At 45.1% G+C, this 122056-nt stretch overlaps 1 protein-coding gene and 1 long non-coding RNA gene across 4 annotated transcripts; one reads left to right on the forward strand and one right to left on the reverse strand.

Annotated features, from left to right (window-relative positions):
- Positions 1–49350: 49350 nt before the first annotated feature.
- On the reverse strand, positions 49351–112383 carry RPIA (ribose 5-phosphate isomerase A). 3 transcript variants are annotated; one of them, XM_059079102.2, is made up of 9 exons: positions 112044–112380; positions 107720–107780; positions 105302–105357; positions 93373–93432; positions 90880–90944; positions 89646–89714; positions 88796–88937; positions 87197–87296; positions 81903–82242 (listed from the first exon to the last, which is right to left on the reverse strand). In XM_059079102.2, the coding sequence occupies exons 1-9, from the start codon at positions 112314–112316 to the stop codon at positions 82148–82150; spliced, it is 921 nt and encodes a 306-aa protein (XP_058935085.1). In that variant the 5' UTR covers positions 112317–112380; the 3' UTR covers positions 81903–82147. The 3 variants fall into 3 exon arrangements, with proteins under 3 accessions (XP_066863344.1, XP_058935085.1, XP_058935088.1); XM_067007243.1 differs by lacking the exons at positions 81903–82242; positions 87197–87296 and adding an exon at positions 49351–49505 and having other exon boundaries at positions 112044–112383; XM_059079105.2 differs by lacking the exon at positions 87197–87296 and having other exon boundaries at positions 112044–112381.
- A 2029-nt stretch (positions 112384–114412) lies between these two features.
- On the forward strand, positions 114413–121630 carry LOC136792126 (uncharacterized). The gene is made up of 4 exons (XR_010835375.1): positions 114413–114710; positions 115979–116073; positions 119104–119345; positions 121393–121630. It is a non-coding gene; the product is annotated as an uncharacterized lncRNA (long non-coding RNA).
- Positions 121631–122056: the final 426 nt, after the last annotated feature.

The raw sequence follows: 122056 nt of genomic DNA on the forward strand, positions 1-122056 counted from the left end.
TGCTGTCCCCTTGTGGGTTTTTTCTGGGCCCTTTGACTCGCCACTGGGCCAGTCTCTCACAGCAATCAACCTCCACTTTCCTCTTGTCACCATTTGGTCTCTCCCCGTGGACAAGGTGAAGTTGTTGATAATTTACAGTGCATGTACCTAACGCCTTCCTCCTTGAGGGAGGGCCAGGGTGTGAAAGGGGCGGGGTCCAGATGATGGAGAAAGCCCTTTGGAAGCAAGCCCACCTGGGTTTGAATCTTGGCTCCACCCATTACCTGTATATGACCTTGGCAAGTTATTTCATTTCTCCGAGCCTCAGTTTCGTTAGCTATAAAACGGTGAGGACAATTCTGATCTCACAGGGGTGTTGTCAGGATTTAGCAAGACATAGTATGTGAATCCACAGTAGGTGGTAACGCATGATAACTCTCATTTTATTATGAACAGGGCGGCATACAATAGGACAATTTTGAGGGTGAGCTGAGAGTTCAGCAGAATTCTGGACATTTGTCAAGTCCAAGGGGCAAATGAAGAGTCAGAGCTGAGAGCCGGTCCTCAAACCTACGTGAGGCAGATCCTGAGCAGATTACGTTGCTTGAGGAAGGGTGGGGGAGCAGTTTTAGATGAGGCTGGAAGGCAGACCTCAGCCCCTATTCACTGACCACAGACTGCCTGGCTCCAGGGGTGACAGTGGTGGTCTTTTAAGGACCCCGGAGTAGCCAGACAGGAACACGCTTTGGTGATTTAATTCATTTGCAATGCCCCTTCCCTGGCAGGGAAGGTAGAAAGTTCTGGGACAAGCTAAAAATCATCCTCTATTTAAAAAGCTACTACCCCCAGCAGTCTTGGGGCAGGGGCTAAATTAAAAAGCAAAGCAAGAGCAAAAAACCCTCAGTGATTCCTACTAGGTTTTGAATACAGAGGCTTGGGAAGGAGTTGGCCGCTGGGTTCATGACGAAGGCATGACTTCTGTGTAGCACTGGTGGGGAAAGCCCTCTGGATTCCCCTTTGGGTACCAACCCTATCCCAGAAAGCCCCCTCTGCCATCTAATTTCCCGGCTTCTTCCAACCCTGAGATCGTTTCATGTGTCACTCAGTTTCTCCCTTAGCTGTTCTCATTTCAGCCCAAATAAGTTTGAATCTGTGTCGCTTTGACTAGTACGGCTCTGGCAGTTACTCGTTAGCTCTTTTTGTTTCTAGGACTAAAATTCCACTTGTCTCCTCAGTAGCATTGGTCTCGGCAGGTCCCAAGTTTCATGCTATAAAACTGTGATGGTTTTATTGACCAATTAAGATAGGTTAATGATGATTGTTTTTATGAAAGGTGGCAGGTCACCCTCTGGACAGCAGGTTGAGAAATGTCATCTCAGTCTTAATCGTAGATCGTAAAATGTTAGGGCTGGAAGGGTCTCAGAAGTCATGTAGTTCAGCCCTCTCATTTAGCAGGGGGAAGGAAGTGAGGCCTGGAGAGGTTAAACTCTGGATTTAAAAGGCCAGCCAGACAGAGAGAGTCGTGGAAGCACCAGGAAGGGCGGGCTTTTCTCTTAGATGATTTGATAAAGAAGCTCTGATCGCTTTCTTTTTTTTTTTGCGGTACGCGGGCCTCTCACTGTTGCGGCCTCTCCCGCTGCGGAGCACAGGCTCCGGACGCGCAGGCTCAGCGGCCATGGCTCACGGGCCCAGCCGCTCCGCGGCACGTGGGATCCTCCCGGACCGGGGCACGAACCCGCGTCCCCTGCATCGGCAGGCGGACCCTCAACCACTGCGCCACCAGGGAAGGGAAGCCCTGATCTCTTTCTTATAATCACAGAACTTAGGCCTTCCAAATGCTGGATGCAAAGATGATGCTGTGATCGTATTTGTAAGGCTGATACATGAGGAGCTGTGTATTTTAAAGGCTAGGTGGCCTCTAAGATTTTGATCAACTCCGACATTAGAGGGCATTATTTTGTATGGAATGCATGATGCTGTATATACAATAATTGATTTATTTGCTTAACTTCTTTCTCCCGTAAAGAAGCGTCTTAAAGACAGGGCTATGTCACCCATCTTTGTTTCCCTTTGTAGTCTTGCTTAGTCTGTGCTCAATAAGACATCTGATGAACAAGTGAAGGGGTGAAGACGTTTTGAATGTGTGACAAAGAGTAAGCAGGTTCTTGAGTGAGTTGGAGAGCAGAGTATATTCTCGTTGGGTTGGCAACATACTTCTGGTATGTATGTGGAGTGGAAGTGGAATTAGTTCTGAATTGAAATAAGGGGTGCAGCCTAAGGTCTTTCTGCAAAAAAAGAAAAAAAAAAAAAAACACCCCATCTTTCCAAATCCCACTGAAGCTTCTTGGCTCACAAAGAGTCTGTAAAGACCGAAGATGGGACATGCAACCACCCTGAGTGGGAAAACAGGTTTTCCAGATGAGGACAAAGTTGGCTAACTAAGTGATCCAAGGCCAGGCCACCAGCTCTTAGCATCTCTGGCACTAGAATCCAAGGCTCTGGCAAAGTCTGCAGCCCCTTCACGGGCTCCACTCACCCCTGCGTTGTGCGGCGAATTCCTCCTCTGCCTGGGAGAAATGACCGTGGGAATGTGACGTCCCCCAGTTCTCAGAAACAGAAAGAGAAATGTGGGAGTCCATTTTCATTCAATGGCACTTCAGCAGACTCCGTTCTTAATACCTCCGGCTCTAGACTCAGAGGCGCCACCTTCCAGCCATCACCTGGCTCTGTCCTCACCTGGAAGCCCCACTGGCCTCTTGGCCAGAGAACCCTGGCGGCTGGCACTCCCCCTCTGCTCAGCACCCTCCTGTTCCCGAAGGAGGCTGTGCTGATGGATTTCTTCTGTCTCGCCGGATCCTGCTCAAGGTTGCTGATCTGAGCACTTTAGTCATCCAAATGAGTTTGCAGCTGTTACTTCTCACCAGAAACGCATATTGAGCGCTATCCATAAAGTGTTGGGTTCCACACAGGGTGCTGGGAGACAGGGGATCTACCCCGAGGGTAGATCAAATTCAATCTGTTCCCCAGGTCCCCTTGTCGGCACTTGGGAGGGAGAGGTGAGGTACAGAGAGCCCCCGGCTTTGTTGATAGAGTATTGTTTCCAGCTGAGGATGTATCCAAATCCTCCTTCCTTCCCTCCTTCCCTTCTTGCTCCTCCCTCTCTCCTCCTTCCCTCTCTCTCTTCTCTCTTCCTTCTTCCTTTCTCTCTTGCCCTTCTCCCTTTCTTTCCTTCAACAAACAGTTACGGAGCACCTACTAAGTACCAGGGGTTAAGTCAAGGTGGGTGTTGTGGAGAGAGGGGCTCCAAAGGTTGATAGACCCTGGCCTGTCTTTGGGAAGAATTTGCACAACTGCACTGCAGAGAGAAAGCGAAGCTGTACACAGGTGTAAGCGTGCAAAACTCTGGCACAGAATCCACAAAGCACCCCCGGCAGGTGTACACAGAGTGGGGTGTTTCCGTGGGAGGAACGCCAGTGCAGGTGCGGATCAGAGCAGCTATCGGGTGGGGCACGGCCTTTTAGCTTCTCCTCCAAGGACGGGCACGTTGAAAGCGAGCAGAATTGATGGTGGTTTCTCTCCAGATTCTCCACATCCAGAAATAGCCTTTTTTAAAAAACTGAAGTATAGTTGATTTACAATGTTGTGTTAGTTTCTCTCTCTCTATATATATATATATTCTTTTTCAGATTCTTTTCCATTAAAAGTTGCTACAAGATATTGACTATAGTTCCCTGTGCTATACAGTAGGACCTTGTTGTTTATCTGTCTTATATATAGTAGTACTGTGTGTCTGTTAATCCCAAGCTCCCGATTTATCCCTCCCACCCCCTCTTTCCCCTTTAGTAACCGTAAGTTTGTTTTCTATGTCTGTGAGTCTACGTCTGTTTTGTAAATAAGTTCATTTGTATCATTTTTTTTAGATTCTACATATAAGTGATATCATAGGACGTTTGTCTTCCTCTGTCTGACTTACTTCACTTAGTATGATAATCTTTAGGTCCATTCGTGTTGCTGCAAATGACATTATTTCATTCCTTTTTTAATGGCTGAGTAATATTCCAGAAATGGTCTTTACCTTCTCCACTGCGCTTTGTCTCATCTCTGACGGCATCAGCGAGATTCTGGAGCCGGCTCTGTGGGTACCTTTCCCCTTCTCCCCGAGGCAGGTCTGGCTGCACCTGCCACCGGTGGCCTTCTGAGTCTTGATTCCCCACGAGTCACAGGGAACTGAGGTCTGCCTCAGTGCTTAAAATGCAGTCCGACAGTGATGTGGACTTCTGTATTAAGGAAGCATAGACAAGATAGCATTTTAAGAACTTTAATTTTTTTTTAGATAATAAAAATTTTACTACAAATGTTTGTTTGGCTTTTATAAAGAAAGACATCCTATCAAATGCAATTAAAATACTGACACAGAAGAAAACCTTAATAAAAAATGTGAGCCATAGTAACAGGGAGAAAAGTCTGATTTTAAATAGGAGATAAAAATATCTCACACATAGAGAATTTCCAGATAGGAACAGCACCATTTGGGAGGATTTAGGAAGCAGTCTTCCATCAGTGGGAGAGCTTCCTGGAGGAAGCGGGCTTTAGGGACTGAAGGAGCGGGTTTGGGCTGGAAGGCTGGGTGCTTACGCACTACACCGGAGCTCCTGGAGGGCAGAGGCCATGCACATATTCCTGGTTCCTGCAGCCAGTGGGAGGCCCGGCACAGTCGTGAATGAACCATGAACTGATTGTGTGGCTGACAGGTGAAAGCTGGGAAGCATATTAGAGGAAGCTGAGAGTGAGGGTGAGTGAAAGGGGCTGAGAAGATGGTCTGGGATAGAGCCAGGCTTTGGGGGCACCTTGCTAAGAGCTTTGAGGCAGAGGGTTCTATAACATGGGAAGCCAGTTCTGGGCTGTGAGGAATTGAATAGCCTACCAGGGCTTTGGGTGGGGATAATGGAAAGGATGGGCCCCAGGAGTCCGGGAGTCTAGCAGTGGCTCTGACGGTAGCACCCCCAGGACCTTGGGCATTGTCACCTCTCCTCTCGCACCTTGTTCATCACCCCATCCTCGTGGATGGCTGCTGTGTTCACCTCCCCCTTTTTTGTTGTCGGGCACCCTGGGAATCCAAGGTGGCTTTTCACCTTGGTCATGAGGCCAGACCAAAGTTGAGTGGGTGGTCTGCAGGCTGGGAGGAGAGGCACGGCTGAAGGAGGAGAGAAGAAAGATGTGGACTAAGGTACCAGCACTGGAACAACTGAGAAAGCGGCCAGAAGCTACAAAGTTTGGCAACTGATTTATTGTTGAGGAGTCAAGACAAAAATAAGGGGAAATGACAATCGTAGCCGTTTACTGGGTGCTTAATATACATTAGCTACCTTAGAAGATGGTTATTATTATTATCCCATTTTATAGATGGGGAAACTGAGGCTTAGAGAGGGAAAATGGTTGTCTAAGGTTAACACTGTTAATAAGTGGTAGAGCTGGGATTTTAAAACTTGGTTTTTTTAATCCTATCAGAGCTCTTAGCCACTGCTTTAATCTACCTTCTTTAAGTTGATTCACTGATGAGGCTTCATCTGGGGTTTGAAATGGTGTCGTGTCATGATTCCTCGTGAGGGGGAGGCTGGGAGGCATTGCGGTCCTCAGGGTTCAGACCATGGAACTGAGGATCGTGTGCACATGGGGCTGGGAGGGCAGGGCCATCAGGAAGGAGAGCTGGGGATCTGCCATCAGGAGGAAGTGGAGAGTAAGAGGTCTTCTCATTTGTAAAGTGCTTTCCAGCTTTTGCCTTAAGGGATTCTCATGACAGCTCTGGGAGTTAGGCATGGATTTTTTTGTTTTTTTCAATCCCCATTTTCCAGTTGAGGAACCTGAGGCCTGGAGAGGTGAAAATAATTGACCAGGGTCATCTAGCTGGTAAATGGCAGACGGCAGACCCTGGTTCTCTTTGCCCTGGGCTATGCTCCTTTGTCAGGGTTGGACGTGAGGTCCCGAGAGGACGCTCACTTTGCTGGAGGGTTAGAGGGCACGGGAGCAGAGCAACGGCGACCCAGGTCCTAAGAGCTGAGGGCAGAGAGGTTCTGGATTACAGGACCTCATCCTCAAAGCCCCAAGCTGGGCAGAGGCCTGGGGTCTCAGTGTCTGTCTGAAAGTGGCATAGCCTGATGCCCAGGGCTAGAAGACGACGCCAATGGCACGGGATCCAGAAAGGAAAGATTCATCCCCAAATGGAGCTCCCCGTGGGGTCCCGTCTCCAGGATCCCAAAGGGTAAAGAGAAGGCAAGGCAGGCACCGCAGATTGGGGGCTGTCTGCCATCTCTGACCTTGGGCATCAGGAGGCCCTTGATCAACACAGGCTGTTTGAAGAGTAATTCTGAGGGCAGAATGCCCAGCCCTGGGCTGCCGTGGAAGGAATGCGTGCTTTGGAGACAGACTGCCTGGGGGGGGGTCAAACCCCAGCTCTGTCCCTTCCTGGATAGGTGATTTTGTGTCTTAGTTGCCCTTTCCATAAAATGCAATAACAACAGCTTATTTACTACCCTAAAGCGTGAATGAGTGGATACATATTCATGATATTAGGTGGATTTCATTCATTTTATGAGCCTACTATGTGCCGCTGCTGTGCTAGGGGCTGGGGATAGTTCTGTGATCCACACAGACAAGAGCCCGGCTTTCACAGTGTGAACCCCCATAGGTACCACTTCCCTGGTCCGCTTTGGTACGCGCGGAGAGCTCCCTCCATCCCAGCAGCCAGGGAGGAGGAGGAGGTGAATGGGAGGAGACGCAGAAACTGGTGCTGGGGATAGAGTGGAGGGCAGGCAGCTCCGTGGTCTTCCTTATCTGGCTGCCCTTGCACCAGAAGCCCAGAGAGCTTGACAATGATGATCTCACTAGTGTTCAAAGCTTCCCAGGGGAGACCAAAGGCAAAGCAGAAAGCACTGGAGTGTGCTTGTGTTGACAGCTGAAGGATCAGAGTACCTGGCTGGGGATCACAGACTGCGGGGGTGGCAAGGCACTGCAGAATCTGAAGGCCAAGTTCACCGACCACAGACACTCAAGGGAGGCTCCTTTTCCTAATCAACAGCCTGCGCTGTGTGCTAGATGCTTTTCCATGTGGGTAACTTTTTCCAGTCCTCCCAAGCCTGGAAATAGGGATTATCATTCCCATTTTCTAGATTAGGAAACCGAGGCACATAGGAGTCAAGCGGCTTGCTTAAGGCCACATAGCATCATCATAATAGTCGGAATGCAGGTTCCCCTCTCCTCTCTATAACACACACACACACACACACACACACACACACACACACTCAATGCAGTGACGGGAGACTTTCTCTCTAGGCTGGCTAACATAGTGGACCTGGATGACCTCACTTGACCTCCATCCTGCATCTGTCCACCTGGAGCAGGCAGCAGGGCCAGAGGTGGGGGGAAGGACAAGGAAGCAGACTGCAGGTTCCCCAACAGCGCAGGACACAGAAGGTGGAGGAGGGCAAGGGGCTTCTCTGCTCACCATCCTCCTTCTGGTCTACCTCTTGACCAGACATCTCACGACCCCTTTGGAAATTCATTTTCTTGTCTCGTCTCCTTTCATCTCTCCCTCTTCCTGGTTCAACCCTTGCTCTCTCTTTTCCTTCCCTCTCTCCCCCCGCCCCCCTTCCTTCGACATCCTCGCTCCTTCTCCGGTCCTCATCCTCCCTCGTTTTCTACTCTTTGTCTCTTTATCTCCTTCCCTCCTTTTCTGTTTGTTTTTCTTCCCCGGGCGCCCCCATCCCCACCCACCCCTCCCTCTGGCCCCACCCGCCAGGCCGCCTGCATCTGCGCCCGCAGCCCTCCCTCCGCCCTCGGCCCCGCCCTCCCCTCGCCCAGCACCCACCCCTTCCCTCACCGCTCCCGCTCTCGGTGATTTATTACTTGCCCCGCTGCTTCTGACAAACTATTTGTAGGAAAATGAGATTTGGTCGGTGCTGGATGGCTCCTCTGGAAGGCAGGCGTGGGGGTCGGGGGTCGGAGCCCCCGTGCGGGGCCCCCCACCGGAGCCCACGGCGCTTACGGAGCTCTTTAAGATAAATGAGCAAAATTAAGAGACTCACTGGGGGAAGAAAACACTGGATGGCAGCGAGCGAGAGCGGATGGTACATGGTTTCCTCCCAGAAATGCATCCACGTGCGCCCCACTGGGGCCTCCTGCATCTGCCGCAGACTCCAGGGAACTCCCTCCCCCAGAAGAACTTCCAGCCTCGGGGTGCCTTTCTTTCTCCCCCCCAGGATGTGGCGCTGAAAAGGGCAGAAACCTTCCTAGAAGGGGGCAAGCAACAGATTGGGGCCGGAGCAGCAGGTCTCTGGGGGTGCCTGGGGAGAAACCAGACAAAGGCGGAAGGGTTGGGGAGGAGATGGAAGAGCTGGGTTGGGCAGGTGGCTGTTCGAGGGCACGGGCTGCCTTGGATGGGTGGGTGCACGTGGCCACCCGCGTCTGAGGTCCGGGCTGCTTCAGTCATACCCAGATCCCACGGGAGCTCAAACAGCTTCATGTCCTGGTCACAGGCACCACTCAGGACAGGTTAGGAGGTAGCGGGAGGTTTTGGCTGCCGCAAGCCCAAGGCTTCACCTCCAAGGCAGGCAGGGTTTAACTCCTCTGGTTGTCTGCGCAGCCGACTGTAAGATCCCCGAGGGCAGGTGGTAGGTCCTGGGTTTTCCTGTCCTACCTTAGGGCTGCCTCCTGGTGGACCCTAAGTACTGTCTATGGAGGGATTGCACCAACACAAGAACGTCTAGCAAACTCAAGCCTGCATTTTCAACTCCCATGGGATGTGCACTGGTGCCAGTTTTTCAGACGATGTTTTTCCCTTATTTTAAAAACGATACGCTTATTAGTCTGTCAAACATTAAGAAAATAGAGATAAGCAGGAGCAAGAAAATAGAGATAAGCAGGAGCTAGAAAATAAAAACCACTTGTTAATTCTATAGTTTGGTATCTATCCTAGTTTGAAAAGAAAGGTCATGTTGTACACATTGTTTTGGATCTTCTTTATCCACTGAATATTGTGCATACCTACCTTTTATGATATTAAATATTCTCCTAAGATATAATTTTAAATGGATACAGTTCATTGATTTTATGTTTGTATGTGCTGTGTACGACTTCTTTAATAAGGCACACGTTTTTGTTCATTTTGATTATTTCTAAATTTTTGCTCTTATAAAGATATGCCAACCTTAGCATGATCCAAATTATCCTATTTTTATCATAGTCAGTGATAAAAGCAATGATCTCTGCTCCTGCCTGGCTTCATAAGAATAAGATGTGACATATCTTAAAAGTCGACAACTCCAGTGGGCCTGATCTGAGAGCTCACCCTGGATCGGCCCTTCTAGAACTTTATAGGGTTTCAAAGGCCACCGGAATCCACAAACCAGGACGATCTGAGAATCTTCTGCCAGCAAGACAGGCAAACAAGTCTCCAGCTTCTCTAAGAACCAGCAAAGACACAGTATTTGAAGAAAAAGGGCTGTTTAGCTTGAATCTTTGTAAGACATTTGCAAATAAAATGTGAGCCAAATTAATTACATAATTTAAAAACCTACTAATTTCAAAGTGTCCTAAAGTGTAAAACTTGAAAATGGTGGGATCATCCTAAGAGTCTAGTATGAAGATGGTCTAGTAGCATATGAGTGGAGAAGAAGAAAGGAATTTGAGGTGTAAAGATGTTGCAGAAAAATTTGGAATTCAGTGACCCCACACAGGTAACCCAAGTGATCAGGCACTTTTGAAGTGAAGGTTCATCACCTTTCCTTGGAAAACAAGGTGTCCATCTTTCTGTCTGTCTGTCAGCCTGGAGCATGGAAGACTGAAAGACGAAGCAAAACAATCTGATCGTTTGCTCTTTGAGTTCGTGCTGTCATCAGCACTTTTATTATAAACAAATAAAAATTTACATGTGCTGTAGTGAGATCTCTACGGATGCAGCACTTCCAATCAATCTACTTCTTGGGGCCTTTGAGGACACTTTACATCACTTGTTATAAACTTCAGTGTCCTGAGTGGCTCTCTGAGGCAGTAACGTGAGGAGGGAGGAGTCCATGAACTATTTTCAATATTTGAAAAGACATGTGGATTACTTACTATAAAGCATCTTGTGCAAATACAATGTCAATTTCTCTGCTTTGGGTTGATTTCTACCAGCCTATGGTACTTCTATGTATTATCTCAAATGGATTGCTCTGATTGACATTTTTCTAGGTCTTTGATTAATACATGGAAGGGAAAGCCAATTGTTTAATAAACTCAGTCTGTTTTCCCTAATCACATAGGAGTTCACGGTGGGTGGTAAAGGGGGTCTCTGAGGGAGTGAGCTTGGGATGCAGAGTAGAATGTCACCTGTGGTTCTCTGTGCCACTGCCATTGAGGCAAAACCTGCCCAAACAAGAGGATACTCTTGACCCTGCAGTTGACGGCATGGTGGGGATTTCCTAGGAAAATCCATTCAAATCTCTTTCTCTTAGATCACGAAAGAGAGAGATGACATCTACGGAGGGTGGGTGGGGCGGAAGGCATCCATTGATGACTGGGGAAGAGGCATGAATGTGACAAAAATAGGGACCTCAGCCAAAAAAGGTGATTCATGGCTGATTCAATCTGGAGGCCCCTCACTTGATTTTATTAGTAGGAAGAGATGCAATGGGGGGGGGGATATGGGGGTGGGGGAGAGAAAAGAAATTAAAACACCGTGAGCCCCTTAATATGGGCCAAGATTTACTCTGCATAATCCAGCCACATTTTTGATAAGAAATTCATGGGTCCTCTGTCCCCAGTAACAGAACGGTGATCTTTATGGGGCCAACGTGAGGAAGGCGGTGGGCCCAGCCCCCGTCCCATTAAACTGTCTCATTGAAGAAGCAATTTGTTTGATATTAAGAGTTATAAAAATATCAGTGCAGAGCGGTTATGCTGGGGATATTGCACAAGCCAATCTGAATTTTAATGTAGTGTGAGCAATAAGCCCCGTATTTCCTGTGCCTACGCCACACTCCCTCTCTGCAAATATTTGAAGAGGAAAAAAAATAGAGGTTTTGAGTGTCTTGCTCTTTTCCACTTCTGCCTCGTGCGGGCTCATTCCTCACCAGATGTGTGGGAGCTGGCAGGGGTTTCTGGGTGCCTGGGAGCCAGCAGCATCCTTGAAATTGGTAGCAGAGAGAATCAGAACCATGGCCACGTGGACGGGCTTCCCACACCCGCTGTTCACGCCCCTCTCTCACGCAGGCATCCATTCCAGTACTGCTCAGGACTCAGCCCTCTCTGCCCACCGGCCTCTCAGGATTGTCATTCGAGGTATCCTTTAGTTTTCTTAATCCAGTGGAATGCCATTTCCCAAGCATCCCACCCGTCTCAATGGTCTAAATCCACCCTAAAATGCTCTTCTTATCTTCTCACCGTGTCCTGGCCCCATCCCCTCTCCTCAGCTAGCTTCTAGCTGCGTACTTTGACCTCTTCTCTCTGTCTCCTTCTATCAGTCTTCTCATTATTTCCATTTACTGTCATTCCTCTTCCTTCACCTCCCAGTCACCTCGTCCCTGCCTCTTCTCCCATAAATATCCATTCAGCCTTACAGATAGATCTTTCTGAAACATGCTAACCAATTAATTTCACTTCCACAGGGCACCTACGCCACATCAGGCACTGGGCTGGTAGCTGAAGGAGACACAAACAGGAATGACTGGTGGTCTCCGCTCTCCAGGGACACACAGTGCGGTTGGAGTGGCCAGACGAGCACTCTGGTCATTTTCTTTCTTTTTTTTTTTTTTTAATTAAAATTTTTTATTGTTGACTTACAATGTTGTGTTAGTTTCTGCTGCACTGCAAAGTGAATCAGCCATACATATACATATATCTACTCTCGTCTAGACTCCATTCCCGTATCGGTCACTACAGAGCGCCCTGTACCATACAGTAGGTTTTTTTTTTTATTTTTTTATTTTTATTTTTTTTTTGCGGGCCTCTCACTGTTGTGGCCTCTCCCATTGCGGAGCACAGGCTACGGACGCCCAGGCTCAGCGGCCATGGCTCACGGGCCCAGCCACTCAGCGGCATGTGGGATCTTCCCGGACCGGGGCACGAACCCGTGTCCCCTGCATCGGCAGGCGGATTCTCAACCACTGCGCCACCAGGGAAGCCCAGCTTCATACAGTAGATTTTTATTAGTTATCTATTTTATACATAGTGTGCATATGTCAATTCCAATCTCCCAGTGAATCACCCCACCCCTCCCATTACCCCTTTGGTAACTGTAAGTTTGTTTTCTGCATCTGTGACAATTTCTGTTTTGGAAATAGGTTCATTTGTACCCTTTTTTAAGATTCCACGTGTAAGTGATATCATCTGACATTTGTCTTTCTCTGACTACTTTACTCAATATGACAGTCTCCTTTGGAGCAAAATGAGGGACGATCCCCAAGAGAGGTCCAAACAAAAGCAGCAGAGGACCTAAGGAGGGAAAATCAGAAATACGTCACGGAAGGGTTGGCTAAGCAGCTGGGCCTCCAGAGGGGATGAGGGTGCCAGGTGAGTTCTCCAATCGCCACCTGTCACCTGTCACCTCCACCTATTGGGTGGAGAAGAGTATATTTCAGACACAGCAAAGAAAGGCTTGGTGGGAGGGATTCATGGGGAGTTTTTAAGAGATAGTGAGTCACCCAGTTTGGTTGAAGAGGCTCAGAGAAGTTCAGGGGTATGTCCAAGCTAATGAGAAGTAGAGTCTGATCTACTACCTGGGGTTGTCTGATCCCCAGTTCAGGACACTTTTCAATATACAACAGCAGTGATTCTCAAAGTGTGGTCTGGGACTCTGGGACTACCTGAGACCCTCTCAGGGGGCCTGCGAGGTCCACACTACTTCAGAATCATTTGCTTCTGCCTTACTCACTTGTTCCCGAGTGTACAATGGGTTTTCTATTGTACATTTGGAAGATCTGCAGAGATCAGTGAGCTAACATTTTCCAAGTGACCAATGCATGATGTTACAAATCACGCTTGGGTGAAACATCCACTCAGGATGCAAATCAGATCAATGCATTTAAAAGTAGGAGGGGGCTTCCCCGGTGGCGCAGTGGTTGAGAGTCCGCCTCTGATGCGGGGGACGCGGGTTCGTGTCCCGGTCCGGGAAGATCCCACATGCCGCAGAGCGGCTGGGCCCGTGAGCCGTGGCCACTGAGTCTGCACGTCCGGAGCCTGTGCTCCGCAACGGGAGAGGCCACAACAGTGAGAGGCCCGAGTACCGAAAAAAAAAAAAAAAAAAGTAGGAGGGAACAAAAACCTCGTTGATAGGGTTTCAGATTCCACATTGCAAATAACCTTTAAGAAACTGCCATTTGTTGAATTGTGAGGTCGTGTCAAAGAAGAATGCCCACAACTATCTGAAAAGGAGTTCATAAACACTCCCCCCGTTTTCAACTACATGTCTGTGTGAGGCCAGAGTTTGTTCGATACACTTCAGCCAAAACAACATATGGCAACACTGAGCGTCAAAGCAGGTGTGAGGAGACAGCCGTCTCCTATTAAATCAAACACTAAAGAGATGTGCAAATGTGGATACTGATGACTTTTGGCTCACTCGGTTTTCAAAATATATTTTCCGTAAAAATATATTACCTATATTAACATGAATGAGCTTATTATTACTTTAAAATGAATTCATAAATATAACTGTTTAAAATGTGCCAGTTGTGACTTATAAGACGACAAATATTGATACCTGTAACCCACATAAACAATGCTCTTGGGCTGCTCAGTAATTTTTTAGAGTGTAAAGAGACCCTGAGAGCAAACTTTTGAGAACTGTGGGACCAGAGCTTGTCTCTGAAATTTATTATTTATACGTTTGATTGAGTTCGGCTTAGAAATAGTGAGCCCACTTCTTGACTCCCCCTTCCCCGGCCCCTCACCCCTCTCTTGCTCTCATACTTCACCCCCTTCATTCACAGCAGCCCTATCCTTGAACCCCTCCCCTCCTTCTGGAAGTTTCCTTCCTCTCCCTTCTACCCAATTTCCCTTTCACAGCACCTCACTCCTTCACTTTCCCCAGATTCCAGGTCCAATCTACTTACATTCCTCAAGCTTGCCTCCCTTTCTCCATCCGCTCTTATCTCCTCCACCTCAGACTCCCTCTCGAATCTCTCATCATTCTTTCGCAGACAAGCTCCGTGTTCCTTCTGGACATTATTGAGGCCATACACGCTCCTCATCTTTCCTCACCAGCTTCTTCTCAAAAGGCTTTATTCGTGGCTGTGAGAAAAATCCGCACCGGTGCTGAGAATAGAACTCATCAGTTTCTTTTTGGAGTCACGTGACACTCTTCCTGCTCTTCCCAACCTCGCCTCCGGCAAAGGAGGAGGCATGTCTTGAGTACAATGGAAGGAACCCGGGCTTGGAGGCAGAGCCCGGTTTTGCCACATATTAACAGGGTGCCTAAGAGCAACCAAATCACTCCATCTCCCTGAACTTCAGGTCCTACCTTTATAAAGTGAGGATACTACTACTCACCCCTGCAGAGTTCTTTATGACAATGAAATCAGAATATACATATATGGCAGAGAGTAAGTGCTCATAAAGATTCACTATTATTATCAGAGAGGAACTTGACAGTGATCAAGAAACGTGACTTTTACAAACTAGTTAATTATTTGTCTTGATAATTATAAACTAAGGTAAACTATAACCTAGATCATTAGTTCTCAGACTTCCACATACAGCAGAATCACTTGGGCAGCTTGGTGGGTATAGGGAGGTGCTCCCAGAAATCCTGATTCAGTAGTTTATGGACGGGGCCCACACATGTGTGTGTGTGTGTGTATATATATATATATATATATATATATATATATATTTTTTTTTTTTTATAAATTTATTTATTTTATTTATTTATTTTTGGCTGGATTGTGTCTTTGTTGCTGTGCACGGGCTTTCTCTAGTTGTGGAGAGCGGGGGCTACTCTTCATTGCGGTGTGCAGGCTTCTCATTTTGGTGGCTTCTCCTGTTGCAGAGCACGAGCTCTAGGCGTGCGGGCTTCGGTAGTTGTGTGGCACGTGGGCTCAGTAGTTGTGGCTCACGGGCTCTAGAGCACAGGCTCAGTAGTTGTGGTGCACGAGCTTAGTTGCTCTGTAGCATGTGGGATCTTCCTGGACCAGAGGTCGAACCTATGTCCCCTGCATTAGCAGATGGATTCTTAACCACTGCACCACCAGGGAAGTCCCATGTATATATATATATATATATATATATTTTTTTTTTTTTTTTTCTGATACGCGGGCCTCTCACCGCTGTGGCCTCTCCTGCTGCGGAGCACAGGCCCCGGACGCGCAGGCCCAGCGGCCACGGCTCACGGGCCCAGCCGCTCCGCGACACGCGGGATCCTCCCAGACAGGGGCACGAACCCGCGCCCCCTGCATCGGCAGGCGGACTCTCAACCACTGCGCCACCAGGGAAGCCCGCATGTATATATTTTTAAATGAATTCTAATGCACACCAAACACTGGACCAGGTATTTCCTGAAGTGTTCGGAGTCTCATATTTTCTCACTATTTTATGGCATTTCCCAGTTCTTAAAAATCTGCCCAATTTGTGTTTGATAATTTTTTAAAAATATTGAACATGTTTTCACATGCATCATATTTACTAATAAAGGGGCTGGCTCAGTATTTCACCAAGTTCTCATAACCACCACTCCCCACCCCCACCAATTCCTCTTTAACAGGTGTGCAGGGAAGCCAAGGCACCTTGGGTATTATTTAATGTTGCTGAAGCTTTATTTCTTAGCTTTAAAGCGATGACAGCCATATCTCTTGATGAGGATGTTGTGAGAATTACGTGGACTAGTGAGGACCTTGTGTGACGTGCTGTCCAAATGATACTCTTAATTATTTCCTTTTGTGCAAAGCCCATTTGCCCATCGATGAAAAGGAGGAATTGGAGTCACCAGTCTGCAAGGCATTCTCTGTTTTTGGACCACCCTGAGCTCCCCATGACTGAGCACAGTGATGGCTCCGGGTGGGCTGGGGAAGAACCAGGGACTGGCTTTCTGCCGCATCCTTCCTCTCTCACCCAACCCCAACCAAACGGAGCCTCTGACCAAGCACTCTCTGTACTCAGCTGTCTCAAACGTGCTCAATGCTTTGGAAGCCCTGTCGTCTTGTTTTTCTTTTCTCCCTACTTCATTCTTTGGGCTTGTTTGATGTACTTTGACCTGGAGGAGTCCTTATGTAATCTGAATGCTCCTTCACCTCACTGCCTGTGGGTGCAACGAGGTCACAGTGATCTGTGTGCCTGGTTCCTGGTACTGGCAAGATCACTTCTGGGAACTTGAGGCCATCATCCCCCCTCCCCCACCCCCTCACCTTCCCATGGCTCCTCCCATCCATCTCAGGCAGTGCCTGGGGTGTCATGATGCTCTCATGCATCTCTTTGCTCTCCTCATCTGCTGATGCTGCTTGCCTCTTGGCGGTGCTTCCACTGTCACTCTGATCAGGTGGCTTGTTGAAGTGTGGCCGCCACCTGTTGCTCTGGATGGCTATTTGCTGAGCATCTGCAACACGGGAGAGGAAAAGGCTCCTCTCTTCTGTGATTCCCTTACAGCATGTTGGAGCAGGGTTGCTTGACCCCTAAGACTTTGCAGCTCATTTAACTGTGCATATGCACAGCCTTTGCTCTTTGGAAGAACATCCCAGCCCCCAGCAAGGCTGGGCAGCCTAAGTGCACATAGTGGAGGTCTCGCCCTGTGCAGAGTCCTTTCCATCAGCTGCTCAGGTCCCGTGATGTCCAGATTGATTCAATGGTGCCTGGTGTTCCTCACCACAATCTGGCTTCCAGGAAGACCCCATCAATGTCACCTGTGTACGTCCAAATCCCAAATTGTTTTCTCAGGAAGAGTCTTAGCCCTGCATACGTCAGTCAACATAGATAGACTCTGAGCAGTACGGAAGGGGAGAGTGCAGGGAACCCAAAGCCTCATCCTGGATGTACAGTTGTACCCAAAAAGCAAGCTAAGGCGGGCAAATATCCTCTCTCCCATTCTTTGTGCGAGGAGCACCTTTAGGTAGGTTTAGGATTGGTGTTTGCGGGTGGGTGGTGAGGAAAATGAGCTGGCCTTGCCTCTGGCGAGAAATTTTTCTTTCTTTTTGTTTATTTATTTGGAAGATAGCATCATGGGATGAACATTGAAGGGAACAGGAACTCTGAAGTGTTTTCTAGACAAAGGTGAAGAAAAAAGCTGGAAAGTCTAGTAGCAGGAGAAGGTGAATGAACTGGACCATCTGTTCCCACAAGCAGGCTGTTGAGATCACCGGTGATTCCGCAGCTGTCATGTGGATGCTACTCAGTGAAGGGCAGTGGTCCAGAATCAGGAGAAAGGGACAGGGAGTGGATGGTGTGAAGGTAAGGGAGCAGGGATATGTTTTCAGATTGGTTTTGAGGATGAAAGAAACCTGAAGAATTAAGAAGAGCCTCGAAATTACCGTGTCCACCTTGGGAAGATAGGACAGAGAAGAGAAGACCCCTCTCCCCAAGGAGAAGCCAGTGTGGGGATCATCCATCCAGCACCCAACACTCACTTTGGAATACACATCTGTATCAGGGAACTGGCAATGGAGATGCCTGATGGTGTCGTGAAGTAAACCTTCTGGGGCTCCCAGCACGGAGGGTGCGCCTGGATCAGGAGTGGTGTGTGAGAACGGAGAACTCCGAGTCTGGAGTCCTTGCTGAGAAAGAACAGGCAGGACCCAAAGAGGGAGTAAATGCCAAGAAAAGAGAAAAATGAAGAGCGATGACTGTGCCGTCCTAAGGCTAATTGAGCTGCCAGCAGTAATAGGGAAAGTGGAAAGGGGCTCTGGTTTGGAAGGAAAGATAACAAGCTCTGCTTTAGACAAGTTTTGTTGCAGGGGTTGGAAGGTCAAATAAATAGAGATCTTCCATGGACAATAAGAAATATGAGATAGGAGAGGGCCAAGGGGTCAGGGTTTGAGATGGACGTTGAACAGCCGTAGGATAATGGGAACAGGGCAGACCTGCTTAGATAATTCATTTCTCTGCTTAAGAAATATTCACTGGGTGCCTACTGTGTGCCAAGCATGGATCTGAGACCTGGGGATATTGCAATGAATCTGGCAGGGCAGGTATCTTGAATGATTTGTGTGGATGAAGAGAGTAAGAGATGTCGACTCCAGGGGAAAGAGTGAGCATCAGACTGAGAGGTCAGCCTGTGATGCAGGAGGCCAGGAGAGGAATGAATAGCATGATGGATCAGGTAAGGCCAGAGTTGACCCGCATGAAACACGAAATCCAAATAAAGTGGCCTAAATAAAGCAGGGGTGTATCAGTCTCTCCCAAAGCAAGGAATGTGGATGTAACAGCCAAGCACTGGTACAGGAACTCCACCAAGTTACTAAAGACCCAGGCAACCCACCCCTCCAAAGCCATATTGGCAACTGCCCACATCATGTGATCTGAAGGTCAACCATGGTCCCTCTGTCTCCAACTTCAAAACTCTACATTTCTTCCTTCTCTGGTTTAAGGCTGTGTTTTTCAAGGTATATTCCGTGGAGCCCTAAGGGACTATGGAGGTACCTCAGGGGCAGCAGAGGGGGCTGGTCCTCACACACACTTGGCCACATAAACAATGATATATGATTATACATATTTGACACATGCCCTGAAAAAGGGGTGTTTCCTGGAGACCAGATTGCCTGAGCAGCTCTTTTCTAGAGTAAGCAGGGGCTCATTTGCTGAGAGTACTACTGCCAGAGGTGTGCTCCATCCAGGCTCCTACTGGTGTGTGTGTGTGTACACATGTGTGCATGCATGCTACTCATGCCCAACTGACTTGTGTGCACTCACCTGTCCATCTCTCAGTGCCATGTGCCTTTTCTCCCCTCAGTGACCTGAGCCCTTACCCATTTGAAACCTGGGTCTTCTTTTAGATTCTTGCCCTAAAACACAGTATCACATTGTAAATCCATTTAGGACTTGCAGTTAAGGGGCATTTGAGGTGGGGCGGGAGGAGCAGAAAGGGGAAAGGAGAAAGGTAGCCCAGAGAAGAGACACAGGGTGCCAAGACATGCTTGGTTCCAGAGAGGAAGTCTTTGGAGAGAGTTGGAAAAGACCTCAACGTTTGTTGAAAGAGCAAATTCTGTGCCTGACTCTGTCCCAGGGGCTTTCCCATAATTGTCTCATCTTTGTACCAGCCCTGCAAGGCAGGTGATTTTATGCTCAGTCGATAGGCAAGGCAACATGCCTCTGTTTATAGAGTTAGTTACTGTGACAGCCAAAAGAGAACACATATAAGAAAACTTTACAAACCAGAAGTGTTGTCCATGTGTGTGGGTTGTTGGCACTGGCTAACCTTCTAGTTGACCAACTTAAGGAAACTCACTCACCCTCTTTCTGCCTCTAGTCTGATGATTAGGAGAATGAACCATGGAGGGGAGAAGGCCCAGGTTGATGTCTCTAGCCCCAGGGAATAATAAGATGCAAGGACTACTCTACGAGCCTCCAGATAAGCAGTGTAGAAAGATAGGCAGACTTGGGTTTGAATAGCAGGTGCACTGTATACCTCTGACTGCCTACTTAATCTCTCCAAGCCTTAGTTTTTCATCTGTATAATGGGATCTATAATAGGACCCACCTCGTGGGGTTGTTGTGAGGAGTAAGTCAGTGAATGCATGTAAAGAACTTTGCAGTGTCTGTCATATTGAGAAGTCTCAGTGGCTGCTAGCTTTGGTTATTATCGTTTACAAATGGGGAAACTGAAGCACACTTTTCCCAAATCCCAACCTGGGAGAGGGATGCTTCAGCAGACTTTGGACTGAGATCCTTGGAGTTCAGACTGATCCACAACCCCCTTCCTCCCCTGCTTATGGCCCAGCTCACTGGAGCCCCTTCTGTTGTTTACACATGTTGTGTGGGACGTGCCATTGTGGGAGGGCGTGTGAATGAGTCTTTATGGCCTGAGGAGGGTTTGGAGTAGTGTTTCTCGTCCCCAGCTCTCATTTCCTAGTCCAGAAAGCTTTATTCTACTCCTCACTTTTCTCAGTGCCCCCCTGTAGTCCTCCCTGCCCTCTCCCTTTGTGAACGGTCTGTTTCTACTCTTAGCTTTGAGACTAACAGCTGGGAAATTTTTTCCATCCCAAATTTCTGATTTTAGTCATTTATAGCCATCTCAAAAGTTATCCAGAGGGATGAAATGTCCCTTATTTCATCACAACCCCCAGAAAGGATCTTTAAAGTCTTTCTACCTTTAACTTTGAAAAAACTCCATGGAACTATTTTGAGGCAGGTAAGCATGAATGAGGGTCTATGACACACACACACACACACACACACACACACACACACACACACAGAGAGAGAGAGAGAGAGAGAGAGAGAGAGGTGATGTCAGTTCTTTTTTTTGCCGCTCTGCTTGCCATGTGGGATCTTAATTCCCTGACCAGGGATCGAACCCATGCCTCCTGCAGTGGAAGAGCAGAGTCTTAACCACTGGACCGCCAGGGAATTTCCAAGTAAGTAAGTTTCTTTCCTGGCTGATGTAACCAGAACAACCAGACACTATGGATTAGAGACGAAGTCCTCTGGGGGTGGTGACTGGCCCCAATGTGGGGAACCCCCAGGAGCCGTGAAGCTGAGACACTGACCCAAACCTGAGACTGTTCAGGACATAACACAAGAGGCATGGAGTAGGTGGGGTGTGTCTCTCAGGGGCACAGATCTCCCAGCAGCTTGGTCATGGTGCTTTCCCCAGAACTGAAATATGCATGTCTCAAGTACCTCCTAGTGAAGAATTTGAGTGGAACTCTCCTGCCTTGGTGACTTTAAAAGGCCCCAGGAAAATGTAACCCATTTACTCATATTAGCCATTAACATTTCAACCCAGAAGAGTTTACAGAACCCAGGATATTGGAGTCTGAGACGAGCAGGAAGCAGTGGGGCTGAGGAAAGAGACGGGGCCGAGTCCAGGGCCAGCTTTGGAGGCATTGGTGACCCAACGACTTGGAGAAGAGGAATGGTGAACAATTGGATGGGCGGATTTTGTATGGTCTTCACATCCTCCTTGGGCCAGTCCATTTTTTTAAGATCGAAGGCCTGGAAACGGAGGTGGGTTGGATTGTGAAGGAGATGAGAAGGGAGATAAATCACAATATCCTACAAAGGTCAGTATGTTAAAAGGCAAAATCTAGAAGACATAATCCGAAGGAACTCATATTTGATGGTGAAAAGTCAAGGGTTCCAAAAATAGCGCAAAGACAAAGAAATAATGGCTGTGCTCAGGCCATAGGAATAGACGCTCATACCTACAAAATCGGTGCCAAGCAGAGTTCTTGGCTGGACTAACCAATGACAAGGGGTCTGCCTTCTTCGAGATCCTTTGGAATCTCTTTCTGTTGATGCTGAGGGGCCTTCCAGGAAGGAAGAACAGTTCAGACACCCTTGAGGCAGACTTGGAGCTCTGCCTCCCACTCTCACTAACTCATCCTCAGTATACTTGAGTCTCAGCGCTGAAGTCAAGTCTCCCAATTGGAACCTCTCGCCTTTAGGGGGTGGGTGGCCCTCACGCAGAGCCTGAACTTAGAGAACAACACGGCTGTAGGTGTCATGACTTGAATCTGCCAGTGTTATTTTATTTTCTCCTCTCCTGGCCTGCACGATCACCCTCTGTGTTTAAACAAACAAAAAAAGTTAGAAGGACAGTGACACCTACAACAACTAAAGAGAGTATTCTCAATGTCTTGACTCTCACCTGCCTGTGGGTTCAGGTGATGACACCTTAATAATAGTTTTGGAGCTTGTTAACGTTGACTCCCACTTCTCCATGCAATCTTTTCCTTCTCTCAAACATTTTTGTCCTACCCAAGGGGTAGTGTCTATAGGCATTTTAGTTTGGGCTGCTATGGTGCTGGCTTCTGTTATTTTGGTCTGTCGTCTCTGCTGGTCAGCAAGAGCCTTTGCTCTTCCCAGAAATGCCACCGCTGGGGGCTCTGTCATCCGAAGCCACTGCTCAACCACTAATGCTCTTAGGAAGTGAGAACATTGTACCCTCTGTGCTCAGCTCGGGGAAATCTCCAAGCAGGGTTGACTATACCCCCAAAGAGTCAAAATTTACTGAAACACCTCTTTCAATGTATAGACACACAGAGCTATTTTTTCCCTTGTGTCCTCATGGTAGCTGATTTGGCACAAGTTCCTGAAGTAACTCATGCTGCACACAATACCATGACCCTCTAACCCTTGGTGCTGCTACTAGCACAGGCTCCGGACGCACAGGCGCAGCAGCCATGGCTCACGGGCCCAGCCACTCGGCGGCATGTGGGATCCTCCCGGACCGGGGCACGAACCCACGTCCCCTGCATCGGCAGGCGGACTCTCCACCACTGCGCCACCAGGGAAGCCCGAGTCTGGCTTGCTTTGAAAGATTTTCTTCCTAATGGTGAATTATCTTACGAGGTCCCTGTCATTTCTTCCTACAAATGGGCTTCCAGGGGGAACAACCCAGGAGCTCATCAGACATGTTTGTTTATATACAGACTCCTACAGACTCAGTTCAAGACTTTTCTGGGAACCATCTCAGCTCTGCCATAAGCAAGGATCCAGAAGGATTCTTGGGAGAGATATATTTCTCAAGTCCATCTACCAGATTGTACCAGAGTCTCTGGTCTGGCTTAACTGGGAGACCCTGTTATTCTAGTTAACAGCATTGACTAGGCAGATAGCCCAGGGTCAGAGCTTTCCTGAGGACCAACTCTGCTGAGCACTGGCACCAAGGAGAGTTGCTCTGACTTATCCTGACACCACTGTGAGGCCCAGGACCACCTTCTCTACCCATAGGCTTAATGAATCACAATGCCAGGCAATACACTCTCCCAAGTCCCTGCACCAAGTTATCCCGTCACTCAAGATCTCCAGCCTTCATGGAAATACTCTCTTCTCTCTTATACAGAAGAGGACCTCAGGGTCCCAGAAGCAAGAGAGATTTTTGCTTCAATCAGCATGACCTATAATGCAAGGAAGCTGGAACCATGTTCCAGAGTGGATGTTCCTAAGATAAGGCAAAGATCCCTGTCTAAGACCCATGAAGTCTCACAAAGTGCCTTCTTCTTGGTCACTTACTACTTGAATGCCATGCATATGTCCCTCATCAGTTTCTTGTCATAATACCCTCACTGCCCATGATTTTTCCTCTCTTTTCCTTCCTTCCTGTATCCCTTCCTCCATCCCTCCCTTCCTCTCCCCTTTCCTACTAATTAAATACTTACTATATATCTTACACTCTGCTGGATATTAGAAGGATGAGAGATGGGTAAGACATTGTCCTTGCCCTTGAAGGGCAAGCACATCATACGGTAGGGAAGGCAGATGTGTATACAATTAACTATAATAAAATATGTTGAGTGATATAATGGAGTCCTGCCCAAAGTGTCATGGGAGCACAGAGGAGGGACTGAAGGAGCCACCTTAGAGGTCATCAGGGAAAGCTTCACAGAGAGGGTGATTTCTGAGTTGCCTTTTGAGGAGTGAATAGGAATTTTCCAGATGAACAAAGATGGGAAGGGCATATATCAGGCAGGGGGAACAGTGAGAGTCTGTCATGGCCAGAGCAAAGTGTGTGGATTGGTTTTGAGGGTTTAAGAAACATTTTGAAAAGGTAGCTGATGATCGGGGTGTGATGGGCTCTGAGTATCATGCTGAGGAATTGGCATTTGATTCCGTATGTGATAGAAAGCCATGCACAGGATCTTTCTTTCAAGGACATTTTTTGGGCTGGCAAGGCTGACAGAGCCACACTCAAGGTGGGCAATGAAAACGTGTATATACTAGTGGTTAATCAATTAACTGATCAAATATTTATTAATGGTCAGCGTGCACCAGGGTCTGTGTTAGATACTGTGGAAGTGCAAAAGAAGCATCATGATTAGATCATGAGGTCATGAGGGATTCACACTTAGAAAAATTTGAGGGTAAGAAGGAGTACAGTATGAGATCATGTGGTTGAATGGCTGTGAGTCAAGGGTGGGAGAGAGCAGAGAAGACTGAGTGGGTTTGAAGGATCAACAAGAGGCCATTCTTCACTCCAGAAGCCACATGGGCGAAGAGGTGCATTGAGCATGGTGTGGACAGTGCAGAATCTGGCCTGTCTGGACACATACTTGGAAAGAAGATGGATACAGACATGAGGTCAGGCGAAGGAGGGCCTTGAAGTCAGGTAGAATAGTCTAGAACCTCTGGGTGAGGAGGAACTTTTTAAAGCCTTCTAGAAAAACTCTTACTACCTTGCTAACCCCACACGTGGGTCTCTTTTATGGTAACCCTACCTGTGATCATCAATCTTGGTTGAAACATATATAGAGACAGGAGCAGACAATTTCAGCCTTAGATGTCTCTGACTGTTGGAAAAGTCTACAATCTAGCTCATGATTTCTTCTTTCTTTCTTTCTTTCCTTCCTTCTTTCTTTCTTTCTTTCTTTTTCTTTTTCTTTCTTCTTTCTTTCTTTCCTTCTTTTCTTTCTTTCTCTCTCTTTCTTTTCTTTTCTTTTCTTTTCTTTTCTTTTCTTTTCTTTTCTTTTCTTTTCTTTTCTTTTCTTTTCTTTTCTTTTCTTTTCTTTTCTTTCTTTTCTTTTCTTTTCTTTCTCCCTCTCCACCACATGGCATGCAGGATTCTAGGTCTCCAGCCAGGGCTCAAATCAGTGCCCCCTGAAATGGAAGCACGGAGTCTTAACCACTGGACCACCAGGGAAGTCCTAGCTCATGGTCTCTTGTGTCCTCTGGTTCCAGACATGTCTCTCTGTGTCAAGCAGCTTCTGATCCTCCTTGAGGGTTTTCAAATTAAGCTCTTTAGATTTTCAAATTAAGCTCAAATGTTTAGCCTCCCTTCTTCCAGTTTGGAAACGCTCAGTTTCTTCAATCACTCTTCCACAAGGAGGCTGGAGCCTGGGGTGTCCTCCCAGTTTTGGCTGGTACATGATGCTGTTCCCCCAGGGCTGATTCTTCTTTCAGGTGGGGTCTACTCGGTGCTGTGCAGTCTGGACACAGTTGAGTAGGTGGTGACCAGCCTCTGTCAAATGACTTAGTGGAAATGTTGTTTTGTGAAGATGAGTCTGGCCTCAGAGTTCAGAGTTGGGGGCAGGTGAAACCTGGAGGACCTTGGCAGGAGTCCAGGCATAAGAGCTAGATCAGGGTGATGCTGGGTCAGGGGATGGATAGGAAAGAGTGAAGCGAGGGGACGTTTCAAAACTGATAAATGAGAGAAGAGACAATGACGACTCTAAGTTTTCCGATCTGAGAGCTTGGACAAATGGCAAATGCATGGGCAGAAATGGGGTGGAGGAAGGGCAGCTGACTCTAGGAATGAAACTGAATGTGCCCCAAGAGCTGGGCACTTATACTGAGGTGCTTAGACGTGGTTGCCAACGTGTCCTGGGAGGCCAGGAGTGCGGTCAGACTAGAGATAGCAGTTTGGAATCATGAAAGGCAGGAACCTGTATAGGGAGTGAAAACACACAGAGAAGGAGTGAGCTCCCAAGAAAACACCCATAGAAAGTCTACGGTGTGTAGATGGGAGGGAAAAAAGACACACACGAGGGATACAGGCAATGAGCTGTCAGAGTAGAGCAGTGTCAAGGATGCCAGAGGGGTAGAGGGCATCCAGAAAGAAGAAGTGGTCAGTGACATCAAATGCCCAGGAGGGCAAAGAAAATGAGGCCACCCATCTTACCCAGGGGGAGAAGGGGGACGAGCCTCAGTAGGATGGAGGGGGCCAGAGCAGCCCTGGAGGAGATGCAGAACGGACTGGGTGGTTACCCCCTCCTCACACCGTCACACTTAGACGTGCATTTCCCCAACTACCCTCAGCTCACCACCAGCCCCTTTGTCTACCTTCCGTCCTTCTCTCCCAGTTTCCATGCCGGCCCACAAGCGGTTTCTTAGGTGGCATGGCTGGGTCACTTCCACAGGGCAGGAAGCTGGGCTGTCCCACTGTGGGGTGCGACCCCTCAGGCTGCCCAGCCCCGCTGTGAAAACAGCATGAGCTGCTGGTGCAGGAGAAGAACTATAGTGCCGCTCTGGCAATGATAGCCTTGTAGGTCCCCAGGGATGCAGCTGAACTGCCCGCATCTATTTTCCTAGACATCTGAATGCTGCAGTTTCCAGAAGGCAGAGGGTGAGCTCAGAGAAGGAAGCTCCACCTCCAGCTCTTCCTGGTCAGCCCTCTCCCTCCCAAGGCTCTCCAACTTCACCCTGCCTTCTGCCCTCCCATCCCCCGCATCCCCCTCTTCCCCCAACCAGTGCCTCCCATTAACGCCCTTCTTCTGTCTCCCCAGCACTGAGTAGCCATCTTTCCCCTTGTCCATCAGTTTCTTTCTGCCCAGGAGGTCATCCTAGGCTGTGCCAGGGGCAAATGTGTCTGCTGAGGCTAAGGGGCTATTTTCAAGCTTCCCCGGCAATTCTCGTGACCAGGGAGGCAGGTTAGGCCAATCCTGCTTCTCCCAGGATGCACTGGGAGCCTGGGAACCAGGAGGGAGGGAGGAGGCTCAGCTGAGGAGCTCAGGATTTAATTCTATGCATCATTAAGTAGTCCTCTGAAAGTAGTGTCCCCCTATACATCATCCATGCTTAGTAAACAGCACGCTGACATTACATTAGCGGCTGGAAATGAATTTTCTCTTTTATAGGGAAATTGAGAATCCGCCAAGAAGAAAGAAAGAAAGAAGAAAAAAACCCTCAAAACCAATTATCTAGGCATTTATGAGTTCCACACTGGTCCCTTTCTCTCACTCAGATGCAAAGAAGCATTTAATATTTAATATATTAAGAAAAGAAAGAAACTTTGATAGATTATGTGGAATCTGGCATTAATTCCCTCTCTGCCCTCCTTACTTTCTCATTCTCCCCTCCTGAAAACCTACGCCTGATTCTAGCTGACATTTAAATGGATTAAGGTGTTCCGATTTCCTTAATAGTGTTGACATTTTGGAAATATTTCTGCCTTTTCTCCCTCTCCTCGAAATAATAATAATAATAATAAATAAATATTGGAATTGCCCTTCCCCCTCCACTTGCCACGTGGGCTCCAGCTCTGTCCTGCTCTTCCGTGTTGATGAAATTTACATTCCCCATTCTTATTTACAAGATTAAGTATGGAGAGAAGTCAAAGTCCTCCTTGGGAGACCGAAGGGTTGAGAGAGGGAGTGTGTGTGTGTGACTGGTCAGGAAGGAATTTTGCTGATTTCCCCTCTTCCTAGGGCTCAGGAAAATTATTTCTCTCTCCTGTCCCCTCTTTCCCTCCATCCCTGGCAGATGGCTCTTTCTTCGTGTGATCTCACTGTCCTTCCTGTACGTAATGTGTGGTTTGGTTCATTTGCAGACCTGCCTTCACATGCTGCGTCTTCTCCCATTTGGAAGCATGGCCCTGTACTCTACTGGTTGACCACGAAGAGAAGGAGATGAACCTGACTCTGCCTGTCCACTCTTCCCTGGAGTCCGTGTAGCCTCTCTCGCACTGTGCCGTGGTGTGTTCCTGTGTCTATTCTTCAAGGTACCCGAGTGCGGGGTCCATGTTACTTTATCTCTGTATCCCACCTCAAGCGCAAAGCTTATACATAGTAGGTGCTTGAAAATACTCATTTAATGGAAGGCAGGCAGGAGACAAAGGAAGGAAGAGGGAAGAAGGGAGAAAAGAGGAAAAGGAAAGAAGAAGGACCGCTGACAATGGGAAGTTCTCATCGGCTGGCATTCTCAAAGCCCGGATGCTCCACGTGGCCCCCAAACAAACTTCAGTCAGTAGATGTATTGAGTTTCATGATACCCAGTTCTGTGCTGATTCCTGCCCACAAGTTTCCCATGATTTAGTGGTGGTTGTTTTTTACCTTCAAAGTGGGTAGAAATATCTGACAATACTTGTAGAGAGCCCAGTGTTCCTTAGAGATGTCTTTTTATGAATATCAGCTGGAAGGAGATTAAATTAGACGGCCCTGGAGACAAACAGCTGCTCAGTCTACTTTATCTCTCAAGATTCAGTTTTCTCATATAGAAAATGGAGTAATAATCCCGACCTGAGGGCACTATTATGACTGTTACAAGGATAATTCACATTCACGGATTAAGATTGTACCTGCACGTAATGAGTAGTCAACTGGTCAAGGAGTTGTAACCGCCCTGTTTGCTGTTTTGAGGCATGTCATCCTGTATCTGAACAATAACAGCTTTCACCAATCAGGCTAAACTACCAATATTTGAAAATAGTCCCGAAAGGAAGAAGGAAGTAATCATCAGATCCAATTATGAGTTCTAACCTATCTCTTCCTCGAGTTCTGCCTTTACATTTGGATGCAAAGAAGCATTTAGTGTATAAACAAAATAAAGCAGCTTGGATAGATTTTTCAAAGAGGAGTTTCCAGCAGTGTCTGCTAGAAGAATTTCAACTGAGTTTTGGCTACTGCACCAGAATTACTATAGGATCAATGCAGACAGTGGCCTGAACGATTAGTGGTGTGATTAATTCCATCCAAGGTTCCCACTTCTCTGTGCATGACTTTCCACCCGCCTCACTCACCTCGCTGTATTTCTGCACATCTTCCTGGCCTTGTCACCTGCCTGTTTTTTTTTTTTTTTTTTCCAGGGCGCCCTAATGTGTTTTCCAGGGATCAACACCCGAAAGAATTGTCATTTCAAATGCCGTATTTTCACAAAGCTGGCTTTTACTCAACCTTCTAAAGATATCTCAGCCCAAACTTTATGGAGCCACTTTATCCCCTGGGCTGTGTGTGGCCCAGGCTAGGTGTATTATATGCATCAGATTTGCTTGGCTTGAGAGGACTCAGCAAGACTTCAGGGCTTGGTTGAAATTGCTTTTTTCCATCCTAGCCATAATCAGCCTAGAGTCTACTTTGTATTTTTACCCTTCCTTCTGATTTTGAGATCCCTTCTCTGCTAATCTATTAATACTTGAGTTTTGGAGTCATTGACTTAGATTCACTGCTTTTAAGGCATATCAGGATCTGTTCATTTCAAAAGAAGTATGTGTCCAACATGTGATCTGTCAAGTGCTGTAATAGGTGCAGGATTAACAGATGAATAGGACACACTTCCCTTCATCAAGCCTACAGCCTAGAAGGGCCCAGAAGGGTATCACACTTGCAAATCAGTAAAGAATGTCCATAATCAAAGTGCGTTTGAAAGACCGAACAAGGGTCAAGGCAAAGCATGAGTGAGTTGAGAAAGAAGAAGCAATTCTCCTAAGCCGGCTAGTGAGGGTGGGGTAGTGACGAGAGGATTGTGTAGAATTAATAGTCAGTCTTCTTTCCATTTAATAAAGAGGGATTCAATTAGGCTTATGTTAAATTAGATGATTCTAATTTTCTTATTGCATGCATTCAAGAGATGAGAGAAAGGAAGTTCTGGTTGCCGTTTTCAAGTCTTATTTAGCTTCCTGCTTCTTTTTCCCATTTGCCCTCGAGCTTCTATTAAATACCTTCATGTTAGTTAAGCCCTGAGCTGGCCACTTCATTCAGTCTTCCGTCTGTCCACCCATCCATCCATCTAATCAATCCTCTACCGTTTATTCCCTTATCAAGTTATCATTATGCATCTGTAATGATCTATGTGCCAGGCGCTGGCTGTATAGACTTCAATAAGAAGAATGTAGCGTTGGTACTGGGTTGAGGTGTGTCCAGAGCACTAGATAGTTGTCCACTCTGAATTATAAATATTAATATTCCTTGTCTGGGTCCTCTACCAAACTCATACTCACAATATAGCCTCTATAGAATATATAAGGTGAAAAGACTTGCATAATGAACACCAATATAAACATCACACAGCTTGAGAGCTAGAACATCACCTGTGGAACCATTGGAGACCCCAGACCCCTTTCTCCCAGCAGAGGTGACCAGTATCCTAAATTCTGGGTCCATTATTCCTTTTACTTTTCTTTGTAGTTGGCCCTGAATCTATGTATTCCAAACAATAGGTTGCTTAATATTTCATATTTTTGAATTTTATATGTGGTATCATGCAATACGTATATTTTTGTGCAGCTGAGTTTGTTCTCATTTTGTTCCGTAGATGTTTGTGAGGTTCCTGTGTGTTGATGTTGGCATCTGTACTTTCTTTTCATGGCTGTATGCTGTTGCAGTGCAGGACTGTGTCAAAAGTTATTCATCCATCTTCCTGTTGATGAACATTTGCTTGGCTGATGTGTTTCCAGTCTATTTTTCTATTACAGTAACGCTGCCATGGACATTCTTTTCACTGTCTCTTGCTGCAAGGGCCAAGTGCCTTTTGTGGTATATATCCAAGAGTATAACTTCAGGGTCACCGGGAATGCTTACCTTCCAATGTAATGGATGATGCTGAATTTTTTTCCGATGTGGCTGTATCAGGGTACACTCCCACCAGTAATAAGAGTTTGCTTGCTTCACTTTTTCCACCAACACTTGGTATTATCAGATTTTTAAATTTTGGGGTGCAAAATTGTTTCTCATTGCTGTTTGAATTTTAATTTTCCTGATTACCAGTGAGGTTGAGTGAAGTTTTGTATGTTTATTGGCGACTTGCGTTTCCTCTTCTGTAAAATGATTATTCATGATTTCTTTTGACTATTTTTGTCAAATTGTTTGTCTTTTCCTCACTGATTTGCAAAAGTTCTGTTCTGAAAATCTGTTGTTGATTATGTGTTGCAAATATTTTCTCCCAGTTTGTGGCTTGTCTTTTTATTTTCTTTATAGTGTATTTTGATGAACCCATGTTCTTAATTTCAACTTAGTCAAAGTTAACAATCTTTTATTTATGAGCTTTATTTTTTATATTGTTTTCAGATAAAAGTATTTCGTCTCCTGAGGTCATAAAGATATTCCCCTACAGTTTCTTCTAAAGCTTTAAATTTTACTCTCCACAGATATTAAGCTATCTTAAATTGATTTTATATATGCTGTGAAGTAGATTAAAATTTAGTTTTTCTTTATGGTTTACCAGTTGTCCCAGCAAGATTTGTTGAACCGTCTATTCTCTCTTTGTTGATCTGCAACACCAGTTGTATTCTATATGAAGTGGTGTCCGTCCACATGCAGGTCTGTCTCTGGGTTCTGTAGTCTATTTCACTGGATACTTCGTCTATCTCAGCCCTGCTGACGGACTAGAAGACTCAGTGAAGCTCTTGAGTCAATATACTATGAGAAGGAGCTCCCAATAATTCATGTGGTTCACTGAGACTTTTCTTTACAGGGGTGGTATAGTGAAAAGAATATGGGGCTTGAAGAAAAGAGTTAAAATTCCAGCCCTGATAGTTATTTGTATGACTTTGGGTACATTCTTCATTTTTTCTGAGCCTCAGTCTTCTTGTCTGTTAAATGGGAATACTTATTTCAACCCTAGAAGTTTCATTGAGGATTGGATTAAACTGTGTATTTTAAACGATGTGAAAGTGCCTGGCGTCAGGATGGTCCCAGAGGATGTGCTTTGGTAGCACTCCCAAACTAAGGCCATATGGATATTTTCTAATAGCTCCAGTCCCATGTGAGTCAAATCTCGGAAGCACCCTACATGAAAATAAGACGTAGGCTCCCAAAGGAATTATCAGTTTGTGTTCACGAAGCGCTCTTCCTCAAACCTCCTGATTTAGTTCCAAACTCATTTTAGAGGGCATGGGGCTGTGAAGTTTCTCTGCTAAAAATGATAGAGGGTAGCTGCAGAAGGAAACTTGCTATGTGTTACTGAGCCGAGAATGGCAGATGAGGAAAAATGTCATGCAGTGATAGTCATCACCAAATGTTTAAACTCTAGGCTCTGTAGTCTAACTTAAAGACTTTCTTACTATTTATTGGCAACATAATAACAATAATATATCATTTCACCATTTTAGCAGATTGGTCTGTTTCATTCTTGTAACACCACGAGGCGCTCTGAGGTTGGGTGTTGACTCTGGGAGTCTGAGACTTGCTCGAGTTCACAGAGCAAGTGACATTCCCAGAACTCAGACTCGGGTTGGCCAATTGGAACTCTTATTACTATACAACGGTGACTCTGCCTGTATGTGCTGAACCAGTTTCAAACACGTTGTCCCATCATCCTCATAGATACAACTGTAGATGAGATTGCACAGTTCAATTTGGGGTTCAGAAAGCATTGTTACTAACTGAACCCAGATTTCTGGCAGAACTGGGGGTGGGCATTCTTCCCTGCAACTGACAAACTCTCTCCACTCGCAAAAATGAGAGAAGCTTTTAAAATTTGTTTGGGTTCTTTTTATTTTTAACACAGAAATATTTTCTAATGGATTCCCCCTCATGCATTTACTGTAAAGTTCTAGCGAGGGCCAAGGGAAGAGGCTGCAGGACAAGCTGGCGGCAACGCAGAAGAAGCTGGACCTGGCCCGTGACTCTGTGTGTCCACTTTGGCTCGTCTGTGGGGCTCCTGCCCAAGCAAACCTGCCCTCAGACTTTCTGCCCACAGTACTGGGCTCTTCCCAGAATCATTGTTGAAGATGGATATAGAGAACTGGGCAGAAAAAAAAAAACAAAAAAGGGATGTAGCCTAGGTCTCCTGGCCCTTGAGTCCTACCCTGGCAGCACCTTGAGAGTATCATTCTGGGAGCAAAGAGAGTTTAGCAGTTGCCTAAGAGAATTCCAAGTTTCTGAGGCTCTCCTTAGTGGCTGTTAGTGAATCTTTAGTATCAACTTTAAGTAATTTCTGATGCTTTATAATTCCCCTTCTTGAGGAAAAGTATTCTCCACCGAAATAATTCCAAGGCCCTTTCCAGGCCTTCTGGAGGCGTTTTCCAGCCCTTCTAGTAACAGGACTTGACTTTACCTACATTCATTAACACCAAGGTTTCTCAGTTTCTGTAGCTACTTTCACCACCATGCTTGAGCATGTGTAAAGGTTTGGCTTTAACCCTCCACGGGAACCTTCTCAGTCTACCCACTCCCATGGAATTGCCTCCATTTCCTATGGGTGTCCAAGAAGTCTCTTCACTCTTTGGTCACATTCTGCCATATATGGGCACTGTTATGATTCATGTATATCTTGTACCATCTACCCTGTCTCTAGCCACATAAAACTCCTGCCCTGAGTAGCCTACTGGTTCTTGGACACAGTGGTACTCGTTAAGCTCAGAGGAATCAATGTGTGGATTGTTGTTTCTCAGGATACAGGAGAAGCCTGGAGCTGGGCTCCTTTGGACCAGTGCAAACTTAGGCTGACTATCTTGATGCTCTTGATGCTTTCAGACAAACTTCCTATTCATTTCTCATTGACCCCTTTTCTGCAATTGTGTGTTCAATCTTCTCAGCTCTCCTTAGCCTCTAACACTACTCAGCAACCCACTTCTGTTGCTTCCCTTTTAGAACACGGCCTTGATTCACGTTTTACTGAACACACTGGTACACAGAGCAATAAGGCTGCAGTCTTAGGGTCAGAAAAAGGGCTTAGAAGTCAGAAAATCTTGGACCTTGGGAAAGTCACTTACCTTTTATGAACCTCCATTGTCTTACATGTGAACCAGAAATAGTAATACCTCCCTCTCTGGATTGGTGTACAATTAATTCAACGAGATAATAAACATGGATAAGTTTTGCACCCCATAAAGCACGAAGTGAGGGTCACTACCAGACCCCCCTTCTCTGCACCTTCAGACCTTCCAATATTTCTATCTCTACTAGCAAATTGTTCTGTGTACCTTTCATCTTGCCTGCTCCCTCATCTTTACCCTGGTTCCAGCAAATTCAATCTTCCCCTCTTCATCCTCTCTACTGAAAAACACTCCTCTTCCCACCTCCACGGCAAGTAAACAATGTTTTACGTGACCCTGTTGCCTGCCCTTGCTCCAACCAGCCACTGTCCTCCTCCCTTTCCTTTTGTAACATGAAGTCACACCGCTCATTGCCTGCTCTTTCCATGACTCCTGAATTTTTTTCCCCAACTGCTCTCCCCAAGCCAGTGGATTTGTCCATCTTTTCTGTTCCTATCGTCCTTAACCCCTCTGCAAAATCTCACATTGCAAGCCATCTTCTTCCATCTTTAAACTCCTCTTCTCTAGGTTTTCATAGCACCTTAAACTTTTACTAGAATGTACCCTTCTCGTATCCTCCCTAACGCTTTAACCACTTCATGGTTTCCTGTCTCCTTTTCTGACTCAGTATCACCCTTGTCCCCTTATAAGTGGCTTTTCCTTAAGCCTAGGTGTCTTGCCTTCCGCTCCACTTCAAACAGGGAATCATCATCTCATTTTACTCCACGCTGGCTTAACCACATGGGCAATATTGTGTTTACTTCTAGCATCATCTTCTATGAGAATTATTACAAACTCAAATTTACTCAGCAGGGTGACCAAGATGGTGAAGGAGCTAGAAACAGCTCACCTTATGGAACACTTGAGAGAAGGGATATTTAAACCTCGAAAGAGAAAATTCAGCAGAAACGCTCCTAAAACATTTGAGAGGATGTAGAAAAGAGTTTTTGTCTACTGACTTGGCTTCCCACAGAAAACAGAGAAGTTGAAGACAGGTAGACACAGAATCACTAGCAAGCAATGCCTTCCAGTCTTGTGAAGATGTTAAGAGCACAGGCTCTGCAGTCAGATGACATGGGTTCCAATCCCAGTTCTACCACTTCTTCTCTGTATGATCCTAAGAAATCTATTTCATTTCTCTGTGCCTTCATTTCATCATCTGTAAAATGAGAGTAGATAGCGATAGTCATTGTACCAAAGATTTATTATTCGCTGTGCTAGTTGTTGTATAGGGATATAGGTACAATCATGCCCACTGATGACTCACAATCTAGTGGGAAAGGTAGGTGCACACACGGGTAATTAAAATACAAAGCCCATCATTGAGACAGAGGAACAAAACATGATGAGAAAGGGGAAGACCACACTGACTCAGGAGGTCAGGAAGGATTGCTTGGAGGAGGCAGAAACATTGTGAGTTAAGACCTGGCGATGAGAGAAGGCAGGACTTGTTTGAGGACTGGCAAATACCCCATCAAATTGCACCTCACTTGGAAGCCTTTGCTACGAAGCCAGTACTTTAGTGCTTATCCTTCTCAAAGCTTCAGTGTATACCTCATGCGGCCAGTCATCTTTTCATATCAAGTTAAGAGTTTTTCAACCTACCCTGTAAATAAAGCTATGTTCCCATATTACTTGAGCCCCAAAGCCAAACATCGGATCCAAGGGGCAGGTGGTAGAAGCGTAGGGGAAAAGCCTGAGGAGAGGACAGTGGAGAGCATGCCTACTGACCAGGAAGCCAGCCAGAGGGAGGAGCAGGTCCAGGGCAGGCAGGTGATGTCCTTGACCTGGGCAGCTGGAGCATAGGTACACAGGTCCCTCCTGTCCACTGTCTGGGGCAGAGCCACGTGGACAGTGGGCTCCCCATGAATGAGTGAGTGAATGAATGAATAAATGAACGTACAGCGCCATGCAGGCTCTCGTGTATGTTATAGTATATTTTTACATATAATCTGGGTCAAGAAGATGTGCAGACATTAGAACAACCTGTGGTTCTCACTTGCTGCTTTCTGGTGAAGTGCTCTGGTGAAGGACAATGAAGAGATTATGGCTGATTGTCTCTAAGGTCTTCACATTATAACTTGGTCCAAATAGCTCTCCTTTCTGGTGTGTGCTCCTCACACATTGCTGGACGTCTAAGAAAATAATATCTTTGCATTCTGATGCTGTAAAATATTGTTTGGATTAAAAGGGCAGGAACACATTGATGGATCTGAAATTTTTTTTCTTTTGGCTTGGAGATGACAGGGCAATCCATCAGACAACTTCCTTGGCTCCCTGTGACATTTCAAGCTCAAATGTTATAGCTTTCTTATTTTTTCTTTTCTCTTTTATTTCACCCCCTGGCTCTCTATTGAACTGTGCCTCTAGGAAATGCATCCTGTAGATGTGGCTTCTTTGACACTTGTCATACACAGGCACTCAGTTGAGGCTTGTCACATGATGGCTGGGAATACTCAGGCTAGCTTAGCTGGTTGTGCTCAAGTTGAGGTGACTCCTTAATCTGCCTGTGATGCTGTCCCCACCGGGACCCTAGAGCATGCAGCAAGCAGTTCTTAGAAAGCAGAGCAGGCCCTAGACAATGACAAAGGATTCAGATGCCTACATAATGTGATTTCAGAAGCTGGATTGTGTGCAAAGAGAAAACAAGTTGCAATGCTTGGCTTCTCTACCTGTTTCTGCCGCTATGCATAATGTAAACTTGGAAAGGATACTTATCTTCTCCGAGCCTCAGCTTCTCTACTTTTGAGAGAACAAGTAAGTATAAGAATAAAATGAGATAATGATCTGGATACATTGTGAAAATACAGAACATAAGTAGGTAACATACACTCTCTGTATTCGTTATCTATCGCTGTATAGATATCCCACAACTTAGTGAATTCAAATAACAAACATTTGTTACCTCACATTTTCGTGGGTCAGGAATCTGGGAGGGGCATACCTGGGGAGTTCTGGCTCACAGTCTCTAGAGACATTGTCTAGGGCTGCACTCATCGGAAGGCTTGACTGTGGCTGGGGAATCTGCTTCCAAGATGGTTTGCTCACGTGGATGTTGGAAGGAGGCTGCAATTCCTCAGCACATGGGCTTCTCCAAAAGACTCCTTGGGTGTCCGCATGACGTGGCAGCTGGCTTCCCAGAGTGAGTGATCCAAGGCAGAAGTCACAATGTGCTTTGTGAGCTAGGCTCAGAAGTCACAAGTTGTGATTTCCTCAATATCCTAATGGTCATACAGGACAGCCCCCATCAGCCTGGGAGGGCACTTCACAAGGGCAGGCATTCCAGGAGGTCATCTTGGAGGCTGACATCCACACCCTCTCTCAGTTTACACGGTTCGCCTGGACAATGAAGAGATTATGGCTGATTGTCTCTAAGGTCTTCACATTATAACTTGGTCCAAATAGCTCTCCTTCAAACCCGCTATGCAACCGTTCTCCTCTCCTATCCAGCTTAGCATTCCTGCTACACTGTCAACCTCTTGTTCCACACTAAAAACTCAGTTTCAGTCTTTAATAAGGTTCTGCAGAAATGGATGTGCATTGCACCTGAGGGAGTTCTCTGGAGCTGGGTTGCACTGGTTTGTCAGCTGCTCACAGGTGCAGCCCACTGCGGTTTCCAGAGTGCAGTTGCATCCTCATTTCACGTGACGCGGAGCCCCTTCTTTGAGAGTCAGTTAGGAGGTGACCAACGTGGACAGGGAGGGAGAGGAGTGTCAAGGTCTCCAGCTTTGGCGATCTGCCCTGCATTTTACATTTTCCAAAATGTGTTTGTTTCTGGGCTCTCGACTTGATTCTGTCAACTCTGAAGGAGACGGAGCTGGCTTTGTTTTTTCCATTTTGTAGATTGAACAACTGAGGCTTAGAAAGTCCTAACTGAGTCACTCGCTGAAATAGGGAACATGGGAGGAAAAGATATTGGATGGTTAAAATGTGGAGTCTGGCTTTAAATGTCTTGAACTGGACGTGTCTGCGGTGTATTAAGTGAGGTTAATGTACAACCTTGAACAGAGCTTCCAGATGCTTAACCGGGCATAGAACAAGATCTAATATCCTGATGATTCTGCTTTGTCTGCAAATTTCTCCGCTCCTTCCAGCTGTTTTACTATTCTCTGTCTTCTCGGTCCCAGACGTCCTGGGTTGGTTTCCTCAAGGCCATCCTCCTTAGCTTCATGGACCCCATTGGCCTGGTGGCACATAGCCTCGAGGGCGCTGCAGGGTGACTGGGAGATGCCTTGTAGTGGGGAGGGTTCTGACTGAGGGTTCCATGAGCCCCTTGAAAAGAGAGGCAGAAAGAAGCTTCACCAACCTTCGGCCAAAGCAGAGTTTTCAAAACATAGCCCATCCATGCAAGTGGACCACCATGTTCTAATATTTCTGTAAGGTCCTGGGGCCCATGTCTGCCTTTACCGCTAAGTTAGCTGGGAAGTAAAAGAATTGCAAGTAAAGGCACCTTGGCACCAACTCCCACAGACCCGGGGTCAGCTGCTGCTCTTTGCTGGAGCACCCAAAGCTGTGAATCTTAAGCTGTGAATCTTAGGGTGCTGGAACGCCCTAAGCTGTCCCCACCCTGTCAACCCCGGCTTAGACCACAGACCCCAGTGAACTCCGCTCCTGGCTTTAGAACTCTTCAGAGGATCCGCAGAAGTAGGGTTCCCCGAGGCCCGTCTCCCCACATGTCCAGCCCCACAGACCCTTCGAGCAGCTGCGTCTCCAACCTTATCTTGCCTCTACCTCCACGGAAACCTGAGAAAGACGGAAAGGGGGAAGTGGCCTGGTTTCCCAACACAAATAACCCCACAGAGCTTTCTCAGCAGTGACCCTTAGCCTGTTGTGTCAGCCTCAGGCTGAAGGAGGAAGGAAATAGACCTTCTATTGAGTATTTTTCTTCCCCTGTCAAGAAGATCAGAGGAGCTGAGACGAGGAAAGAAAAGGAGTCAAAAGCAGCTTGTTACCTCCTTTTTCAGGATTCCTGTTGCTCTTCCCCTCCCCTCTTGAGCTCTAAGTAAACAAACTCCCCAGCCGAGGAAGGCCCCAGGCCCCACTCCAACCAGGCCATAAATAAGAGCCCTTCAGCCTTTCACTCTCGGGCGGCAGAGAGGGCACTTCTCAGTGGAACATTTGATAGCGGGGGAGGGTAGGGGCAGAGCGCTCGTGTTAATTGAATCCCAATTTCCTTCTCCCAGGACCGCTCTTATCTTTTTAATTATACAAGCCCTTTCATCTTCCTGAGGACTTGTCTCTGTCATTAATGCGTGATCCTGATTAGAGATAGCGGTCTGCTCGGGGGTAATGGGAGCCTCGAGCCGAGGCCTTTGGAAACTCTTTTGCTTTTTGGAAACACTCAGATTTACCCAGGGCAAACCCAGGTGAGGCGGGAGATGCTCTGGGCTCCTCTCAGCTCTCAGGTAATCTTCCTCTGGCTGTCAGTGTTTGAGATGGTCGACTCTGAGGTTAGGGACAAGGGCCTCTTGAGGCCCGTCTCTGCTGTTGTGGCGCAGCAGGGAAGGGACAAATGAGCCACTTGCAAGGGAAGCAGTTCAGAGGAAAATCCGTCCAGCTGTATTCACAGGATGCAGGGCACCAAGGTCAGAGACCCAAAGAGTTGGGATATTCTGTATTTCCTAAATGTCTGGGTATCCACTAAGTGCTTGTGACTGGAAATGGGTTCCCACGGGCTTTCCTTCACATCACAGAGATGCATTATCTCCAGGTGACAATGGCTCGGGACCCTCCAGGGTTACATTTCTCTTCCACCCCTGCGCTCCCAGCTGCCCTGTCAAATGGCTAATGAGTTGTAAACCAATACTTAGTGGTGCAAAGAACATGTCCTATTTGTAGGGATTTGGCTCCTAGTCGGTGTTCACTCAAGGTTGGCTAAATAACTTTTTACACGCAGGTTCTGAGAGCCGTTCCACTTAAAACATGAATTCCCAAGTATTTATGGAGCAATTATAGCTCCTCACTTATAGCTTTAAATTCGATTGGAATTTCTTTTTCTGGGCTGCATTGTGGCCTTTGGGGTCCCTTCACCAAGGCAGTGTGATACGTCACATGTGCCACGCTGGTCCCTGGATGTGTAGAAAGATGGGCGAGGCTGAGTGCCTGCAAGGAGCTTAGTTCTCAGCTTGGAAACGGTTAGTTAGTTTAAAAAATATGGTATAAATATATGTAAGTAAATATGTATATATATGGTAATGTATATATGTATTGTATTATATATTATACAATTGTATGTATATACACACTTAATATCAATACAACTATATAAATGTTCATACATATATGTATCTATGTGTGTGTATATATATATATATGGATGTATGTATATACATATATATAGAGAGAGAGATTCTTATCTTCAGATACGTCAGTTATGATTTCAACTGTATATCTATATACACACACATATCATGTACAAATATACAGGTGAAATCACAGCTGACTTCTCTGAGGAGGGGAATCCACACGGCATCATCAGCCAACTCTCCATCTCAGGTGTGCATTCTTGCAGGTTCTGTTCTGAGTCCCATGTCTCATCAGCTCATGACTACAACCACCTTAGAGGTGCTGGAGGCAGCCTGGCAGTTACTGATGACGATCTCATAACTAGGAGGGTTTGGGAGTCAGGATTCCAATCCAGGTCCAACCACAGAGCTTGGCCCCCCGCCCCTGAGCCCCATGGCCCAAACTTCCCTCCTTGCTTGACACCACGGTTTGCTCCTGAAAGAGTGCCGCTTTGGTCATAAGCCCGCAAGGCTTATGGGAGACATAATGCACCTGGACATGGTCCAGAGAAGTGCAATTAAAATGCTCAAGGGGAAGGAGAGCCTTCTGTTTGAGGACAGACTTACAAAAGCCAAACAGTGCAGTTTGGAAAGAGGAAGGGTGATCGGGGATGTGATGGCAATCAGTGGATAGTGGAGGGAACAAAGCAGGAGGAGACAGGTGTGCCTGCCAAGGGCACACTCACTGAAGCCGAGAAGCAGCGGTTTGAGGACAATAACAAGAAAGTTCTACTTGACACGTTCCATCAGTTTGCTGCCTGCTGTGCCATCCCAAGAGATGGCACAGGCTCAAAACATAAATAGATTCCCAGCCTGTGGATGTACTGTTGTGTGTTCCCTACAGAATATCTGGTTTCCCATTGTCTGACTCAGACTACCTCAGTTTCTAATGGTCTAGACCAGGAGTTGGCAAGCATTTTCCTGTAAGAGAGCAGATAGTAATTATTTTTGGCTTTGTGGCAACTCTGTCCCAATTACTCAACTTTGCCAGTGTAGTCCAAAAGTAGCCATAGATAATAGGTATAAATGGGCTTGACTCTGTCTGTGCTAATAAAACTTTATTTACAAAAATAGGCTGCGAGCTGAATTTGACCCGCCAACTGTAGTTTGCTAACCCTGGGTCTAGGTAAATTCATAGGTGGGTCAAATTATACAATTTAAAACTGGGAGGAATTTTGGTGATCACACTCTCACTTTATAGAGCAGAAGAGTGGCATCAAGATATGTCAAATGAGCGCCCCAAGTCATACAGCTAGATACCCATAGTGGGCTATTAGGGTTCTTTGGTTGTTCTAGGGGAATATTTATATCCTCTGGAGATGATGTTATTGAGGCTGGCCGTGAAGTGTTCTCCTGCTGGATGCAATGGTCCAGTGTGGCATTTCTGATTCTCATTAAGTATGTATTCATGGTCAAAGACTGCCTTTTCTTAGAAAATGTTTCAGGTGTAGGAGGATCTGGAAATATAGTTTACCTGAAGAAAACTAAAGGCTACTTTTATTTATTTTTTAATTGAAGTATAGTTGATATACAATATTATATAAGTTATAGGTGTACAATATAGTGACTCACGATTTTCAAAGGTTATACTCCATTTACAGTTATCATAAAATATTGGCTATATTTCCTGTGTTGTATTCTTGTAGCTTATTTTATACATAATAGTTTGTATCTTTTAACCGCCTACCCCTATCTTGCCCCTCCCCACTGCCCTCTCCCTACTTGTAACCACTAGTTTGTTCTCTGTATCTGTGAGTCTGCTTCTTTTTTGTTATATTCACTAGTTTGTTGTAGTTTTTAGATTCCACCTATGAGTGAAATCAAACAGTTATTTGTCTTTCTCTGTCTGATGTATTTCATTTAGCACAATACCTTCCAAGTCCATCCATGTTGTTGCAAATGGGAAAATTTCATTTTTTTTTTCTTGGCTGAGTAGCTCTCTATTGTGTAGATATATCACATCTTCTTTATCCATTCATCGGTTGGTGGATTCTTAGGTGGCTTCCATATCTTGGCAATTGTAAATAGTGTTGCTATGAATGTTGGGGTGCATGTATCTTTTCTAATTAGTGTTTTCATTTTTTTCGTATATATACCCAGGTGTGGAATTGCTGGGTCATATGATAGTTCTTGTTTTCGTTTTTAAGAAACTGCTATACTGTTTTCAACTAAAGGCTACTGTTAAATTCTTGGAACTCAGAAAACAAGATACTCCTTTCCCCCGCTCCTACCCCCCTGGTTCTGAGATGGGAAGACATTTTATTTCTTGACAGACTATGCAAGTGACATTGACCCTCTGAGCTGAGTCCCTGGATAGACTGGTGTCTGTAAACGGAGGTTGTAATTGACCTCCCTTTGGTCAATGGGTGTTCCTGGTAGGGCCTGTCCCCTGAAAACATTACCCTCTCACGTTTGGACCAGACTTTCCTGAAAACAGCCCCTGCTTTCCATGCTCTGTTGGCAAGAGTCAAGAACTGCTTGAATTACATGACCCTCAAAGCCCTTATGGGGAAGATTGTGTGTGTTTGTGTGTGTGCTTGTACTTGTGTGTGTGTGTGTGTGTGTGTGTGTGTGTGTAGCTGGTGGGGGGAGGGAGGGAAAGGAACAGTGGCTGATAACACAAGAATGCATCTGTGCTCAGAAAGCCACTATTACATTTGTGGCTTGTTTTTTTCCCTAGGGCCTGTTGAAGGTCTCTCATGAAAATAACTCACTCAAGTAACCCTCTAGAAGTCCAAAGCCTTGAGGGGAGCCAGACACATCGCTGTCCCAGATTTCGTGTCTAGAACTTTTGACAGCAGACTCAGCATTGCCCTCTGTGAAAGGGAACTGGGCTCTGTGCTCTTTGACACCTTAGCCAAATGGCTTCAGGTGACTAAGGCAGCAAAGGTGAGGCGAGAAAATAGGATATTTTACATTTGGATGAATTGCCTCTGAGGGTAACGTCATGCTTCATGGATAGAAAAGGAATCTATTCTACATACTTTAAAAGGGAGTCCATCAGCTGGAGTTTTGATCCACATGAGTGCCCCCCAAGATGCTTGGTGATGGGGGGGTGGCCCTGCAGTCTGAGAATCCAGCTGGGTTCCAGCTACTCGCTGAGCAGCTCCTGTCCCAGAGAGATCTTCACCCTAGGACTTCACAAATCTACGGGAGAAAAGTCTCTGTAACAAATTGCAAGATTTCCTACCTGCTCCTTGATCCCAAGAAGGGATGCAGGCTGGGCATATAAACAGGTGACTGGAGCAGGCCTGGCTCTTGCAGAGGGAAAGGGCTCTTTCAAACATGGGCTGAAGAGGCAGGAAGTCCTGGATTGAGATCCCAGCTCTAACTGTTAACAGCTTTACATCATTACGGGAGTCATTTTGTGGGTAGATCTCAGACTTGGAGCATCCCGACTATAGCAGGACCCCAGCAAATGTCATTTTCCCTTTTCATCCTGTTGGTTCTCACACTTAGCAGCCCTCTTGGTCAACCTCCCACCCTGTCCCTGACACTCAGTGACAGGGAGGCCACCACCTCATGGGGAAGCTGGTACTGAGCAGCTCTAGCTGCTACTTCATACGTGAGTCTATCACCTATTCAGCCCGCAACTGCTCTTCAGATTTTGGGGGTGGGAGGGGTGTGTGTCACGGTGTGCAGCACGAGGGATCTTAGTTCCCTGAGCAGGGATCGAACCTGAGACCCCTGCAGTGGAAGCGGGGGGCCTTAAACGCTGGACAGACAGGGAAATCCTCGCTCTTCAAATAGTTTTAATACTCCTTTTTCTGATTATAAAGATGATGCATATGCATTGCAGAAAACTTGAAAAGCATTAAAAAAGGGAGATGGAAGTAAGATCACTGATAAATATAACACACAGTGATAAGCACTGTTAGTGCTTTGGTGTTTTTCTTCCTATTTGTGGAAGAAATATGCATGTGTTTTACAAAATTAGAATTGTGTTTCATTATAGGTTTTGTATCCCCCTCATTCCTTTCCCTGACATTGTGAACATTTCTCATAGCACTGAATAGTCTTCGAAGACATATTTTTAACGGTTGCCAAATTGTCTGTGGCATGGATGTATCACAATGTGTGTGACCATTTCCTTACTGTTGGACACTCAGGTTGTTTCTAAATTTTCGATATTATAAATAACATGGCAGTAAACATCATTGTAGGAAAATCTTTGCCACATTCTAAGTACTTCTCTGAGCTAAATTCCTAGCAATAGAAATCCTGGACCAAAGAGCATATGAGGAGTTTTAGGGGCCTTGGTATGGAAGGCCATGCTGTTCTCCAAAAAGCGTGTCAAGTTCCATTGACGGGGTGTGTTTCTCAGCATCCACTGTCACACCCGGGTTGGAGCAAGCATTCTTCCATATGACTCCATGGATATCGGAAGGTAGCTGTCAAATCTCCTGGCTTCCTGACTCTTCTAGGTTCAACAGCCATTTCCTTAAAAATTCTTTCAAGGATACTATCTAAGCTCCTCACTATATCATTCTACTGATTAGGGAATACTCTGGTTTGTAATTATAGTCTTAAAAATGGGCTACCTAGGGCTTCCCTGGTGGCGCAGTGGTTGAGAATCCGCCTGCCGATGCAGGGGACACGGGTTTGTGCCCCGGTCCGGGAAGATCCCACGTGCCGCGGAGCGGCTGGGCCCGTGAGCCGTGGCCGCTGAGCCTGCGCGTCCGGAGCCTGTGTTCCACAACGGGAGAAGCCACAACAGTGAGAGGTCCGCATACCACACACACACACAAAAAAAGGGCTACCTAAAACAGAACACAATACACCAAATATGGCCTGACCCATTTTTTACCTGCCTTATTTGGGCTCTTATACTTCTGTTAATGCAATCTAAGGTTGCATTTGTTTTCTGTTTTTGTTTTAGCCGGCTGTTGGCGCAGCTAAGTTTGTAGCAAGCTGACAGTTTGCGGTCTCGGATGATCTGGTTATTGGGGTCTCTTCTGTTTGATTCTTGTTTAGCTAAGCTTTTGAGCCTAAATCCAGGACTCACATTTATCCGACTGGTAAGAGTTCAGTGCCCCAGCCTGTTTAAATTCCAATGCTGCCCACAGAAAGCAGGTCCTTGGTGCCTCAGCTGTGTTTCCAAAACACATTGCCCACTGGACTCCTTCTAGGGCTTCTGCTGGCCCTGTTCCTATGCAGAGGTCAGGAGAAGGTCGTGGGGTTGTTGAGGTCTGGGCCGCCTGGCGCCACCCTGGCCAGCAGTCCACTTGCAAGAGTTCTCAAGGGTAACTAGGATCTTGGCTTGAAACAACTCTCATGAAGAGTGCAGCTGCTCCCTCGGAGAAGGACTCTTGAGTGACGCTGGGTGATCCCATCAGCAGTGTGGGCCCTCCTTGGGGGCCACGGGACTCTGCAGGTGGGGTACCCACCTGGCTGGGCTTCTCTAGCCAGATCTAGAGGCAGGCCCCGAGACTTGGCCACAATTCTGGCTTTGCCTCTCTTTAGCCTCTTTCCCAATACAAATAGAATAGAATTCCTTTGTGAAGCTGGCACTTCACTCAGTTTTATGGGCAGGCCTGGGGCCCAACTTGCCCTCCCATCCCAGCTCTGACCTGAACCCCCAGGGGCTTTGCACACCGACGTGTGGCTGGCCTGATTCCGTTGCAGCCCTCCCCGCGACAGCTGCTCTTTGGCCACCCACCAGGCATAGTAGGCATGTGTATGGGAGCGTGGTCCAGGTGGGCAGGGGCTCCCGGTGGGCTTGTCTCCTTAGCCCCTCAGACTCCTCCTCTCATGGGAAGACCCATGGCTTAGGAGGCCACAGCCAGGCCCTCGAAGTCAAAGGGCTTTAGGTCAGGGGACTTGGTTGTCCTGGGGTAGAAGGCGGTATTGCTCATGGGTGAACGGCATTCAACCAGCTTTTCAATCCCTGTAGACGTCTGTGCTTGTGTGTGTGGAGGGTGCACCGGGGCAGATGGCTGGAAGAAGCAGTTGCACAAGTGTAGACAGAAAGCCCAAACGAGAAGGGGCTGGGTCCACGTCTAAGGTGCTCTGCCGTACCGATAGGGGGGCAACTCCAAGGCCATGGAAGGATGCTGACATGCTGGGAAAGATGCCGGCCAGGGGTCAGGAAGCCTGAGCTCTCATTCTGGGACTTGGTCACCAAATGTTCTGACTGCAGCCCCAAGGCATTTTGGCTCACCAGAGTCTAGGCTCCCCGGTACAGAAGACCACATCTCCACGTGGCTCCAGGTCTCCTGAAAGCAAATATTCTCCATGCATGGCACTCAGCATGACACCCATGCCCTGCACTACTGTGCTATCCACTTTTCAGTCCCTGGGGACAGCCTTTCTCTTTCATCTTTGGAATCACTGGGCTTCCCCTCCCACCTGCATTCAGTGTTTGGTTTCTATGAGTAGGGATAATGCAACTCTTATTTAACTCAAACACTTCCATTCCATCCCATTCAACTCTCTCCCGTCAACTACATCTCTGTCTTTTACTGCAATCATAACTTGCTGTTTTGAAGGAGATAAAGCAGAAAATATAAACCTAGGTTAAAAATCAGCACCTGCCTTATACTTCATATTTTCAAAACGCTTTCACATAAAGTATTTCATTACAGACTCAAGCAGCTGGCGTCATGAAATATGGTCTCAGATGTAGCATCCAATGAAAATCAAATGAAAAGAAATCCTGAGAGCAGAAGAGAGGAGAGAGCTGGTCCACCAGGCCTGCTGCCCCATTCCTGCTCGGCCTGGGCCGTGACTGGGTGCCTGCCTGCCTGTGGCCACAGCTAGGTCATCTGTTTGGAAATATCTCCCCTTACTTCTTCTAAAATTCTCCTTTATTTTTCAATTTCTTCTTCCCATTTACGTACTTCTTGGAAATCAGATCTTAAAACCTCAGAGCTGGAAGAGGCTCTAGCAGTCATCGCCTAGACCAGCAGTTCTCAAAGTGTGGTCCCTGGGTCAGCTGCATCCATCCCATCTGGGAACTTGTTCGAAATACAGACTCAGGCCCCACCCCTACCTGTTGATGGGGTAGGGTCCGGCCACCTGTGTTTGAACAAGCCCACTAGGGGATGACTCTGGTACCCACCCAAGTTCAAGACCACTAGTTCCAGCCAATTTCCAAATTTCAAATGGAGGCCCTGTGGGCAGAAGGGCCACTTTTCCTTGCCCCACACGCAGTCAGCTACGGAGCCCAAGTGAGAAGCCGATTCCCAAGCTCCATCCTGCACATCTTGCCCTGCCGCCACGGGCCCTCTGTGGACCTCTGGGCCGTCTCCTCCACAGAGCGGTCCCTGCAGCCTGCTTCCCACTCCACATCTGTGTGCACAGAAGATGAGCCAGGCTGGTAACCAGTGTCCCCCACGACAGCAGACACCGGTGCTTCTTACAAGGCTCGTGGCCCTCAACCTTACCGTCCTGGATGGCATGGGACATCGAAAGTCACAACCTCTGAGGACACCTGATTTCTGAAGATCAGAATATACATTCCCACCTGCTCCTGGGCCTCCTTTGATCTTTTCCCCTAGACTCCAGCTCTTCCCACCGACCCAGCAGAGTCGCCCTGTTCTCCTCCCCAGGGCTCCGCGTTATCGCTAGTATATTACCTTGGGTTATAGGAGCTGCGTAGGCCTCCCCCTCTTCAATCCCTGCCCAGACATGGAGTCCAAAAGATGGCGGAGCTGTGGGCAGCTCGATCCTGGATACCAGCATTCGTGAGGTGGTTTTGAAAACGATAAAAAAATATTCAGTGTTGAGGTGGTTTTGAAAACAATAAAGAATATTCAGTGTTGGGCTTCCCTGGTGGCGCAGTGGTTGAGAGTCTGCCTGCCAATGCGGGGGACACGGGTTCGTGCCCTGGTCCGGGGGGATCCCGCGTGCCGCGGAGCGGCTGGGCCCGTGAGCCATGGCCGCTGAGCCTGCGCGTCCGGAGCCTGTGCTCCGCAACGGGAGAGGCCACAACAGTGAGAGGCCCGCGTACCGGAAAAAAAAAAAATAAAAAATAAAGAAAAGGCATGATGGGGCCTTTGGTGACGTGACATGACCCAGGGTTTCCAGACAGAGTCTATGGATTTTCGAGAGGCAGGGGTTCCAGCAGGTGAGGGGGTATGGTGATGGGCCTGACCCCGAGGGCCCGGCTGGACAAGACTCAAGCCCAGAGGACTGGGTGATGGGTGGCCTAGAGCGGTCGGGGGGCCCAGTGAGGGTGGAGAGGCAGTGGGCGGTTGTCAGCGAGGCTGGGGGGAGGCGAGCACGGTGGCCAGGGTGAGGGAGCTCTCGGGGTGAGGCTGCTGCACAGATGTTACACCCCAGGGATGAGAGCTGTTCGGAAACAATAACTGTAGTAGCAACGTGCACTGAACCCAGGTATCACATTACCCTGTGATGAGTACTTGCCATGTATTTTCTCATTGATCCCTCAGGACCATTGTCCCAGGACCCGTAATGTGCCAGATACCAACCAAGGTCCTTCACATCGCCATTACCACTTAGTCCACGTTACCACACCCCAGGTGACAGATGTGGAAAGTGAGGAACAGAAATGTTTTGTGACTTGCCAAAGGGGCCACAGCCAGCAGAGAGCTGAGCTGGCCCTAGACTCCAGTTCTGTCCACTGAAAAGCCACAGCTCTTCTGAAAATATCTCACCTGGCTCTTCTGCTCAGAGAAGCTAGTGAAAGTGACAGCTAGGACAGCCTAAGGCAGATGCCACATGGGCCCAAACTTTTGGTTCCTCCTGCAACCCGCGCAGGAGAAAGGAAGAAGGAAGCCAAGAGCTGGCACTTGTCCCAGAATGCATCAGGCAGAACCTCTCCCCCTTCCCCTGCAGCCCCATCACTCCAAGTGTGGCAGCATAGAGAGCTCACAGGATTGAGTTCAGAAGCTAGATGCTCCCACCAGATGAGCCTTGTGCATATCTTGGATAACCGCGTGTGGCACGCGGAACTCTCAGTGATGCCGTGAGAACCGACGGAAAGAGAGGCTGCCTGAGCGTGTGACTAAGCTCAGTTCGAATGATGGTGGCTTGTATTTGCTCATCTGACAGGTATCTATGGACCACCTGTCATGCCATCATACGAGTGCTGGGGCCAGAGCAATGACAAGTCAAAGGCGAATTCCCAGTGACATCACAACAGTAGCTAAAGGGTGACGAACGCCACAGTTCATGACTCCCTCAAGTCATTTGTTATTCTTGAGGTCACCCCCTTCCTCTTAGTCCTAACACACTCCAGTGGCAGCTCCTGACCAATCAATACTGCCTTGATTCTTCGATTGAGCAGATTTTACCTGGGGTCAATCATCCACAGATGGGGGTCCTCGACAGGTGGTCTTTTTCTGTAGCTCAGGCCCCCTTGAAATAGCCCTGGGGGCAGGGCTGGGGCCTCCCTGCCTTTCCTGCTGATACCCACTGACTTTGCACTCCTTCTAGAAGAAACCTCACATCTGCCCCTTGTAATAAGACTTCCCATGACTTAAATGACCTCAGGTGTACAAATCTGGCAGGGGGAGAACAGTTAAATCTTGCACAAGTTGGGCTATTTAGGCAAGTAGAGGAGAGAGACTTTCTCCGCAGATGTACTCTTACCTGGTCCTATGTAGTGATCTGGAGTGCGTTGACGTTTTACTAGCCGTAAGGCTCCCGTTGATTCTTGGTTTGCATCTTCATTATCCTCTGATTTCCCAAGAAGATGTCCATTCTGGTCCCAGTTCCTCCTCCGTAACGCATCTGGATCCCTTCCTGGGGTCCTGGGAAGAAACAGAGGAGAACTTGAGTTAGAAGATCTGCTATGTACTGTCCATGGGATCTCAAGCAAGGCACTTAACTTCTCGAGTCAGAGTTTACTCAACTGTGAAATGGGAATAAAAATATTCAGCCAGGCCGTGTTAGGGTCAAATTAGCATCACCACCAACCCTCTTACCCAAGTGAAAGTTGGCCCTGGTCGAGGCGGCATTTATGTGCATTATCTCATTTAATCGTCATAATTCTGATACAGATGCTGGCAGTAATTTTACTTGTTTAAGCGAGGAAATGAATTGCAAAATGCTTAAATAACTTGCTCAAAGCTATGCAGCTAGACGTGATAGGGTAGGAATTTGAACCCAGGCTGGCTGACTTTAGGGACTGAACTCATAAGCCTCTGTACTGCTTCCTAGGAAGCAGCCTTTTCCTGATTCCCAATCACTGTTGAATCGTCTCTTGTTTTTCTGTCTTCTGCCTTCCATTTGAATGACTGGATTCAGTTAATACATCTCTGGATTGAGAGGAGCAAGGTGGCATCTCTTCTGTGCACCTACTCTTTTTTTTTTTAACATCTTTATTGGAGTATAATTGCTTTACAATGTTGTGTTAGTTTCTGCTGTATAACAAAGTGAATCAGCTATACGTATACATATATCTCCATATCTCCTCCCTCTTGCGTCTCCCTCCCTCCCACCCTCGCTATCCCACCCCTCTAGATGGTCACGAAGCACCGAGCTGATCTCCCTGTGTACACCGACTCTTATCTCTTTCTGAGCAAACTGCTTTAAACCTGGGACCACATTCAATATGGTGGATACCTGGCTCTTGAGTATCAAATAGCTGGTGAGGGTCACGACTGGGCCTGAGAACAGGAGACAGTGTCTCGTGGAATGAACTTAATTTGCGCACTTTCCCAGGGCATTAGGGAGGAAATGACAGTGACTTGTTGCTTGGGAAATGCCGATGGGTGGCCTGGTATCTTGGGAATGTGCTCAGACGACCAGGGGATGTTTTTCCAGCCTCTCCTTCTCCTCCCCATTCCTGGGATGGTACTTTGGACTCCTCACCGCTATTCCCAGGCACAAAAGAGAAATCCGAGTCCACTGTTTTTCAATGCTCTTAGTGTTGGTTTAATAACCACAAACCCCTAGCTGTGTATCAGTGTGTGCCTGCTTCAGTGCAAGGTATTCGATGCTGTCTAATGTATCTGCAATTCTAAAAAGTTTCTATTACATGAGGAATCAGAGAGGTCAAGAAACGTCCCCAGAATCGTAGAGGTAGAAATGATGAAACCAAGGATCCAGACACAGGGTCTGGACTCTTAATCATTAACTTACATTATTATGACTCCTCAGTCACCAGGGGCACGCCCCCACCAGAGGATGCACCCTCCCAGGATGGGCCCTCTTGCTTTTTTGCACGGAGCTTGATTCTGTGTAAGGTTCCATCGGTTGGTGTCTGGCCCGGGCCAAGTTATCTGGCCTCTGGTCTGCCCATGTGTATCGTCCACGGTCATTACCTGCAAGGACTCATCTCTCAGAGTCTTTGCGAGGATAAGTCAAAGGAAGGTGATGAAATACACTTGCAACTCACCAGGCATTTATTCCGCTCCAACTATATCTGGGTGCTAAATAGTAATGCAGGAAGTGACTCAGGCACAGAACCTGACCTCTAGAGAGTGTCGATTCCAGCCCCGCGGCTCTCAGCCACCTTCCCCCGTATGCTGGGAACACTACAGTCATTGACACCTCTCTCTATTTTCCTGGCCTTCTAACTTTGCTCAGAGCCATAGAGCCTCTTCCTTCCTCTGCTTTCCAACATATGGATGATTTTCCTTAGAATGACTGTCATAGTCATAACTATAATAATTATGGAGGCAATAATAAGATTCTGAATCGATCGAGAGCCTTTTTTCCGAGGATGCTAATTTGTGTGAGGTGGGGTGGAAGGAGTCCTGCCAGAAATACAATTAGATATAGTTTGGTGGAAAATAACCGTTAGCCTTGAGAGGATGTAGCCGTGAGGGAACTGCTCCTGAATAAGGACACATCTCCCACCTTAGTAAGGGTAAAATACGCTCCCGCTCCCTGGTGAGCACCTCCTGGATGCAAATTTGCCTGTAATGATGGAGAAGGATGCTTTGTAGCACTTTGTCTCCCCTCCCCATCTCCGGGAAGCCGTCCCTGGGACCTCTCGTGTACAATAACCTCTCTGTTCTGACTGCAGGCTCTCTTATTATTTGACCACACAGTTAGGTTCTAATAATAATGACACGAACTATATCATAGCATTTTATGAATTACAAAGCCTGTTTGAATTCATGACTTCATTTAATTCTCACCACCACAGAAACTAGTATTATTATCATCATTCCTACTTTACAAATGCATTTGTGCAAACATGCACGGGGCACCAGTCACACGTGCTGAAACCAGACACTTGCTTCAAGACTGAGTGACTGACAGAGACCTAACCAGGGTTCAAACTCAGGTCTTCTTTCTCCAAGCCACTTTTTCTTTTCCCTTTCCACACGGCCCTCTTCTTTTTAACTGGGTAAACTACCAAGTTTCAGCACTTTATTGCTGCATGTTTCATATATTCATTTTGTGTACCCAAAACACATGGCAAAAATTTATAAAAAATAAAGGACCTTACAAGTGCAATTTATTATTATTATTAAACAATATTTTGGAAGAATATTAATGTGCCCATTATAAAGACAGAACAATTAGGAACAATGTGAAGTTTTAGACTCCTTTACAATGGTCTGATGGCTGGTCTTCACTGCATGTAGGTTCTTCAGACAGGTATGGCAGCTTGGAAAGCCAGGAAGGCCTGACGGCTGACAACGTCTCCAGGCTTTCGCCATATTCTCCGTGTAAGGGATTATAGAAGAACCTCAGTTGGCCAGGTATGTGCTGCCACCATGTGGTGGAATTTGATATCTTCTGGTCTCACTGCATCTGCCCCTCCCACACAGCCAAAAATAAATAAATAAATTTATTTAAAAAAATTTTTTTTTTAAAGTAGGCAGGAGAGCACAGTGGGAAACCTAGAAGCGCCCCCCCCCTCCATTTCCTCACCACCCCACCCTGGCGTAGGGTCGCTCTCTCACCCACGCACTTGCCTGGGGAAGGAAAAGAGGCCGAGGGAGAGGAGAGCTTTGTTGGAGACTACAGCTAGCTCAAGGCATTTGTGCTCTCACCTCTCTACTTAAAAGCTCTAAAGCTTTAAAGAATTCGTTTCTCAGTAAGGTACGTGATACGATTAGACCCTCAGAGTCACACGGGGCGTCATTAACAGCTGAATAAAGGTAACAGGGAACAGACTTCACAGAATTAGAAAAAGAGACCAAGCAGGAAGCAGCTAACTTAATTTCCATAATTTAGACAGCAATGCAATTTAACAACCGTATTGACAGCCTTGAAAGTTTGTCAAGGAACAATAACCCCTAAGTTGTAAGAACCCCTAAGGAAAGGAAAAATGGAAAGAAGAACAAAATAATTTTGTTTTTGAAAAAAAATTAACTTTTTCAAAGTAATCAGGTTTGTAAAACCATCATCCTTGCCAATTTGTCACGTGTAGGAGAGAAGTCCGATAAAGCAGCTGGACCAGTGGGTGTGAACACTTAACCATCAAGCTCTTCTTACCTTCACTCTTGCTGTTCATCTAAAGGGTTCTCCATGGGTGCTTTTTTCTACTGTCTCTTCTGCCACAGCTGCCAGTGTTTCTTGCCCCATGGGCCCAGCTGTGGGGAAGGAGTTGCCCAGCAGTTGTAGCTCCTAAATTGACTTTGGGGAGCCTGGCATGGTGGCTCCCAAGTCTTAGTGGTTGCAAGTGGCAGCAAATCACAGGTAGAGTCACCTGTGGGAGCTGGCCCCACTCCCAGAGATCTGATTCTTGTGATCTCTGATGGGACCCAGGCACTAATCTGTTCAAAGAAGCCTACAATGTAGTTCTAATGGGCACTGAGGTTTGAGAAATTTTCAGGCCCCTGGAGGAAATCTAGTCCTTTTAATTCACAATTGGCGAAGTTCAGGAACTTCGGTGGAGTTTTTTGAGGGCTTTGTCTGAAGATGTGTGGAGAGGCACTTTCTTTCATTACAGCTCAAAGGGGTCTCATCCTAGTGGGCTGAGGAACAGTCTCTCACCTCCCATTGAGAGTCCTCACTGAGAATTCCTGCAGGTAGAAGCTTGGGCAACTGTTTTTGTTGGCTTGCTTGTTTATTTGTTTCGGATGTGGGCATAGTGCAATATCAAATTCTATCACACACACACACACACACACAATACACAGACAGACAAGAAGAATGCATATCCAGTGACTCCATAGTCATGAACAAAAAAGAGACATGAAACAACTATTTGCAGATGATGGATATACCAGAGATGAAACCAGTGACTGTACAGGATGCAGGGAAAGCAGCAGCAAGTATAAAATATGTAACATTAATCCAGACTTTAAAAAGAAAAATAAAATCCTCCATGGAACACCTACCTAATTAATTAAAATAGTTAGATCAACAAATCAGTCAGCACTTGCAAAAATCTAATTGTAACAGTGAAAAAAAATTGAAACAGGAAGACATATTAACCCAAGAATGAAAAACCAAGATTTGATTCTGTATTTAAAAATATGACTAAAATAGTCTGGCTTGAGCAACCAACAAAAAAAGAGAAAGAATATTATGAGAATATTAACTTGTTTTAAAAAGGCAATTATCATCATTTAAAAAGGCAATTATCATCATAGAAAAACCATATTTTTCTTAAATGTTATACATCAGTTCATGTAACCATAATAGCTACAAACTACTATGCAAATTAAATTAAACTGCTTGAGAATCCAAACTTTCAGAAAGTCTAGCTCTTGGGTCATAAGGAAGACTTATGCTGTCCAAACTAGGAGGTTCCAAGGGCAAGTGAGACCATGCCTGGGGGACCACTACAGTAGATCCCCTACATATGAACCTTCAAGTTGCGAGCTTAGTCAGTAATTCTTCTTGCCTGTTCACTCGATGCCAGCTCCTGTATGCTAGGTGTTGTACTGTACTACTGTACTTTTCAAGGTACTGTACTGTAATATAAGATTAAAATGGTTTTCTTTATTTTTTGTGTTTTTTAAAATGTATTATTTGTGTGAAAAGTATTATAAATCTATTACAGTACATTACTGTATAGCCGATTGTATTAGTTGGGTACCTAGGCTTTGTTGGACTTATGGACAGACTAGACTTACAAACGCACTCCAGGAATAGAACTCGTTCGTATGTAGGGTACTTACTGTACTACCATTGCTACCATTCCCTCCCACCCACCACAGAGGGTGCTGTTGACCACTATCCCTTGCTGTCTGATGGCTGCTGGTCTAAGTCCCCGTATTGGCCAGGGAGGTTTCTCTGAAGGAGGGTGGCTCTGTGGTGACCCCATTCCCATGGTACTACTAATACACAGGAATATGCACCTGGTACTGCATTTCCAGCTACAATAGTGCAGTGGAATTCCCAAGCATAACAGTGCATCCTTCTTTGAGATTCCTAGATGAGATCTGTTTCCTTACATTGATCCAGATATGTCAGTTATCATCCTTGGTTTGTACTGATTGGAGACAAATAATATCAGGGCTTTGCCCTACTCTCTGTTCATTTGACCATAATTGGGAAACTATATTCCACTCTGGGCACCACACTTTTAGAGGGTCATAGGTCACCCAGACCTCATCAAGAGGTGAATGGCTAGGACCCTGCATGTGCTTCATTCTCTTGGGGATCAGTAAATAAAACTGGGGATATTTAGACTAATTTCTTTAATCTTAGTCTTTGTTTTATGAATTCATTGTGATTATCACCAGTCTTTATTCAGTCAACAGAATATTTTGAAAGATGACTGCTATGGTCTGAATGTTCAGAAATGTTTAAAACCCATATGTTGAAAATCTAACCCCCAAGATGATGGTATTAGAAAATGCGGGACAAAGCGGAAACTAACACAGCATGGTAAGGCAATTGTACTCCAGTAAAGATGTTTAAAAAAAAAAAAAAGAAAATGGGGGCCTTTGGGAGGTGATTAGGTCATGAGGGTGGAGTCTCATGAATGGGATTAGTGCCCTTATAAAAGAAGCCCAGAGAGCTCCCTAGTCCTTTCCACAGTGTGAGGTTACGATGAGAAGTGTGTGACTCAGAAGAGGGCCCTCACCTGATTAATTGGCACCCTGATCTCAGACTTTCAGTCTTCAGAACTGTGAGCAATACATGTCAGCTGTTTTTAAGCCACCTGGTCTGTGTTTTTCATTATAGCAGCACAAATGGACTAAGATAATGACTATTCTTTTCCTTGTTGTTTCTAATTTATGTGTTAATTTTTAACGATTTTATTTATGTGGGTTCTCATTTTTTCTCCTTAGAATTGCACTCTCTTTCAGTCTTATTCTTTTTTGTTTATGTTCTCATCCTTGGGCTCTTATTTTGTTGAATTAAATTCTTATTGACTTACTCTATGGTGTAAAACAACTGTGAAGAACTCCCTTAAGTTCTTTGTGGCATTATCGCTGCGGCTAAGTGATCCATCGAGCACAGTGGGCACAGCGCCCAGGACCCATGGTACTTTTAGGAGCCCAGAGAAATGTATTAATTTTTATTTCTTCTAAAATCAGAAAAAATAAATATAATAATATTGAATACATAATATTGAATTCACCTTGGTCTTAAATAGTCTTTACACCATTGCGGTCATAAAACACACTTTTCAATATTTTTCCTATGGAGGAAGGGGCTCACAGACACAAAAGTTTCTAGACCACATAAAAGTTATAATGTGACCCTGATTTTCATAACTAACAAAATAAATATTCATTCCTTAATATCATTTATTACATTGTTCATAATTGAATTTCTCCAACTGTATGATAATTGTTGTTTTATAGCAAGCTTCTGAGCATAAGGATCCAAATAAGTTTAACAATTAAATCTGGTTGTCATGACTCTTGAGTCTGTAATCTACAATGGTCCCTCTTTCCTTTAACCCCCTTGCCAATGACTTGTTGCAGACATCAGATTAACTGCCCTAACCAGGTTGCTTGTCCTCCTACTTGGACTTGTCTATTTGCTTCTTTGTGGTGTCATTTATCTTCTTTCTCTGTTTACTGTATTTCTTATACAAGGAAGTTAGCTCCACAGGCTTAATAAATTCATGTTTGACTTCTGTGGCAAAAATACTTTATAGAGGTGCAGTGTGCCTCATGTCACATCACAAAGGAAGCTCCCAATGTTTGTTGTTCCGATTTCCTTTTTTTTTTTAAGATAGCTTTTGTTTGTTTGTTTGTTTTTGCCTTACGCGGGCCTCTCACCGTTGTGGCCTCTCCCGTTGTGGAGCACAGGCTCCGGACGTGCAGGCGCAGCGGCCATGGCTCACGGGCCCAGCCGCTCCGCGGCACGTGGGATCTTCCCGGACCGGGGCACGAACCCGCGTCCCCTGCATCGGCAGGCGGACTCTCAACCACTGCGCCACCAGGGAAGCCCTAAAGATAGATTTTTTTTTTTTTTCCAAAAAATCCTTTACTGAATTTCTTACAATATTGCTTCTGTTTTATGTTTTGGTTTTTTGGCCACGAGGCATGTGGGCTCTTACCTCCCTGACCAGGGATCGAACCCACACCTCCTGCACTGGAAGGCGAAGTCTAAACCACAGGACTGCCAGGGAAGTCCCTGTTGTTCCGATTTTCATGATGCTAAGATTAATCATTACATTCAGGTAGTGACAGATAATGATTTAATGCATTAGTAATTGTTGCCTGAAAACAATTTTTTCATTAGGCTTTGAAAATGGTGATTTTTCTACTTCGTTCATTCTGTCACAGCAGTTTTCCTCATCATTTAGAACGATTTTGCTCATATAGTTTATATAAATAAGATAGGATAAATGCTGACGTTTTCCTTTGAATTGCCAGTTTTCATATTAAATAGTGGTTATGGTAGTTGCTTTCATTGCTATCCAGTGGATTGTTCTCCTTTTCCTCCAGCTCTCCTGAAAATCGTAGAAGCCATAACAATCTGATAACAATGAGTGTGCCCAGAACCAGCATGTGATCCTCTTAATACTAGTCTTCACTAAAAGGAATCAGGATTTCTTAAAAGAATGGCTGATTCTGGGTCTGGAGCAGGAAATATACAAGATGATCCTGGCATATTTTTCATGCTAAAAAGCTAGGAAGTTAAAGAGTAATGGCTTGGGTCAAAAGACATAGTCATACATATGAAGGGGTTCTTATTAACCAAAAATAGAACAACATGAATATCAAAAAAGGATAATGAAAGCAATTGATTAAAACAATTGACTCTGTGAAATGTATGAGTTCACTATTGAGAGGGAGAGAGACAGACAGACAGAAATACATGTATAATGTTTTAGACATTGTCAAATTTCCCTCCATAAGGGTTGCACCATTTGTATCACTTCTAAGAATGTGTAAGAGTGTCTGTTCCCATACAGCCTCACCAATAGAATATATTGTTGAATTTAATAGGTGAGAGGTGGCATTTCATTGTAGCTTTAATTTACACTTATTATGAGATATGTTGAGCAACTATTCTTTTTTTTTTTTTTCTGCGGTACGCGGGCCTCTCACCGCCGTGGCCTCTCCCGTTGCGGAGCACAGGCTCCGGATGCGCAGGCTCAGCGGCCATGGCTCACGGGCCCAGCCGCTCAGTGGCACGTGGGATCCTCCCGGACCGGGGCACGAACCCGCGTCCCCTGCATCGGCAGGCGGACTCGCAACCACTGCGCCACCAGGGAAGCCCTGAGCAACTATTTTTATGTTTAAGATCTATTTTCAATCATTTCCCTATGAACTCTGCACTCATATGTTTTAAATGTTTTTCTATTGGATTGTTGGCTTATTCCTCAATCAATTTCTAAGTGCTATTTGTATTTTAGAGAGAGTAGTCCTTTGTCTGTGATATAAGCTGCAATATATTTTCTCACTTTCTCATTTGTCTTTTGACTTACCTCTTTACTTGTGGCCATTTAAAAATTCACTTTATTGATGTATGATCGACATATGCAGAGCTGTATTTATTTTGTGTATAAAATTTGGTGAGTTTAGAGATAAGTATATACCCATGTAACCATCACACAATCAGTGCCATAAGCTTATCCATCACCTCCAAAAGTTTCCTCCTGTCCTCTATCTATCTATTCTATCTATCTATCTATCTATCTATCTTCCCATCTATCTATTTTTTGTCTTAACACTTAGCATAAGATTTACACTCTTAACAAATTTTTAAGTATACAATACAATATTATCAATCACAGGCATTATGCTCTAGAACTTAATTGCTTTGCATAATGGAAATTTTATCCTTTACCAATACCTCCACATTTCCCTTCCTCTCAGCCCCTGATAACCACCATTTTACTCTGTTCCTAGGAGTAAAACTGTTTTAGATTCTTTATATAAGTGGGATCAGGTAGTATTTGTTCTTCTGTGACTGGCTTAGCATAATATCTTCTAGGTTCATTGATATTTTCACAAATGACAGGATTTCATTCTTTTTTAAGGTTGTATGTAGGCAAGTATCACATTTTCTCAATCCCTTCATCCATTGATGGACATTTAAGTTCCGTGTCGTGGCTATTGTCAATAATGCTGCAGAGAACATGGGAATGCATACATCTTTTTGAGATTCTGATTTAAATGCCTTTGGATATAAACCCAGAAGTGGGATTTCTGGATTATATGGTAGTTCTATTATTAATTTTTTTTTTTTTTTTTTTTTTTTTTTTTTTTTTTTTTTTTTTTGCGGTATGCGGGCCTCTCACTGTTGTGGCCTCTCCCGTTGCGGAGCACAGGCTCCGGACGCACAGGCTCAGCGGCCATGGCTCACGGGCTTAGTTGCTCCGCGGCATGTGGGATCTTCCCGGACCAGGGCACGAACCCGTGTCTCCTGCATCGGCAGGCGGATTCTCAACCACTGCGCCACCAGGGAAGCCCCTATTATTAATTTTTAAAGAAACCCCCATATTGTTTTTCATAGTGGCTGCACCAATTTATATTCTGACCAACACTGTACAAGTGTTCCCTATTCTTCACATCCTCACCAACATTTACCTTTTTTTTTCTTTTTTTTTTTTTGCTATGGAGTTGTTGGAGTTCATTATTCATTTTAGGTTTTAACTCTTTATCTGATACATGGTTTGCAAATATTACAGAATGCCCATTCACTTTGTTAATTGTCTTCTTTGCTGTTCAGAAGCTTTTTAGTTTGATATAATCACATTCTTTTCCTTCTGTTCCCTGTGCTTTTGGTGTCACATTCAAGAAATCATTATCAAGGCCAATGTCAAGAAGATATTTTCTCCTTTGCTTTCTTCTAGGAGTTTTACAGTTTCTGGATTTATGTTTAAGTCTTCAATCCATTTTGAGTTTATTTTTGTGTATGGTGTAAATATGGATCCAATTCATTCTTTTGCATGTGGATATCCAGTCTTCCCAACGCCATTTATCCCTTTCCCATTATATTCTTGGTGTCCTTGTTGAAGATTAGTTGACTGTTTACACGTGGGTTTATTTCTGGGCTCTATTTTTTCGTTTGTCTCTGTGCTTGTTTTTTTCCCCAGTTTTACTGAGCAATAATTGACATACATCATTGCATAAGGTTCAAGATATAGAGCATGATGGTTTGATTTACTTATATTGTGAAATGATTACCACAATAGGTTTAGTTAATATCCACCATCTCTTAGAGATACAATGAAAAGAAAAGAGAAAAAAAGTCTCCATATGATAAGAACTTTCAGGATTCGCTCTCTTAACCATCTTCCCATATATCATACAGCAGCGTTAACTACAGTTATTATGTTGTACATTATGCTGCTAGTATTTATTTATCCTGTAACTGGAAGTTTGTATATTGTGACCATCTTTTTCCAATTTCCCCTCCTTCCACCTTTTGCTCCTGCTAACCACAAATCTGATCTCTCTCTGATTTGGTGATTTTTTTGTTCTTTTAGATTCCACATGAATGAGATCATACAGTATTTGCCTTTCTTTGTCTCACTTATTTCACTTAGCATAATGCCTTCAACGTCCATCCATGTTGTTGCAAATGGTAGTTTTTAATGGCTGAATAATATTTTTTTGTATGTACATACCACAACTTATTTATCCGTTCATTTAGTGATGGACATTCAAGTTGTTTTCATGTCTTGACTATTGTATATAATGCTATTATGAGCATGGGGGTGCAGAGGTATTTTTGAGTTATTGTTTTTGTTTCCTTTGGATATATTCCCAGAGGTGGAATTGCTGGATCATATGGTGGCTGTATTTTAATATTTTGAGGAACCTCCATACTGTTTTCCACAGTGGACGTGACAATTTACAATGCCACCAACAATACACAAGGGTTTCCTTTTCTCCATATCATGACTAGCATTTATTATCTCTCATCTTTCTGACGATGGCCATTCTAACAGATGTGAGGTGATATTTCACTGTGGTTTTAATTTGCATTTCCTTAATGACTAGTGATGTTGAGCATCTTTTCATATACTTGTTGGCTGTTTGTATATCTTCTCTGGAAAAACGTATTTTCAGGTCCTTTGCTGCTTTTTAAAATGGATTATTTATTTTTAACTCTTATTGTATGAGTTCTCTATATATTTTAGATATTAACCCCTTATCAGATATATGGTTTGCAAGTATATTTTTCCCATTTCTTAGGTTGTCTTTTCACTTTGTTGATGGTTTCTTTTACCGTGCAGAAGCTTTTCAGTTTGGTATAGTTCCACTAATTTACTTTTTATTGTGTTGCTTGTGCTTTAGGTGTGATTTCTGAAAAATCATTACTAAGACCCATGTCAAGGGGCTTTTTTCTTATATTTTATTCTAGGAGTTTCATGGTTTCAGGTCTTACATTTGTCCATTTGTCTCTAATTCATATTGAGGTTTTTTTTTGTGAGTGATGTAAAATCGAGGTTTTTATTCTTGTACATGGAATATCCAATTTTCCCGGCACCATTTATTAAAAAGACTGTCTTCTCTCCATTGAGTATGGCTCCTTTTCAAATATTAGTTGACTGTATATGTTGGGGTTTATTTCTGGTCTCTTGATTCTATTTCATTATTTTATTTGTTTGTCTTTATGCCAGAACCATACTATTTTGATTACTGTAGCTTTGCAATAAAATTTGAAGTCACAAGTGTGATGCCTCCAGCTTTGTTCTTCTTGCTCAAAATTCCTTTGGCTGTTTTTAGTCTTTATTGTTTTCATATATGAATTTGAGGGGTTTTCCCCCTATTTTTGTAAAGAATTTCCTTGGCTTTTTGGCAGGAATTGCACTGAATCTGTTGATTGCTTTGGGTAGTATGGCATTTTGACAATATTAATTCTTCCAAGCCATGAACACAGGATGTCTTTCCATTTATATCTTTTAAAATTTCTTTCATCAATGTTTCATAGTTTTCAGTATACAAGTCTTTCACCTCCTAGATCAAGTTTATTCTTAAGTACTTTATTCTTTTTGATGCTAATGTAAATGTGATTGTTTTCTTGATTTCCTTTTTGGATAGTTCACTGTTAGTGCATAGAAACATAGCTGAAATTTGTATCCTATAACTTTACTGAATTTATTTATGAGTCCTAACAGTTTTTTGATGGAATTTTTAGGGTTTTCTAGATGATCTATAAGATAATGTCATCTACAAACAAATAATTTTATTTCTTCCTTTCTAATTGAAAGCCTTTTTTTTCCTTTCTTCTTTCTTTTTCTTGCAGAATTACGCTGAGTAGAACTTCCAGTACTATGTTGAATAGTAGTGGTAAGAGTAGGAATAATTGCCTTGCTTTGGATCTTAGAGGAAAAGTTTTCAGCTTTTTACCCTTGAATATAATATTAGTTGTGGGCTTTTCAAAATGGCTTTTGTTGTATTGAGGTACATTCCTTCTATATGTAACTTATTGAGAATATTTTTTATTAAAGGGTGTTGAATTTTGTCAAATGCACTTCTTGCATCTATTGAGTTGATCCTGAAATTTTTATCCTTCATTCTATTAACGTGGTATATTACATTGATTGACTTTCATATGTTGAACCATCCTTGCATCACAGGGATAATTCCCCTTTGTTCATGATGTATGATCCGTAATTAGTTAAAATTAATTAGTTAATTTCCACTTATGTCTCTTAGTTCTCTGAGGGTCATTATTGTCTAGCTCATTATAGAACTAGTACTTGTGGCAATATTAAAAATGATTCAAAAAAGAAATCACTGCATTGTGTATATCTCGCCCCCTTGTTCCTAATTAGTGAAAAACTCCTGGGCAGGTGAACATTTAGGTCCAGAGTGAAATTTTCCATCAATGTTGCTGAATGCAGAACTGGAACATTTAGTATCTATCTGCCAAGCAAGCCAGCCCTTTATCTGTTCCACAGTCATGAGGAACACACCAAGAATGAATGTTCACTACCTTTCATTCGCTGTGATGGTTGCATCGGGTATCCCCTGCTTTTGCTGGGTCCATCAGTGTGGGCGCTGCCCTGTATACTTGGAACTCACAACTCATCCATTTTCCCAACTGCTTTGAATTCTTGCATGGTACACAGGCCTACTCTGCTACCATTTGTGGACAGAAAGTGCACCTGCATACATGTTTGCGAGGACATAGGCTCTTTCCAGAAGGTTACTCCTGAAACTAGAAGCAGTGGCTGACTCTAGGGAGAGAAGCTGGAGGCTTGGGAACCCTTGTGAATTTCACATCATGTGCTCCTTTCCCTGGGACACATAAATGAATTAATTGAAATGGAAGGAAAGAAAGAAAGATGGAGAATTATATCATGGGTTGATCAATAGTGACTTAATGGGTGAAAACTGAGTCCCTGAGGGTGACTGCACCTTTCATGGCACCTCAAAGGTCTAAGAGATCACTGATCTCTATAGTAAAAAAGAAATAAAAAATTGAAGACCCATATTTTGACTGAGGCAGATTATACATTGTTGTGCTTATCAGATTGCATAAGGGTTATCATGTTTATTTATTCACTCATCCAACAAAAACTCGTTGTGGTTTACTATGTTCCAGGCACTGGGCTGGATGTTTAGGATAGACAAAAGAGAGAATAAAAATTTTAATAAAACAATCTTTGTCCTCAAATAGCTTATAAATGGGTTAACCCTGACAAAACAGAGGCTTCATGAACACTGAGGGAATGGAGAAGTATGTTCTCCCAAAGCGCCAGCTCTCTCCCCTCTGGGCCCCTGCACATCCTCTTCCTGCTATGTTCTCCTAAAACCCTAGAGCTCTCCTGCCCACATCCCACCTCTTACTGTTTTCCTGTCTCACTCTTTTCAGCTCTCAGCTGAGAAGATGTTTCTTTGGAGCAGCTTTCCTAACCTCTCAAGTCCAAGGAGATGTCTTTCCACGCGTGGCCCAGGGCCCCTGCTTACTCCTATCAAACGCATGACACTGATGGGAACACAGCTGGTTTATGGTTTATTACATTAGACCCTGAGCTCGCTCTGCTCTTTGCTAAATGTCAGAATTTGGCACAATTTCTGACCCTTAAATATTAACAGAATGAAGGAATCAATGGTGGCTATTCAGCTTGGGCAAGAGAACCCTTGCAGGACCAAGGAGTCATGTGAGCTTGCCTTAAACTTGTGAAGTCCTGTCATGGGCTTTGCAGCAGGAGGCAGAATCAAACTGATGGGTGGAAATTCAAAAAGGCAGAGTTTGGCTTTGTATCTGGAATGTTGTCATAATCAGAACTAACCAACTATACAGTAGGATGTACGAGGGAAGTAGAAGTCTTTCATCACGGGCATTTTTAAAGTAAAGCCAAGAAATAGATGGTGCCAAGGGTGTGTTCAATGTTTGCTGATGCCAGAAATACAGTTATGGTTGATCAGGTAAATCTACTGGAAAGTTCATGGCAGGTTGTGGGTTTTTTTCATATTTGCTTTAAAATACAAGAGTAATACCAGTCCATACTGAAGAATTTGAAAATCATATAACATTAAAAATAACAACGACTGATAATCCTATTAACAAGGATAAACTCTCTCAAATTTTGGTTGATTTCTTTCCTATCTTTCTTTATATGTTTACAGTCAAGATTGAAATGTAATAATAATTTTAAAGTTATCTTAATTTTTTCACTCAACAATATACGTTTTTCTTATGTCACTATTTTTAGTTACTATTATCAGTTTTAGTGAGTATTACTATTTAAAAGAACCATATGCTTTCCCCTCACCATCCTTTTCTTGAATTCTTGGCTAGTATTTAATTTTTCCCTAATATAAATAATTCTGAGATGAACAGAATATGCAGATGTCTAGTAATTTTTAAATGAATATCATGTAAGTAATGCTTAAAGAATGTTGCAGTCATAATTAGCCAATACAAGGCTTAAAGGGATTATTTTTGAACATTCCTTCTTAAATGTGTTCTCTAGGAGTTTTGCTGATAAATTTTTGTTCAGTTGAAAAGGTGACTCTTTCTGACCTTCTCTGATAATCACAACTGATGAGGAAAATGGAAAAATCCAAGAAATTCTTTGCCTTTAAGTGCAGGGAAAGAGTACCTTAGAGCCACCAAATAGAAAATAAAAAAATAAATGAAAACCCCAGCCTTTGTAACGATCGCATGTCTTCCTCTAGTGGTCAAAGTGGGTAAGTGCAACTTCTCCAAACACAAGCACGAATATTGCTTAATTTATATTTACAGACTCAGGAGATGAAGAGCTAGGAGGAATCCTAGCGAGTACGTAGTTCAACTTCCTCATTTACAAAGGAGCAAAACAAGTTTCATAAGAAGGAAGTGACTTGAGCAAGGCCAGACAGACGTTAGGAACTGAGCTTAGAACAGAACTCTCGTTTCCAAAGGCCGTGGTGGATGCTTCCTGACGGCCCAGCCCTATTCCAGATGCTGCAACTGTCTGGTTTCCTCATGCCGCCTGCATATCTGCGGTTTTCCTAGCTACACCCCACCCACAACTTCCCCCGACGCAACTTCTTCTCCTGATATTGAATTGGGACTCTCATACAATCTGAAAACAGATGTTGCCCCGCCGTCTTACGGCCCTTCCCATGGAAAATGATCTGGGCGCCAGCCCCCGGCCCCTCCCCTCCAGCTCCGCTTCCACCAGCATGAGGAAACCTCAGAGGGCCTCCTGATGCCTCATTCTCACCTGGGCTGCAGAGGTGTTCCTCAGGGGTAGGATCTCACAAAATGAATTGTGCATTCATTTCTCATACCTTTAAACTCTGAAGAGCTCATGTAACTTCTGGCAAGACAGGATTCTAGAGGACCAGAATCCTACCTCAGTGACCTTCTTCTTCACAAAGATCATTTCTATTGGGTATTAATAAATCATAATGGGAGACTTTTCCCAGGCTGCAGTTTCCCTGGGAACAGCAGGGCTGAGGTTAATTTTGGAGGATCACGGGTTCCTACCCAGAGTTCCAGGGGGATCCTTTGCTGGATCCCATCACACTCTCTCTCTATATATATATATATTTTTTTTTTGTGGTACGCGGGCCTCTCACTGTTGTGGCCTCTCCCATTGCGGAGCACAGGCTCCGGACGCGCAGGCTCAGCGGCCATGGCTCACGGGCCCAGCCGCTCCGCGACACGTGGGATCCTCCCGGACCGGGGCACGAACCCGAGTCCCCTGCATCGGCAGGCGGACTCTCAACCACTGCGCCACCAGGGAAGCCCAGTATTTGTTTTCTTCACAAGGGTTCCAGCCTGCATCTCAGATCAGAAACCCCACAGCCACAGAGGGCTATCTGAATCCTTTCTTTGGTGCCTCTTCTTTTGCATCCTTCCCCTCTCTGCTGCACCAGCACACCCTCTGCCCAGTCTCTCTGTATGGGTCTGATGCACGCCCCAGTCTCTGAGCACTTCCTACCAGGATGTCACTGCAGACTCAGGGGCAGCTCCTCTGGAGCCCGGCTTTCTGGACAGCAGGTCAGCAGGGAGGCTGTGGGGCGAGACCAGATTAGTAAACCCTCTCTCTTAAGTGAACATGCATGCTCTGTGCATGTCCCCTGCTGTGCCCCATGAATGCCACTTTTCTATTTTAATTTTTAGCCGTGAGTGGAGACATCATCCTGACCCAGATGCCCAGACATCAGGACAGAGAGTCACCATTTCCTATCAAGCCAGTGCCAATGTACACAGAGAAATATCTGGATCCGAATAAAACTTGGACAAAGGTTTGAGCCCTTTATATCTCACATCTCTACCTTGGCCCCTGCTGTCCCAGCCTAGCACAGCAGCAGGGGAAGTAGAAGAACCCATTAAGCCTTTAACATCAGCACCCTGGAGCCTGGGGACCCCCGGGCAGTGTCACCGCAGGCATGACTGCAGTAGCCAAACCACAGTGGCGCAGCCTGTGCAAAAAAACTCCTGCTGCCTTAGGGCCTGAGTTTCTAAGGAACCTGCTTGCCACTCGGCAGTCAGTATCCTGTACCACAGACATGCAACTCACACGGAGCTCCTGATTGAAAATACACATGCTTTTCTAGGTGGATGTAGCCCTTGCTGTTGGTACCCTCAGGCTTTCCACTTCCGTGCGCCTCTGCTGACCTCCTAAACCCCCATCTGTGCCTCACTGCTCACTCTGAATAAGGGGGAAACAGCTGTGCCTGCATGCGTCGCAGGCCAGAGGGCCTGGAATGTGCACCTCCTGGGACAGCCCTCAATCAGTGACTGATAGAAGGAGGGGTGTAAATACCTCAGCGCCCTCACATCTCAGGCGGAATAACTCAGGGACATTTCCACGGTGGGGTTGAGGTCCAGTCAGCCTCACCAGCAATAGGCCTGCTGATGTACCTGTCACGGTCCATCTTCTCTTCCCTGTCTCACTTCCCTCCTCCCCTGGCAGCCTTGCCTGCACCTCTCACATATGCTGCCTGCAAGTTGCCACTGGCGACTCCACCTGACCATAGGCAAGTTCTTATTCTTGGAAGGCATCTCTGCTCTGATTTTTTTCCATTTCTCCTTTATTGATGAATAGGAAAACTTAGGAAACATTTAATTTCCCCTTACCAATCTCTCTTAGATTAGGTTTAAGCAGCTCATCTTTTCTTCTGTGGCACTATATCAGAGGAACCTCTGCACAGACAGTTATGCCCCGTGAATTCCTCATTAGAGGTCATGGGACAAGAGTCTCTCAAGCCCTAAGACCCACAGACCAGAGGGCCCCTGAGTCTCAGATTCCTCCCAGCTTTATGGCTTCACATATCTGTGTCTTGCGTCCCGTTCTCTCCTCCTCCTAGCCATGTGCTTTATGATTTTCGTTTAGGGGAGAACTAATTTAGGTTCTGGCAATACTAGAGGGGTTGATGATCCGAATAATGGCACCTCACAGGTGCCAAAGATGTCCACATCCAAATCTCCGGAACTTGTGAATGTCACCTTCTATGGCAACAGGATCTTCGCGGCTGTGATTAAGTTACAGATCTAAGGGGATATTACGCTGGATTACCTGGTGAGGTGGTGCTAAGTAATCACAGGGTTCTTTATAATAGGGATGTTGGAGGGTTAGAGTTATAGAGAGGAGAAATGATGATGGAAAGAAAGGCCAGAGTGATGTGAGGAAAAGGCCATGGGTCAAGGAAAGAGAGTGGCATCTAAAAGCTGGAAAAGGCTGGGAACAAGTCATTCCCTTTAGCTGCCACAAGGAACATAGCCCCTGTTTGCCAACCAGGGAGACCCAGCCAGACTTCCCACTCAAAGAACTGCAAGATAATAAGCTTCAATTATTTGAAACCAATAGGTCGTGGTAAATTTTTATAGCAGGGAAGTTATATGAGGAGAGGGAACATCTACTGCCTCTCTGGGTGGATAGATATTCTCTGTTCTCCCAAACATTTCTGACTTGTTATCATTTGGTGTCACTTTTGATAAGAGATGGAGAACATTTTACTGCAGGAGAAGCAGAACTTCTCTTAGCGAGAAAAGTCTCTTGGATAAGATGCCTTGCTTAGCTCTTGTACAACCTGGGTATCTGAGAGCCTGGGGTTAGCTCCCAAAGCACATGTGAAAAGGGGGAGGTTGTTGTTATCTTTTTTCTTTATTTTTATATTACATTGGATTACCTGGGGAGGTTGAATATCTTTATAGGACACAATCTTAACAGAGAGAGACAGAGGTGGAGAAATGGGAAGGAAACGTGGAGATGAGGAAGCAATCGAGGCAATGCAAGAAGTGCCTCTTCTCACAATCTGGAATAATGTCACTGGGAGTTTGCAAAGGTTTGGAGAGAGTTGTGTTTTATAGGAGAAACCGCTGAGGGCTGAGTTTAAGGTGAAGGTCAGCATGGTGTGGGGCAGGAGCCGCAGGGAGCTGTAATCTAACAAGGTCCTCCTGGTTTTGTCTTTTCTCCTACTTTATAGGCCATGAACTCATTTATGGGATGGATGTGGCCTCATGGAAGGAACAGATTTAATGTCACACAGATCTGACTTTGAATCCCAGCCCAGCACCCGCTGACCATGTGACATTGGTCAAACCACACATGCACTCTGATGAACTCTTCTCTAGCTGTGAAACAGATCACTACACATGTAAAGGGGTGTTGTGAGGGTTAACCAGATGATGCACCACGAAGTGTGTGTGTTTATGTGTGTGTGTGTATATATATATATTTTGTGAAGAGTACCCAGGTGGTCTATTTTATGCACCCTTGAATATTTTAGAATGAGGATGCTATGGAAGATACTACTAGCCATATATTATCATTTCTACTGAAAGTCATCAATATTATTCCACAAAATAAATACATCCCTCACTGTAGCCTGTGACGTTTCATGTGTGTTTTTTCTACCATAAAATCTCTTTTCCAGAGATTTTTCTTTTCTTTATTTTTAATGAGGAAAAGGATTCTGAGGGAAGGAGGTGGGGAAGACTATTAGCTTTTCCAGGCAGCAGACGGGGCAGTGTTCACTGTGCATGCTCCTGCCCTCTTCCCTAGAGCATCACAGGACCCTTCTTCCCCTCATCTCCAGAGTCAGGGTGAGGCTCCCACAAGAATCGCCCAAGGGGCAAGCTCCAAGGGGCAGACTGAACTCCTTTTTTATGCCTCTGTTTTCTAGGCTTTGCCAAATTTTGGAAAATGTCTGACTCTGCTTTGAATGCTAGGGAATTCCTAAATTTAGATAGATGAGAATCTCAGTTTCCAGTGCTCAGGGCATTTCTTATCAAGAAGGGGATAATTACTGAAGATCTGTCACCAGACCACAGGCACTGTGTGTAAACCCAGCCTTCACCCTCCTTTCCTGTGTCCCACAGAGCCTATCCAATTCCCTGCAGGGCTGGTAGTCTCAGAGCAGTGAGCTTGTTAACTGACCACATATCTGGTGGTCAGTGTTGGCTGTTGGCTGAGGGGCCTCAGTTCTCTTCCGCATGGCCTCTCATCCTCCAATAGGCTAGATCAGCTTTCTTATATCCAAGAGGGAAGATGGAAGCTGCAAGGCACTTGAGATCTAGACTCCAGAACTGGCACAGGGTTCCTGTCATCACATTCTCTTTCTCAAAGTGAGACCCAAGACACAACTTGATTCAAGACATGATGAATTAGACTGCAGTCTCAATCGGAGGAACATATTTTCTGATCTACCATAATTGTCTTATAACTTTATTTATTAATTATAAGTTTAACAAATGTAAAAGACCCCAAATAGCCAAAGCAACCTTCAGAAAGAAAAACATGGAGCTGGAGGAATTAGGCTCCCTGACTTCAGACTATACTACAAAGTTACAGTCATCGAAACAGTATGGTACTGGCATAAAAAAAACAGACACATAGATCAGTGGAGCAGGATAGAAAGCTCAGAAATAAACCTATGCAACTATGGTCAATTAATCTATGACAAAGGAGGCAAGAACATACAATGAAGAAAAGACAGTCTGTTCAATAAATGGTCCTGGAAAAACTGGACAGCTACATGGAAAAGAATAATACTAGAGCATTCTCTAACACCAAACAGAAAAATAAACTCAAAATTGATTAATGACCTAAATGTAAGACCAGATACTATAAAACTTGTAGAGGAAAACATAGGCAGATCACTCTTTGACATAAATTGCACTATCTTTTTTGATCCACCTCCTAGAATAATGAAAATAAAAACAAAAATAAACAAAAGGGACCTAATTAAACGTAAAAGCTTCTGCACAGCAAAGGAAACCATCAACAAAACAAAAAGACAACCCTCAGAATGGGAGACAATATTTGCAAATGAAGCAACTGACAAGAGATTAATCTCCAAAATATTCAAGCTACTCATGCAGTTCTATGTCAAAAAAAAAAGCGTCCCAATCAAAAAATGGGCAGAAGATCTAAATAGACATTTTTCCAAGGAAGACATACAGATGGCCAAAAAGCACATGAAAACATACTCAACATCACTAATTATCAGAGAAATCCAAATCAAAGCTACAAGTTATCACCTCACGCCAGTCAGAATGGCCATCATCAAAAAGTGTACAAACAATAAATACTGGAGAGGGTGTGGAGAAAAGGGAACCCTCCTACACTTTTGGTGGGAAAGTAAATTAGTACAACCATTATGGAGAAGAGTATGAAGTTTCCTTAAAAAACTAAACAAAGAACTACCAGGTGATCCAGCAATCCCACTCCTGGGCATATATCCAGAGAAAACCATAATCCAAAAAGATACATGCACCCCAGTGTTCATTGCAGCAGTGTTTACAATAGCCAGGACATGGAAGCAACCTAAATGTCCATCAAGAGAGTAATGGATAAAGAAGAAGTGGTACATATATACAATGGAACATTACTTAGTCATAAAAAAAGAATGAAATAATGTCATTTGCATCAACATGGATGGACCTAGAGATTATCATACTAAGTGAAGTAATTCAGACAGAGAAAGACAAATATCATATGATATTGCTTATATGTGGAACCTCAAAAAATGGTACAAATGAACTTATTTACAAAACAGAAATAGAGTCATGGATATAGAAAGCAAACTTGTGGTTACCAGGGTGGAAAAGAGGGAAGGCAGGGATAAATTGGGAGATTGGTTTTGACACATGTGCACTACTATATATAAAATAGAAAACTAATAAGGACCTACTGTATAGCACAGGGAACTCTACTCAATACTCTGTAATGACCTATATGGAAAAAGAATTTTAAAAAGAGTGGAGATATATATATATATATATATATATATATATATATATATATATGATTCACTTTGCTATACAATTGAAACTAACACATTGTAAATCAACTATATTCCAATTAAAATTTTTAAAAAAACAACTTAATGGTTACCAAAGGGGAAAGGGAGGTGGGGAAAGGGATAAACTGAGGTTGGGATTAACATATGCACACTACTTTATATAAAATAGATAACCTACAAGGATCTACTGTATAGCTCGGGGAACTGTACTCCATATTTTGTTATAACCTGTAAGGGAAGAGTTTCATATATATATATATATATATATATATATATATATATATATATGTCACTGTGCTGTGCACCTGAAACTAACATGATATTTTACATCAACTATATTTCAGTTATAAAAAAGTCAATGATACTACAGTATAACCACATCCTAATTAACCTAATTATATCTACAATGAATATTTTCCAAATAATGTCATATTCTGAGGTTCTGGGGGCTAAAACGTCAATATAAGTTTAGGGAAACAGTATTGAACTAATAATAGAGCATAAAAACAGTTCTCAAGTTAAAACATGTTAAAATATTCCTATAAAAGTAGCTTTAATATTTATAATAATTTCTCCATTTTGCTTCATATTTGTTTGTATTTCTTTCAGGTGCTTATCTTTTGACTTCTTTCACTACATGGTTGATTAGAGGGCTGGAATTTCAGGATAGCAGCCTGCTACCTAGTAGAAACACCTATTTGTCTTGGTACCTTCATAAGCCAGTAGTAAAACCCAGAATCTTTTTGCTACCATCATTAAAAAAAAAAAAAAAAAAAAAAAACAGGCCAAGGAAAGCAAAAACTTTAAGAAATAGATAAAATGAAAGAGTAAATAATATTTTGAACAGTGAAATATGGAACATGTGTAATTCTACTTGTACCTCTACACCATGCCTTATCTCTGTTAATGAGATTATTGCCATAGGGTTCAGAGTTTAAAGATGAACATAATTTTTGCTCAGTTACTTTTTCAGCATTGTTTCAAGATTTTATTCTTGAATATTTCCCAGAGAATATTCAGACCAGATGTTCTTGTGGAATCTTGCATAGTATCGTATTAGTTAATTTGTCTTGGTCAATTAAGTCTGACTTTGGATTTAAATTATCCAAACTTTAATAAGATGGCAAAGTCAACTTTTTCAATTTCTCCAAGGTTTTACTTTCAAGACAAAAGCAATTTGACATTGGCACTATGTTTCAGGAGCCGTTCAATTCACCATGACCTGCACCAGGCTGACACGTGAGAATAGTTGTGTTGTTTTCCCATTTAATGAAAGCTGGTGTGACAGACTGATGACCTGAGCAGCGGTGGTCTGGAACTGTGTTCCATGATGACCATTCTTAAATAAAAGCCCAGAATGTGTCAATGATAGACACAGGCTACACTGAGACATTAAAATAAAGGATCCAGTCATTGCTTTTTTCAGAAAGGGCATCTCCTTTTGAAATGTAGACTCATGGCTGTGGCTTCCAACATATGGGCCAGTGAGAACCTTAGGTCCTCACACAGAGCTGACAAGATCCAGGAAACCCTGCAGGACCTGGTTCTAGTAGGTGAGAAAGAGTCAACAGGAGATGAGCTTTTCTAAGCACCACTCAGAAAAAATAATATAAAATCGTTGTTTTTTCATTATATTCCATCATCCCAAGTGAATTTTTTCCTTTGATTAATCTGACATATATATGTGTATACATATGTGTGTGTATGTACAAAACATATATATATAGAGAGAGAGACAGAGACAGAGACAGAGAGAGGGACAGAGACAGAAAGAGACAGAGAGAGACATAGAACTATGATAGATTATTCACCAGAGTAAAAGAACTGGTTTTCAGGTATTTCATTTTGCAGGACTCTGCGCAAATGAATGGTGGTGGTGGTTTTAAGCTACTACACTTTGAGGTAGTTCACTATGCAATAGATAGCTGGGACACTGCCTTAAGTTTCAAGCCTTGGGCAGGGGAAGCCCATTGATCAAGCCTAAGTCCATGCCCTAGGAGCCAGGGAGCAGGAAGAATGGACATTTCAGCTGTGGTAGAAAGGGCAAGATTGCCTCACATCCAGTTCCCACAGCGAGGAATTCCCCAGATATATATCGGGGGGTTCAGATGCTGGAGAAGGGGAAAAAAAAAATCTGTTAAACTCAGTACCTGCCTTTTATCTGCCTCTGCATATCTGCCTTTTATATACTGATCTCCCTCTACAGACATTGATGATTGTGTCTCCTTCCCAAGAATCTTATTTCTTACTTCCACTGTATATCTCATCGTGTTTGGGGGATTCCTAAACAAGGGATCATTTTAACGGAAACACTTTGAAGGTAACTGGATTTAGGAAGTGCCAAAGTTCCTGCCCCCCAGGGTAACTAGTGACGCTCAGAAAAAGTACCCACGGGCTTCCCTGGTGGTGCAGTGGTTGAGGGTCCGCCTGCCGATGCAGGGGACACGGGTTCGTGCCTCGGTCCGGGAGGATCCCACATGCCGCGGAGCGGCCGGGCCCGTGAGCCATGGCCGCTGGGCCTGCGCGTCCGGAGCCTGTGCTCCGCAACGGGAGGAGAGGACACAACAGTGAGAGGCCCACGTACCGCAAAAAAAAAAAAAAAAAAAAAAAAAAAAAAAAGAAAGAAAGAAAAGAAAAAGTACCCACATGATAGACCATTTCCTGGCATCTTGTACAACCCAGACTTGCTGTGTCCTGAAACTGTAAAGAAAACATTCTACGAGCCTTTAAAAAAAAAAAAAAAAAAAAAAAGTCTTCAAATAAACTGGGAAGCCCTTCTGAACATTTTCTATAGACTCATCACTGATTTCTCCAGCCCAGTATCTTCCTTGTTCATCCACCCTCCTACCTGCTGCCAGCAATGACGGATCATACGTCTCCACTGCCTAAATCCCCCACTGTCAGGATTAAGACCATATAGTCCATTGCTATGGTGAACATGGCCCTTCAGTAAGTGGTTCCTGCCTTCCCTTCTCTCAGCTCCTCCCCAAAGCCACCATCACTTGTCGCCCATACACAGCTCCGCAAGGTTATCCACACCCACCAGGTCCTCACTAACCCTTGCCTTTGCACATTCTGTTCCCCCTCCATGGAACGCTTCTTTCTACATCACGCTTCCCCCACCCACCACTGCCTACCTGGCGGTCTTCTACTCTTCCTTCAAGATTCAGCAGCTAGAACAACCACTTTAAAAAGTCACTAAAATATAAACAGTAAAAAAGAAAACAAAAAACAGAGGAATTAGAATAGTAGGCTTTAAAATTTATTTAAATCAAAAGAAGGAAGTACAAACAGACAAGACAATAACAAAAAACATATATTCACACAAAAACGTGTACGTCGGCTTCCCTGGTAGCGCAGTGGTTGAGAATCCGCCTGCCAATGCAGGGGACACGGGTTCGAGCCCTGGTCTGGGAGGATCCCACGTGCCGTGGAGCAACTGGGCCCGTGAGCCACAATTACTGAGCCTGCGCGTCTGGAGCCTGTGCTCCGCAACGGGAGAGGTCGCGATAGTGAGAGGCCCGCGCACCGCGATGAAGAGTGGCCCCCGCTTGCCGCAACTAGAGAAAGCCCTCGCACAGAAACGAAGACCCAACACAGCAAAAATAAATGAATAAATAAATAAAGTAAGAGTCAGATCACTAGAAGACAACTGATACTTTAAAAAAAAAAAAACAACTTAGACATCAATGTTCATAGCAGCATTACTCATAAAAAGTGGAAACAACCCAAGTATCTATCAACTGATGAATAAATAAAATGTGGCATATTCATACAATAGTATTCAGCAATAAAAAATGAAGAATCAATACATGCTATAAGAATGAACAAGAACTGAAAACGTTATGCTAAATAAGACACAATGAGATCATATATTGTATGACTCAATTTATATGAAATTACAGAAGAGGCAAACCTATAAGGACAAGAAGTGAATTCATGGGACTTCCCTGGTAGTGCAGTGGTTAAGAACCCGCCTGCTAATGCAGGGGACGTGGGTTCGAGCCCTGGTCCTGGAAGATTCCACATGCCGTGGAGCAACTAAGCCCGTGCGCCACAACCACTGAGCCTGCGCTCTAGAACCCACGAGCCACAACTACTGAGCCGGCGTGACACAACTGCTGAAGCCCACGCACCTAGAGCCTGTGCTCCACAACAAAGAGAAGCCACCGCAATGAGAAGCCCGTGTACCACAATGAAGAGTAGCCCCCACTCGCCACAACTAGAAAGTCCACACGCAGCAACGAAGACCCAATGAAGCCAAAAATAAATAAATAAATAATTTTTTTGGGGGGGGGGAAGAAGTGAATTCATGGTTGCCTGGGACTGGGGGGTGTGGGTGGGAGGCATTGAGGGGAAACAGGGAGTTACTGCTAATGGACAAAGGGTTTCTCTTTGGGTTGATGGAAATGTTCTAGAATTGTAGCAACAACTACACGACTCTGTGAATATACTACAAACTGAACTGTACACTTTAAGTGGGTGAATTGTATGGTATGTGAATGATATCTCAATAGAGCTGAAAAAAAATGTTTTAAAGATGCAACTAAATGACCACCTACCCTACAAGGCTTTCCCTGACTTTCCCAAGCAGAACACACACATATACTCACACATCTCGATAATCCTATATGGCGCTTCACAGGGGCATCTAAAATTATTGTAACAGTGTTTTCTTTCAGCAAATTCCAGAACAAAAGTTGGCAAGCCATTTTAAGAAAAATTTTATTATGGAAAATATCACACATTCAAAAGCAGAGAGCAGTGAACCCCCATGTACCTATGACTCAGTTCATTGTGTCCCCATCCAGTGCGCCCCCTAATTATTTTCAGCAAAGCTATTTTGCACATCCCAAAGCTCTTCATTGTGAGGCCCAAGGAATCTAGAAAATATAAGTCCACAGAAGTCTAATGAGAATAAAACATTCAAGTGCTTTATGTGCCAATAACTGCTCTAAGCACTTGGCATGAATTAATTCATTTAATCCTCAAAATTACCCTAAAAGGTAACATTTTTATAGCCATTTTACACTGAGGAAATCAAGGCTTATGAGTGAAATAACTTATCCAAAAGCTAGTAAGTGGAAAAATGGAATTCCAAACCAAGGTTACTATCTTAATCATACTTACCTCTCAGAAAAAACAGTATACCTCAACCAAAATAATCATTTAACTCAGAAGCTGAAGGAATGGTATTCTCTTTCCTGGAGTAAAGGCCACTTATAAGGTCAAAAAAAGTCATCTGCTTGATGGGAATTCCCTGGTGGTCCAGTGGGTAGGACTCCACACTCCTAATACAGGAAGCCCGGGTTCGATCCCTGATTGGGGAACTAGATCCCACTTGCATGTCACAACCAAGAGTCAACATGCCACAACTAAGACCCAGAACAACCCAGATAGATAGACAGATAGATAAAGAGATGCAAAAAAAAACCAAAATTGGGGCAGTGGAGCCCCTGGGGAGCCCTCTATTTGACTCAATGCTCTGTGGGCTTTAAAAAAAAAAATCTAGGGCCACAGGAGAAACCAGGCTTGCTCCAGGAAATCAAAGGAGGCTTTAAAAAGCCAGAACAAGGACAACACGAGTTCCGCTTGAATTCTAGAACCTTGTTCCCCAATCCTATAGCCACTATTGAGCACTTGAAATGTGCCTAGTCCAAAATGAGATGTACTGAAGTAAAATATACATGATATTTTGAAGACTTAGTAAAAAAAAGAATGTAAAATATCAACTATGTGTTAAAATAGTAATATTTTGGATTCACTGGGTTAAATATTTCATTAAAATTAATTTGTCCTGTTTTTTGGGGGGTTTTTTTGTTTTTTTTTTTTTACCTTTTTAGTGTGGCTACTAGGACATTTAAAATAGCATATGTGGCTCACATTTCCACTGGGCAGTGCTGTTCTTGACCATACCTGTACTGCCCTGGGTGCCAGCTCCCTGCAGGCTCTCGCCTTGTGAATGCTTCTCACAAGTTCACAAAGAAACAGGAGGCAGCATCACTGGCACAGGAACGTGGGCCAAGTAGAGCTAAACTCAGATCAGAGCTCTCATCTGACCTGAACTCATCAGAGAATGGAGACTGGCCTAACACTCCACTAAGAACAGCTTCTGAAATAAAATGAGGATGCGTGCAGCTCTCCTATTTGCAACTCAGGTTGAAATACCCTTGAACCTGGTAACTCCCTCCAATGTATTTCTGTCATCAAGGAGACATTTTGGGGTCTTATTGCCCATGGGCTGAAGCTGATAGAGATGCAGGCAGCCAGGGCTTCCGTTCCCAGATAAGCTGCTTCCTCTCCCACCTCGCTGCTGAGCAGAGATGTCCTCAGTGATGGAGTTTCAACACTGAATCAGGCTGCACAATGCACTGTCCACAGAACACTGGGGTGGCCTTTCCAGAGAAGACCTTTCCCTTCCCCTCTGGGTTCCACCTCACCACAATGCCCTCATTAACCTTACATTTCCATCCCTCTCAAAGCATCGTGAAAGATGTTTATTTGCAGAGGTCAACTTGGGCACATTTGAATGCGAGGCTATATTGGAGTGTTTTGCTGTCCTGCAATACAACCTGGTTACTAAAAAAGCAAAGGCACTGGACCTGCGTCAAAAACATCATCTGATTACTGGGTTAGTGGAGAGTGAAGGCTGATGTAATCCTAAATCTGGCTGCATCAGCTGCTAGGTGGGACAGGAAGTGAGCAAACTTCATGGCACCAATGAAGTCTTTGAAGGCCAGAGTCACATCATAGGGTATCTGTGGCCTGACTCTTCCATTCCAGTGCCCAGGACACAGAAAGTGCTCAGTACCTGTTAACCAAAGGGAAGGGAAGAGTAGCTCTGAGAACACTCAGGTCTCCAGACCCTGGGGTCAGAAGATCCAGAGAAAGAGAAATGCAGCCCCTGACAGCTGGGAACTGGTCTGGCTCTATAGCCCAGTCTTGGTGTTGCTAAGGGCTGGCCTGGCACCCCACAGCAAGGCTGTTGTGTCCTCCTGTGCATCATAAACAATATCACAGATAAACATCAGACAAAGCCACTCTGTGACTGTGAGGACAAACACGAGAGGACTCCATAATCATTTTATGTCTCCATAAAAAAGAGACAAAACATGCACATCATCCAAACCACAAATAGGACCAGACATCCCCCTCCCCTGGCTATCTGAGTGACTGCTGCTTCTTTACCAATCCCAGCTTTAGCCTCATTCCGTTCTTCTTACCTTCGCCGTGAAAATTAAGATGCCCGATCGCAGAATTCTCCTGCTTCTTGATGACCCCCAATCCAGTACAAAGCCCTCCCCCAAAGCCCCAGGCATAAGCCTAAATCCTCTAAGTCCTAACACCCTTGGACAAAGACTCCCCATGGCATGTGACTTCCTTCACTCAGTGGGTCAATAAAACCAATTTTGTTCAACCACATTTTCTGAAGAGTCCTTGGCTACAGGGAAGCAACAATCCTTAGCCATAAACATCCTTCCCAGGCTAGCAGTGCGTATGGTTGCCACTGTGCGTATATCTTGGAAAGGGGAGAAAGGAAACAAGCATGGGAGGAGAGAAAATCAGTGGTAGCATTAAGGACCAACTCCTACAAGGGCATTCCCACAGCCAACCCTAGGTTGTACAATGTCCCGCTCCATTCTCCCATTAAAAGAACGCTCATTAGAGAACAGAAATGTATTAATATTATAGGATTACCCATGAGTCTATACACATACAGACATACACAATAAACCATTCACTGACTTCAGTACTTTAACAAATTACTTGTGATTCAAGTTACAAATGATGGATACAACAATTAAGAACACCAACTCTTCAGAGTCCTACAACCACCTGGAATCATGAGCCAGAGAAGTCTGGCCTGCTCTCCAGTGTATGACCTGAACAAGTTACTTAACCTGAGCCCGTTTCCCACTCCGCAAATGAAAAGAACAGACAGCACACCAAGTTGCTGTGAGACAACGGGCCAAAGGCCCAGGCCAGCACCTGCACACAGTGAGGACAGGTAGGGCTCTGTCACCAGTCACCTGATAACTTTTCCTACCTCATGGCCCCTCTTCCTTACTGTGCTGACAACCCCTCTGTCAATCTGTCTCGCCCCGAAGGCTGGAAGCATCTGGAGCACAGGAGGTGTCTCGTCTCTGTCCCCACCCTCCCCTACCCCCGGCCCCCAACTACTCCCCACTAAGAACTGGCATGTGATGGGGACTTGTTGATCGAAAAACACTTGAGGGTTGAAGAGTATCAAAACTTGATGAGCTCCAGCTGAAACCAAAGTAGAATCGATCCGATGCAAATCCAAGTGATTATTTTTCCCCTCTGACGTCTCCCAGAGAGGTGGCAGTTTAACTTGGTTATAAACCTTTTCCAAACACGGGACTTGCAGCTCGCCCTGTGCCCCTCCGACTGATCACAAGCCTGCAAACTGTGTCCATCCAAACAAGATCACATTTACCAACAACTTTATTGAAGAAACTTTAATCAAAATTGACCTCTGGAACAAACGGCTGTATGCGTACCTGAAGCACAGCAGGTGTTTTTTTCTTTTTCAAGAGAAGAAAAACCTCACATTCACACTTACAGGAAGAACTGCAGTTGGGTCACAGGTGTGAAGGCGTATGAAACCCTCTGAGGGTTTACATGTGCTGTGGAGCGTACAGGCGTTTTTCAGAAGCCCAGTTTAACTTTATCTTTATCCCTGAATTCAATCCAAGAGCTTTAAAGGACCATTCCAAAAATCAGTTCTATCAAGTTTTCTCAGCTAAGACCTCGTGCCCATTTTGTGCAAAAATGACCTATCATCCAGACCAAAAGAGTCTTGGAGAAAAATAAAGCACTCCTAACAACAGGTTTCCTAACAACGTGTGAGGCAACTATTTTTAAAGAGCAAAGAAGAGAAGGAATTCAGCAAAGAAAGCCTTGTCAATGCTCAGACCTGATTGAATGACTTTTATTTTGCAACTTGAATTAGCAGGAATTCCAATGCCACTAAGTTCGGCAGCTATAATCCAAGCTCCAGAACAGAGGCCAAGGCGGGTGAAATGACTGTCTAAGGACCGTGCGAAGTCAGCACGTGGCGGGGGGGATCAGGGCTCTCAGCACAAACACCTTTGCAACAGGATGCATTCCTGAGCCCCATCTAGAATCATCACTGAGCTGATCACAGCCTTTCTGTTCCCATCTGAGGCTTTCTGGACGGTTCACTGCTCGTTAGGCACACTGTGAAGACTGCAGACTGGGAGAATACAGAGAAAAGTCAGGTTTACCCATTTCACGGCTTGTCGGCTTCCATGATCAAAAGTCTGACTGGTGTGAAACTTGGGGATAATTTGTGACTTTTGTTCAGCTGTGTCATCCTCTATTAATAAAGAAAACGAATGTCTTATTTGACAGAGGTCTCTAAAATAAAACTGACATCAAGCTCTCTCAGAAATAAAGGTAATATTTGTCTTACTCTTTGGCTCAAGATTTCTTGAGTGAATTCTACCCCTTATCAAAGATCCAATGTAAACTGGGTGAGCAAAACTGATTCCTACTTTACTGCCAAACTGACAAAAATTCTATAGTAAAGACAAACAGTCAAAATGGCACCATACTGTTTTATTTCAACCTTCAAACAATACAAAGAGGTAACAACTTCTGATGCCGAACCATGCAAATAACAATAGAGGAACAGAAACAATATTAACGACGAAAAGACAATCATTAAAAGGTGTTTCACAGCAGTGCTTTGGCAGTACTGGCAAGTACTTCTAGCCAATGGCTTCCAACAAGAGGGGTCTGAATGAACCCCCTGTTCTCAGCAAAAGAGCCCCCATATTTTCCCCCTGGTGGTCGACACACGCTGAGTCACACACACCACACCCCTATGCTCACTGGACTTCTGTCATTCACATCTTACTACACGTAACTACACACTGTGCGTCTGTACACAACAAAAACTCAAAATAAAAGTGTGGTAGAAAAGTAAACTCCAGTGTTTCCAGTAAGGCATCAGGGAATCGCTGCTGGCTGGGCCCTTCATCTCACCAGTTTAAAGAAAAGTTTGATTTACATTTCTCAGCAAACCCAATATTCAGAGGCTTCACCATAACCAGCAGGCTCAAGTTAAAAGTTTTAAAAGACAGTCCTCCTTTTTTTTGGTAAATGTTTCATATAAAACATGAAATCAAGTTCTACTTTATCAAAAAACAACTGAGTATTTTTAATAGTAAAAATATATATGTGTATATTTCTCTTTTTAAAAAGACATTTAATAACAATACTTCAGAAGACCAGATTTAACCCTCAACGCCCCCACCCTGCCAAGTGTCCATCTGGCACAGATACATTAAGGCAAAGGCTCCTGGAGAGGCACGTCCGCCTCGGCGGCGGGCTGGGGACACAAGGGGAACACACTCCGCTCCTGCAGGGCCAGTTTAGAGAGGCTTCTCCCTCATGTTCACCGAGCCGTCCTGCATCCCGAAGTAGACTCTCTCCGCCATGTTAATGAACAGGCCCGTGTCCACCACGCCTGCAGGACGAAGGATGGGGGGGGGGGAGCATTAAGTTTCAGGTTCCCAAGGAAAGAAGAAAACCAGGATCACAGGGCAGGGTCAGTAGGGGCAACTACCATGAACAGCACTGGACGAAGAAATGACAAGTCTAAAGCCTTCCCTCTCTCATGACAATGAAAAGAGATTCTGATTATTTTTACTTCTTCTGGCAACCCCTTCTCCCCTGCAATCTTGGCTTTCTCTTTATACTCGAATGTGCAAAGTTTCTTCTGGCCTTAGGGCCTTTGCTCACGCTGTTGCCTCAGTTTGGACTGGTCATCTTCTCAGAGAGGCCCTCCGCCACTACGCTAAGTACTCCCACTCTCAGTTATACGCAATCACGCTACCAGCCTTAGAAGTTTTTCCCACAAAGGGCTGGAGCATTCTTACAATGCACATACCACATCAACATATATAAACTCTCCAAAGCAATAAGACGACAGACAACCTAGTAGAAAAATGGGCAGAAGACTTAAAGAGGGACTCCCCTGGTGGCGCAGTGGTTAAGAATCCGCCTGCCAATGCAGGGGACACGGGTTCGAGCCCTGTTCCGGGAAGATCCCACATGCCAAAAATAAATAGAAAATTAATTTATTTATCAAAAAAAAAAAACTTAAAGAGGTACTTCACAAAAGAGGTCATCCAAAATGGCCAATAAACATAGAAAATGGTGCTCAAACTAGTCAAAAGAGAATGCAAATTAAAACAAGACACCACTACACACTCACCAGAATGAGTATAATGAAATGTGACTAGAATGCAAAGACACTCCCACACGCTAACAGTAGGAGTAAATTTGCAAAACCACGTTGGAAAATGTTTGTTGGTACATCTTCTAAAGCTGAACATATTCATACCTGATGATCCAGCAATTCTACTCTTTGGTGTATAAGGTATATATCAGGTCTATATATGGCCCTCAAAAGGCATGTATGAGAACGTTCACAGCAGCACTTTTACTAATAGCTAAAAACTAGAAACACCCAAATGCCCATAAGAGTAGAATGGATATACAAACTTTTTTTCACACACATACATATGATGGTATACTATTCAGTAGTGAGAATTAACTACAACTGTAAGCAACCTTCACTGAAAATATTTACGTATATACACATACTACAATGAGATAATACAGCAATTCCCCTACATGCGAACCTTCAAGTTGCGAACTTTCAAAGATGTGAACGTGTGTTCGCATGTCCAATCACATAAGTTAGTTCACGTGTCTGGCGTACATTGTCACGTGCGTGCATCCTCTACAAGTGGTTGTGCTTTTGTGTACTTTACTGTACAGAACTGCATAGAGTACAGTAGTACACTATCTTTGTTTCAAGCCCAGGATGTCTGGAAGCAAGTGTAAAAGCAGCAGTGATGTTGCTGGTACTACTGTGCTTTTCAAGGTACCGTACTGTAAGATGTTTTCTTGATTTTTTTTGTTTGCTTTTTATGTATTATTTGTGTGAAAAGTATTATAAACCTATTATAGTGCAGTACTATATAGTCGATTGTGTTAGTTGGGTACCTAGGCTAACTTTGTTGGACTTATGAACAAGTTGGACTTACAAATGCGCTCTTGGAACAGAACTTGTCCATATGCAGGGGACTTACTATACTGTTCAACTATCGAAAAAAAAAGTTTGGGAATTCCCTGAGGTCTAATGGTTAGGACTCTGAGCTCTCACTGCTGAGGGCGCAGGTTCGATCCCCGGTCAGGGAACTAAGATCCCGCATGTCACACAGTGCAACCAAAAATAAATAAATAAAATTAAAATTAAAAAAAAAAGTTTGATGGACCCAGTGTGTAGGGGAAGCAGCACCTGCATACATTGCTGGCAGAAGGGTAAACTGATGCCATCCATGGAGGGCAATTCTGCACCAATAGCAAAATCAGATACACTTATTCTTTGATCTGGTAATTCCCTTCCAAAAAAAAAATGGAAACAAGTATCTGCTAGTGGGGACCTGGTTAAATAAATTATGTGATAGCCACAAAACAGAATGCCATGCAATTACTTCAAAAAAAAAGGGGGGGGGAGCTCTTTTGTGAACCATTACATAATAATCTTCAAGATGGGAAAAAGTAGGAAGCAAACCACGTGTCTAGTGTGCTGTCACTTATGTAAAAGGAGACGGGGCGGGGACTGATTTGCATTTATGAAAGATCAACTCAAGAAGGACACACAACTTTGGCAGCACTGGCTGCCTCCGGACAGGCGGAAGGGCAAAGGATAGAAGACAGAGACTTTTCAGCTTACTCTTGTAATTTTGAACTACGTCAACTCAAAAGGATAAACAAAATTAAAATTTTCAAAGACAGCACCCAATACATAAACAAATAAAATCATCTACCGGCAATAAAAAGCCATCAGGTCGAGAAAGGAGCTGCTGAAACACAGAGGTCCCCAGCGCCACACTGGGCCGCCACGACTGGGGCCTCCCAAGGACACGCCAAGTGGCCACTCAAGACCCATCCTTTTCAAAAAATTATGTAATACAAGGTGACAGCTTCCACCCGATCCAAGAGAAAGCCAAACTGGCTCCAGAGAAGACCTTCAAAGAAAGAGCAGAGATGCATGGCAGCAGTCTAAGGTCTGATCCTAGAGCAACCTCTCCTCAGATTACTGAGATGCTAGGAGCGACTGACCCATTCCTACCCCCACCCTCCCAGTTAGTGGAAAGGGCAGAGGTGGCTCAATGTGAACATGGGAGAAAGAACCTCTGCTCTGGGTGCAAACAATGGAACATCCAAGGGCGTGACCAGCCACGGAGCAGTTTAACTGTCCTTCAAGTGTCCTCACATAAATGAACGTACATGGGACAAGGGCAAGGTGACAGGATAGACAGGGAAACTTGCCCTCTTTTCCTCCCTTGATCATGGTCCAGCAGCAAGTATCTTAAGAGACCAAAGAGGAAGAGAAAAGAGAATAAGAGAGAGAACAAACTGCACTGATGATCCTGGTGGCACTGCCCGAAATAATTTAACATCTAGCCTCTCTTGTTTCGTTTTCTTCATTTTAAGTTCCGAATGAAACTCTGAACTTCTCTAGGATGCAGCATCTACTTACTAAGGTGGAGAGCAAAGCATGGGAGAAAGCTGCTCACCACGGAGATCTCAATGTCTCAATACACCAAGAAAGGTCTGAACAGGTGCAACAGAGCTACCTAGCGGGCACTGCAGGAAATCCACCTGCAGAGGAACAGCGCCAGCAATGGTGAGCGGTTTCCTGTACCGGCCCTGGGTTTGTCTGTATTATCATTCGGGGCTCATTCTCCCATGTCACTAACAGTGACCTCTATGGCTTCTCTTCCTCCTGCCTTCTTGGCTCTTTAGTTCTTCCACTAAAAAGTTAACACTCAGTAAGGGAATAAGCATAATTCAACCCATCTTCTTTACACAGTAAATCTGGGAAAAGATTGTCAATAGAAGACTAAAATAGTAGACTAAAGTAAGGTTGGAGAATTAGTTCTTTATTACATGTCTATATAGTTTTCATTTTATGTATTTATATGTATTTCACTCCCAAATAGTATGGGTAAATCAGAATGTAATCTAGCAACTTAATTAATGATGAAGACAGTATACACTTCCTTCCTAGGGAGGTACTCATTCAACAAATATCCCCATGTGTGCCGAGCACCATTTTAACTCATTTACTCCTCCCAACAATCCTATGAGGTAGATACTAACAGCAGCCTCTTTTACAGAGGAAGAAACTGAGGCGCAGAGATTTAACTGACTGCACAAAGGTCATACTGACAGGGCAAGCCTGGTTTGGATCCTTAACCCAGGCTGTCTGCTCCAGAATCCACTCCTAGCCACTACCATCTACTAAACTGACTTCATCTGCCCCATTAGCTGGCTCTGGCCCAAGAATACTTCACGTCATGGAATATTCCCAGTTGGAATCTTAGTCGCTCGATATCATAAGACTGATATCTCTCCCATCTGCCTCCTCTTTTTAATCCCCTCGTATGAGCCCTCAGTACTACCTCTGGCCTGGACTTAACAACTCACCTCGACACTGCCCACCCAGCCTTCATCCAGGGCCCAGATCCCCGGCACAAGGTGGACTGGAGACACCACACTGCTCCAAATGTCCATGTCACACGACCCCCTCTTGACCTGGCTCTCGACGAAGGGAGGACTAAGAGTCCACGGTCTAGAGGCAGACAACCCAGGCTCCCGCCTTGGGGCTGCAGCCCTTGAGCAAATCATGTACCCTTCCTCGATCCGCGTCTTCCTCTATAACTACCTCATTAAATTGGGGGATCCAACAGGACATTTCTCCACGCTCGGCACAGTGTCTGGATCACTCTACACTAAGGTACAGGTCCCAAGTCACCTCTCCGCCATGGACCTCCCCACGCTTCGCAGAAGAAGCAACTCTAGACGCTTGGTATTCCACATTCCATCTTATCTGTAGACACAGCTTCTGGGCAGCCCCACACAGCTTTCCCCAGGTTCACATCAACTCTCCCTGAGGCAGAGCCCACGTTCTATTGACAGGAGAACTCCCCGTAACACGTGTCACAGCACCCTGCCTGTGGCAGGAATCTAATGTGTGGGTGACCTGAGTCATTCTCCCCCAGAGAACATGCCAAAATCAAAGAGGCTGCAGTCAAGCTCCTGAAAGGCTCTTTGCAGAGAGGGTGGGCTTATTTCAAGGCGGTCCCCATCTGACACCCCCATCAGCTCCAGGCCTACCCCAACTGAATGGGTTGTGAAATGCCAAACAACGAAGCTGCTAGGTGAGCGATAACTGTTCTCGGAAGGAAAAGGCAAAGGCGTGAAGTTAGGAATTCCAAACGCAGCATGAAGGAAATTCTTTCCAACCAAGTCTTGCAAAGCCCGCATCCATCGGTGGCCAGAGGCAGGGGCCAGCTGCGAAGGGCTGGGCGTCTGTGCTCAGTGAACGCCACTCCCATTACCTGGGATCATTTTGATAGTTGTGTTCACTTCACTCCATTTGTGGACCCGGTCAAACTTCCAGTCCAGGATAAAATTCCCATTATCCGTCACCACAGGACCCTAGAAGATAATTCCCCACACTTACAGAGGCCACGCAGATACAGGCAGGCAGAGGGGAGCAGGAGAGTGGAGGTGATAACCAAAGACAAGTATCTTAATTAACCGGCTCCAACCAGTACCCCCTGCCTCGTGCTTTCTAGGAGGCAGGAACTTGGGAGTCAGAACTGGAGTCTTGAAGCCATCCAGGCATAGATCTCACAGGAGCCATTAACCTCGGTGAGCCTCAGATTCCTCCACGGCAAAAAAGGGATCATGAAATATACCTCATCAGGCAGCTTGTGGGTAAGCCACACGCGTAAGCGTCAGCCACAGCGAGGGCTCACTGATTCTGAGCTATTATTAGAGTGAAAAACTACAGCAACAGAACAGACTACCAACACGGCTCAACATTCCCACAGCTTCGCGTTAGGAACCATCAGCAATGCAACATAAGACAATGCTCCCCCGGGGGAGGCAGACCCGTCCAAAAGACAGGGAGCAGAGATGGGCCCCGGGGTCAAACAGGCTGGGGGTAGTTTTAGTTAAGTAACCCAGAATTCCGCAACAGCTTTGGGCACTAGAAAGCGTTTAGGAGCATAAATGTTCACAGAACACTACAGTCAGAGGCAAGGAAATGAGGACTGCTCTGCAGACTGGAGAAGGGGTGGGAGCCCAGTTCAGAACCCCACGAAGGCAAGATGCTGGGCTCTGGTTTGGAGGAACCCCAGCCATGAGAGAGCACCCCAACTATCTCCTCTTGGCTTTTCAGCTACACAGGGAGCCAGAGTCAGAGCTCTGTACAACCAGTATGATTAGGATTATGATTTTGTAAAAGTCACAGAAACACCAGGCAGAAAACACGTCAAAATAAAAGTCATCAGGGTAGAGTTACAGATAATTTGCTTTCTCTTCTGTACGTTCCCAACTTTTTATATATAGTTCTGTCTGCAACTACAGTTATTTTTTGGAGTATTGCTGTTGCTTTTTTGTTTATTTAAGTGTAGCTTTTGTTTATTTAAGTGTAGCTTTAGAAGCTAAAGAGAAACGTTCGGACTAAGTTTCTGGAGTATATTCCTGGGGAGGAATTCACGTCTCCCAAGAAACTCCACTTCATTTAACTACGGAATGAGAAAAGAGGAGGAAAAAGAAAATTACACCATGAAACCTGAATAACTTTCTGCCCCAGATGGGCCTCCCAAAACCCACTTTTGACAGCTGTTAGTCAGAGATCCAGGTCTCGGGTACAAAGACCAGATAACCTAAGGAGCATAGATCCCGAGGGACAGAAAATATGCCCATCTGTACAGAGAATATGCATTGCGTTGAGTATAGCCTTATCTACATGAGTTTGAATGTGGAAACTGATAAAGCCAGCGCTCTAAAAGTAAACCCATAGGCTGATTAAAAATAAATAAACAGAAGCCACCTGCCCAGTCGAGGCACAGACCTAACGGAAGCAGGAAGGAGGACACAGCCCTGAGAGCCTGGAATGCCTTCCAGAAACCTCCCTGGCCACTTACTGCCTTGTTGACAGCCATTCGAAGTTCAATCACGCCCCCAAACTTCTGGGTCACAGCTCGGCTCACTGGGACGTAGGCCATCGGGATGACCTCGATGGGGACCCCCTTGTGCCACTGATCCCCGAGGTTCTTTGAATCTTTCCTGGAAAAGAAAGAGTCCGAAAGTACAACAAATGTAAATAAGCTCAGTCAGTGGTACAGACACAGCAAATGCAGGCATGGGGACAGTAATGAGGTAAGAGGACAAGGGAAGCGAGAAGGGTCGAGTGCACGGGGCCTTCAAATGCACTGGCTGTGTTTTACCGTTTAAGAAAAGCACTAGCTTTTGTAAGTAAATATGACAAAAATGTTAAAACCTGGATATGACTGGCTTGTCAGATACAGGTTGAAGAACATAATCATTTACAGCTGTAATTTTTTTTTTTAATTAACATGCTCGCACAAGTGCCTTCTATCAGACTCGCTGAAGGACAATCTTGAGAGCCTGGTCAAAGACTGTCCACGACACGAGTCATGTGTGACCCCACAGCCTGCAGGAGTGCTGGGTCACTGCCCAGGGGCAGGGCCTGACCTGCTGCTTCTGAGGCTCCTTGCTAGAAGCGAACGAGTGATAAATAAGGATCCGCTCTGTTAACAAGGGTGACGAGCTGTTTCCTCCTCCTTCCCGTGGACACATGAAATAGCAGTACCTAACTTCAGCACGAAAGCAGAGCATAACCCTCCACGACACTGCCCTACATCATAGACTATTAGGAAAGCCCCTCCCTCCACCTGTTTCCTCCTCTGTAAAATGAAGCCTGGGGCCCGATCTACCTCCTCAGTGGACAGTTCAGAACACCAATCATTGTACCTGAAATCGGCAACCACGATGAAGCGACTGGCATAGCCAGCCACAATTTTCTCCTGGGTCAGGCAGCCTCTGGGTGATGGGGAAGAAGCAGCAAATGAACACAGGGGTAAGTAAGACAAAAACTGAATTTGGGAACTAAGGTCAGATACGGGAAACCAAAATCCACTCAATTCTGGCACGTAAAGAGAAATTTAATTTTTAATGCTTAAAGGAACACCCACCCCCCTCAACTCCATCATACTGTGCAACGGACTGACTTGTGTCTCCCTGCCCCTCCCCAAAAATTCAACTGTTCAAGCCCTAACCCCCAATGCGACTATACTTGGTCCAGGTCTCGAAGGAAGCAATTATGGTTCAATGAGATCATTAAAGCGTGGCCCTGGTCTGATAGCATGGATATCCTTTTAAGAAGACACCAGAAAGCTCTCTTACTCTCCCTCCCTCCGCCACATGAGGCTGCACTGAGAAGGCCGCCATCTGCAAGCCCAGGGCTTCCAGAACTGTGAGAAGTAAACGTTTCCATTTAAGTCACTAGGTCTAAGGTTTTTGTTATGGCAGCCCAAGCTAAGACATGCTGTTTCCAGTAAATGGACTAGGAAACACAGCCTGTGCCTGGGGAGAAGCCATCTGAGCGTGGCATGAGGCGGAGGTCCTGCAACTTGAGAAGTAAGGACAAGCTCTGAACAACCTGCCCTATCTGCAATTTGACAGCCGGGGTTATAAAGTGGAGAGAGCACAGTGAGATTTTAAGCAAATTTTGTGTCACTCCATAGTCTGCTTGATTATAAGAACCAGGAGACCAAGACTTCACCTCCTTCAACTCACCACTTCCTAACCCCCCAAAATCAACACCTAAGAAACACCCAATAAATGTTTTCCAAATGAATGAATACATACATCACTAACTGCTCAGAGCCCACAGACCTAGTAATCTAGTCCTGGTAATATGTTTGCTTTAGCCTGTACAGTTTTTTAAAGTTGGAACCAGTAGAAGGCAGCAAAGAGAACCCTTTAAGATGAATAACTTCACTGAAGAGGCCCAGGTTCCTGTCACCAGATTGCTACTAACAACCAGAATTGCCAGGCGGGTTCTACAGCCTTATGCCATCCACATCCAAGTAGAAAGACAAACTCATGTACATCACAGCGGCAGTGTGTTTATTCTGTATTGCACTTTGCTTTGCTAAGGATTAACTGGCAGAATACTCTGCAAAAAAATGCCCACAACACTCACCCACCACCCTTGATGAGATTGAGATCAGCATCTACTTCATCAGCACCATCGATGGCAAGGTCAATCTGTGTTGAGGGTAAGGAAAGATATAAAAACCACTGAGCTTGAACATGCAATAGCTCATCAGGTCCCAGCAGCTCTATTAGCCAGGCACAGTTTTTCCTATTTAGCCAGTCAGGAAACTGAGGCTCTGAGAGGCTAAGCTATTCCACTGAGGTCACCAGGAAACAAACAGGGGAACCACACCTGGGTCCAACTCTTATCCACCACTTGACACTCCCTTTACTCACTGATGGGCTTCTCTGTGGATGAGCTGGAATTACTGAGAGCATGCAATCTCAACATGAGCGACTTCACCCCCAAGTACAGAAGGAGGTATACAGTATATCTGTGAGATTCAAATTTCACCGGGGGTGGGCATTAACGGAAAAAAGGCTGAGAGACACCGATTCAGAAGCCCCCGTACTAATGTGGCAAAAATACTGGCAAGCTGACAAACACCTGATGCAATACAGAACTGGAAATTCCCGGAGGCACCCCCACCATGACCCTCCAAAGCACCTGTCTGAGCTTGCCCACTCCCTTTACAGGAAGCGCCACTGCCAGGCCCAAAAGCAGCCAAGGAGGGAATAGGTTCATTTGTGTTTCAAAACTTGAAATCAAGAAAGAGATGAACTTCTCATCACTCCTGGTACTCTGCAGAGACAATGTGGGAGCCTCAAGTATGGGTTTTAAAAGAGTAGTATAGGGCTTCCCTGGTGGCGCAGTGGTCGCGAGTCCGCCTGCCGATGCAGGAGACACGGGTTCGTGCACCGGTCCGGGAGGATCCCACATGCCGCAGAGCGGCTGGGCCCGTGAGCCGTGGCCGCTGAGCCTGAGCGTCCGGAGCCTGTGCTCCGCAACGGGAGAGGCCACAACAGTGAGAGGCCCGCGTACCACAAAAAACAAAACAAACAAACAAAAAGAGTAGTATAAAACCTCAGGGTGCAAAGTCAGTTCAAGCTGCAGTTAGAAGCTGCCTGGCATGGGGCCTGCAAAGCTTCAACGGGGCATCCTTGCTTCCACCCTTTCACGAGGATGGAGTTACAGCCTGTGATGCTCCGCCCCTCCCTGTACCACGGCAGCTCTCTGGGGCCTGGAAGGCGGCAACGTTTTCTGTCTGGGTTTCATGCCTTCAGCCTGAACCACTCTCCCCACAGCGCTGAACAGCTGATTCAGCCTGTGCCCTGGCTTTACCCACAGATATCTCCGAACAAGCCCTTCCCGTGGTACTTACTAACCCATCTGTGGCCCACAATGTCCCATGACACAGTGGACTGGTAGACCACCATCAAGTCTGCTTTCAAGCTGCCATGATGCCACCTCACTCTTCCAATCCAGCCTTGCCCTCTCCTTCTCCCCCTCCCCCTCCCCCTGCTGTGCACGAACCCATTCCACACACTCGGTCCTAGACACCCCAGCCAGTCTCAGCACTGCACACACACCAGCCTGGAACCACTCCCACGGTTCCCATCTACCCCTCTCTGGAATGCTCTCTCCTGCCCTTGCCACCCAGCCTTCACAGCTCTGCTCAAACTTGACCTCTTCCCACAAAACCCTTCTAAGCAGCATCCTCTAGAGCCAGAAGCACCTGGATTCACTTTCAGGCTCTGCCACTTACAAACAGCATGGCCTTAGGCAAATGCCTTGCCCTCTCTGTGCCTTTCTCATATCTGTAAAATGAGTTAATAATGGAACCCACCCTCAGGACTACTGGAGCTTAAATACAGTTGACCCTTGAACAACATGGGATGGAACTACACAGGTCCACTTATACAGATTTTTTTCCACTAAATACCTACTACACTACTACGTGACCCACAGATGCTGAACCGCAGACACAGAGGGCCAACTACGGGACTTGCGCATCTGTGGATTCTGGTGTTCGCAGTGGGTCCTGGAGCCGTTCCCCCGCAGATACCCAGGGATGACTGTGGTTTAATACAGGCCCAGCACTTAGCGCAGTAACCGGTGCACAGTCAGGGCGCAGCAAATGCCAGCTGTGGGCGCGCTGCTCACTCTCATCAACTTCAGTCTCCTCTAGATTGCCTGTGTGTTTACCATAAAACTTTATTTTAATCTGTCTTCAAAGACCCCTGGCTGCCTCAGATGATATTTCTTATCTCCGCTTAGCGATACGTTCTGAGGGCTGCCCTGCTCCCCTGCTCGTATATACGTCTGTGTGAGGGCTGCAGGAAGCCCTGGGTCCCTGAGCCCTCTCAGTTAAACCGCAGGGAATGTCCTAGAAATTAACAAGTTCTTCTCTTCTGACCTCAGCCAGGATTAATATTGAAAGTCCTAGGAGAAAAGCTAGTATGACTAACTGACTTTTCTCCTAGACTCAACAAGATATCCAGAGCCCATGAACAAGTGACAGCTATTTAAAAAAAAAAAAAAAGAAAAGAAAAAAGAAAGAAAGGAGACCAAAAAACCCAGCAGCCTCTCTCTACTTACCTCTGGGTGTCGGTCCAGGTCACTGAGAGTTAAGCCATACTGCAGGATGAGCTGACGGGCCTGTGGAGGACAGGAAAAAGCATCCGTAATCATTAACTCTTAGTGACGGCAAGGATCCTCAGAATCCTCTTGGATTTAAGTGTCAGACACTGAGTCCCACCAAGGCTTCCTCTCAAATCCAACCTGGTCCACCACAAGGTAGGAGATCTAGCCCCATGAACAGCAAAAGTTAATTCATTCCAGAAGATGGAGGAAGGTAAACAGCACATAGTGAATAGTGCTAGGCTAAGAGTTCCTCCTCAGTGACCTGTTACTTAAGATAATGTCATGGGGGACTTCCCTGGTGGTGCAGTGGTTAAGAATCCACCTGCCAATGCAGGGGACACGGGTTCGATCCCTGGTCCGGGAAGATCACACATGCCGTGAAGCAACTAAGCACGTGTGCCACAACTACTGAGCCTGCGCTCTAGAGCCCACGAGCCACAACTACTGAGCCCATGCACCACAACTACTGAAGCCCACGCGCCTACAGCCAGTGCTCTGCAATAAGAGAAGCCACCACAATGAGAAGCCCACGCACCGCAACCAAGAGTAGCCCCCGCTCGCCATGAGAGAAAGCTGGTGCACAGCAATGAAGACCCAACGCAGCCATAATAAATAAGGAAATAAAGGTAGCATCATGGCCTCCCAAAGCTTCTGGTAATACAGTATCAGTAGTTCCCTCCCCCTCCACCACTCCCCTCCTCTCCACCACCACCACCCCTCCTCCCCCCAACGGCCATTCAAGGTTTCACTTTCCACAGTTTCAGTTACCCAGGGGCAACCTTGATCCAAAAACAAATGGAACATTCCAGAAACAAACAATTCACAACTTTTAAACTGCACGCCATTTTGTGTAGCATGATGAAATCTCTCGTCATCTACTCCGTCCAGCCCTCATCCCTCTGTCCAGAGCACCCTGGCTATTTGTCACTTAAAAGCCGTCTCAGTTATCAGATTGACGGTCACAGTACCACAGTGCTTGTGTACCAAGTAACCCTTACTTTACCTAATACAGGCATACCTCGTTTTATTGTGCTTCACTTTACTGCACTTTGCAGGTACTGCATTTGTTACAAGTTGAAGGCTGTGGCAACCCTGACTCCAAGGAGTCTAGGGGTACAATTTCTCCAACAGCATCTGCTCACTTTGTGTCTCTGTGTCACGTTTTGGTAATTCTCGCAATATTTAAAACTTTTTCATTATTGTTATTATATCTGTTACTGTGATCAATGATCTTTGATGTTACTACTGTAATTGTTTTGGCATTTTTTAGCAATAAAGTCTATGTATTTATTTATTTATAGTTGCGTTGGGTCTTCATTGCTGCGCACGGGCTTTCTCTAGTTGCAGAGAACGGGGGCTACTCTTCCTTGTGGTGCCTGGGCTTCTCATTGCAGTAGCTTCTCTTGTTGCGAAGCACAGGCTCTAGGCATGCGGGCTTCAGTAGTTGTGGCACGCAGGCTCAGTAGTTGTGGCGCACAGGCCCAGCTGCTCCACGGCATGTGGGATCTTCCCGGACCAGGGCTCGCACTTTTGTCCCCTGCATTGGCAGGTGGATTCCTAACCACTGCACCACCAGGGAAGTCCCTAGCAATAAAGTATTTTTTAATTAGGTATGTACATTGCTTTTTTAGACGTAATACTATTGCACATTTACTAAACTACGATGCAGTATAAACATAACTTCTATATGCACTGGGAAACCAAAAAATTCATGTGACTCGCTTTATATCATACTCACTTTATTATGGTGGAATGGAACCAAACCTGCAATGTCTCCAAGGTAATGGTCCCAAAGCGCAATAGTGATGCTGGCAATTGAAATATGCCAAAGACAAGCCATAAAGTGCTTTCTTTAAGAGAAAAAGTGAAAGTCCTCAGTTTAGTAAGTTAAGAAAAAAAGTTGTATGCTGAGGCTGCTAAGATCTATGATAAGAATAAATTTTCCATCCATGAAGTTAAAGAAGGAAAAAGAAATCTGTGCTAATTTTGCTGTTGCATCTCAAACTGCAAAAGTTACAAGACTACAGTGCATAAGTGCCTAGTTAAGATGGAAAAGGCATTAAATTTGTACAGTAGGATATTTTGAGAGAAAGAAAAACCATATTCATGTAACTTTTATTATGGTGTATTGTTATAATTGTCCTATGTTATTATTAATTGTTGTTAATCCCTTACTGTGCCTAATTTATCAACTAAACTTTATCATAGGTATGGCTGTATAGGAAAAAACACAGTGTACACAGGGTTCAGTATTATCTGTGGTTTCAGGCATCCACTGGGGGTCTTGGAACATATTCCCCCTGGATAAGGGGGAACTAACATTTTTTAAAATTTCCTAAACTAAGAGCCAATCTACAAAATATTAGAAACGTCTCTAAAAAAAATCTAACAGTATGAAAAAAGACTGAGGAAGATCACTACAAATTGATACATAGTGATTTCCAGGCTATACTGTTGAATAAAAATAAGCAAAAGAATACATACACTACTCAGAAGAATATGTAAAGGCAGGGCCTCCGGAATGGCTAGGTGAGAGCACCTGAGAGCACCAGACTGGGAAAGATTTAGCATGTTTGTAGGAAAAGTCAGCACCACCGACTCTACGGACATGCCTTTCACACAGGCTGACTGAAGGGGAGGGTTACCACCACCACAGGGCCCAGAGCAGAATTTGTTGCTGGAATAAATGCACCGTGAACCTTTGAGTCTGACCACTCAAGTTCAAGTGATAAGGATCTGAGTTCATGCCACTGCTTACAATACGCAGAGGAACTAAAGGATGGAAAACTTCTTTTCAAAAGCCACGTCTTGAAAATATTTTCTGCTTAAAGTCAAAAGCACCTGAAATGTAGGATCCGAAGATCTCGGTTCTAATCTTAAATGAACCAGCCACATGAGCCCTGGCAAGTTTTCTCATCTATAAAAAGATGCAGATGGATAATGACCAATGTCAATCTTCAAATCCAAAATCCTAAGACTCTAACAATAAAATACAAAGACCTGGAATTTGCAATATATGGGACCTATATGGATCCTGATTCAAACGAACTGTAAAAAATATGTTTAAAGGGTAAGACAATAGGGGAAATTTGAATCCTGGATTTTTATTTGATCCTATTAAAGGTTATCGTTTGATTTTTTTAGTATTGTTGGGATGTTTAAAAGTCTCCCTACTTTTCAGAAAGACATAATAAAATACATACAATGAAATCATACTATACCTGGGATTTGTTTCAAAATAACCAAGGTGAAGGAGAATGAGATACAGATGAAACAAAATTGGCCATGAATTGATAATTGTGGAAACTGGGTGATGGGTATGTGGAAGTTCATTACATTATTCTTTATCCTTTCTGAAGTTTGAAATTTTCCACAATAAAAAGCTAAAATAAAATAAAAAGCTAAAATAAAAATAAAATAAAATGCTAATTTCCCTTGGAAACTAAGAGCTTATAAATGTTTGTTTTAAACTGCTAAGTTTGGGGGTAATTTGTTCCAGCAAAGATATCTAATACAGAGGGTGTTGGAATAATGCTATGAACTGCATAAAGTTCAGTGTGATATTCTATCATGCAAATAAAACTGAAAAAAGTTCAAAAGAAAAAACCCATGATTTTGCTCCTATTAAAGAGAAATATATACTGAAGGGAGAAAACAACAATAAAAATGGTATTTCTAGATTATTTCTCAGTTTCTAGGTTTCTCCAAATGTAACACTGGAGAAACCATACTAATTCCAGACCCTAAGGCTATAAAAACATTTGAAACATCTGGAAGATGAACCCCCAAAGTCCCCCATGCCTCCTGGTATTCGTGCCTTTGGGGAATCCCTGCCCACAACATCCCAAGGCTGTTCTGTGTTACCAGTGGCACACAGCAGAGGCAACAGCAAGACACTTCTGTGATTAGTTTATAAAGAAGCGGGGGCGTGCTCCCACAAGATCCTTCCCTCCCTCCCTCCTTCCCCCTCACCCTCGCTCTCTTATCTCACACACACTGGGGGAAACCAGCTGCCAAGTCCTGAAGACATGGAGACAGCCCTGGGGACAGGCCCCTACCCCCACAGGCTGTGAAGAATTAAGGCCCAGGACACCCACAAGACGGAGCTGGAAGCAGATCCTTCCAGCACAGCTGAGACGCCTCCAGCCCTGGCCAAGAGCTTAACTGCAACCTCCCCGGAGACCCAAGGCCAGAGCCCCCCAGGTAACCACTCCAGATTCCTGCCCCTTGGAAACCAGGAGCTTATAAATGTTTGTTTTAAACTGCTAAGTTTGGGGGTAATTTGTTCCAGCAAAGATATCTAATACAGAGGGTGTTGGAATAATGCTATGAACTGCATCAAGTTCAGTGTGATACTCTATCATGCAAATAAAACTGTGTTATATACTACAGTTCCTGTTAATTTTACGTACTACTTTAGAAACAATACTAAACTGCATTCAAACGTATTACATGAACACTGGGCGTCAGGAAACTGTTCTGTCGTGATTCCTACAGGGAAAAATCCTGTATAAATATGTCATTTTAATTTAACATTTAAGTTTTAAGACTGCCTGCACCACTTGCCAGTGTTACTCTTTCATGAGGATGTCCTGTTTGTCCATCTAGATTGTAATCAGAGAGCACATTTCACATACACTTTTCACCCTATAGCAGTTAGGGTCAGTTAAGCCAACAGTTGAGTGAATAATTAATTATTTTGAGTTCAGTCAAGTTACCTAGTGCAAACTCCTGTTTTAAGAAAGAAATGGGTGCCCAGAGAGGTCCCAGTGCTAAGTGAGGGACAGGGCAAGGACCAGAAATACAGTCTCCTGCTCTCCTGCCCTGTCTAGGGACCAGGAAGGAAATCAGAAGATAAGGTAAACAAAGGGAATGTAGAAGGAAAAGGAAAGGAGAGGATGGGCCTCTACTTATAAATGGAATTGAAGTCATCGTACATAATAATATGATGCTATTAATAACGTTTTTAACAATAACAATTTTAAAAGGAGTTCTTTGGCATTCCCTCCTCTACCTGAAACGCCCTGCCTCTTTCCCAAACTCCAGCCCCTCACGCCCGGCTTTCCAGGAAGCCCCCAGTCCCCTGTGCGAGGAGTGGGCTCTCCTTCCTCCAAAAGGCATGCTACCTCTACTTCTTCTCTACCAAATATTTATAAAAAATGACACACATAAATGTAGCATTTATTCACCCAACAGGCAGAGTGCCTACTAAGAGCCAGGCACCACACTGGGCACGAGCAATGCTGAACTGTCACCGTGCACAAGGGGCCTCGCACCCCTTTAAAAAGATAACCCCTCAGTGATCACTACGCTGACTGAAATCTGCCTCTTCACCACCACCACCAGCTGCCTGTCTCAATACCTGTCCAGAGACCGCACACGAAAGGAGCCCAGCAGATACGCTTGTCTATGTTACGCGGCTGGGAGGCCACCCCAACCTCCACAAGCCCCGTGTCCTCCCAGACAATAAGCAGTAACATAAGGACAGGATCTGTTCTCCCTTTAAATTGCCTGTATCCCTTCACAACGTGCAGGACCCTGTACAATGACCTCAAAGAGCCCACTGGGGTGGGACCCTTAAGTCCTGCTTCCATCAGCAGGTCCTCCAACTCTCCCTTCTCCCCATCTTTGACTGGACTCCCCACAAGACCCCTGCAAATGGCCCTGCACACAGAGAGAAGTCATCATCACAGGGGGCACGAGCTTCCTCCTCCCTGAGTGTTATGGGTTATACTGTGTTCACCTAAAAAAAGGTACGTTGGAGTCCTAACTCCTAGTAACTCTGACTGTGTCCTTATTTTGAGATTGGACCTTTACAGAGGTAAGCAAGTCAGAATGTCATGAGGGTGAGCCCTAATCCAATAGGACTGGTGTCCTTAGAAGGGCAATTTGTACACACAGACAGAAGCACACCGGGAGAACGCCACACGAACATGAAGGCAGAGAGCAAGGATATGTGCCTATAAGCCAAGCAATGCCAAAGATTGCCAGCAAACCACCAGAAGCCAGGAGAAAGACAAAATAGATTCTCCTTCATAGCCTCGAAAGCAATCAACATCTAGCCTCCAGAAATGAGAGGCAATAAATTTCTGTTTTTTAAGTGCTCAATTTGTGGTTCCTTGTTATGGCAGCCCTGGGAAACGAATCCACTGAATTCAGCACTACAGCCCTACTGTGGCAATATGGACCCATCACTGGCTCAGCCAGTACTAATGCAGACACAGGTGCTCAACTGAGATCAGTACCTGCTAGACACCAGACACTCCAGGCTCACAAGCTAAGGGGCTCCTGAGGGTGTAGAGCGAACAGCTGTCTCTTCCAGCTCTTAAAAGTGCAGGGAGCAGAAAAGCTAATGATTAGCTTTTACTTTTGAAAAAAAAGACAGGAAGCAATGCCTTCTCATTGCAATCCCACAGCTGGTGCCCCCAAATGCCTCATGTGATCAAGGACAGTGGCATACGGCAGGCTAGCAGTCCTGTTTTTCATCAATTTCACAATAATACCCGAAAACGTTGCATTTCCCCTTCTATCAACTGACAGACATAGACTGAAGGCCAGCGTGGACAAACACTGTTTTTTTTGCCTAGACCAGATCTGGCTTTTAAATCCTTTTTTTAAATTTTCCTCTCCCAAAAGCTTTTAACTTTAAAGGGAAAAATCTACAAAAATCCTTTAAACACCTATGGGTTTACTTGTTTAAAAGGCAGAAAATGAAATATTTTGATTTCCTTTCAATCATTTCAGGAAGATTGAGGCTCGCTAAACTTAATACAAAATAAGTTTGGGTTTGACGGGGGGGGGGGGGGGGGGAACAGAACAGTAACTCTGAACAAGTGAATTTTTTCAAGTCCTGTGAACTGTGAATGACTCCTCTACCTGATCAGCTGGAATTGGCCGGCAATTTCCAGTCTGGGTACATTGTTATTACTAACCACCACAACATATAGGTGGGCTGGGAGGATGCTACCTTAAAAACACAGATCAAACTTCCGATTAAAGATAGCAATTGAACACCTGTATGTGGCTCAGCTCTTTCCCTAAACCTCTCTAAATCTATAATACAATAAAGGAATTTTTCTCAATGGCATAAACCAAAAAGAGGAAAAAATAGCAACCAACTTCTAAAAGCTAGATCACTGATGGACAATGGTAAATGGCAGACATGAGAAAGAGAAATCCTAAGCCAGTGTCCTAAACCAGTACTGGAAAAAGCTAAGAAGCGACCAAATAAATGGCACAGAACCTCCCAACAGGTTCAAGGACTCAGCAGCCCTGTGAACTTCAGAAAACAGACACAACGGTGGGAGTGAAAAAGGGAAGACTGGTTGAAAGCCTACTTGAGAACCTGTTATCGCTCCTCATCTTTCTCCACTACTCCCAAAGCAGCATGTTTATTCTCTGGACGTCAAACAACAGGTCTCAGGACTGGGCTGCCAGGCACAGCTGAAGATGTGGGTACTACATCAGCAAGCTTTTGCGGTGTAGCAGCTACCTCAAGACTCAGAGGCTTAAAAGAGCTTCTCATCCCCCAGAAGAGTAGCCAAGGCCTGTTCACATGGCAGCAGAATGGTTTCAGCAGCAAAAGGGCCAAGCCGCAAAGCAAAAGCGCTCACTGTTCAAGCCACTGATGGCCTGCCATTTGGTCACATCCCACTGGCAAAACGTGTCACACGATCAGGCCCAGAGTCAAAGAAATACTGCAAAATGTAGCAGGCACTTTTTCCCCATCTACCACAGGCGCTACACTGAAAATGGGGGTTATGTCCCAAATAATGACAGACGTCTTCTATCTCTCTTCTCTTACTTGGCTCCCAGGACACAGGCAGCCATGCATACCCCTCCTAAAAGGGCACTGGGCAGTGTTCTCTGGGAAACCTGACCAGCCAGAGGAAAAAAAAAACCGATCTGACACTAGGAGTTCCCCAGTGATCTGTCTGCCAGGAGTGCTCTTGGCAGACAAGCCGAGAGCAAGGACCACCCTCACCCTGACAGCTGGTTTCCGGTCAGCTTCTTAGTCCGCCAGTCTTCAAAATGAGTTGGAGTTAAAAAAAAAAAAAAAAAAAAAAAAAAGAATAAAGCATTCTAACAATATTTGACTGTGTTGGTTGTTACATGACTATGTCAAAACTCAGAATTATACGCTAAAAAAAGTAATTTTGGGGGCTTCCCTAGTGGCACAGTGGTTAAGAATCCGCCTGCCAATGCAGGGGATACAGGTTCGAGCCCTGGTCCGGGAAGATCCCACATGCCGCGGAGCAACTAAGCCCGTGTGCCACAACTACTAAGCTTGTGCTCTAGAGCCCACGAGCCACAACTACTGAAGCCCGCATGCCACAACTACTGAAGCCTGTGCGCCTAGAGCCTACGCTCTGCAACAAGAGAAGCCACCGCAATGAGAAGCCTGCTCACCACAACGAAGATTAGCCCATGCTCACAACTAGAGAAAGCCCGCACGCAGCAGCAAAGACCCAACTCAGCCATATTTAAATAAATAAATAAATTTTTATAGATTATTTTTAAAAAGAGTAAATTTTCTATGTAAATTATACCAACAAACTGTTAAAAAAAAAAACTGAGAAAAGAGATATAGGAGTAGAAATCCTAAAACAAAAACGAAAGTATTAACATCCTCAGGGAGCTAAGAGAAGAAATTGAAAAAAACTGCACCCATAAAACAAAAACAAACAAAAAAACTTTTCAGAGAACAATAAAAAAAAAGTTATTTGAAATTAAATACATGAGAGCAAAGAAAGCTCAACAGAAGGGTTAGAAAAAGGTAAAGCTGAAAAGACAAAAGGACAAAACAGGCCGCAAGCACCAAGGACATAACAAGTACCCTAAAAGGAAAGACCAGAGCCAGAGAAAACAGAGAAAAGAAAATTAAAGGAATAATAGGGGGGAAAATCCCCAAAATTGATGAGTGTGAATTTGTAGAATGACATGTCCCAGCAAGCGCCCAGCACAGTGGACAAAAAAAACCCCACACCAAGACACAGCATGGTGAAATTTCAGAACACTGTAGACAAAAGATAATATAAGGGTGCAAGAGTTCAGAGAGAATGAAAAATAGGTTTTATACAAAGGATCAAGAATCAAAATGGCAGCAAGCTCCTCAACAGCAAATTGAAAGCCAGAAGAGGGAATTCCCTGGTGGTCCAGTGGTTAGAGCTCCACGCTTCCACTGCAGGGGGCACAGGTTCCATCCCTGGTCAGGGAACTAAGATCCCGCAGGCTGTGCAGTGCAGCCAAAAAAAAAGAAACCAGAAGATACAACAGAGTACTAAGAAGTGATTTAGCACAGAATTCTCTACCCAGGGGACTTCCCTGGTGGCACAGTGGTTAAGACTCTGCGCTCCCAATTCAGGGGGCCCATGTTCAATCCCTGCTCAGAGAACTAGATCCCACATGCGTGCCACAACTAAGGAGCAGGCGAGCCACAACTAAGGAGCCCGCCTGCTACCACAACTAAGACCCGGCGCAACCAAATAAATAAATAATTAATTTAAAAAAAAACCCAAAAACTATTCTCTATCCAAATAACTGACTTCCAGAGGGGCTAAAGACATCCAAAGTGCTGACAAGTTTGCATCCCATGCACTTGGGTAGCTACCTAAAGGACGTGATTCACCAAAACTGAAGGAAACAAAACCAAAGGGTATGGGGAAGTAGTGAGGAGGACCAGGATGATCCAAAGGAGGAGACAGAAAAGGAAAGTTCCTGACCGCAAAGGGAGATCCCAAGACAAGAGCCGAAGGCAGCTGCTACCAACCAGAGTACTGAATATGGTACTTAGTTTAAAACAAAACAAGTGATTTCGACTCACTAGACTGTGATCAAACTCACAAATACCAAGTGCCCCTAATCCACATCAACATCATAATAGCCTTCATCATATCCCTCGTGGGCCTATTAATATACCGATCCCATCTAATATCTGCACTACTCTGCTTAGAGGGCATAATACTATCACTATTCATCTTGACAGCCCTCCTCGCTCTAGACTCACATTTTATCCTGGCCAGCATAATCCCAATCATCCTCCTGGTGTTCGTGATGGTACCAACCAGAGTACCAAGAAGATGAAGCTGATGGGAGTAGAATATCCACTGGGCCATGATGAGGTGAGATTTTCCATCCAGGTAAGAGTTTGGGGTTGAATTAGTAAGGAGTATGCAGACAACCAAGGAAATGGAAAAAACAAAGGCATCATTTACTTAACTTTCAGGAAAACAAAATAATGATCAGGTAAGGAAGCGTAATCATAGCTGACTGCACAGTTCTGCTGTAGCTTGGACATCACGATTCTGTAAACACTGAGTGAGGCCTCACCAAAACGTAACTGTACTGAAAACTGGGAGAAGGGTGTCTGACCTGCGAGAGCAAGGAGGGAGGAGACAACTAGATTACCTCAAGTTGAAAAAAAATGTAAATGGCAAGAAAAGCATGTAGTTTCCAGACTTTGGAGCAAATACCCAATCAGCTAAAAGAGTTTTAAAAGTATGTCCATCTATAGAGCAAGAAATGGTGGTGGTCAGGAGTGGGGGAGGGTGTGAAGGGAGTGTCTTATTTTTTAATAAAATGACTTGAATTATTTGATTCTTCAATCTATGTGTATGTATAACTTTAATTAAAAATAAGCACCAATATAAAATAATTTTATTAAACAAGAAATAAAAATACTAGATAGGGCTTTCCCTGGTGGCGCAGTGGTTGAGAGTCAGCCTGCCAATGCAGGCAAAACGGGTTCGTGCCCTGGTCTGGGAAGATCCCACATGCTGCGGAGCGGCTAGGCCCGTGAGCCATGGCCGCTGAGCCTGCGCGTCCGGAGCCTGTGCTCCGCAATGGGAGAGGCCACAGCAGTGAGAGGCCCGCGCGTACCACAAAAACAAACAAACAAACAAAAAACTAGATGATCAAGTCACTTGGAAAAATCAGACACTTAGCTTTTTCAAGAGCAAGGCAACCCATCACAAGCCCTCTGAATTTAAGAGCATCTCCTCAGAACATCAGGACTTCAAAAGCAAGAAAGTCCAGGTAAAACCACTCCTTTTCTAGCCTGAAGCAGGAATTACGGTATTGTCTTCAGTTCCCTGGGCATCCGGCCAGCTTGTCAGAGCCTCGAAGAGATTTAACTTCAAAACAGCTCTGACAGCGTGCACTGCCCTAACTTCCTGTCCTGCCTACCTGGAGACCCTCCTCCACTCCCTACTCTGACAGGTTGGGGCACACACCTGACACATCCTGCCTCCAGGACTGAGAGTTTCTTAAGACCTAGCTGTCCAAAACCATGTCCACAACATCACAGGAGCACAAATCACCAGCAATGCCAACCTTTAACCCCAATTCACAGGATCCTCGCGAGGAAGCCAATGAGACGACACACATACCCTCCCCACAACAGCCAGGTGAGGCATGGGGCTCTACCTAGGCACCTCTCTTCCCTCCTTTCCTGAAGTCTACTATTCCCTTATCTCTCCCTGTATTTAACTGGCTCCATTGCTTTCCTTCACCAGCCCCTACTATTTTATGGTGAAACAGCATTAGACGTGGACTCAAGCTACTGTACTTGCGTTTCTAACGCATCACTTAACGCCCTTTAGCCTCAGTTTTTTCATCTATAAATGGAGATAACATCCCTTGAGGATGGAGACCATGTGGTTATCTCTACACACTCCACGGTGCCAAATACAAGATACACTCAACTAGTCACGTGTAAAACCATGCTTCCGAGGAGCAGTCTCCAGTCAATCAACTGCTCTCCTGCTCCCGGCTCTCCCACCCAGAACAACCCTGGTACACAACCCAGAGCCACACCCCTATATCCTCAGGGACCCAGAAGATTCAGCGGCAACTGCCAAGATGCAGAATGGAAAGCAGGACATACCTGGAAGGAAGTGGGAATACAGACGAGGTTCAGATTCTCTTGTTTCACTCTTTCAGCTGTGGAGACAAAAGCCGCATTGGTGGTTTTTCTCTCTCCTCACCTTACTTTCCTTGTACTCACATTTGCTCAAATCCAACAGAAAAGGTCCAACCCCTCCCCCCACTGAAATGTCCCTTTCATTCTATGTCCCCACCCTTGCTGAAAAGTTGGTCAACAGCCTTCACATGTCACTAGACAGGGACAAAAAAGCCTAAGGAGGTAAGTATTAACCACAGAAAGAGCAACGTCAGGGTTTGCTACTATGTGTGTGGCAGTATTCAAAGAATTTTGTACACATGAACTCTTTTAATCCAGTAACCCAAAGATAACTTACAATTGCTATCCCCACTGTACAGATGAGGAAACTGAGGCACAGAGAGGCAAAGTAACTGGTACACAGTTAACAAATGGCGGAACTGGGATCTGATCGCAGGCAGTCTAGTGCCAGTCTTAACTACTTCCCTATATAGGCTTTTACAGAGAAAAGCTAGATTTGACTTTTACAGTTAGTAAAAAAATATAATCATTTATAGACCCCAGGGGGTGGTTAAAGAGGGTTTATTTATTCACTTTGGATTTGTACCTTTCCGGAAAACTTGATTTAAACAAAAAGAAAAGTCTTGGGAATTCCTGGGTGGTCCAGTGGTTAGGACTCGGCGCTTTCACTACGGGGGCATGGGTTCAATCCCTGGTCAGAGAACTAAGATCCCACATGCCCATGGTTCGGCCAAAAAAACAAAAACAAAAAACAAAAAGGAAAGTCTTAAGGCATGCAGACAAAGAACGTCTCCTGTCATTTCAGTAAACAAAGGATGTCACAACCATCAAGCCCGCAGCCACTGCAGCTGCCCCCAGGCGGTGCACCCTGGAGAGAATTCAGGATGGAAAAAAAACCAGGATATTGGCTCTAGATTAAGATGCACATCAAAGGAATAATTTCATTGAGCCCAGACCCTTGCATCTTCCCATACATAGGAAAGCACTACATTCATTAACTTGAGATGTCTGGTTTTTCTTTAATTAACTGTAATCTTTTGATGTTTGAATGCTTGAGGTTTTTTTGCAAAAACTCCTGTCTATCCTGGCTCCTCAACAGTCCCTCAGAGCTATCTGGGAGGCTGTACCCCAGGCTTAAGTCCTCAGTACACCCCCAAATAAAACATAATTATTGGGGAATTCTCTGGCGGTCCAATGGTTTAGGACTACATGCTTCCACTGCAGGGGGTGCAGATTTGATCCCTGGTCGGGGAACTAAAATCCCACGTGCAACACAGCATGCCCCCCCCCCAAAAAAAACCACACACACACAACATAATTCTCAACTTTGAGGTTCTGCATTTTTTTTTTTCAGTCGACAGGGAAAAACTGTCTTATTAAAAATGTCAAGTCTCAGGCTTCCCTGGTGGTGCAGTGGTTGAGAGTCCGCCTGCCGATGCAGGGGACAGGGGTTCGTGCCCTGGTCCGGGAAGATCCCACATGCCACGGAGCAGCTGGGCCCGTTAGCCATGGCCACTGAGCCTGCACGTCCAGAGCCTGTGCTCCACAACGGGAGAGGCCACAACAGTGGGAGGCCCACATAACAACAAAAAAATGTCGTCTCCTTAATCACTGGGTGTACACCATGGGAGATTCAGATGCCACTATTATGAAATCCACAGTAACCCCTGTGCCCTAAAATCCTTCACATACTCAGTGCTGAGGCAGAAAGGTGTGCAACACTGAGGCTTTCAGAAGCCATCACACCCGCACCACAATCATTCCTCAAAGACAAAGCATTCCTGGGCTTTGTCCCCTGAGCCCAGCCCCTTGGCACCTACCGGAGGAGATACACATTCAGGCAAGCCTCTCCCCTGGGCTCTGTCCTCACAAACAAGAGCAGGGCGGTCAAACCTGCCCAGCAGCCACCGGGGTTGATAATTCTTGAGCCTTTCCCGGGCCCAGAGACACCCAAATCAGAATGAAGTCGGCATCTGCAGAGCCAGCCACCAACTGCAGGGTCACGGAAAGGTTGAGCCTGCGCTGGCCTGGCTGACCTCGATTTGTTTGCTTGAGAAACCGCAGGCTTTAGAGGGTCTGCCTGCCTCAGGATCCATGAGGCCACACACACACACACACACCCCCCACTGATGACAATTAAGATTCTGTGGAGACCTCACCCTAAGTCAGCTCCTCACCCAGCTCAGCAGAGTAAACAAAGCCAGGGCAACCCCAAATGTGGGTGAAGAGGCCCAAGAATCCCATTCAGAGAAAAGCAGAAACACTCACCTGACCATAGGCTCCACGATGCTGGTGCCAAGCTGTGCCCTGCTTCCTCCCTCTCTGCTGTGTCCCCCCCCCCTCACCCCACGCAAACATCCAGGAGTCAGCCTGAAGACATACCTATTCGCTGCACAGCGTGGACAATTGTAGAACCACTCCCAATTCCCAGCACTTGGTTATTCTGCAAAAAAAGGAGGAGGGAAATCCAAAACTTATCAATACCATGTTTTACTCCCTTCTCCAGCCCACTTCCTAGAGCTATAAAATTATTAGGAACAGCAATTCACCAACTTGGGTGCAAGGTACTGTGCCCACAGAAACATAACCACTGAACCTCAAAGCTGTACTCTGTCCTGGTGCCCAGTGGCAATTTATCAGCAGAGCCCTCCTCCTTTCATCCCTGACAATGACATCACCATTTCCTCCTGTGAAAAGATAAACTGAAGCCTATTAAAACTTTTAAGAACTTATTTCAGCAAAAATCAATTAAATTGGGCAGCACTCAATCTAGCAGGCAGAAGGGAGCTCTGAGGAGCTGTACGAAATTAAGACTTTTACAGCAAGAAGCAAGAGGGGACAAGGAAGTTATATTGCGCAAAAAAGCAAGCTGATTATTGTAAGGTTACTTCCCTTTAGGGGACGACAGGGGTCTACCAGGCAGATGACCTCAATAGTGCTGATCAGGTGATTCCTGATCGACTGAGCTAAGATTCCATGCTAAGATTCCATTTCCAGGAGAGCCAAAAGTGTAATTAGGTATTGTTTGGTGATGTGGGGCCTGGCATAAGCGACTCCATTTTGGGTCTGTTGTCTCATTTTTAACACTCCCTACCTCCCATCAACACAAAAGATTTGGCTTATTTACAACGTAGAGCAACTTAAGTCAGCCTCACAGAAATGGCCTGCAGATGAACGCTGAACGATTTCTGGCCATCCCCAAGAGCACGATCAGAAAGGAAAGACCCTAGGAGAAAAACAGAGCCTAGCTGAACATTAAGAGCAGAAAACAGAGGTTTCTGGCTTCAGCGACTTTTCACACAAGTTTAACATCTAAAAGAAGGGACAGACCAGAGTCCCCATCAAGTTGGTGGCATCACAGCGAACCTCAGAGACACATCAAGCCTACCATCCAGAGCTCCAACCAAAGTCAACAGAAGAGAGTCTGAAGCAACCTTGAATAGCAAATCACATCAACTCTGTCCGACTGATCCCAAGGGGTCCTCATTTTGCACAAGCCTGCTTCAGAGAAAATGGGGAGAGGGTGAAGGCTTAGGTGGGAACATGAGAAATAGTCTTCCTCTGCCATATAGGAAAAGTCACTCTTTGACTACAACGGAGAAGAAACAGGCATCATAGTACTGAGCCTATCATCTTAGGAAAAGGGGGAAGGTACCTCAGAGTAGACCAGAGGCAGAGTAGGGGCCCAGCCAAGGTCAGTTAGACCACAAACAGCAAACAAGGTCAGAGTACAAACAGTCAGGAACTAATGTGAAGCTTGGCTCCTAAGCAACTTCCTGGGAGTAATCTCCTGCCTGTTTAGGGCAAAACAGCTACAAGCCAAAGCTTAATATCATCTGTTAAGCACCTACCAAGAAGATTCATAAATGTTAATATAAATCAAATCTCACAACAACCCCTTGTGACCTCAAGGCCCTTAGCCCCACTTTAGAGATGAATTCAACACCCTAGGGAAAAATTTAAGACTTAGAAATGAGCAAGAGATTATTAGACATACTTTCAATGAAATGCTGGAATCTGCAGGTAGTATCTGATCCTACGGGGGTGTGTGCCTTTGCTCAAAGTTTTAAAGTCACCAAATAACACCAAGGGGCCTTAAAACAGAGCTTGTGCTAGGTCAGGATTTCACCTGTGATGATGCCCTCAAGAAGGCAATGCATCCAATAGCCATTTAGCTACTTGGGCAAACCTCAACAGCAAGGTCTTCAAGACGAGTAAACGCTACATCACAACACAAAATAGCCGAATATCAGAACATGTACAAACCTTCAAGTAACGAGGAAATGTCTCGACTAGGTAGGCTCAACCTGACCTTCACACCCACCCGGAAGCTGTGAGCTCTAGCTATACAGTAATTCAACTGTCAGATTCCTCATTACCATACTCTGCCATATACTCATGTCACCCAGCAGGCAGGTGGCACACGGATGAACTCCGGTGACTCACACAAGCTCTGTGCAAGGCTCCGCCCTTGGCTTTTGGAAGAGGCCAGGAATTGCACAGCCCTGCCAGGCCCAAAGCTCTTCAACCCTGTGGTCCTGCTACCTTGCAATCAAATGACTTCCACCCAGGTGGAAGATGGTAATATTCAGGCTGGGTGCAAGACTTCAGGCTAACCATCACCCAGTTACCTCACCATCAACGAATCAGAAGAAAGTCTGCACTCAGTGGAAGATAAGACTCTGAACCCCACCTCCCCAAATGATTAACTGTGATTAACTTCCCCTTTCTCCCCTGGAGTTGATTCTTGGAGTCTGCCTTCTCCCCAGGCTGCCGGCCTCCAGAATAAAGTAACCTTTTCTTTCCAAGCAACACTTGTCTTTTGAGGGGTGAGCAGCCAAACCTGAGTTGTGTAACACGTAAACAATTTCAAGACACAAAGTGCTAAAGGAAAACTTGGCCTTAGATGGAAAAAAGGATACCCCCTGGAGAGAGAGCAGCTAAGCCTTGGCAATGAGGAACGGGACTATGCTCAAGAAACTTTGTGGCTTTGAATTAAGTTTATGCTCAATAAACCTGTGGCTTTGAATTAAGTTATCTTGTCTGCAAAGTATCCAGGACCAGCCTCTCCTCCTCCCTTTAGCCACATTTCTGACCACCACACCAACTACCTACACATAGTAGGCACTCAACAAATACCTGCAATGAATGAATCAAAGTTACAAAGCAGAAAATACAAAATTGAAGTAGTGTTGGCATCTCAGAAAAGAAGTTTGCAAAGGAAAGTGGGGGTAACAGATTGGGGTGAGTGCCCCTGAAAGGCCTATGAAGATCCTCCCAGGATTGCCTGGTAACTTCATGCAATAATGTGGCCAGAATCCAGTATTTTGCGGCTCTGGCCTAAGGTGGGAGCTTGCAAATTTTAATTTAACCAAATACATAATAATAAAACAATGGTCAGGGAGATGCATGCCACCAAACAGTAATGTAAATAGGTTAATAGGAAAGCCAATATATGGGTTTTTTCTTATTGTATAGATCTCATTTATCCATTACATTTACCCATTACGATTCACTTTATCCAGGCATTTTGAAATTTCAGCTTACCGTCCCAATTTTGCAGCTGAGGCACATGAACCCCAAAGGAGAGCCAGATTACACATTTTACATTATCTCTGTGAATCCCCATAGAAAAATCCTATTGCTAACTACACTATTGAACCAGAACAGAGCAGCTGTGTAACTGGTGGAAGGGCACTGGAACGGAAGTCACTCGGTTTGGGTCCTGGAGGGATCCTTGGTCATTCCTCCTACAGAACACGCTGAGCCAAAGGTTACCACACTGGCCCCTCCCACTTAGCCAGGCGGTGGGAGGATCAAACATCTATCTAGGCAAAGTAACTTTGTACACGAAAGCATTACCAAATGTAAAGAATAAAGAACCAACAGGAGATAAAAGGGAATCTGATAACACTTTGCAGGAAGCAGAAAAGAAAGACTAAAAGCCAATAAAGTCAAGGAAACTCCACCTAAGGGCAAAGATACTCCACTTGGCTGCGGGTATTACAATTAAGATAACTGACAGCAAATGCGCTCGGGTTAAAAGACTCCACCCAAGAGGACCACACCCGCAACACAGCGAACAAGTAGGGCCACGACCTCGCCAAGTAAGAGCTAAACATCTCCACATCCCGACCTTAAAGAAGAGGGTCCTCCAGACTTCAAGTGTCCACCCGAACCCTGTCAAAAGGAGGAGGTTTAAAGCCTGGGTTTCTCCTTTGCCTCAGTTTCCTCTTTCCTCCAGTGAGTACACTCAAGAGCGGGTGCGCGCCCAGCTAAGCACTTTCTTGGAGTAAAATTTCAAAACACTTTTAAAATCAGCTCCCCACCGACTTCCCAGGGCAGTGAAGCGAGTGAAGACCTCTCGCAGTCCCAGTCTCTTATTTGTTGAAAAGGAAGCCACACGCTAAGTCCCTACTCACCCCACTCCAAACATCAGACGCACACCACCAGGCTCCACTTCGCAAACTTAGCTGGCCTGACAAGCAGTCTTTAGACAACAAAACTATAGGGGACGCGACCCCAACCGATTCCACATCTAAAAAGCCTTGAAGGAGCAGGTCTCAAGGCGGCTAAAATGCGTACCTCCTCCGCTCTCACGCAGCGCCCCCCCGCCCTCCCTGCCAGGAACTAGGCGCACCCGGCAGTGCCCAGAGCGCGAGCCCATCAGGCCGAGCACGGGCGCCCCACGTCCTGAGCGGCTCACCTTCACGTGGTTCTCCACGGCCGCGCGGCCCGCCAGCTTCTTGGCCTCCTCGGCCTTGGACATCGTGGAGGGGGCCGGGCAGACGCTGTTAGCGTCCCCGCCAGCTGTACTTGTGCTGCCAGCGCCGAACTGCGCGCGTCCTGGCAATTGCACGTGGGAACCCGTAACGCCCCAGCTGTTCCCGCCTCCGCCAGAGGCCGCGCCCCCGGCCCGCCCGGGCAGCGGGGCTAGGACCCGCCCGTAGAGGGTGCTGAAGGGCCCGGGTCGCTGCATCCCGCCGCCCCTCTCCAGCCTCCGCCACGGTCCCTCCCCCGGCTCTGCCGGAAGTCTGGTAGCTGACGTACTAGGTCCGCGTCCGCTGCAGCGCGGGGCTTTCTGGGAAATGTAGTTCTATGGCTTCAGTGGCCTGAAGGCCTGCCCCAGCCCGGACTACCAGTCCCACAATGCTCCGCGACCGGGTTCGCAAATCTCGGCGACAGGCATTGGTGCAACGGCTTGTACCGTCCAAGTAGCCACGGTGGGGGTCAACCCTGGAGATTTTTCTGTTTGCCCCAGCATCTGAGAAGGGAGTGTTAGATCTGACCCTGTTGTTTTTTCTAGAAGAAAGAACGTGGCGGTGGACGAGGCCTGAGGGCAGTCACTGTTCTGGAGATGTCCTTTTGGGAGTGACTTCTCTAGACTGACGCCACAGGAAAACGCATCTGGGGGCTCCGGCTCCCACTTTAGTCCATCTTTGGCCCCCCCACCGTCCCCCACCGCAGGCCCAAGGCTACAAATTAGAACGTCCAGCCTTAGATGTTGTTCTGCACTGGGCGGCGTTGGATGGCACGGTTTTCCTCCAGATGGAGCCTGGCTGGGAACATACGTGTGACCTAGTAGAAACCCTTCAATACTTGTTGACTTAAAAGTGCTTTCACTGAACCTAACAGCTTTCTCTCTTCTTCTCTACCTGTAAAGTGTCTTGCTGTAGGTGTGGACGAAAAAAAAAAAACGCACGATGTAAGAGCAGTGACTTTCAGTTTTATTCTGGGACCTTACTAGGTACTCTAGCCTGGGAAATAACCTCTCAGCTATGTGGAACTATTACGAAGAGATAGGGGAGGGGCCAGTATATGTATACATATATATATGTATACATATGAATTTTTGATCTAGGAAATGTAGTTAAGCATACATCTTGGTAAAAGATGACTGCTAATCATTAAAAATATATATTGAATATCTCAAGTTAATGATTTTAGTGCTTTCCCAAATATGGGAAGATCCAAGAACCTAGGGTCATTGAAATTCTTCCTTAGATATGCATCTTAACTATCTAGGGGCCATGTATCCAAAACAAAATGCTTCATACTGTTTTTCTTCATCTTGAATTCCCCTCAGGGTGCACAGTTGCTGGGGCAACTTCAGGATTGGGACTTAGCCCTTCGTGTAACTGGATGACGACGAGTGAGACTCTTTGTCCTTTTGTTTGTTTGTTTACAGAGGGAATAGGGAGGGTCAGAGAATTCTTATTGTCCCCATTTTACAGATGAGAAAGCTATTGCTAACACCAGCCATATAAACTACTTAGAGGTCTTTAAAAAAAACTAGCCTTAAAAAAAAAAAAAAAGCACTAACCTTTGTGCTACTCCTCCATGTTGGTGGAATCCATTCTGTCTGCCATGAATTCATCTCCTTCAAAGTCACTTCAGGTCTTCTGTCTCTTCTGTGTGTAAGGCACCGGTAAAAGTTGTGTTATCGCCCTCGTCACCTGGATTCTCTTTGCCATGACCCCTCAATACTGATCCCACTACAGTCACCCACCAATAGTTCAACCACCTCCACCTTGGCCTGCAGGAGAAAAAGTTATTTGAGGTGATACTTGAATCCTACGTTTTAGGCAGAATTTGAAAATTAGCTCAAAGTTCTGGCTAAAATGCAGGAAAAAAGAAAAAAACGTGGATCTTCACTACAGTTGGTCTCTACAAACTTGTGGCCTCTCCTGCATCCTCTTGGGGGCAGTCTCCCCCACTTCAGATCTCTCCATCAGAAGGTTACTGGAGCAAATTTCAGTGCCAATCTCTGCTTTACCCACTGCCGCCAGCCGCGGCGGGTCCTCAAAGTGCAGCAACAATCGACGAGAGGGGGTAGGGAACTGAACGCACCAAGGTATGGGATCAGAAGGGCACAGACAACTGATGGTTGCAAGGCAAGTTTAACAACAAAGCATAGCCGTATATATACCCCTAAAGCAGGGAATTTGCTGAGTCACGCCTTATCGGCATCAGCTGGTTGATTGGCTTCTCGGCTTAGTCTCGCGGTATCGGCATCAGCTGGTTGATTGGCTTCTCGGCTTCTCCCTCAAAGGCACCAATTTCCCCTCCAGGGTTGCTTTTCCTAGCTTTAGGGAACAACCAAGGACTCCCAGTAACTGAGCAGATCCCTGGAGCGATTTGGCCAAAGGCCATCTCCTTTTTTACGTTCATCTCATAAAGTCCAGGATGCATACCAAGGAGAGTAGAATCGGGCCCTGAGGCTTATGAGGGTCTTAATGGCGCCTTCCTCAGAGGGCAATGTTCGCCACATTTCCCCCTCTTTTATTTTTTAAAGCTTGATAATGCAATTTCAACCCATACACCTCCTGACGAAGAGCAGCGAGACGGCCAACAATAAAGCGTAATAAACAAGGTAAGGCAATTAACATCAACAATACATATGACCCCACGGTAATCAATCCTGTGAGTCCATTTTGAAACCAATGCATTGGGTTTAACCATTGAAGCTGATCCAAGAGTCCTTGAATTAATTGTTGGGGCCCGTCTTCTTGTAGATGAGCTTCTTGAATTGCTTGTATTTCCGCATTAAGTTTTTGTATGTCCAAACTAATGTGTCCATCAGTCCATACACTTATTCTAATGAATCGTTTAGGTCTTTTTTTAAAGCTTCAGGTAATTCTAGCCAAGCTTGTATGCTAGTACTATGATACCATGGTTCAGAAATATTTACAGGCAGCATTACATAGGAAGGTTGTTTTAACATCATAACAGAAAAAGTTCCTTTCATAGGCAGAATGCAAGTACTAAAAATACAATTCTGACAAGTTATATTATATCCTAAGGAACCAGAAGTAAACTCAATCTGTAAATCTATTAGCAAGGCATATGAGGGTGTAACACAAGTAATAACTGGTTGATAAGAATAAGACAATGCAAACTTCCCAAAATCCCAATGCTTATAAAAAACCAAACTATTATTAGTAACAGAAACTGAAGAAATTAAGATGGTACCATTATTATAATTTAAGGTGCACCAGATTTGAGAATTCAAAATCAGATTGGGGAAAATCAGAAGGAAAAAAGGAGGGAAACTTCAAACTTGTAACAGCTTTAACTACCTTTAAACTATGGCCAGCCAGTAAAGTCCCTTGTCCTCCTACATATATTTCAACACAAAAATAGTATCTTTGACTTTGCAGCTTCTATTAAAGCTCCACTTTCAGCTTTATGATTAGACCCATCTTTGTTGCTGTAATTACCAGTCTCATTCTTTCCATTTTTGTTATTGTTGCCCTGTGAAATCATTTTTTCTAGAACAGCAAGAAGAGGTAAAGCTTTCTCAGCTTGGTAGGTTAATATATACAGGTCTACGATCAAAAAACACACTGCTTGGGCAAATTTTTCTTCAAAAGGTTCTATGAACTGATAAAGTTTTTCACCAATGGATATGGCTTCTGTATACTGTCGGACATGATACAGGATGACTGCTTGATTGTAATACAACATACTGTTTTCAAGATCATCTAGTCCATCCATTTCTTCAACAGCCGAGTGCACCTGATTCTTCAATTGGTTAAGTGTCTGTCTTAAACTATCTGTTGTTGTCTGGTTACTTTTGAAAAACTCAGCTACTGCCGTATTCAAAATTATTTTATAATCGTCTTTGTTTATATCTTGTAGGCAGGCAAGATGTTGCAGACAGACATCATAATTTCTAGCTGTGAAAGCCTGGAAAGCACTGGTGGACAACTCCTTCTCTTGATCAGTGATCTCAGGTATGCTCCTTGGATACTTTTTGTCCCATATTTTTTTACTTCTGACTATTGCCCCGAGTTACTATCAACTTTACTATGTGGCCACACTTTCACTCTTCACTCCGGGGATTCACCTACCGAGATTCAGATGTCCCTCTGGTCAGGTCCCTGTTCGGGCGCCACTTGCCGCCAGCCGCGGCGGGTCCTCAAAGTGCAGCAACAATCGACGAGAGGGGGTAGAGAACTGAACGCACCAAGGTATGGGATCAGAAGGGAACAAGCAACTGTTAAACTTGCCTTGCAAGTTTAACAACAAAGCGTAGCCGTATATATACCCCTAAAGCAGGGAATTTGCTGAGTCACGCCTTATCGGCATCAGCTGGTTGATTGGCTTCTCGGCTTAGTCTCGCGGTATCGGCATCAGCTGGTTGATTGGCTTCTCGGCTTCTCCCTCAAAGGCACCAATTTCCCCTCCAGGGTTGCTTTTCCTAGCTTTAGGGAACAACCAGGGACTCCCAGTAACTGAGCAGATCCCTGGAGCGATGTGGCCAAAGGCCATCTCCTTTTTTACGTTCATACCATAAAGTCCAGGATGCATACCAAGGAGAGTACAGTCGGGCCCTGAGGCTTATGAGGGTCTCAATGGCGCCTTCCTCAGAGGGCAATGCTCGCCACAACCCCCCTCACTCCCCACCGCCCCCAGCTGCCCCCCAGTCTCCAGCATTTGAACTGGGGCTTCCCACCACCTTGATTGCCCTGCCTGTCTGTCTGCCCCTCTCTGCACTGCCAGCTCCATCTTATTCTTTAGACTCAGCTGAAATCCACCTCCTCAGAGAAGTCCTCCTGACTACCCTATCTAAACTGGGTTCCCACCCACCCAACCTCTATCACTTTACCAGTGTTTCCTTTCATGCATAGAACTTTCCTTGATTATTTATGTTTACTTGGTGTTGTATTTGTTTGTCATCTGTCCTCTCTAGAAAATAATATTCTGGGAGTTCCCTGGCCGTCCAGTGGTTAGGACTTCGGCACTTTCACTGCCATGGCCCTGGGTTCAATCCCTGGTTGGGGAACTAAGATCCTGCAAGCCGTGTGGCGTGGCCAATAATAATAATAATAATATTTCTGCGAAGAGGGAATTTGCTTTTTTTCCTCTACAGTGTCCTCCGTGTGTCTGACACGTAGATGGTCCGTAACAAATACCTAAAGCGTGACTGGATAACAGAGACACTTCATGCCTAACCCCACACTTCACCTTCAGCTGTACAGAATTTCAATTCCTGCACACATGCTCTTACCTCCATGTCTTGGAAGACACTGTACTCTTCTCTCAGATGTTCCTAAAGTCTCCACTCTCGTACATGTTACTCTGTAACCCTGAACCCCACCGTTACCGGGGTTGGCTGCCCTTCTGTGCTTCCACTCACCTCTACCCTCTCTGTGATAGTCCACCTTGCTCTATTTATGCAACTGTCTCTCTCAAAAGATTGTGAGACTGTCTGTGTCTCTTGATAGCACAGACAGTCTATTCCTCATAGAATGAACAGTGCCTGGCTCAGTATTTGGGGAGTAAGCAGTGTTCTAAAAGGTCCACCTGTCTGTGCCTCTGGGGTTTTTTTAGTTTTTCTTTCTTGTCTCTCTTCTCTCCATCTTGCAATCATTTCTCATTCCTGCCTTCACTTTTAACCCTTCTCCTTAGGTCTGCCAATAGTACCCAGTGACTCTCATGGCCAAATCTGAAATTCCACTTGCAGCTCTTGGGGCTGAAGATTATGCTGAACCTTAGAATAGTTTGAGTATCGTGTGTTCCTATGATGCTTTGCGTTTGCATGTGTATTAATAACAGCGCCAGGCACCGGGCTAAATGCTTTGCGGATGTTATCACATTTAATTTTAACAACTCCAAGAAGTGGGTACTCTTATCCCCATTGTTCAGATAAGACATGAAAGAAGTCCTGACTGACCCAAGGTCACACTGCCCGTAAGTGAAGCTGGGCTGCAAACCTTCAGTGACTCTAGGATCAAACTCTGATCTAACAGAATCACCTAGATGAATATGTATTAATTGCCTTCCCACACACAATATAGCCCTGAACTTTGCATAAACCACACAGGTAACGTTTTTTCTCTTTAAAGTCACAAGTAATAGCAACGGACCTTAAGACAAAATAGTTAATCAGGGAAAAAAGGAAGGAAAAACTCTATAAATGAAGAAGTAGTAACTGAAGGGAAGTCCAAGTTTCGGCTGCTGGACCACTTTCAGGGTCTCACAGAGGGGAGATCAATCTATGTTATAATCTTAACACACCACTAAAAACTCTGTTTCTTTCTAGATTACTCACACTGGAAAGAACCACATGGGGCTCATTTTCCCCTCTTTCATGAGCCCCAACATCCTCGGAAAAGAGTTTTCAGGGACAGAAGGAAGGATCACAGAGCCCATTTTCCAGCACTATTATTGATGGTGAGAGGGAGGGCCTTGAGCACCTCACCTCCTTGATGGCTCCAGTGTGGTCCAGTCTGAGAGGAAACAAGGCACCTTGGCCACTCCCTCAATCCCAGGATGTAGGCCTCCCCCAGGGAGATACACAGCCATCATGCGTGCCTGCCTGGGCTTCAGTGAAGCAAGAAAAACTCTCTCCCTCCCCACTTGCCCACCTCCCTTTCCACTCCCTTCTTCCTCTCTGTTTCTTCAGTGTGTTCATTTGGAAGGGGACTCCCAGGGAAGACTGTACAGATGCTGGAATGGACTTGAGGATCCTGACAGAGACTGGCATGGGGCTAGCTCAAATACACCTCAGGCTAGAGTTCGGATTCCCCTAGTTTTATTCAGGAGTTAGACTAATTTAGAAATAGGTACTCAAGCTCACCTTCTCTTAGCACCCAACCCTCACAACCTTAGAATGGGCCTTTGGAGCCTCCGGAGCTCCCTACCCATTTAAACACAACTTTCTTCCCATTATCAAGTCAATTCTTTCCTCCCCTTAAAGAAATCTCCCCTTCTTTGTTCCCACAGAGGGCACAAGTCTTTTCTTTCCCTTTTTCTTCTAGAATCTACTCAGCTTCAGCAGAAGGTTTCCATTCGGTTGCCTCTCATATTCTCTCAGCAAATATTTATGGAGCAATTCCTATGTGCTGGATGCTTCCCCAGGTACCAGGAATACAGCAATGGGCCATACAGACGAACGCCTGTCACTTTGAAGCTCTCAGGGGAGTCTGGGTTCCTGCCTCCATTGCCAAGGCCGGGGCATATCTTCCAATGGAAATGATTTCATTTCCTCAGCACCTCAAAGGTAGATGATGCTGTTAAAAGAAAATCCTCCAAAAAAGATGAAGTATGACTCCGATACAGGGTGTTTTGGTTTTGCTCTTTGCCTACTTTCATTCTTTCTTTTTTTTTTTTTTTTTTACAGTGTGGGGAATATGGTCATTATTTTTTAAATTTTTAAAATGTTTTTCTTGAGGTATAGTTCATTTATAATGTGTTTCAAGTTTACAGCAAAGTGATTTGGTTTTACATACATATATTTGCATTTATATATATGTATATTCTTTTTCAGATTCTTTTCCATTATAAGTTATTACAAGATATTGAGTAGAGTTCCCTGTGCTCTACAGTAGGTCCTTGTTCATTACCTATTTATATATAGTAGTGTGTGTATGTGTTAATCCCAAACTCCTATTTTATCTCGCCTCCCCCACCTACACACACTTTTTTTTTTAATGGTTTGCCCCTTTTTTAAAAAAAAATTATTTATTTTGTGCTGTGTTGGGTCTTCGTTGCTGTGTGCGGGCTTTTTCTCTAGTTGCGGCAAGCGGGGGCTACTCTTCATTGGGGTACGCGGGCTTCTCATTGCGGCGGCTTCTCTTGTTGCAGAGCACTGGCTCTAGGCTCACGGGCTTCAATAGCTGTGGCTCGCGGGCTCTAGAGCGCAGGCTCAGTAGTTGTGGCACACGGGCTTAGTTGCTCTGCGGCACGTGAGATCTTCCTGGACCGGGGATTGAACCCGTGTCCCCTGCATTGGCAGGTGGATTCTTAACCGCTGCGCCACCAGGGAAGCCTTACACACATTTTCTAAGATGACCACATGTGAATGATTTTATTTAACTGAGTAGCAAGGAAGGTAGTGAGGGATTATAACCCGTGTAAAGGAGAATTTTTTTTTAATATACAGCAGGTTCTTATTGTTACCCATCTTATACATATTAGCGTATATATGTCAATCCCAATCTAAAGGAGAAAATTTTTTTAAATCACAAAATTAAACAGAGTAAAGGAATGCTGAATAGAATGTGCTGATGGAGGAAAACACACTTGTTCCACAGTACAACAGGGATGCCCACAGAACCTCTGCAAGATGGAGCAGATTTTGTATGTCTGTAAACAAGAATAATTATAATTTTATGTTGCTGTTGGTTACCTATAATGTACAGACCTGCAAATAGCTTTTATAGAATCAGATAACTTGGAGGGGTGTCCTGTCCAATCTAGATGATGCACAGTTTTCCACTGAAGCACAAAATCTTCCCTATGATGCCAAGGTCTAGGCTCCCATGCGTCCCATCTCTCTAAAGCTACAGGGAGCTGTCATAGGGTTCTCAGTCTCAGCACTTTGAACATTTTGAACCAGATAATTCTTTATCGTGGGTGACTGCAGTATCCCTGGCCTTCGCCCACTAGGTGCCAGTAGCACCCTTACACCCTGCAGTTGTGATGACCGACGGTGACTTCAGACACTGCCAGGTGTCCGGTGGTGGGTAAAACTGTCCCTGGTGGAGAGCCACTGAGCTGGTGATTCAGGCACACATGAAAACTGCAGCACCAACTAAAAAACACAAGTAATCCTAGAACAATTATTTTTTGTTCTCCTTCTGCAAAAATTTCTCAAACACCAATTCACGTCCACAGTTGCATTTCTCTACAATAGCTCTAGTCCTAGTGTCCAAGTCTTAGGATCTTATGAACACTGGGATAGCCACAGACTTGCCCCCTCCCCTGGGCCACAAAAGCAAATGCAAAAACAGCTGTAATTCGCAGTTCAGTTTTCTCCAATCTTCTTCCCCTCCCTCATCCTCGCCACCTCTCTCCACTCCACTGCTCTGAGAAGAGTCTCAGCCAGATTGCTAGGGAACCGCTGACCCAAACTACCCACCTTGGCCAGGCACGATAATAAGAACTGATAATAAGAACTGATTGCATGAGTTGTCACAACAGGAGGTCCCACTATGGAACACGGTGCTGCCACGTGTTTTCTCCAGGAAAACTAACCTGGAGAATTCAGGAGGGGCTGAAAAGAGGGAGGAGACACCAACCCATAATATGTCCTGCCAACCTCTCAGAAACCCTCACGCTGGAATCCATCTTGGCTGAGTGACGTGTATGCCACCAGGAAGGACCCTGAGTCAGACCAAATATGGGCACAAGAAAGACGCTTGGCCAGAGACAACCCAGAAGTCTAACGCCACCACCATAAACCCTGAGACCGTGAGCCACGTGGCAGAGCAGTTCTGGATTCTCTGACCCTGCTGCTCTCCACCCGGGCACCCCTTCCTAATAAAGTCTTTTGCTTTATCAGTACGTGTGTCTCCTCGGACAATTCATTTCCAGATGTTAGACAAGAGCCCACTCTTGGGCCCTGGAAGAGGTCTCCCTTGGGGTCACAAAACCAGTTCCACCTTTCACCCAGCCCACAGCAAGGACCACATTCTACTGATACATAGCAACTCTGAAAAAATATTCATGAAGACAGTCCTTACCCTTATTCTATCTAATGTACTAATATTTTCTTTCTTTCTTTTTTTTAAACACTAGTTGAGACCTACTAAGCTGATTTCACAATCCCTAGTGAATGGAGAACAGCAGTTTAGAATATACACTTTGGGCACCTCTGTAATTCAGTATCAGAGAAGGAGAGAGATCTCTGGAGGAAGGACATACTTAGTGAAGCCCATTGTACAGTAAAGAACAGACGGTGGAGTTGGGAGGAAGAAAAGCCTTGCAGGC

This window comes from Kogia breviceps, chromosome 11, assembly GCF_026419965.1.
Source record: "Kogia breviceps isolate mKogBre1 chromosome 11, mKogBre1 haplotype 1, whole genome shotgun sequence".
NCBI lineage: Eukaryota > Metazoa > Chordata > Mammalia > Artiodactyla > Physeteridae > Kogia > Kogia breviceps.

Bases quoted from the DNA above. Each gene is read 5' to 3' on its own strand.
- RPIA (XM_059079102.2), bottom strand. From the start codon at position 112,316: ATGCAGCGACCCGGGCCCTTCAGCACCCTCTACGGGCGGGTCCTAGCC. The intron at 87,297-88,795 runs GTAAGTGGCCAG...ATTATCTTCTAG, and splicing joins GAATGGCTGTCAACAAGGCA to GGTCCTGTGGTGACGGATAA. The intron at 82,243-87,196 runs GTAATGGGAGTG...TTCGTCCTGCAG, and splicing joins AACTATCAAAATGATCCCAG to GCGTGGTGGACACGGGCCTG.